This window comes from Jaculus jaculus, chromosome 15, assembly GCF_020740685.1.
Source record: "Jaculus jaculus isolate mJacJac1 chromosome 15, mJacJac1.mat.Y.cur, whole genome shotgun sequence".
In the NCBI taxonomy this organism is placed as follows: Eukaryota; Metazoa; Chordata; class Mammalia; order Rodentia; family Dipodidae; genus Jaculus; species Jaculus jaculus.
The window spans coordinates 60,844,522-60,978,298 of NC_059116.1; the positions used below are offsets into that span (position 1 = coordinate 60,844,522).

At 42.1% G+C, this 133,777-nt stretch overlaps 1 protein-coding gene across 2 annotated transcripts; it reads right to left on the reverse strand.

Moving 5' to 3' along the window:
• Positions 1-81,871: 81,871 nt before the first annotated feature.
• On the reverse strand, positions 81,872-120,253 carry Arl5b (ADP ribosylation factor like GTPase 5B). Of its 2 annotated transcripts, XM_045134884.1 has the most exons (6): positions 120,151-120,253; positions 99,974-100,034; positions 98,363-98,510; positions 93,291-93,374; positions 89,745-89,896; positions 81,872-87,714 (listed from the first exon to the last, which is right to left on the reverse strand). In XM_045134884.1, the coding sequence occupies exons 1-6, from the start codon at positions 120,194-120,196 to the stop codon at positions 87,666-87,668; spliced, it is 540 nt and encodes a 179-aa protein (XP_044990819.1). In that variant the 5' UTR covers positions 120,197-120,253; the 3' UTR covers positions 81,872-87,665. The 2 variants fall into 2 exon arrangements, with proteins under 2 accessions (XP_044990819.1, XP_044990820.1); XM_045134885.1 differs by lacking the exons at positions 99,974-100,034; positions 120,151-120,253 and adding an exon at positions 98,670-98,699.
• Between the last annotated feature and the right edge of the window lie 13,524 nt (positions 120,254-133,777).

A 133,777-nucleotide genomic window follows, 5' to 3' on the forward strand; every position in this document is an offset into this window, starting at 1 on the left:
TCCTCTAAATCAGTCTCACTGGAACTCATTTCTGACGGTTTTATACTTTCTGATGGATTTATATTGTTTTGACTCTTTGTGTCTCTTATATTATAATGTAGGGATTTTTGCACCTTGGATTAATTTAATGTTTAGATTTTCTAATTATCTGAAGTATTATTAGATGCATTAATCAATCTGACATTATATATCTTCAGGGTAGGAGCTTAAGGTGCAGGATGTGGCTCTTAAGGCTCTCAGAGTAACCACAAAAGTGACCCTAGGTGTTGGGTTTGCCTGCTATGAGAGTATTCTAGTAGGCTGGGTTGAACAAAATACAGACAAATTCTAAAAGTTACCTATACAATATACACTTACAATGAAAACAAGCACAGAATATTTATGCAAGAGTAGGTATTATACAAACAGATCCTCTAAAAATTCAAAGTCCCTAAGGATGTGTGTTACCCCACACCCTTGATCCTATCTACTGGGAGGCTGAAAAGAGAAAAGAAGAGGCTGGTGTGAGTGGCAAATCACCTGTCTTCCTGTGGCTCAGGCCAAGTCTGGTGGCCACAGCTGCAGGGACCTGGTGCTGCTGCTGCTGGAGCCACTTCTGCTTGCTTCTGTGGTATCTAGATGCTCTGGATCTCTCCCACTTCTCAACTGTGGTTGATAATTTCTTATACACCTTCACTTTTTAGTCCAAGAGTATATTTTCCTAGATTTTTTGTTTTTCTGCTTTTTCTCCCCTAGGCTCCTCTGGTGTAGTTACTAAGCCACCATCTTAACCGGAAGTCTCCTCAAGTCCATTTTCTATGCATAAAGTGAACTCTACTTTTTGTTAATATCAGACTTTTCCAGATATCAGAATACTGTGATTTGGTTTATACAAATTCTATGATATTCAGCTATTAATAAGCAAAACTACTCAGCCAAACAAATCAGTAGTAATAGAATATAAAAGAAAAATGAAAACTTTTAGAACTTATGTTTCATTTGCTTCATGTTATTTTTGGCCAGTCACATTATTGAAAAACCTTGAAAATTACCTAATGTTTTTGTTAATGTGTTTTTTTCTATTGGAAAAATTAAAGGCTAAGGTAATTTTTATTTATTTATTTTTTCAAGGTAAGGGAATCTCACTGTAGTCCAGGCTAACCTGGAACTCACTCTATAGTCCAAGGCTGGCCTGGAACTCAGAGTGATCCTAAATCTGCCTCCCAAGTGCTGGGATTAAAGGCATGCACCATCATGCCTGGATAAAATCCTATAATTTTAAGGTGGTTCTTGTCCTGTTCATGCTGGTTTTGCTGGATGGTTATCACTGAGGTTATAATCTAAGTCTTATAAAAAGTGACTTAATCATTGTGATTTTATTCTTAGAAAAACTGGGGAAGGTCCCTATGTCTTAGGGAAATCCATTGTATACAAACAATGTTAATATAGTTTGTCTAAGCTTTATATAGTCTAACATTAATAGTTCTTTATGTTAAGCTATAAAATTGTTTAATGGTTAAAGATACTTGCTTAAGAAATCACTTTGTGTCTGTCAAAATTTCTCTAATGTATGTTTAAAACCAGGCTAGTTCAGCTCAGCAGTGACCAGGTTTGACTTTCTTTTTTTGTTGTTTTGTTTTTTAGGGTTAGGATTAAAGGCTTGTGCCTCAACGGCCAGCTATTCTGCTTTTTTTCTTTCTTTCTTTCTTTCTTTTTCTCAATTTTTACTAACATTTTTCCATGATTATAAAAAAAATCCCAAGGTAATGCCCTCCCTCCCCCCACTTTCCCCTTTGAAATTCCATTCTCCATCATATCCCCTGCCCATCTCAATCATTCTACTTACATATATACAATACCAACCTATTAAGTACCCTCCTCCCTTCCTTTCCCTTCCCTTTATATCTCCTTTTTAACTTACTGGCCTCTGCTACTTTGTTTTTTCCTTCTCACACAGAAGCCCAATCATCTGTAGCTAGGATCCACATATGCAGGAGAACATGTAGTGCTTGGCTTTCTGGGCCTGAGTTACCTCACTTAATCCTTTCCAGATCCATCCATTTTTCTGCATATTCATAACTTCATTTTCTTTACCACTGAGTAGAACTCCATTGAATAAATGTGCCATATCTTCATTATCCACTTATCAGTTGAGGGACATCTAGGCTGGTTCCATTTCCCAGCTATTATAAATTGAGCAGCAATAAACATTGTTGAGTACATACTTCTAAGAAAATGAGATGAGTCCTTAGGATATATGCCTAAGAGTGCTATAGCTGGGTCATATGGTAGATCAATTTTTAGCTGTTTTAGGAAGCTCCACAATGGCTGGACCAGATTGCATTCCCATCAACAGTGTAAAAGGGTTCCTCTTTTTCCATATCCCCACCAACATTTATGGTCATTTGTTTTCATGATGGTAGCCAATCTGACAGGAGTGAGACGGAATCTCAATGTAGTTTTAATCTGCATTTCCCTGATGACATAGAACATTTTTTTAGATGCTTATATGCCATTTGTATTTCTTCCTTTGAGAGCTCTCTATTTAGTGCCATAGCCCATTTTTTGATTGGCTTGTTTGATTTCTTATTATTTAACTTTTTGAGTTCTTTGTAGATCCTAGATATTATTCCTCTATCAGATATATAGCTGGCAAAGATTTTTTCCTATTCTGTAGGTTGCCTCTTTGCTTTATTCACAGTATCCTTTGCAGTAAAAAATCTTTGTAATTTCATGAGGTCCCAAGGGTTAATCTGTGGTTTTATTGCCTGAGCAATTGGGGTTGTATTCAGAAAGTCTTTGCCAAGACCAATATGTTGAAGGGTTTCCCCTACTTTTTCCTCTAGCAGTTTTAGAGTTTCTAGGTCTTTAATCCATTTGGGCTTAATTCTTGTGCGTGGAGAGAGAGAAGGATCTATTTTCATCCTTCTATAGATACATATCCAGTTTTCCCAACACCATTTGCAGAAGAGGCTGTCTTTTCGCCAATGAGTATTTTTGGTACGTTTATTGAATATCAGGTGGCTATAGCTACCTGGACTCACATCTGGGTCCTCTATTCTGTTCCATTGATCTACATGTCTGCTTTTGTGCCAGTACCATGCTGTTTTTGTTACTATCGCTCTGTAGTATAGGTTAAAATCAGGTATAGTGATACCACCAGCCTTATTTTTGTTGCTCAGTATTATTTCAGATATTCGAGGATTTTTGTGATTCCAAATGAATTTTTGGATTGTTTTTTCTATTTCCATAAAGAATGCCTTTAGAATTTTGATGGGGATTGCATTAAATGTGTTGATTGCTTTTGGTAAGATTGCCATTTCCACAATATTGATTCTTCCAATCCAGGAACAAGGGATATTTCTCCACTTCCTAGTGTCTTCTGCAATTTCTCACTTGAGTGTTTCAAAGTTCTCATTGTAATCATGGAAAATGTTAGTAAAAATTTAAAAAATAAATAAATAAATAAAATAAAAATAAAGTTTTCATTGTAGAGAGTCTTTACTTCTTTGATTAGGTTTATTCCAAGGTACTTTATTTATTTATTTTTTTTGATGCAATTGTGAATGGGAGTGATTCTCTGATTTCATCCTCTGTGTGTTTGTAGTCTCAGGGTGACCTCAAATTCACAGCGATCCTACCTCTACCTCCCAAGTGCCGGCTTCCTTTCTAATTTTTATTCAGGTGGTCTTCTGTTCATTTCTGGTCTGGGACTTACTAGAGAACATAGCTGAGCTCAATATGGTGGCATATACCTTTAATTTCACAATGCAGGAGGCTTGAGGATGAAGGATAATGAGTTGGAGGCCAACCAAGACCAAGTATAGGGAGATTGTCTCAATCAATAAAGCAACAATCAAAGAAACAAAAAAGAATAGAGTAATTCTTGAAGGCATTAAACAGAATTTTCATAATGGATGCATTTAAATTTGTATTTCTTATACTAAATGAACATATTGACTAAAATTACACATGAAAATATATTTGCCTCTAGTGTTGCTCTCACTGCTGGCCAGAGAAGCTACTCAATGGAGACTCAAAACTCAACAAACCTGAAAATAAGAGACTGTTGAGAACTCGACAATAAACAAAACATTTCTATCATGCCCTGCAAGGCTCAGGGAATATTGCAGAAAAGCCACTGGTGGGAAGAAGTACTTTGGGCACTGTCTTCCAGACATGAACTGACAGGTGCATTCACAACCTCATAGTAGTTGACATTACCTCCACAAGATCTGCACCAATTCTGAGCTCAACAACATTTTGGATAGAGAAGACAGGAGGACAAAAAGAATGAGACATCAAAACAGAAGGACTACTTGGAGAGGAGGGTACTCAGTGGAATAAAAGTATGGGAGGGGGCAGAGGGTAATAGAATGGGAATATGATCAAATTACAGTTGTACTGAAATTCACTTTGAGCTGGGATGATGGTTCACACCTTTAGTCCTAGCACTCAGGAAGCAGATGAGGCAGGATCATTGTGAATTTAAGGCCACCCTGAGACTACATAGTGAGTTCCATATCAGAGGCCAGCCTGGGCTAGAATAAGACCCTACCTCAAAAAGTCAACCAAAAAAATATTCTCAATGAAAATGTTAAAGAGAAAATACATTATCCTCAACAGAAACTCACATTGTTTTCTATGAATTCAGGATGCAAGTTTTCTGTCATGACCTTAATGTTGTGCCTAGCTTGTACCACAAAGGAGTGCTGCTTCATAAGAATGTCTACTTCATGCTGGGTTGGGGAAATGGCTTAGTGGTTAGGCATTTGCCTGCGAAGCCTAAAGCCCTGGTTCAATTCCCTAGGACCCATGTAAGCCAGATGCACAAGGGGGCGCAAGCATCTGGAGTACATTTGCAGTGGCTGGAGGCCCTGGTGTGCCCATTCTCTTTCTCTATGCCTCTTCCTCTCTCCCCCCTTTACATAAATAAACAAATAAATAAGAATGTCTACTTCGTGCTAATATAAACAGCTGTGCTTTAGTTAACTTGTGTTACCAACATGTAACCAAAGGAAAACTTGATCAACAAGTTGTGTATTCAAAACTAATCACAATAACACTTAAGTCATTGCAATATTTCTTATAAAGAATGGTTTCTTTGCATTTATCTTTTTGAATATGAGCATGTAAATTCAGATCCCACTGGAAAGTAAATACCCTTATCTGAGGACACCCAGCACTCCACAAAATCATCTGAGTTCAGGGCTAAGGCAGAAAGAAAGGCCAGGTAGCCCTGATAAGAGTATTTTAAGGAAGAGCAAATCTTTTATCAGCGGTACAGAAAAGGAAGGGGAGGACAGAGAAGAAAGAAGCTGGTTTTGCCCTTCCATGTTCTTCATGTTTGATGACCTCTCCTTGGCAGTAAAATAAATGTCAAAGTCTAAAAGATATCATCCTAGGCATTTGTCACAGATCCCTGGGCTGTATTTCCAAACTTGAGTTCCAAGGTTACAACTTCACAGAATTACTCAAAAGCTCCCCACTCATTCTTTACCTTCTGGCCTCAGGGCCTTTGCTTACATATTCCCTTCTGAAGTTCCCTGCAAAAGCCACCCCTGCTGAAAAGCTTTCTCAGGTCAAATTTCATTCTCCAAGTGAAAGTCATCTCTCTTCTTTCTTCTGTACTATCCATCTATTGTATGCATGTATAAAAGCAGATATATTACTCTGCTTCATGCCAGAGGTAGCTAAAAATGTCACTTGTATTTTTCAGAGCTATAATGTGAAAGCAGACACCAATCTTGTTTTCTCATCCCCAGCACAGCTATTGCTGTTAGAATGCAGATGCAGACACTTTGAGAGGCTCTGCTGGGGCTAGAGAGATGGCTCGGCAGTTTAGGTGCTTGCTTGCAAAGGCTAAAGGCCCAGGTTTTATTTCCTAGTACCCACATAAAGCCAGATGTATAAAGTGGCACATGCATCTGGAGTTCATTTCCAGTGGTAGGAAGCCCTAACATGCCCCTTTCTCTCTCTTTCTCTTTCTCTGTCTCTGTCTCTCTCTCTCTCTCTCTCTCTCTCTCTCTCTCTCTCTCTCTCTTTCTCTCTCTCTCTCTCTCTGCTTGCAAATAAATGACTGAAGGTATTTTAAAAAGAGGCTCTGTTGGCTAGGACCAGGGCCAGAATGAAAATAATACCAGCCTTCTGTTGCCAGGGAAATCCTAGGCCACCTGAGGCCATAGCCTAGGGTCCTATCTATGAGCAGGGAGGCAGCTGATCAACCACTCCTGCTTAGAGACCTAGAACAACCAGAGCTATGATCTCCCATTCCTAGCATGTTGTCTGAGTCATTTGGTGTAGAACTTTCCCCTCCTCCACCTGAAATGCAAAAAGGAGAGCAGCCTGCCCTCCCACTCCTTTGCCTTCCTTCTTTTATCTACCAGTTGCAGTGGTTGAAATGTAACCGGATTATACACTCAGAAGCTCAGCATGGGAAAGAAGCTTGAAGATCTGATAGGAAATGTCATAAGGTGTTCAGAAATATTTGATGCAAGAAAATGAAGGAAAGATATGAAGAAACGGCCAGGAGAAGAAAAGTTGAGGGGCTGGAGAGATATCTCAGTGGTTAAGGCACTTGCCTGCAAAGCCTAAGGACCCTAGTTCCATTCTCCAGTACACACGTAAAGCCAGATGTACAAGGTGGTGCACACATTTAAAGTTTATTTGCAATGGCTAGAGGCCCTGGTGTGCCCATTCATTCTCCCTTCCCTTGTCTCTCCCTTTCCTTCTTTCTTTCTCTCAAATAAATAAATTTAAAAAATTTTTGAAAGAATAATAAAAATAAAAATATCCATTAAGAGCTATATATCTCACAGTTCTAAGCCCTTTGGATATATTTTTGTAATGGGATTCTACCTTCCACCCCACTCACATAGACAGGCAATAATGGCTAGACAACAGGAATTTCAAGGAAGACCCAGTCACTGACATTGATAGTTCCAATTTGTTTATAACTCCACCTTGTTTCATATCCTTCCTTATCTGCTCTGTTTAGTTTCTTTTCACTAGAGTTACTTATGACACCAGGAACAAAGGCCTGATGGATGTGCATTTTAAGAAAAATGGCCAAAACTACTCACTAAGCAACAGAGTGGCACCAACATAGCTCTCCATAGTGGGTCCTGACATAATGGCCAGAGGTAATAATCAACCAGACCAAGGTGACCTGGCCTTTCGCAGGCCCCAACCTTATCTTTGTTTCTCTTTTCTATATAACAGTGATACAGCTGCAAGCATTTTGGAGACAGAGGTCAGATCCTTAGACTCCGGATTCCTCCAGTGTGGTCATGCTGTTCATAAAATTCCTTTCCTGCTTTCATCACCATTCGTCTCTCTCTCTCTCTCTCTCTCTCTCTCTCTCTCTCCATATATATATATATATATGGCGTGTGGAGGTCAAAGCACAACATGGAGTTGTCTGTGTTCCACCTTCTGTGAGACAGGGTCTCTTGCTACAACAAACAACTTGGCAGACTACAAATTAATGTCAGGTCTGTGAGCTTCAGATTCTCCTGGCTCTACCTCCCTTTGCCATAGGTTCCTGGTATCATAGATGCATGTACCACTTTGCATCCATCTTTATGTGGGTACTGGGGAATTGATCCCAAGTTGGTAGGCTTTGCAAGCCAGCACCTTTAATTGCTGAGCCATCTACCCTGCCCCTTACTCAGTTTTTACGATTCATCAAGGTAAGTATTACCACCACTGTCATTTAACAGAGAAGTGAACCCGAGACATAGATTAAATAAGTTACTCAGGATGGAGCAGCTAAAGTGGGATAAAGCCATACGTACGTGCCAAATCTCTCACTAAAATGGCATAAAGGAGAATTTCTCACAGGAGATGGAACCTCCAGGAAGCATGAGCAAGTAAAATATTCTTTTAATCTGCTAACCTTTGGATACCCATGAATTATGTTAAAAGCTCATCCAAAATAGTCAACACTCACAAATACTACAAACCTTCATATTACCAGACAATTTCAGGAAGGGCTTTTCCGTAATGTTTAATGCAAAATCATCACAAAGTAACACATTTAGTAACCAAACCAAGCACCACAGAGATCATGCGGGAAATTCAATGAGTTAAATTGAAATTTTATATGCTACTGAGCCCCTTCCAGAATGCTTGCTATAAAACCACATTGCATTTTCATTTTCTATCAACTGGCCTTGAAAGTAGCCAAGCTGCCTGTAGGAACATTTTTTTTAATACATATATATGTTTTGGGGGGCTGGAGAGATGCTAAGGCACATGCCTGCAAAGCCAAAAGACCCAGGTTTGATTCCCCAGGACCCACTTAACCCAGAAGCACTACGTGGCACATGCATCTGGAGTTTGTCTGCAGTGGCTGGAGGTCCTGTCATGCCCATTCTCTCTCCTCTTTGAGCACTCTCTTGCCCAATCTCTCTCTCTCTCTCTCTCTCTCTCTCAAATAAATAAATGAAAATACAAAAAATTAAATACATATATTTATTTATTTATAACTTGGATGCTAAGCAAAGTTCTCAACTTTTTCCATTCCAATCAAAGCTCACTAAAATATTTATAAACCACGAAGGCTGATGGTTTGTTTTCCAGTTTCCAACCAGGATAGAATAACACTAAGTATTGATGTCCTGTGTGCTCTCTTTGGTCACTACATGAGCAAGTCATTAAATCTATTTGATTTTGGGAATGTATGGATCAGCGAGACTTTCACAAAACTCCTTAAAACATAGCCAAGTGTAACAGCAGAGCAAACTCTTAAGTTTTTTTTTAATTTAATTTATTAGTTTTCTTTTCAGTAAATACAGGCAGTTTGGTACCATTATTTAGGCTCATCTGTGATCTACCCCCTCCCATTAGACCTTCCTTGTTATTGAAAATGGGTCATGCATTGTGGAGTTAGCCCCCAGTTATTAGTATGATAAATGTCTCTGAAAATCATGACCCAACATGTAACTCTGACATTCTTTCCGCCCCCTCTTCCGCAAGATTTCCCTGAGCCATGTTGGGTTCATTTTTGGTCTGCTTCAGTGCTGAGGTGTTGGGGGCCTCTGAGGCTCTGGCTCTCTGATTTGGTAGGAGTTGATTTTTCTCTGCATTGATCTCCTTCCCCTTTGTGCTGGTATCCAGTTCACAGGAAAACATCACCCTTGCTTATTTCGCCAGTTGTCCTTAGTTTCAGTTGGGCCCCTTCTGAGGTATGTTGGGGCAGCTCTCTTCTTAGGATCTGCATCTATCTGGAAAAGAGAAGCAGATTCTCCAACGGAGAGTAAGTTAGCACCCAGAAAATTGAGATAACACTTACTTTTTGGACAGACAGTTTGATAGGTGTAGGCCCTCTTATACCCCGTGATTGATGGTAGCTTGATATTGTAGAGTGGGCTTGTGTTTGGGTATGGTTCTGACTTGTTTCCCAGCTCCAGCTAAGGGTCTAGTACCACTGAGTGGATCAGTTAGCCAAATCAAGAGCAATTGATTCCTCACCATGGCTGTGTACCACTCTTGCACTTGTGTGGGTATCACATCCGGTTAATTGTTGCTACTTAGGTTAAACAATGTGTTGCTTGGACAGATCTTGGTCACTTCCCCCAGTCGCCTATGTAGCGCCTTCTGGCACTAGACACGCTGACTGTCTGGGGACTGACTCTCTCCTGGCTTCCAGCCATGTCATTCCATTTTACGTGTCAGCTGCGTATGGAGTCTTCAGCAATAGGGTCTTACCACTGGCCTTTGGTGGGTCATCAATTACTCTGACAGAAGTCTGTCATTGTTTTGGGAAACCTTGTAGGTTTCTCTGATCAAAAGCTCATTGTGGATTGTAGGCCCAAGCTGGAAGTGGGGGTTACAGGTCAGTGTCCACTAAGAAATTGAGGAAAAAGATAACTAATATACAAGAGTTAGAGAGGAGAGAGATAGAGGGGAGAGGGGGAGAGGGAGGGAAGGAAGATGTAGGAGATTTAGGTCAGTCTTGATCCTACCCTCTCCAGTGTCTTGTGGTTCAGGTGTTTCCTGTAAGGGACTAGTGAAGGTTCAATCATTTGGTCTGTCTTTTAGGAAGTAGAATTTTATGGTACCATTGCCGTTTGGGTCCGGATTACTGTTTTCCACCCTTTGATTCCCTCCCCGCCCTCCCATCCATCTTATTGTCTAGTCCATGAGGTACTTGCTGGGTATGTAAGGCATCTTGGGCAAATTCAGGTTAGGTGTTGCAGATGAGTGAGACTATGTGTCGATTTTTTTTCTGTGATTGGGTAAGTTCGCTGAGAATGATCTGTTCCAGGTTCAACCATTTTTCCTCAAATTTCTTTATGTCGTTTTTTCTTACTGCTGTATAGAATTCCATTGTGTAGATATACCACATCTTTGTTATCCATTCTTCTAATGATGGACATCTGGGTTGATTCCAGCTTTTAGCTATTACGAATTGAGCTGCTACAAACATGGTTGAGCAAATCTCTCTGGCTTTTGGTTTGAAGGTTTTAGGGTACATGCCCAGTAATGGTATAACTGGGTCTGTTGGTATTTCTATAGTCAGCTTTTTCAGGAGTCTCCATATTGCTTTCCAAAGTGGTTGTACCATCCTGCATTCCCACCAACAGTGAATGAGTGTCCCTGCTTCTCCACATTTTCACCAGCATTTATTTTCATTTGACCTTTTGATGTTGGCTATCCTTATTTGGGTAAGGTGGAATCTCATAGTTGTTTTAATTTGCATTTCTCTGATGATTAGGGATGATGAACATTTTCTTAGGTGTGTGTTTGCCATTTGTATCTCTTCCTCTGTGAATTGCCTGTTTAACTCTGTGCCCCATTTTGTGAGTGGGGTATTTGTCTTCTTATTGTTTAGACTTTTGAGTTCTTTGTAAATTCTAGAGATAAGGCCTCTATCAGTTGGATAACCTGCAAATATTTTCTCCCACTCTGTGGGTATTCTATTGGCTTTGTTTATTATATGCTTATCTGTAAAGAAACTCTTCAGCTTCATATGATCCCAATGGTTGAGTGACTGTTTAAGAACTTGAGCCACTGGGGTTTTATTCAGGAAGTCTTTTTCCATTCCTATGTCATGGAAAGTACTTCCTAAATTTTCTTCCAGTAGTTTTCGAGTTTCTGGTCTTATGTTGAGGTCTTTGATCCATTTGGATTTGAGTGTTGTGCATGGTGAAATGTGTGGATCAAGTTTTAGTTTCCTGCATGTGGTTATCCAGTTTGTCCAGCACCATTTGTTGAAGATGCTATCTTTTTTCCAGTCTATATTGTTTGGGCCTTTGTCGAATATCAAGTAGCTATAGTTGCTTGGCCCAAAATCCGGGTCCTCAAGTCTATTCCATTGGTCTATACTCCTGTTTTTATGCCAGTACCATGCTGTTTTTATTACTATGGCTTTATAGTATAACTTTATATCGGGTATGGTGATGCCACCAGAGGTATTTCTTTTGCTGAGGATATGTTTGGATATGCGAGGCCTTCTGCCTTTCCATATGAAATTTGAGATCATTTTTTCTATGTCTGTGAAGAACATTGTAGGGATTTTAATTGGAATTGCGTTAAATCTATATATTGCCTTTGGTAGGATTGTCATCTTCACAATGTTAATTCTGCCTATCCAGGAGCATGGGAGGTCTTTCCATCGTTTCAAGTCCTCCTCAATTTCTTTTTTGAGAGTTTTTATATTTTCGTTGTATAGATCTTTTACTTCCTTGGTTAACGTTATTCCAAGGTATTTTATTTTATTTTTTGCTATTGAAAATGGGACTATGTCCTTTATTTCTTTTTCTGTGTCTTTGTCATTTGCATACAGAAATGCTTCCGATTTTTGTGCATTGATTTTGTATCCTGCTACTTTGCTATAGGAGTTAATCACCTTCAGGAGTTTTGGGATGGAGTCTCTCGGGTCTCTTACATATACAATCATGTCATCAGCGAATAGAGCTAACTTAACTTCTTCCTTTCCAAATTGTATCCCTTTTATTTCCTTCTCCTGCCTTATTGCTTGGGCTAGGACTTCCAGAACTATATTGAAAAGCAGAGGTGAGAGAGGACATCCCTGTCTTGTTCCTGATCTCAATGGGAATTCCTCCAGTCTCTCTCCATTAAGAATTATTTGGGCCTTTGGAGCTTTGTATATTGCCTTTATTATATTAAGATGTGAACCGGCCATGCCGATTCTCTCCAATGTTTTGATCATGAAGTGATGTTGTATCTTGTCAAAGGCCTTTTCTGCATCTATCGAAATGATCATGTGATTTTTATGTTTAAGCTTGTTTATGTGGTGTATTACATTGACAGATTTTCGTATGTTGAACCACCCTTGTGTTCCTGGGATAAATCCCACTTGGTCAAGGTGGATAATGCTTTTGATGTGTTGTTGGATTCGGTTTGCGAGAATTTTGTTGAGGATCTTTGCGTCTATGTTCATTAGGGAAATAGGCCGATAGTTTTCTTTTCTTGTGGCGTCTCTGCCTGGTTTTGGGATTAGGGTGATACTAGCTTCATAGAAGGAGTTGGGTAGTTTTCCCTGATCTTCAATTGTGTGGCACAGTTTTAGGAAGATTGGTTTGAGTTCTTCCATGAAGGTTTGATAAAATTCGGCTGGGAATCCATCTGGTCCTGGACTCTTCTTTTTTGGGAGGTTTTTTATTACTTTTTCAATCTCCATGAGCGTGATGGGTTCATTGAGGTGGTTGATCTGCTCTGAGTTTAGCTTTGGTAGATGATATGCATCCAGGAATTTATCCATCTCCTCCACATTTTCCAGTTTTGTGGAGTAGAGGTTTTTGAAATAAGTCCTGATGATTCTGCCAATTTCACTGATGTCTGTTGTAATCTCTCCTTTTTCATTTTGAATTTTGTTAATTTGGAGTCTCTCCTTTTTTTGCTTGATCAAATTGGCCAGAGGTTTGTCAATCTTGTTTATTTTTTCAAAGAACCAGCTCTTTGTTTTGTCAATTGCCTTAGTTGTTTCCTTGGTTTCCAATTCATTAATTTCTGCTCTGATTTTAATTATTTCCTTCCTTCTGGAGCTCTTTGGGTTGGATTTTTCTTGTTTTTCCAATGCCTTTAGGTGGATGGTTAAGCTATTGATTTGGGATTTTTCTGTCTTTTTTATGAAGGCATTGAGTGCTATGAATTTTCCCCTGAGGACTGCCTTCATTGTGTCCCACAAGTTTTGGTATGATGTGTTCTCATTGTCATTCAATTCCAGGAATTTTGCAATTTCATTTTTTATTTCATCCACTATCCATTTATTGTTTAAGAGTGTGCTATTCAGTTTCCAGTTGCCGTTGGGGCTCTTGTTGGTTTTTTTGTTGTTGATTTCTAGGAATATAGCATTATGATCTGATATCATGCAGGGAATTATGTCGATTTTCCTAAATATGTGGAGGCTATCTTTGTGACCCAGTATATGGTCTATTTTAGAGAATGTTCCATGGGCTGCTGAGAAGAATGTGTAGTCTGTGGATTTGGGGTGGAAAGTTCTGTAGATGTCTGTTAGGTCTAAGTGCTCTATGGTTTTGTTGAGCTCTCTTACTTCCCTGTTGAGCTTCTGTTTGGATGATCTGTCTATTACTGATAATGGTGTGTTAAAGTCCCCAGCTATGATGGTGTTGGTGGTTATTTCTGTTTTATTGTCAAGTAGGTTTTGTTTTATGAACTGCGGTGCCCCTGTGTTTGGTGCATACAGATTTATGATTGTAATATCCTCTTGATGGATTGTTCCCTTTACAAGTAGGAAGTAGCCTTCTTTGTCTTTTTTGATTGTTTTTGGTTTGAAGTCAACTTTATCTGATATTAATATAGCTACACCTGCTTGTTTCTTATTCCCATTTGCTTGGAATATTGTTTTCCACCCTTTCACCCTGAGGAGGTTTCTGTCTTTAGTGGTAAGGTGGGTTTCTTGAAGGCAGCAGATTGAGGGGTCTAATTTTTTGATCCACCCTGTTAGCCTGTGTCTCTTGATGGGTGAATTAAGGCCATTAATGTTTAGGGTGATGACTGTGAGATTTGATTTGATCCCTGTCATTTTGTGGTGGTAGAGGTGTGTTGGCATTTCCATGGAATTTTTTTTTTTTTTTTTTTTTTTGTATATACGCGGGGTTTGATTGCTGTGATCTTCTTCTTGTAGGCATTTGTGTTTGGTTATTTGTTTCTTCTCTGTGGAGAATTTCCTAGAGTACTTTCTGTAGGTTTGGTTTTGTGTTCATATAATTGTAAAGCTGAGTTTTATCATGGAAAGTTTTCCTTTCACCATCTACTATAAGGGAGACTTTTGCTGGGTAGAGTAGTTTGGGTTGAAAGCCATAGTTTCTTAGAGTTTGGAGAGTATCATTCCAGGCCCTTCTAGCTTTCAGGGTTTCCGTTGAGAAGTCTGAAGTAATTCTGATGGGGTTTCCTTTGAAAGTGGTGTGCTGTTTTTCCCTAGCTGCTTTTAGGATTTTTTCCTTGGTGTCAATGTTTAGAGTCTTAATGATAATATGCCTTGGGGAGTTTCTCCTTTGGTCTAGTCGGTTAGGAGTTCTGTTTGCTTCTTGAATCTTGATGGGCCTTTCTTTTAAGAGACGGGGGAAGTTTTCTTCAATTATTGTGTTAAATAAGTTCTCCATGCCTTTGGTCTGAAATTCTTCTCCTTCTGGTATTCCAATGATTCTGATATTAGGACGTTTAAGTGTATCCCACAATTCTCTCATGTTCTGTTCACAGGAACTTTTGAACTTACTGAAATTTTTGGACTCTCGAACTGTTTCTTCCATCCTGTCTTCCAGATCAGAATTTCTATCTTCCACTTCGCTGACTCTATTCTTGAGAGCCTCTAGTGAGTTTTGGACTTGTTCAATTAAGTTTGCATTTTCTACTACTTTCCTATGTATCACTTCCATCGCTTTGTCCAGCTCCCTTTTTGTCTCATTTTCTGATTTTCTTGATGATTCTTGGAAATCATCCTTGCATTTCTTTATGTTTTCATTTAGTGTGGCCAGCTGATTTTTAAGGTCCTCTTTTTTTTTCATTCTCCCTCAACTCTCTTAGCTCTCTTTGAATTCCTTCCAGTGTCTTATCATATTGCTCTAGCTTAGTGATGGTAGCATCCATATGATTATCTATCCTTTGTAGCTTTCCTGTCAGATCTAGCAGTAGTTTGGTCAGGGTTGCATTGTTCATTGCTTCCACTTGATGTTCTGATCCTAAACACTCTTCTATGTTTTGGTTTGTTGTGATCCTTGTTGGACTGGGTGATCTGTCTGGATTTTCTTCCATTTTATTTTTCGTGTTATTTCTTTTGCGCTGTGGTCTACCCATGTCAGTGTATGGGCAGGTAGGTGGGTGGAGCAGCCTGGGATCTAGCTTAATGCAAATCCAAGGCAGCCTGGGGCAGTTGTAAGAAGCCTGGGTTTTTGCTCACTCTTGCCAAAGCTGCCTACCTATAGCCTGACAGGGGCACCAAAGTTGCCTGAATTCTCACCCAATAATGCACCTAAGCTGCCTGCCTTTGAGCTTGAAAAGGGACTGAGGTAGCAATCCTTGAAGGTGCCTCGGTTCTGGCTGGGTACACTGGGGTCTGTAAACAGTCTGTGCTCTTCTGCCTCAGGGGAGTGGGGGATGGGTGGCGATGTACAGGTAGGGGATGGCACCTGCGCTGGTGCTAGTGACTCAGTGTGGACTTATGTGGCTCTTGCTGTGGGACTGGGCCCACTGCACGTGCAATTGTAGTGCAGAGGCAGATGATGTGGGTATGGAATCAGGACACAGCAGAAACTGACCGGCGGCAAGTGATGTGAGAACAGCAGGGCGTGAGGGGAGGGGGGGCAGCTAGGAGCGCAGGGCGCTGTGGGATACCGTGGGGTGCTCTGGACTCGCAGGGGGGGAGGGGGCGGATCGCGCGGGGGGGGGTGAGGGGGTCCAGGGGGTCACGGGTTGTGCAGGGGGCGTGGAGCACACTGAGGTAAGATGGAGTGCTGGATGCTGCGGGACGCTGCAGGGCAGTCTGGACGCGCAGCGGCGGTGGGGTGCACGGGGGGGCTCGAGGAGCGCGGGGGTGGGGCGCGGGGAGTCTCGGGGCACGCGGGGGGCGCGGGGCACACCTGGGCGCCCGGGCGCTGGACGCTGCGGGGCGCTTTGAGCGCCCCTGTCGCGTGTGGGTAGGGAGCGTTGGGCACACTGGGGGGGGGAGGCGGAGGCGGGGCGCGCGGGGGGGCTCGAGGCGCGTGGGGGTGGGGCGTGGGGGTCTCAGGGCGCGCTGGGGGCGTGGGGGTGCGGGGCACGCCTGGGCGCCCGGGGCGCGGGGAGCTTGGGGCGTGCCTGCTGTGTGTGGATAGAGAGCAAGGAACACGCGGGGGGGGGGGCGTGCGGGAGGGTGGGGCGGGCGTGGGGTGGTCTCGAGGCATGCGGGGGTGGGGCACAGGGGTCTTGTGCGCGTGGGGGCGCGTGGCAGGCCTGGGCGCCCGGGGCGCGGGAAGCCTTGGTTCGCTCGGGCCACGTCTGCCGTGTGTGGATAGGGAGCGTGGCTGGGGGGGAGGGGCGTGCTGGGGGGGTGCGGGGGTGCGGCGGGCATGGGGCACGGGGGTTGTGGGGTGCGCTGGGCCGCCGGGGCGCGTGGGGCTTGGTGTGCACGGGGCGCCGGGCCGCTGGGCGCGGGGCCGCGCCCGATGCAGTTATTCGCCACGGGCGGGGTGGCGGGGCGTGGGTCTTGGGGGTGTGTGCTTCCCTCTTTTATCCCAATCTGTGCCCTCCGTCTTCAAAAAGTTCCTAATTTCCCTTGAATACTTGCCTTTTTTTCCCTCGTTGTTTGTAGTGCAGCTAGGCGGTCGCCATCTTGACCGGAAGACCCAACTCTTAAGTTTTAAAGTGAGAACACCTTAGAAGCTAACATAAAAAACGTTTGACAAAGAAGCAAAATTCACGCACGTGGGCATGCACACACAAACATACATTCACACATCTTGTACAAGTGTCCTGCCCACCACATGTTAGATGGCTCCCAGAAGCACCACTCACATTGTTGTCTAGGTAAATGTTCCTGCTCTAGCTCATTCTCTTTCTTATTTATGCCTCTTCTATCAAATGGACACATGTTGCCCACATCACTTTAGAAAGCCTTTGCCCATCCTATTACAAATACCAAGACTAAATTAAGGTCTTAAAAATACACACTTCTTGGGTTGGGGAGATGGTTTGGTCAGAAAAGGGTTTTTTTTGGGGGGTTTTTCGAGGTAGGGTCTCACTCTAGCCCAGGCTGACCTGGAATTCACTATGGAGTCTCAGGGTGGCCTCGAACTCACAGCAATCCTCCTACCTCTGCCTCCCGAGTGCTGGCAGAAAAGTTTTTACCATGCAAGCACAAGGACCTGGATTCAGATCCCCAACATACACATGAAGCTGGGTGAGGCAGTGTGCATCTGTAATATCAGAACTAGAGAGGCAGAGAAGTGCTTATCCCTAGGGCTTGCTGCCTAGCCAGTCTAGCCAAATTGGTGAGCTTCAGGTTCAGTGACGGAACTTGCAAACGCAGGAGAGTCACTAAGAGTTCAAGGCTGCCCTGAGACTACATAGTAAATTTCAGGTCAGTTTGGACCAGAACTAGACCCTACCACAAAAAAAAAAAGAAGGTGGAGAGCAATTGATGATACCCAATATAGCCAATATTGACCTCTGATCTTGACAAGCACCGCCCTCCCCCACACACACAACCACGCAACACACAGGAAGAAGGAGGAGGATGGAGGAGGAGGTGGAAGAGGAAGAGACGAAAAAGAGGGAGAAGGGGAACAAGAGGAGAAGGGGGAGGAGAAGGAAGAGGAGGAAAAGGAAGAGAAACAAGAGGAGGAGATATGACCTTATTACATAACAACAAAAGAATTAGAAATACAGCCTAAATTTTAAGACCCTGAAAGTTAAGATATCAGTTTTCAGATAACAGGTTAACAGCAGAAAATATCTGAGGACATCCAAGCATCTCATCCTTCACATAGACAATACCTAACCCATAAGTGAATCCAGACCTGCTCCCTACTTTCTTCTGTTTTGAAAGTTCATTTTATTTACTTGAGAGAGAGAGAGAGAAATGGATGCACCAGGGCCACTAGCCACTGCAAACAAACTCCAAATGCATGTGTCAACTTGTGCATTTGGCTTTACATGGGTCTTGGAGAATTGAACCGTGGTCCTTTGGCTTTGGCTTTTTTTGTTTGTTTGTTTATTTGTTTGTTTTGTTTTGTTTTGTTTTTCAAGGTAGGGTCTCACTCTGGTCCAGGCTGACCTGGAATTAAGTATGTCATCTCAGGGTGGCATTGAACTCATGGTGGGTGATCCTCCTACTTCTGCCTCCCGAGTGCTGGGATTAAAAGAGTGCACCACCACGTCCGGCAGCTTTGGAAGCAAGTACTTTAACTGCTAAACCATCTTTCCAGACTCTGCTCCTTATTTTTCTTTTTCTTTTTCTTTTGGTTCATTTTTATTTATTTATTTGAGAGTGACAGAGAGAGGCAGAGAGGCAGATAGAGAGAGAGAGAGAATGGGCGCCCCAGGGCTTCCAGCCACTGCAAACGAACTCCCAATGCATGCGCCCCCTTGTGCATCTGGCTAACCTGAGTCTTGGGGAATCGAGCCTTGAACCGGAGTCCTTAGGCTTCACAGGCAAGCGCTAAGCTGCTAAGCCATCTCTCCAGCCCTGCTCCTTATTTTTTATGATAGTTCATGACCATAGTCCCTACCTTTCTTCTGGTAAGCTGGAATATGGTCATGTGCTAAAACATGAAAACAGGAGGATAAAGAACTAGACCTGATCTCAGAGGCAGAGGTGGGAGGATCACCAGGAGTTTGAGGCTGTCCTGAGAGTACATAGTGAATTCCAGGCCATCCTGGTTGAGAGTGAAACCCTACCTCAAAAAACTAAAATTAAAAAAAAAAAAAAAAGACTAGGCCCGAGGCTTACACCTCTTCCCTTAAATTTTTTTAAAAAGTATTTATTTATAAGAGAGAAGAAGAGGGAGAAGGAGAGAGAGAGAGAAAATTGGCACACCAGGGCCTTAAGCCGCTACAGATGAACTCCAGATGCATGTGCATCTGGCTCTGGGTCCTGGAGAATTGAACCTATGCCTTTTGACTTTGCAGGCAAGTGCCTCAACTGCTAAACCATCTCTTCAATCTTTTTTTTTTTTTTTTTTTTTTTTTTTTTTTGGTGTTTCAAGCTAGGGTCTCTCTCTGGCTCAGGCTGACCTGATCTTAGGATGGCCTCAAACACTCAGTGATCCTCCTACCTCTGCCTCCCAAGAGCTAGGATTTAAGGACCTCACCTCCTTTTGAAAGAATGTTTTGAGACAAGTTCTTGCTATGTAGCCTGCTAGTCTCAAACTCTCCATCCTCCCCTCCTTGGCCAACATGAGTGCTGGGTCTGCCCCACTGTAGCCAGACCACTTATCAGTAGTTCCAGCCTCACTGTCCTTCTCCTAGGCACGGATCGAGTTGTTCCCTCTTCCCTTCATTTCATACACATAACATTCCAACTGTAAACCGAGTGATGCCTTTTCACTGGGGTCTGATAAATATCTACATATAAATATTTGCCACAATTCCCATGACACCCAATAAATATACCTACTTATAAAGTTATGTGGAGTTTGATCTCTGAAGAAATGCCCCCACAACTTGCTTCTTGTTTGCAAATGCTTGCATTGACTGTTCCCCTGGGTTTGCACTACTCTCTCCCACGAAGATGTTGGGGCACCAGATGTTGTTTCTCCCTTCTCAAATTGCATTAACACCTCCAATACTTCACTTCCAATCAGGACTAATAGGCCCTAATTGCACACATTATCAATGTGAACGGTGCAGCTTCCTGATAAATGAGCTGCTGCTGGAGTGTTCTGCCACACATGCAGATGAGCAAAGAGAAGGTAGCCTCTCTCCATGGGTCACTCTTGGAAACGAGGACATGGTTGATGGCACCTGGTGGTCTCCTTGTTTCAGCCACGTCACTTTGCCAGCAACTGATTGTCACCAAAGAATACAATCTAACGTTATTCTATGATTTGATTTTTGCAAAGAGACCAGGGCTAAACCATTCCAGTTGATCTGTTTCCAAAGCACTGGCAGAGTAGTCTTCTACAGATGGAATAAGAGAACATTTTGGTGGCTTCCCCTGTTCTGGTATGAAATTAGGAAAAGCAAAAAGCTATGTTTTGACTATAGTTTGACAATGAGCATTTCTGGGATCAAAGGGAGGACACACACACATGCATACACACACAGGGCTCTGTAGTGATAATTTTTGTAAGGATTCTGAATAACTCCTTTAATTAAAATTCACTCAAAATTAAACATATCTTTGCCACACAATTTATCCTGTAATTGCTTAAAGCTTGAGCATTTAACCTCTCAGCTTTACTGACATGCTAATATGTTGCAGATGATTTCAACAGCAGTGGAAACTTTTAGACAAACCAAAGAAGATCAGCCATCAGTGAGGCTTAGTTTACAAAAAAAAGTGAAAACAATGCCTTTGATCAATTTTTACAAATACTTTATGTATTCATTTGCAAAGACAGAGAAAGAGAAAGAGAGAGAATGGGTACACCAGGGCCTCTCGCCACTGTAAACAAACTCCAAATGCATATGCCACTTTATGCATCTGACTTCAGGTTGGCACTGGGGAATCAAACCTTGGTTTTTAGGCATTGCAGGAAAGTACCTTAACCACTGAGCAATCTCTCCAGCCCTCATCAAGTTTATTTTACTGATCTTGGAAAATATGGAGAAGTCAAAATAGGAAGAAAAATGTATTTATTTACCGTGTTGAATATGGAATATCCTTTCACATGGAGTCTTTTTTACAGTTTCTCAGACCAGAAAAAATGTGCTGGTATCAAGGTTAGGCTTTTACGCAAGATGGCTAAATTCAGTGCCTCCAACTCATTCAACTTCTCTGCACCTCAGAGCCCACGTGTGCTATTCTCAGCCTTGAGTGGCTGTGCCCTCCTCCACCAAGCTGGCTGCTGCCTGTCCTCCAGCCTCACTCTCTCAGAGAGATCATCTCTTCCCAGAATCTCCCACACAGGTCCTTCCCTCCCTTCGCCCCCTCACCAGTGCCTCACAAGTTGTTGGGCCCTGAAAGGCCTAGGCGTGAGGCCTAGTGGAACTTCCTGAGCCTAGCTAAAGTTTGGCGACCTGTCTCTGGCCAGCTATGACTCAGCAGGATGCCTAAGGGCTTCTGGCCTGCTACTTCCTCCTGGTAATTGTAATTACCATTTCAATAGTTAAAAGTTTACTATTGGCCCTTACCTCTTCTCCCACCCCAAAATCCCCTCCTTCATCCCCAACATGATATAAACAACTGCTCAGAGTAATAAAGCGAGTTGTTCCTGCATTGCAAAGACTCCCGACTCAGTGTGGTTTGTCTCCGGTGGCCAGGAGAGGTTTCTGAGTCGTCCGACACTCATCATCCCCTCAACCCCTAGGGAGGAACCAGCAGGCCTGGTCCTTCCCTCGGCACTACCTGTGCGGAAAGGAGCCCCACATCTGGCGCCCAACGTGGGGCTCTGGGACCCCGACAGACTAGTGCACCCTGTGAGAGGCAGTCGTTGAGGAGGTAATCGGTGTTTGCGGGTGAGCGTACCCTCATAAGTTATGAGGTAGTCTTCCTATTTACTGCACTAAACTTTGCTTCTACAACCTGTACTTACTTGTCGACATCTCTTCGTTCCCTTTCTCGTTCCCTTCACCTTCGGTTTGCCGCGGCTTTTGTATTTCTAAAGGCTTGTGCTTCTCTCTCTCTCTGCTTGGGCCTGTGAAGGCAGGCCAGCTTTTTCTGCCATTATGGAACTTCCCCTGGATCTATAAGCTTCAGTAAATATTCCTTCCTCCATAACTGTACCTGGTCTGGAAGTTTATCTCAGCAAACCTAAAGCTGTCTAATGAGCTGAGATGAACCTGACCATGTGGATGTTAATCTTTTGGAATCTTTGCTTTAAAAAAACAGACATGGACTTGATACTTACAAGTAAAGGTGTCTTCTGGAATGATAATCCAAATTTTATGGACTATTCAGATAAAAGTTTAAAAATCTAAGTACAGATAGCATTAAACTTCAAGGCTTGCCATATAAGCTTTCTAAGAGGAAAGAAAGACTACAGGGAATGTCGTTGGAACTGGGCTACTGGCATAAGGGCTGGCTACGGCCTGCTGCCCAGACCCAGAGACTTTAATCAAGGTTAAATTTGTAATAGACTGATATGCTTAGCTAGCGATATTGGATTTAAAAAAATAAAGATTTGTTTTTTCTTTGTTTTGGTTTTTCGAGGTAGGATTTCACTCTAGCTCAGGCTGACCTGGAATTCCCTAAGAAGCCTCAGGGTGGCCTAAAACTCATGGTAATCCTCCTACCTCCACCTCCCGAGTGCTGGGATTAAAGGCGTACACCACCACGCCCGGCTGAGACTTAAGATTTTAAACTAAAACACCTCAAACAAGTTACAGGTCTGAGACAAATTTTAGGTTATGACGGTTCAATTTACATTGTTTTAGTCTCTCTTTGCTATGCTTTATACCAGATAAAAATGTTTACTCTGTGCCTTTATATGTTAAAGTGTTTAACTTGTTTAATTTTACAAATCTCAATATCTTATATTGGTCAAGACTGTGGAGACCTTTAAAATTAAACTAAGTACAGTTTATAATATATAATAATTATAAATCTATTGGGAGCCAGGGGCAAAATGTGGTAATTTAAATAGATGGCCCCCCTCCTGGCAGCTTGTGCCTGGCCCTCCCCTACTGGGAGTTGGCGGACAATCCACCTTCTAGGAGACTGCCACGTGGCCCCCTTGGACTGACCCAGGTGGAGACAAGGGAAAAGCCCGCCCTCTCGTGGTGACTGGGCTCACTGCTAACTTACTAGGGCAAGACATCCTTGGAGATGCCGAGGCTTTCATCACTACTGATCATAAGGCCTTTTATAATGATTTGTTAAATAAAAAAATATATATATCAACAATGGTTTAAGGAAGGGAGGGAATGTCATCCTAATTACTCCAATGAATACCCCCAAATCTAAGGGCCACTGCCCAGCCCCCCCCCATTTAAAATCCAGTGGAAACTGGGGGACCCTATATGGGTTGAGCAGTGGCCTCTCCCTTCTTCTAAGTTACACCAACTCCACATACTTATTGATCAACAGTTGGAGGCTAGACATATCCGTCCCTCCACTAGTCCCTGGAACTCTCCTGTCTTTGTCATAAAAAAGCCTAATGGGTCCTGGAGATTTTTACATGATTTAAGAAAGATCAATAAACTCATGATCCCCTTTGGAACCCCCCAGAGGGGACTCCCATGGATCCCAGCTATTCCCAATATATACCATATTACTATCATTGACATTAAAGATTGCTTCTTCTCTATCCCTCTCCATCCAGGAGACATGGAAAAATTTGCATTCTCTGTACCCGCTATTAACTTTTGTGGCCCAGATAGGAGATTTGAATGGACTGTCTTACCTCAGGGCATGGCTAATAGCCCACCCATTTGTCAATATTACCTGTCATCCATTTTCTCTTCTCTTTTCAATCTCCCCAATACCCTGTTTTATATCTACATGGATGATATTATTCTTGGGTGCCTAGATTCCTCCACACTCCAGGACCTTACCCATCAATGTCTAACTATCCTTCATACTCACGGCTTTAAAGTAGCTCCTGAAAAAGTTCAAACTGTGCCTCCCTTTAAGATCTTGGGCTCGACCCTTACTCTAGATACAGTTTCACCTGTTAAACCACAACTTTATATTCAGGATTCTTACACCTTGCCTCAACTCCAGAAGCTCTTGGGAGAAATTAACTGGATGAGGCCTTGGATACCCATAACTACTGAAGAGCTGTCCCCTTTGTTTGACCTCCTAAAGGATCTTAACTTCTCCTCTCAGGTAATTTTGTCCCCTTGTCATCAACAAATTTTTTATAAGGTACAACAGGCTATAAATACTGCGACCTTAAAGAGGTTCAATCCTAATTTGCCCATCTCCCTCTACATTTTCTCTGGGGAAACATTATGTACTGCACAGTTGGCCCAGGAAGGTGAGCCCATCCAATGGATCCACCTCTCAATCAGTGGGATCCCCAGAGTTTATTCTATAACCAACCAGGTTGCTGATTGCATTATCAAGGGCAGAGACACCTCTGTCCAGTTGTTTGGCACAGAACCTCACCTTATTGTCACTCCCTTTAAGATAACTGATTTCACCTGGCTTCAGAGAAATAATAACAGACTTGCTACAGCTCTCGAGGGGTTTCTAGGTAAAATTGATTGCCATTATGGCCCCCACAAATGGATGAGTTCTTTCTCCAGGTTAGAATGGAAGCCCCCCAGGCTTTTTCTGTCTCAACCTAACCCTGACTTTCTTACTGTGTTTACCGATGGAGAGCACCTGGGGGCTTCCCTAGTCATTTACCCTCCTTTAAAACAGAAAAAAGAGCCTATCCCCATAAAGTCACTCTCCCATGAGGTTGAGGGGTCAGCACAATTCAAAGAACTATTTGCTGTCCTTCTAGCTTTAGACACTATTCAAGAGCCATTTAACTTATTTTCTGACAGCCTTTATGTTGTTAATTTATTACCCAACCTGGTTGAGGCCCATATTAGATTGGACTCCAACCCTATATCTCCTTTGATGATTCAAGCTCGTTCCCTACTCAAACAAAGAATCAATCCCATTTTTCTTCAACATCTCAGGGGTCATCAAAACTTACCGGGATTTCTCTCTCAAGGAAACAATTTGGCTGATAAAATGGCTTCTATGCCTCAATGTAATACTATTACAGAAGCTACATGCTTCCACTTATTGACCCATGTCAACTGGAGAGGTCTCAAGCACAGGTTTCCACAGGTACCAGTCAAGAACCTTAAAAAAATTGTCCGGACTTGTAAGTCCTGTCAGCCTTTCCTCCAAGTACCCCCCCTTCAAAATACAGGAAGCAATCCTCGAGGGCTCCGCCCTAATCATCTTTGGCAAATTGATGTCACACACTATTCTCCATTTGGAAAGCTTAAATATATCTTTCTTTCAGTCGATACCTTCTCCCGCGCCTGCTGGGCATCAGCACATGCCGGGGGAAAAATCTAAACATGCCATTAGTCATATGCTTCAATGTTTTGCCACTCTTGGGCTACCTGATCAAATAAAAACAGATAATGGCCCCTGCTTCATAAGCAAGGCCTTTATAGATTTTCTCCAGACCTGGAAAATTTCACATTCCACAGGCATCCCATACAACCCCCAGGGCCAAGCTATAGTTGAAAGATATAATCAAACTCTCAAGTCTCAATTACAAAAACAAAAGGGGGAGTCCTTACCCTCACATGACCAACTAAAAAAGGCATTATTTACCCTAAACATTTTAAACTTTTCTAAAGAAAATAAACAATTATCCCCTTTTCAAAAACATTGGTCCTCATCTGTTACCTACAATTCTATCTGGGTAAGATGGAGAGACCCATTGACTGGGGCCTGGAGAGGGCCTGATCCGCTCCTCACAGCAGGGAGAGGGTTTGGATGTGTCTTCCCTCAAGATGAAAAAAGACCCATTTGGGTACCAGTAAGGGACCTAAAATATTTGTCTGAACAAGGGGACACTGACAATCACTTCTCTAGGGAGTGTCCCACCCCTGAGGACTGTTCCTAAAATGGTCCTTTACCCTGCTAAATTAAATAACTCCCTCCCTTGTGGAGGATTGCTGGCTTTGCCTCCAATCTGGGCCTCTCTGGCTGATTGCAGTACAGTTGTCTATACGACCTTAAAAAAGCTGCTCAGCCACCTTCCCCATCCCCGTCCAGCTTTTCCCAATGTTTCCTCTGGGCATTTGGGCCCTTCCTTCTCCTAATAATTCCAGTATAGATGTGAGATACATTCATCCTTCCTTCTGTAATTTTAACAAAACTGAGCCCAGTGCTCAACACTGCCCGCCTTCTGGAATGGCTTATGTTTGCGGAGGCAAAATGGCCTGTAACTTTCTGCCCAGCAATTGGATGGGCCCTTGTGCCCCAGCCACCTTAATCCCAGATGTAGATATCATTCCTGGAAGCTAGATTCCTTGGCTAAAGTAGTCCTACAAAACAGGAGAGGACTAGACCTACTAACAGCCGAAAAGAGAGGCATATGTTTGTTTTTACAGGAAAAATGCTGCTTTTACGCCAGTAAATCAGGAATCGTCCAGGACAAGATTAAGAGGCTCCAGGAAGACATGGAGAGGAGGCGACGGGACCCCCAAGACAACCTGCTACAGAACGGGCTTATATGACTTCTTACCTTACATCTTCTCTACCTGAACCCCTCCCCATCCTTGTCCTCCTTCTTCTCCTTCTTCTCCTTCTCCTTCTTCTCCTTCCCCTCCTCCTTATCCTCACTGTCGGGCCTTGTGTAATTAACAAAATTACACAATTTATTTACCAGCGGCTAGAGTAATAAAACCTCACCAGGTCGAGATATCACAGGCCGACAACTCAGAAATTAAGTTCCTCAGATGACCCACTGCCACCTCCCCTGCCCTCCATGTGACCAATGACGGGTAAGATCCCCAGAGGAGGACAACCTAAGACAGGCCGTGGAGTGGCTCAGTGAGCTAAACACCTGGTACTCAATGACAGGTAAGATCCCCAGAGGGGGACAACCTAAGACAGGGGACATGGTGACTAATGCTCTTACAAAAACAAAAGGGGGAGATGTTGGGCCCTGAAAGGCCTAGGCGTGAGGCCTAGTGGAACTTCCTGAGCCTAGCTAAAGTTTGGCGACCTGTCTCTGGCCAGCTATGACTCAGCAGGATGCCTAAGGGCTTCTGGCCTGCTACTTCCTCCTGGTAATTGTAATTACCATTTCAATAGTTAAAAGTTTACTATTGGCCCTTACCTCTTCTCCCACCCTAAAATCCCCGCCTTCATCCCCAACATGATATAGGCAACTGCTCAGAGTAATAAAGCAAGTTGTTCCTGCATTGCAAAGACTCCCGACTCAGTGTGGTTTTTCTCGGTGGCCAGGAGAGGTTTCTGAGTCGTCCGACGCTCATCATCCCCTCAACCCCTAGGGAGGAACCAGCAGGCCTGGTCCTTCCCTCGGCACTACCTGTGCGGGAAGGAGCCCCGCAACAAGTCGTCTGTAATGCCCTTCACATGGTGGCTTTTCAGGGAGGTCTTTTCTATTCTTCTACTGTCCAAGGTGACTGAAACCAAGCCATCTTTATCATTGTGTCTCCAACATTTAACACAAGGTCTGGCAGAATTTACACATTGAATAGTTGATTATTAATAGTTGAGAAATGAATCCAGGTGTTTAGGTGGACTTTTACAGAGTGGGTATACATGGACAGCAGAAGACCTTTGTCTCTACAAATCTGACACCACGGGGATTTCACAGCCTCCTCCATATACAGTGGGCTGTGTCCAGAATCCCAGCTGTGTGTGTGGCATAAAAGACAAAAGTGAAACCACCAGGCATGTCAGAGCAAACCTATCTTCCCAATACTCAGCAGCTGTAGGGAAAGGATACAGGGCTCAAGCCCAGCCTGGACTACACAGCAAGACCTGATACAGAAATGAACAAATGCTGTAATAGTGAAACAAAAGGCCCACACTACAACCTGAGCTAGTTTCATCCCAGTACACAACACTAAGAAGTGAGCCGTTCCTTAGGAAAGTTCTTTATATGAAATGCACTCTTTTTAAAAATTATTTTTAATATTTTATTTATTGATGTATTTAATAGGGACACACAGAGAGACAGACAGAGACAGAAACACATTACATCCATGCAAGGGCCTCTTTCTATTGTAAATGAATTCCAGATGCATGTGCCACATTGTGCCTCTGGCTTTTTGTGGGTACTGGGAAGTCGAACCTTGGGCTGGCTGGCTTTACAAGTGCCTTTAACAACTGAGCTATCTTCCCAACATTATTGTAGTATTTTTTAATTAATTTATTTATATTTTAATATAGGTTATAGTATGTCCCATCCCGAGGTCCCCCATTTCCCTGAGGGACCTTAATCAGTAGTGTTATTGGTGTTCATGGTGGGGTAACTAGGGCCCCTGTCTCCAGGGGGAGCTATGCCTCAGGTTGTTTCTACCCACCTTGTGGCTCTGACAATCTTTCCGCCACCTCTTCCTTGACAGTCCCTGAACCTTGGCAGATATGCTATTGGTTGGCATTGGCTTCTCTGTAGCCTCCATATTTCTGTTCCAATGTGTTTCGGTTCACCACAGTGCTTGTGGCTACTTTCCAGGACGTGAATGTTGGTCTAGCACTGGGAGCAGTACTCATGCTGCTGCTGCTGCTGCAATTTCTTCTGGACCCCAGTAAACATGGTAGAGGTGGCACATCTCATTGCAAGCATTTGGCTATCTCTTCTTGTATTGATGGATCTTGGATCTCCCCAGTACACTCTGCCATCTGTAAGATAAAACAGATTCTACAACCAAGGGCAAGAACAGCTTTGATTAAAAGGGATATGCCTAGGAGCTTAAGAGACATTTTGATGTGGCTACCCACGCAACTTGTACATGGAACACTTTGGGCTTCTGAGTGTTGTGATTTTCCTGACCATGGGGTGCTGACTTAGTTCCCAATGCCAGTTATGAGTTCTCTCCCACTGATCTGGCCTCCTGTTCAATCAGAGGTTAGTTGATTACCCACAAAGGCTATGTGCCATGATTGCACAGGTATGTGCTTCTTGTCCACCTGGTAGACTGTGTGACTCACGGGGTCTCCTGCCTAGTCTCGCTGTTGAACACTGTCTCACAGTAGCATCCATAGCACTTTCCAGTGCCATGAGGGTTTGCCAGGCAAGGACTGACTTTCCTTTCTGTTCCCACATTGTCTCTCTGTTCCCAGATGGCAGCCTATGGTGTCTTCAGCAATAGGGTCTTACCTTCTAGCTCTGTCTGGTACCCAAGTGTTTGGCAAAGGCCTGAAATTTTGGGAGAATTACACAGGTCACCTTGGCCAACTGCTAGCTGTGGGGGTTGACTGGATCTGGCCCAGGGATCTACAAGCCACAACCCATAATTTAAGGCTTAAGCTTTCTTCACTTTCTAATGGGCATTACATCCTGGTCTGTCCACCTCCCTTAAAAGGGGTTCTATCTGAGGTCTGGAGAGATGGCATAGCAGTTAAGCACTTGCCTGTGAAGCCTAAGGACCCCGGTTTGAGGCTCGGTTCCCCAGGTCCCACGTTAGCCAGATGCACAAGGGGGCGCATGCATCTGGAGTTCATTTGCAGAGGCTGGAAGCCCTGGCACGCCCATTCTCTCTCTCTCCCTCTATCTGTCTTTCTCTCTGTGTCTGTCGCTCTCAAATAAATAAATAATTAATTAAAAAAAATATTTTTTTAAAAAAGGGGTTCTATCTCATATAGTGGTTTCTAGGAGGAAAGCTCTATTAATATGTTGACTGATGTAGCCTTTGCTTTTATGTAGTCCTCCTCCCCACCTTTCTTTCCCTCCCACCTACCCTCACACCCAGTGTTATTTTCTCTATGGGTTTGTATGGTAATCCCTCCTCTCCTCCCTCCCTTGTTCCTCTTTTGCCTGGTCTCATTCTAGTTGCACACATATGGTCCTAATGCTTACTGTTTTAGAATGTTCTTCTGCTGGTCCAGATTAGGAGCCACATACATTTGTCTTTCTTAGTGTGTGTGACCTCACTTAGGAAATTTTCTAAGACCACCCATTTTCCTGTGAATTTCATTATTTCATTTCTTCTTACCACTAAGTAGGAGTCCATCGTGTATATGTGCCACACGTTCATTACCCATTCATCAGTCGATGGACATCTGGGTTGATTGCAAAGCCTAGCTATTGTGAATAGAGTGGCAATAAACATGGCTGAGAAAGTATCTCTGAAGTAGAATGGAGTCTTTATGATAAATATCAAGGAGTGGAATAACTGTGTCAGGTGGTAAATTAATTTTTATCTTTTTTTTTTTTTGAGTTAGGGTTTCATTCTCACCCAGCTGACCTGGAATTCACTATGTAGTTTCAGGGTGGCCCTGAACTCACCACAATGCTCCTACCTCTGCCTGGGATTAAAGGCAGGGGCTACGACACCCAGCTAATTTTTATCTTTTTTAGGAGTCTCCATACTGATTTTCAGAGTATTTGTACAAACTTGCATTTCTACCCAGCAGTGAATAAGAGCTTCTCTTTCACCACACCCTGCCAGCCATTTTTTGTCATTTGATTTTTGATGATTGCCATCCTTACTGAAAAAAAGAGGGTATCTCAACGTTGTTTTAATTTGTATTTCCCTGATAGCTAGTGGATGTTGAGCATTTACTTAAATGAGCATTGGCCATTTTTATTTCCTCCTTTGAAAATTTTCTGCCCCATTGTTTCTTTTGTTGTTTTGGGTTTTGGGTTGGTTATTTGGTTTTTGAAGTAGGGTCTCACTGTCTCCCAGGCTGACCTGGAATGCACTGTATAGTCTCAGGCTACTCTCAAATTCACAGTAATACTCCTGCCTCTGCCTTCTGAGTGCTGGGATTAAAGGCATCAGCCACCATGCCTGGCCTCTGCCCCATTTTTGAGTGGATTGTTTGACTTTTTAATTGCTTAGGTATTTTAAAAATATTTCATTTATTTACTTATGAGAGAGAGAGAGAGAGAATGAGCATGACAGGGTCTGTAGCCACTGCAAACAAACTCCAGATTCCTGTGCCACCATGTGTATATGGCTTACATGTATTCTAGGGAAGCAAACCTGGGTCCTCAGGCTTTGCAGGCAAGTGCCTTAACTGCTAAGCCATGACTCTAGCATAATTGCTTAGTCTTCTAAGTTCTTTGTGTACCTAGATACTCCCAAGTGCTGGGATTAAAGGCATGCACCACCACACCCAGCCAGAAGTGTTTCTTTTGCCAAGGATAATTTTGGATATCTGAGGCCTTCTGTAGTTCCCTATGAATTTTGAGACTATTATTTCTGTGTGAAAAAGGTACTAGAATTTTAATAGGTACTACATTGAGTCTATAAATTGCTTTTGGCAGAATGGCCATTTTTATGACATGGATTCTTCCAATTCATGAGCATGGGAGGTATTTCCATTTTGTCATGTCATCCTTGGTTTCTTTCTTCAGTGTTTTTATGTTTCCATTGTATAAGTCTTTCACTTCCTTAGTTAATGAAATTCCAAGATATAAAATGCAAACTCTGGCTTTTTGTTATTTTCTACAAAGCTGAAAAAATCCAAAAGTGTATACACTATAAGAAAACAAACAGGCATATATGGTTCTGCTTTCATAAAGAGGTCTCAATTTAGGTAGATTTCTTTCCTGAACATGCTAATATGCAAGTAACCCTTGTCCCCATGTACAGGCATATATGGTCCTTCTAGACCCCATTCTCAGCTGTTTATCCAGACCATTGTAGAGGAGGAGAAAAGTACTTTTGTTATCAGGAGGAGAAACAGAAATAAAGAACTTTCCCTAAAAATCAAAGCAGTAGTATCAGCTCCATAGATACAAAGGTGTTAGAATTCTGTGATGGTTGTTTTTCATTGTCAACTTGAATGGATTTGTAATCACACAGAAGATATACCAGTGGACTTGTCTTTGAAAGTCATTTCCAGGGAGGGTAAACAGAGAAGAAAAAAAGTCACCTTAGATATGGGTGGTACAATCCCATGGGGCTAGGGTCCCAGATTGATTAAAAGAGAAAATAAGAGAAAGCCAGCTGAGAGCCAGCATTCCTTTTTCTCTGTTTCTGGTCTGTAGAAATGTGAAATTTTTTAGCCACACATACTTCCCACCGTGCTTTCTCTACCACGATGGACCATTCCCTAAAATATGACCCAAAATATATCCTTCCTATCTTAAATTTCTCATCAGGTATTTGGTCCTAGCAATAAGAAAAGCAATTAAAGCAGATACCGAAACACTATTATTCCAATCTCTGTAGCATTGTAACCCTCATTGGATACTGTAGTAGCCAGTTTAACACAATAGGCTACACTACTATAAAAGACAGAAATCTGTCATTCTTTTAGGAAACCGTGTAGGTTTCTCTGATCAAAAGCTCACTGTGGGTGATAGCCCCATGCTGGTACTGGGAGATACAGGTCAGTGTCCCCTAAGAAAATGAGGGTAAAAGGTAACTAATATATAGGAGTTAGAGAGGTGAGAGAGAGAGAGAGAGAGAGGGAGAGGGAGGGAGGGAAGATGTAGAGGATTTAGGTTAGACTTGATCCTACCCTCTCCAGTGTCTTATGGTTCAGGTGTTTCCTGTAAGGGCCTGGTGAAGGTTCAGCCATTTGGTCTGCCTTTTAGGAAGTAGAATTGTATGGTATCATTGCCGTTTGGGTCTAGATTAGTGTTTCCCACCCCTTCGATGCCCTCCCTCCCTCCCCATCCATACTAGTGTAGAGTCCATGAGATGCTTGCTGGGTATGTAAGATATCTTGGCTAGATTCAAATTAGGTGCTGTAGATAAGTGAGACTATGTGCCGATTTTTTTTTTTTTTTTCTGTGATTGGGTAAGTTCACTGAGAATGATCTGTTCCAGGTTCAACCATTTTTCCTCAAATTTCTTTGTGTCATTTTTTCTTACTGCTATATAGAATTCCATTGTATAGATATACCACATCTTAGTTATCCATTCTTCTAGTGATGAGCATCTGGATTGATTCCAGCTCTTAGCTATTATGAATTGAGCCGCTACAAACATGGTTGAGCAAATCTCTCTGGCCTGTGGTTTGAAGGTTTTAGGGTAGATGCCCAGAAAGGGAATAACTGGGTCTGTTGCTATCTTTATAGTCAGCTTTTTCAGATGTCTCCATATTGCTTTCCAAAGTGGTTGTACCATCCTGCTTCCCACCAACAATGGATTAGTGTTCCCACTTCTCCACATCTTCACCAGCATTTATTTTTATTTGATTTTTTGATGTTTGCTATCCTTATTGGGGTAAGGTTGAATCACATAGTTGTTTTAATTTGCATTTCTCTGGTGATTATGGATGATGAACATACATTTTCTTAAGTGTGTGTTTGCCATTTGTATTTCTTCCTCTGTGAACTACCTTTTCAGCTCTTTGTCCTATTTTGTGAGTGGGGTGTTTGACTTCTTACTGTTTAGATTTTTGAGTTCTTTGTAGACTCTAGAGATTAGGCCTCTATCAGTTGGATAACCTGCAAATATTTTCTCCCATTCTGTGGGTAATTTATTCACTTTGCTTATTGTATGCTTGTCTGTAAAGAAACTCTTCAGTTTCATGTGATCCCATTGGTTGAGTGACTGTTTAAGATCATGGGCTACTGAGGCTTTGTTCAGGAAGTCTTTTTCCATTCTTATATCATGGAAAGTACTTCCTAAATTTTCTTCCAGTAGTATTCGAGTTTCTGGTCTTATGTTGAGGTCTTTGATCCATTTGGATTTGAGTGTAGCGCATGGTGAAATGTGTGGATCAAGTTTCAGTTTCCTGCATGTGGTTATCCAGTTTGTCCAGCACCATTTGCTGAAGATACTGTCTTTTTTCCAGCCTATATTGTTTGGGCCTTTGTCAACTATCAAGTAGCTATACGCAATACCAAGCTGCCATCAATCATGGGCTACAAGAGGGTCTACACCTATTAAACTCTCTATAAAAAAAAGTAAGGGGCTGGAGAGATGGCTTAGCAGTTAAGCACTTGCCTGTGAAGCCTAAGGACCCCAGTTCAAGGCTCAGTTCCCCAGGTCCCACATTAGCCAGATGCACAAGGGGGCGTACGCGTCTGGAGTTTGTTTGCAGTGGCTGGAAGCTCTGGCGCACCCATTCTCTCTCTCTCCCTCTATCTGTCTTTCTCTCTATGTCTGTCACTCTCAAATAAATAAATTTAAAAAAAATGAACAACAACAAAAATTAAAAAAAAAAAGTAAGGGTTATCTCATTTGTCCTAGTGCTAACTTACTCTCCATTGGAGAATCTGCTTCTCTTTTTCAGATAGATGCAGATCCTAAGGAGAAAGCCACCCCATCATACCTCAAAAGGGCCCTGGCTGAAACTAAGGAAAATTGGAGAAACAAGCAAGGGTGCTGTGTTCCTCATGAACCGGATACCAGCACAAGAGGGAAGGAGACCAACACAGAGAAAAATCAACTCATACCAAATCAGAGAGCCAGAGCCTCAGAGGCCCTGAACACGTCATCACTGAAGCAGACCAAAAATGAACCCAACATGGCTCAGGGAAATTTTGTGGTAGAGAGGGTGGAAAGAATGTCATAGAACCACATGTTGGGTCATTATATGCAGAGACATTTATCATACCAATAACTGTGGGCTAACTCCACAATGCATGACCCATATACATCAACAACGAGGGGCAAATGGGGAGGGAGTAGGACATGGATGAGCCTAATAATGGTACCAAATTGCCTATATTTGCTGAATACAAAACTAATTTAAAAATTTTTTTTTAAAAAGACAGGATTTGAAACATCAGTGTTTATTAGAGAACAAGTTTATTTCTCACTCTTTGCACATGCATCTTCCATTTGGTGATTTCATTATTTTCTGAGGTAAAGTTTAGCTGACTTGTAGTGGAGAAGTAATTGACCAGGATGTAAAATAGTCTATTTCTTCTTATAGTCAATTGGGTAGAACTACTCACAATGAATCAAGTAAGATAAGAAATAAAGAGGTTTGTGTGGATAACAGTGAGTATTAACTGTCTCTACTACAGTATACTTTGGTATCTGAAGCAATTCTATTTTTTTTTAATTTTTTTGTTCATTTTTATTTATTTATTTGAGAGTGACTGAGAGAGAGAGAGAGAGAGAGAGAGAAAGAGGCAGATAGAAAGAGAGAAGGAATGGGCACGCCAGGGCTCCAGCCACTGCAAATGAACTCCAGATACGTGCACCCCCTCGTGCATCTGGTTAACGTGGGTCCTGGGGAATCAAGCCTCGAACCGGGGTCCTTAGGCTTCACAGGCAAGTGCTTAACCACTAAGCCATCTCTCCAGCCCAGCAATTCTATTTTTAGATACATGGTCTGGATATTTAGGTTAAAGAACTATTATTATATCCTGTGTAATAATTGGATTTATCTCAGAGACTTTTTCAGTATAGTCACAGGAATCTACAGATATATGTTTATATTCTCTGCTTTGGGCTCCAAAACAAACTTTAATAAATTGTTTTGGGGACTTCTGGCTAAGATAGTGGCATAGTAGCCATGCCAAAGCAGTCTATGGGGATAAATCAGCAGAAAAACACCACAATATACTCTTCTACTAAAATTGAAGGTGTGTAAGAAATTGCTACGTCCACGGCGACCTCGCCTGTGTAGCAAGCAGAAATGCTTCTGCACTGGAAGAGAGCTGAGGACAGAGGGCCAGCACTCCTCGGAGGGATGCCCCCGGTGACCCCTTGGCAGTCAGTTACTGTAAAGGTTCCTGCTGCCCATGAAGTCACGACGACCTAATTGCTGGCGCCAATGCTGTTTCTTTCCTGCTTTCTTCTAGCTGTTTGTCTAAGAACAGCTAATTCAACACTTATTAGTAATCATGCACGCAATCAGAGTACAAGAAACAATCTAAGTATTGAATGTGCCCCTCCTATGATTAGGGCAATGGAGAGAATGTATAACTCTACTAGGAATAAAAAATTAACTCTAGAACAGTTTTTAGATGGTGTAAAGTAAAAACAGCTTATGATGTTTGAGAACGATACTGAGCCTGAGAATATGAAAGTAGAAATGTTGATCGGTAGTGTTCATAAGAAACATGACAGTTCTGTAGAAAAGGAGTTACAAAACTTAGACATTCCCACCAGGAAACTTCCTGGGGGATATGTTCAGTACTTGATCAAGGGCAGATGGTGGACTCCTAGAGCTGGAATCTACTTAGTTCCACTCCCCTATGAGGGAGGATATGATGAATTCGGTAATAGATGGGTGAATTATGAAGTAAAAAGGAGGCTATGGCATTCTCTTCCATTTACGGGAACGCTTAACAAGAAAGCGTAAGCCTTGGTGTTTATACAGTCCTTGGGGTATAAGAAATAAGTAACCTGTTATTCACCTTACACCTAGTTTCTGTTTGTATAATGTTGTGGTCAATGATACAAGACGCCCTTCTTAAAAAATGGGTACAGTTCCTGCCTGATCAACATTACATGTATGCTTACAATAGAACAATACTCAAGATTGTTTAGATTAATGATTTCTGAGATCACTTGTTGGCTTGCTAAGTTTCTCTGTTCAATCTGTATAAAATCTTCATGAAACCTTCAGTAAATTGCAGCAGCATATTCAACTTGAGTGTGTCTGTCTGTCATTTCCTCGCCGAATCCCGAGTTCTCCCTGAGCCTTCGCCCTTGTTCTCCCTCGGTCCTGATCTCCCCGAGAGTCAGTCCGCGGCAGGTGGCGCCCGAACAGGGACCTGAAGGACAGGTAAGCTTTCTTTCTTTCTTTCCTCAGAACTTAGGATCGGCTCTCACCAGGGAGCTGCAGTCCCGCCGGTAAAGGATCACCGGTTAAGAGTGAGTAATCATAAGGAAATCATGGGGCATTCAATGAGTAGAAATGAAAAGATGTTGGGGGTCATGGTACAGCGCATGTTGGCAAAAAATGGGTTTAATGTGTCCACAAAAGTTTTAGAAGAATTTATGCTTTTATTAACTAATCTTCTCCTTAAACAATTGGCTTGGGAAAATGCTAATGCGCTGTGCCAGGATTTAATCAGACCCATAAGAAAGACAGGACAAATACAAGATTACATTAAAGCCTGTTTGGATGCCTCACCAGCGGTGGTACAGGGAATGGCCTACGCTGCAGCCATGAAGGGACAGAGATTCAGCGCCTATGTAAAAAAGACATATGGGGGAGGAAAAGCCTCCCCACAAGGACCTGGTCCTGTATGTTTTAAATGTAATAAGACAGGACATCTGCAGAAGGACTGCAGACAACAAAGTTCAGGCCTTAATAACAAGGGACCTGCTCCTGGATTATGTCCCAGGTGCAAGAAAGGAAAGCATTGAAAAAATGAATGTAAGTCTAAGTTCCATAAGGATGGGACCTCCCTGAATGGGGAAGAAAAAGAGGAAAATGAGTCAAAAAACTAGGAGGAAGGCAAGCTCCTAGCCCAGAACAAAAGGGAGCTCCCCCTCAAGAGCAGAAGGAATTAAAATTAGATCCTCTTGCTCCAGAGTTTACTATTCATCAAATTCCTAGAGCTACTCCAGGGAGTGCAGGGCTAGACCTTGCAAGTAGTAAAGACATGATTCTCTCTAAATGGGATGGAATAACATTAGTCCCTACAGCTGTTTCAGGACAATTATTGCCTCAAACAGTTGGACTGATTATTGGAAGGAGTTCTAATTATCAAAAGAACTTTGAAGTCCTACCAGGTGTTATAGATGCTGATTCTCAGAATGATATAAAGATCATGGTCAGACCATTATCAAAAACAATACAAATACATAAAGGACAAAGAATAGCACAGTTATTGCTGCTACCTTATGTTAACTTACCTAACCCTCTCCTGAAGAAGGAAAGGGGTATGGGTCAGTTTGGCTCCACAGATGTGGTAGCCTGGGTGCAGGAATTAAATGAAAGGCCCTTTAAGGTTATTAAAATAAATGGAAGAAAATTTAAAGGACTTTTAGATACCGGGGCTGATAGGACATGCATTTCAGCCTCTGACTGGCCTTCAAGTTGGCCTGTGCATAAAACAGGATCGTCATTGTTGGGCCTGGGCTCAGCCTCTGGAGTCATGCAGAGTACAGCCCTGTTAATGTGGGAGGATGAAGGAAAATCAGGTTATATACAGCCTTATGTTTTACCTTCCCTGCCTTTCTCCCTTTGGGGAAGAGACATGTTAGAAAACATGGATCTAAGACTGGTTACAGCTGAACATTTGAGCAAACAGCATTTTATATAGGGGCCACTGCAGAAAATTTATTTGCAGATAAGATTAAATGGTTAACGACTGAGCCTGTGTGGGTTAGTCAGTGGCCCCTTACTCAGGAAAAGTTACAGGCTCTAGAGCAATTAGTTCAAGAACAATTAGAAAGAGGGCATATTATAGAATCTAATAGCCCATGGAATACTCCAGTTTTTGTTATAAAAAAGAAATCTGGTAAATGGAGACTATTGCAAGACCTGAGAGCTGTTAATGCCGTTATGGAAGATATGGGGGCATTACAGCCAGGCCTCCCTTCTCCGGTAGCAGTTCCAGAGGGCTGGCAAATAATTATCATAGATTTACAAGATTGCTTCTTTACTATACAGCTAAATCCTGCAGACAGCCCATGTTTTGCATTTAGTGTGCCATCACCTAATTTTCAGAGGCCCTATAAGAGATATCAATGGAAAACATTGCCTCAAGGTATGAAGAATAGCCCCACTTTATGCCAAAAATTTGTGGATCAAGCATTGAAATTAGTTAGGAAAAAATATTCTACAGCTTATATAATACATTATATGGATGATATTTTGTTAGCACACCCTAATAGGGAGACATTAGAAAACTCACTTAAAGATACCATAGCAAAGTTAACTGCTCATGGTTTAATTATAGCACCTGAAAAAATACAAAGGAATAAGCCATTAAGTTATTTAGGACAATGGATTCATAATGATTATATTCAAACACAGAAAGTTACCATCAGAAGGGATAAATTAAAAACTTTAAATGATTTTCAAAAATTATTGGGAGACATTAATTGGATTCGTCCACATTTGAAAATAACCACCGGAGCTTTAAGCCCTCTTTTTAACACTTTACATGGGGATCCTGATCCAAAGTCACCAAGGTCTCTAACTCCAGAAGCATTAAAAGCATTGGAATTAGTGGAAGACGCTCTTACTGCTGCCAAGGTGAAGCAAATATCTTATAATTTAGTTTGGCATTTGCTCATTTTTGCTACTCCTTATACACCCACTGCTTGCTTGTGGCAGCATGGGGTACTGGAATGGTTGCATTTACCACATACACAAACAAAAATGCTTGCAGACTACCCATTTATGTGTTCTTTGTTAATTGTTAAAGGCAGGCAAAGATCCAGAGAGTTATTTGGAAAAGAGCCACAAATTCTCATTACCCCATATAATAAGAGTCAGGTAGAACAGTTAATGCAAAATAATGAAGATTGGATTTTGGCTTTACAGGGTTATACAGGACAAATTATGTATCATTATCCAAAACATCCTATTATAGAATTTACAAAATCTGTAGAATTTATCTTCCCTCGCTTTTGCTCTTTAGAGCCACTTGAACAGGCTTTGGTTGTTTTTACAGATGGGTCTTCAACAGGAAGAGCTATGGTTTATGTACCTGAAAGTGAGCCTTTGATAGAGGAAACAGGCCAAACATCTGCTCAACAGGCAGAAATTAGAGCAGTAATTTTAACATTTAAAAATTTCTCTCAACCTTTTAATTTGTACTCAGATTCAAAGTACGTAGTAAATTTGTTTCCAGCAGTAGAGACTGCCCTTTTAGCAGGGAACTCTACAATTTTACCTTTGTTAAAAGATTTACAGAACTTAATTCGTTTAAGAAAAGAAAAGTTCTATATTGGCCACATTAGGGGCCATTCAAATTTGCCAGGACCTCTGGCTTATGGGAATGCTATGGCAGATATGCTGACTAGGTCAGCTATCTGTACAGTGGTAGAAGCACAAGAAAGTCATAGAATTCATCATCAGAATGCCTTAGCTTTAAAGAGAATGTTTAATATTACTAGGGAACAAGCTAGGCAAATAGTTAAACAATGTGGACATTGTCCCCCTGTCCACCACCCGCTAAAATTTGGAGTTAATCCCAGGGGATTAAAGCCCAATGTTTTATGGCAAATGGATGTTACGCACTTACAATCTTTTGGAAAAATGGGCTATGTACATGTGACTATAGATACTTTCTCTCATTTTATTTTTGCTACTGCAAGAACAGGAGAAGCAGTAAAGGATGTAATACAACATTTAACTCAATGTTTTCAGGTAATGGGAATTCCTTCACAAATAAAAACAGACAATGGTCCGGCATACACATCAAAAGCTTTTAATGATTTTTGCTTGCAGTGGAAAATTGTTCATACTACAGGAATTCCTTATAACCCTCAAGGACAAGCTATAATTGAGAAAGCTCACCAAATTTTAAAATTACAAATCGAAAGGCTGCAAGCTGCTAATAAATATTTTTCTCCTCATCATATTCTTTCCCACAGTCTGTTTGTTATAAATCATCTAAATACAAATGAGCAAAAGAAAACTCCGGCAATGTTGCATTGGTCTCAAGAGCCTTCGGCTCCATTACCAAAAGTGCTTTGGAAAGACTTGCTGACCGGTTCCTGGAAAGGACCGGATGTCTTAATAACCTCGGGACGAGGGTATGCTTGTGTTTTCCCACAGGATGCGGACTCTCCCATCTGGATCCCTGACAGGCTCGTCCGCCACACTTTACGCAGGCACAGGAGACGGCTAAAGAGGAACAACAAACAGCTACTCCGACAGATGGAAAAACTGAAACTGAAAACGACACGGGGACATGATTTGACATGGACAAAGATAAGAACTCTCACTCGAGAAACAAAAAAAAATTAATAATCAGCCAGGGAAAACCCCTAACTGCTTGCATGTATTTTGTGGCATTTTTGTCTCTGCTCTCCGCGCCGGCTGAAGTTCAGGGAATTCCCTATTGGGCATATGTTCCTAACCCCCCTTTGTTACAGCCTGTGGGTTGGTTGGATCAGGAGCCTATTAAAATCTTAACCAATGATTCTGTGCGCATAGGCGGAGCTCAGGATTCTGAAGTCAGACTGAGTACCTCCTCTTTTATTAATTTTGAAGGTAGAGCAGATTCTGTGCCAATCTGCTTTGTGCTTAAAGGACGAGGGGTACCAGTGGGCTGTCTGCACACCAGCTATCGGACATTCCTGACGGACGCTCCAGATAGAAAAGATAACAGTAAGAGATGGATGTGGGTTCTACAACTACAGACTTTAGGTTTTCCTGGTTATAATGAGACATATCAACAAGTTACAGAATTGCCTTTGCCATCCTGTATATTAAAATATAGAGACAGGAATCAGTATTGGGACTCTTCTCTCACAAAATATCCTGCTTGGTTAACTTGCGGCTTCCCAAATGCTGCTACATATTATAATCCAAAAAGCTCTGATGTTAAAATATGGGATTATTCTGCTTCCTCAGGGGAAGACAAATATAAGAACTATATTAAAAATAATAAGGATAAATTTAATGGGTTTAAATTAGGAGATATGCTAGGGGAAAAAATAAAAAGATGGTTTTCTCAAGGCTATGTGGAACCAACCTGGGTAGCCACAGAAGGAAATATATCTAGAACTCATTCAGATTTATTCAGGTTGGTTGCCACTGCAAATATGCTTCTTGAAAGACAGCCTAACACTACAAAACCTATACCTTATGGGCTTAAAGCTTGTGCTGCTTATCCTAATGCTCTATTGATTGCTCAACAAAATTTTGTTAATATTACTAAAGTAGGAAAATCTTATCAAATTCATTGTTATTCTTGTAAACTTACTAATTGTATCTCCTCAGGAGACACTAAGAATTTAGGAGTAATGCTCATTGTTAGACGGCCTCCTTATGTGATGTTGCCAATAGAATTAGGTGATAATCCTTGGTATGATAATTCTACTCTTCAAGTGTTAAAAACATTTAATGCACTATTGCGGCCAAAGAGGTTTGTTGCTGCTTTGATTCTTGGTATCGCAGCTTTAATTTCAATACTCACCACTTTCGCTATTGCTACCATAGCACTGGTTAAAAAAATTCATACAGCTCATTATGTTAATGCTTTAAATATAAACATTACTTCTGCCCTGATGGAACAGGCTGCCATAGATACTAAATTGGAAGCAAAAATAAATATTCTTGAGGAGGTAGTTCTGGCTCTGGGACAAGATCTAGCTAATATAAAAACTACATTATCTACTAGGTGTCATGCTGGTTTTCAGTCAATTTGTGTTACACCTCTTCCATATAATTCATCGGAGACATGGGATAAGGTAAAGGCTCATTTACAAGGAGTATGGAAGGATAATGATGTTACTCATGATATAGATCAATTACAAAAAGATATTTCTGCCATTAGTCAGTCTCATCTACAAATGGGAGACTTAAAAACTCTAGCTAGGGATTTGGAACAACAAGTTCGTTCTCTTAATCCTCTGGATTGGATTCAATACTTTGTTTTGATTGGCGTGCTGCTTTTATTAATACTTCTAGTGGTCTTTTTATTTCCTATTCTTCTTAAATGCCTTTTCAGCGCTGTGGCTGCCGTGAAACAGGAAGTCTTTGAGCTTCATTTTAAAAACAAAAAAGGGGGAACTGCTACGTCCACGGCGACCTCGCCTGTGTAGCAAGCAGAAATGCTTCTGCACTGGAAGAGAGCTGAGGACAGAGGGCCAGCACTCCTCGGAGGGATGCCCCCGGTGACCCCTTGGCAGTCAGTTACTGTAAAGGTTCCTGCTGCCCATGAAGTCACGACGACCTAATTGCTGGCGCCAATGCTGTTTCTTTCCTGCTTTCTTCTAGCTGTTTGTCTAAGAACAGCTAATTCAACACTTATTAGTAATCATGCACGCAATCAGAGTACAAGAAACAATCTAAGTATTGAATGTGCCCCTCCTATGATTAGGGCAATGGAGAGAATGTATAACTCTACTAGGAATAAAAAATTAACTCTAGAACAGTTTTTAGATGGTGTAAAGTAAAAACAGCTTATGATGTTTGAGAACGATACTGAGCCTGAGAATATGAAAGTAGAAATGTTGATCGGTAGTGTTCATAAGAAACATGACAGTTCTGTAGAAAAGGAGTTACAAAACTTAGACATTCCCACCAGGAAACTTCCTGGGGGATATGTTCAGTACTTGATCAAGGGCAGATGGTGGACTCCTAGAGCTGGAATCTACTTAGTTCCACTCCCCTATGAGGGAGGATATGATGAATTCGGTAATAGATGGGTGAATTATGAAGTAAAAAGGAGGCTATGGCATTCTCTTCCATTTACGGGAACGCTTAACAAGAAAGCGTAAGCCTTGGTGTTTATACAGTCCTTGGGGTATAAGAAATAAGTAACCTGTTATTCACCTTACACCTAGTTTCTGTTTGTATAATGTTGTGGTCAATGATACAAGACGCCCTTCTTAAAAAATGGGTACAGTTCCTGCCTGATCAACATTACATGTATGCTTACAATAGAACAATACTCAAGATTGTTTAGATTAATGATTTCTGAGATCACTTGTTGGCTTGCTAAGTTTCTCTGTTCAATCTGTATAAAATCTTCATGAAACCTTCAGTAAATTGCAGCAGCATATTCAACTTGAGTGTGTCTGTCTGTCATTTCCTCGCCGAATCCTGAGTTCTCCCTGAGCCTTCGCCCTTGTTCTCCCTCGGTCCTGATCTCCCCGAGAGTCAGTCCGCGGCAAGAAATTACCAATCAGAGCAGAGAACCAGAGCTTCTAGCAACTACAGAAACAGCGAGAATTAACTCACACTGTGGCACTGTTCCCAGTCCTGGTCTCAGTATCTGGGAAGAGCTATACCATATCCTACCCTGACTAAGCCTCAGGAGCAGAACCCAGGCGGGAGACTCTCCAATCACACCAGCCTCCTTGCAAAGTCAAAAACATGAAGAAGAAGATAGCAGCTGAGTGGTTCCTGAGGAAAAAAACCATGGAGATCTGTTGCACAGCCCCAGTACATCTTTAGGCACCCTCCAAAGCCTTACCTCTCCCTAAAGCCTCCCCTCCCCCAGCCACCAGCACCCACAACCACTAAAGATATGGGGAAGGGAGATCAACTACACAGCATCCAGTACAGCTGATCAGAACAGTGTACCCACTGACCTGCATAGCCTAGCCAAGCCCAGAGCACAGTAAAGAGGGACCCAAGTGGGTATGCATCACAGGTGAGACTGAAACCATCCCAAAAGGTAACAGACTACTTACACCAGGTCAATACCTAAACCTAAGCCTGGGATATGGGTGTGTATTGGAAGTCCTATTATCACCTTCCATATCAGGGCAGGTTATGTGCTAGATGTTATTGATGGTCAGCTTTGCCATTCTTAAATAAATTGTATATTGGGGGTTGTCCTTTCTTGCTTACTGATTTATAGTGGCTTTGTCTTCTTCTTCTATCATTCTTGAGGGCAGGGTCTCACTTGGTCCTAGGCTGACCTGAAACCCTTTACAAGCCAAAAATCTCACCCTCCCAGTTAACAGGATTAAGGGTGTGGGGCAACACACACCCTCAGAGACTTTGACTTTATTAGATTATTTTTATATTAATGCCCACAATTACATAAATACCCTATGCTGGTTTTGATTAACTGTGTATATTGTTCAGTTGAACTTTAGAACTTGCCTGTATTTTACTCCACCCAGCCTGCTAGAATACTAGCAAAGCATATAAACTCAATACCTAGAGTCACTTCTGCTATTACTCTAGGCGTAATATAAGAGTCACACCTGGCACCGTAAATTCCTACCCTGAAGATATGTAACATCAGATGTACAAGTCTAAAAATACTACAGATAATTAGAAAACCCAAGCATCAAATTAACCCAAGATGCAAAAATCTCTATATTATAAAACAAGAAACAAAAAAATCAAGACAATATAATTCCACCAAAAATTATAAATCCATCAGAAATAAATGCCAGGAAGACTGATTTAGATGAAATGAATGACAAAGATTTCAAAAGAATGATTATAACCATGTTCAAAGAAATAAAATAAGAAATCAAAAGAGTCAAAGAAGAAAACTAGCTCCTGGAGAACAAAGGAAACCAACTTAAGGAAATAAGGAGGCCAATACAAGACATAAATAAAGAAATAGAAATACTCAAGAAAAACAATCAGAAACACTGAAAACGATAAAACACAGTAAGTCAAATTAAAACACTCTATAGACAGCCTCACCAATAGAAAGAATGAAGGAGAGGACAGGTTACCTAAACTAGAAGAGTAGGTGGCATATCTAATAATGTCCAAAAAAGAGAAAGACAAACTAATAGAAAGGTATTGATGGGAATTACAAGATATTTGGGACACTATGAAGAGATTCAATAGAAGAATTCAGGGTATAGTAGAAGGAGAAAACTTCCACTCAAAGGCATAGCAGGTATTTTCAACAAAATTATAGAAGAAAATTTCCCCAAACAGGAACAATTATGGCATTAAAGATACAGGAAGCCTATAGAATGCCAAGCAGACAAAATCAGGGGAAAAAAAAACAACTCTTACCATCTTATTTTAATTAAACTATAAAATATACAACCAAAGAAAATATAGTGAAAGCAATATGAGAGAAAAATCAAGTCACATACAAAGGCAAGAATATAAGGATAATTGCAGATTACTCAGATTACTGAACACAAACTTCAAAAGCCAAAAGGGATAGGAATGATGTTTTCCAAGTTCTGAAAGATAACAACTGTCAACCAAGATTACTTTACCCAGTAAAGCTATCTATCCAAATTGAAGGATAAATAGGGATATTCCACCAAAAAAGGCTAAATAAATATATGACTATTAAACCAGCTCTACAGAAAATACTAGAAGGGATTCTTCATGCTGAAGATTCCATATTCTTTGGCTGCAAGGTCACTGAGGAATCAATTTGGAGCTGAGCTGAAAACCTCCTTCCTCTATACCTGCTGATAGAAGCCTGGAAAAAGCTACATTGTATGCAGCCCTGTGGGAGACAGAAGTCATCAGCAGTGAAAACAGTGGACACTGAAAGTCTTAAGTTTGGTTAGCCAGGGCAAATGACCCAATGGGTGTAATAGTGGCATGTCTGTTGTGGTGGAAATCATGTATTAATTGGATGGGAATTCTGCTCCATGGGAGGGAATACATGCCTAGTAATGAAAACCTAATCAAAAGTCTATGACAGGGGAGGTCATGTAGTAGTGTAACACCTTTTTTCTCTGGCTAAATGTGCATATTATGCTCCTCAAACTGCCCTATAAGCATTTTTCTTAGGTTCATACCTATATATTAATGCTACTCCTACTCTTGGTTAGAGAAGCTTCTCTTGTCAGAAGCCAGTGACCACTGGGATGTCCCAAAAAGCACAACATTGCAGAGAAGTGAGAGGAATATTCAGCACCAAAACATCTCTATCACACCCTCCAAGGCTCAGGACCCATTGCAGAAGAAGTGGCAGACAGAATGTAAGAGCCAAAGGAAGGGTAGGACTCCTTACAATGCAACTGTTCAGAAATAAATTGGCCTTGATATTCATGATCTTGAAGTGTCTTGTACTACCTTCACAAGACCCTGGGAGGAAAAAATGGTGACAACAAAATAAAAGAGATACTAATTGAAAGAGGGAGAGGATATGATGGAGAATAGATTTGTGAAGGAGAAAGTAGGGGAGGGAAGGAAATTATTAGGCTTTTTTTTTTATAATTATGGAAGTTACAATAAAAAAGTTTAAAAATGCTGGAGAGACTAGGCATGAAAGGCTATATATATACAAAGCACCTAAAGCCCAAATCATACTTAATGGAGAAAAACTGAAGGAGTTCCCATTGATATCAGGAATAAGACAGGGGTGCCCACTCTCACCACTGCTCTTCAACATAGTATTAGAAATCCTAGCCCAAACAATAAGGCAGAAGAAAAGACACAAAGGGGATACAAATTGAAAAGAAAAAAGTCAAGCTAGCTCTATTTTCAGATTACAAGATCCTATACATAAGTGATCTGAAAGACTCTACCATAAAGCTTCTAAAGGTAGGGCTGAAGAGATGGCTTAGTGGTTAAGAGCTTGCCTGTGAAGCCTAAGAATCCTGGTTTGAGGCTCAATTCCCCAGGCTGGAGTTCGTTCACAGTGGCCGGAGGCCCTGGCGCGCCCATTCTCTCCCTCCCTCCTTCCCCCCCCCCTCTGTCTGTTGCTCTCAAATAAATAAATAGAAATAAACCAAAAAAAAAAAAAAGTTTAACTTCTAAAGGTGATAAATTCATTCAGCAAGTTGGCAGGATAACCAAATCAACACATAAACTGGGTGTGGTGGCACACACCTTTAATCCCAGCACTCAGGAGGCAGAGGTAGGAGGATTGCCAAGAGTTCAAGGCCACCCTGAGACTCCACAGTGAATTCCAGGTCAGGCTGGGCTAGAGACCCTATCTGGAAAAACCAAAAATTAAAAAATCAACACATAAAATCAGTAGCCTTCCTATACACAAAAGATAAATATACAGAGAAAAAATATCAGTGAAGCTCTCCCATTTTTACAGACACACATCAAATATCTTGGACTGATACTAACCAAGGATGTGAAAGACCTATATACCAAAACCATAAAAACACTCAAGAATGATATTGAGGAGGACATGAGAAGATGGAAAGACCCTCTGTTACCTGAAAATTTCCTCCACATGGTACTGGCATAAGAACAGATAAATGGAACAGAATTGAAGACCCAGCCCGTAGTTCAAGCAACTACAGCTACTTGATACAAAGGAGTCAACAGCATACACTGGAGAAAAGACAGCAACTTCAACAAATGGTGCTGGTCAGACAGGATAGCCACATGTAGAAAAATGAAATTAGACCAGCTCCTCTCACCATGCACAAAAATCAACTCCAAATGTATTTAAAGACCCCCTAAATGCCTAGAGGACAAAATAGGGGGAACTCTCCATGATATAGGACTTCCTGAAAGTGCCCCAGTAGCCCAGGAAATTAAACAACCACTCAACAAATGGGATCTTGTGAAGCTAAAAAGCTTTACTACAGACAGACAGACATACCATAGACAGAGCCAACAAACTACCCACAGAATGGGAGAGACTTTTCACCAGCTACAACACTGACAGAGGTCTAATAACTAGAATATATAAAGAACTCAAAAAATTAAGCAAGAAAAAGTCAAATAATCCACTCAAAATATGTGGCAGACCTGAATAGGAAATTCTCAAAGGAAGATATATAAATGGCTAATACTCATTTAAAAAATGCTCAACATCATTCACCATCAGGGAAATAAATATGAAAACACAAATTTGTCTAACTGATCTGCTCAGTGGAACAGAACCCATAGCTAGAGCTAGGAAACAAGTCAGAACCATATCCAAAAATGAGCCCGCTCTCCATTAATCAAGCTCCCACCAATCATGGGCTAAAAGAGGGCCTACACATATTAAATTTCCTCTAAAAAATTAATGGCTATCCCATTTATCTGTTGCTAACTTTACTCTCTGTTGGAGAATCTGCTTCTCTTTTTCAGATATACGCAGATCCTAATGAAAGAACCACCCATCATACTTCAAAAGGGACCCAGCTGAAACTAAGAATAATTGGGGAAACAAGCAAGAGTTCGGATTTCTTGGTGAACCTGTTACCAGCACAAGGGTGAAGGAGATAGACACAGACAACAATCAACTCCTACCAAACCAGATATCCAGAGACACAGAGGCTCCTAAGACCTCATCACTGAAGCAGACTTAATATGAGCTCAATAGGGCTGAGGAAAATTTGCAGAAGCGGGGCGGAAAGAATGTGAGACCCACATATTGGGTCATGATACACAGAGATATGTCCTCCTACCCATAACTGATGGCTAACCCCACAATGCATGACACATATACCCCAACAAGGAGGGTCCCTGTGGAGGGGGGAGGACAGGGTGGAGGCACCAACTTGACTGTATTCACTGAGTACAAAACTAATTTAAAAAAAAAAACTATGACATTCTGCCTTACTCCAGTCAGGATGGCAATCATTAAAAAAATCAAATGACAATAAATGTTGGTGAGGATATGAGGAAAGAGGAACCCTCATAACTGCTGGTGGGAGTGTAAACTTGTACAACTGCTGTGGAAATCAAAAGAGACTCATGAAAAAGATGAAAATAGCACTACCAATTGTCCCAGCTATTCCTCTATTGGGCATCTATCCTAAAGGGTCCTCTCTTCACTGGAGAGAAATTTTCTGAACCATGTTCATACCTGCTCAATTCACAACAGCTAAGAACTGGAATCAAACCAGATGTCCATCATTTGACAAATGTATGATGAATATGTGGTACATATACACAATAGAATTCCTCTCAGCAGTGAGGAAAAGAAAAATGATATAATGAAATTTGTAGGAAAATGTACAGACTTGGAACAGATCATACTAAGTGAACTCAAACAAGTTCAGAGAAACAAACACTGCATATACTTCCTCATCTGTGCTTTCTAAACTGTAGCAGCCTGAGTTGCAGGCATATGTGGCAGACCACTCCAGAGACAGGTAATCTGGATGGAATGAAGGGGATGGGTAATAGGGATGGGAGACGGTAGAGCAAGGGGCGGGGACGAGATAGATACGCAAAACTAAACCCAAAAGGAAATGGTACCACAGAGACCTTCCTCCTGGATAGCAAACTAAAAGATACAACTCTCCACAGGAGTATGCAAGTGTTGTCTGGTTAAGAAGCGTCCTGGAGAGGGTGGGTTAAAGCCTAACCCTAAAACATTTGGCTCTGGCTTGTACCTCCCTGTGCTAGAAATCAGTTATAACCCACACTGAGCTATCAGAGCACATGACTACCCCCCTCCCCCAAGGTAAAGGGTAAGACCCTACTAGGGAAGACACCACATGCTGCCCACAAAGAACATCTAGAAATCTTGTACAGTGCTGGAAAGTGCTACAAGAACTATTGGACGGAAATAGCCAACAACGTTGTGTGCTAGCAGGGGACAGTGCTATACAAAAGCCACCAGCCTGAAAACATGGACACACCTGTCAATAGCGGACCTAGCCTAGGTTGGTAACCAATGGCTCTCTGATTGGCTAAGAGATCCACTCAGTGGAAAGGAACCCATATCTGCAGTTGGGACCTAAGTCAGAACCCTATACAGCCCAAGATAATAAACTTCAACGGAGATGCTCCCACTAGTCTTTGGACAAAAGAGAGGCTACACCCATCAAAATCTCTCTTAATTAAGAATGCTAATCCCATTTAACCTACACTGACCTCAACCTTCATTGGGTAATCTGTTATTATTTTTCAGAAGGTAGAGAGAACCACTGAGCGAAACTACCCCTCGCACATCAGCCAGGGACCAAGAGAAAATTCAGAGGAATTGGTGACAAGAACAAGAGTGCTGGAAGCCTGACAACCTGCAGCAGGGTGATGGAGATAGACACTGAGAATACTCAAACTTTTCAAAGAAGAAACCCAGAAGCTACTGAGGGATCAGTAGTTAAAGTAGACTTAAAATACACACATCACTGCTCAGAGAACTTTGCCAAAGAGGGGGCAAAAAGATTGTAAGAGCCACAGAGTGGAAGGGAATATCCAGAGGCATTACCACCCTCCTATAAGGAATGACTACTCTTGAACTCATAACCCACAACCCCATGGTGAACACCAGCAATCCCACTGAGGAGAGCCCTCAGGGAAATGGGGGCAGGGAGAAGGGAAATGATGGTACCAACACGTATGTCCACACTTAAAAACTAAATTTAAAAGAGAAGAAAATTGTCTTATTTACTTACCTCTGCATAAATTACATAAATACATAAATTACATAAATTAAGAATCAGAAGTTTAACACAGAAGACATTTATTACTTCAGTTTCTGTAGGCCCAGCATATGGAAGGTCTGTGTTATAACACTCTAGCCCAAGGTCTGTCATACAGCTGCAATCATACTGTTACAGGAAAAAAAAGCCTTTACAAGCCCATTCACAAGGTTAAGGTGGGACTCAAGTCTTCACAAGTTGTTGGACTGAGGGCAACAATTCCTCCCTGGCTGAGGGCCAGAGGTCTCTGTAGCTCCTTCCATAAGTACTTTTCCATTCCCTAAACTTTTCACATCATGGAAGCTAGCTACTCTCTGAGAAAATGAGCAAGACTATGGGTGATGTGAATAGTAAAGGATCAATATATGGAAGTTGCACTAGGTACATGGTATGTAGTCATCTAAAAATTTTGAATTGACCTTCAGACATCTAATTGTATTTTATACATGCTTTCCTGGTTGATTTCTGATAGGACTCACTGCATTTGAGGATTATTTTGTGTTTTACTAACATTTAATACTGTGCCTCAACATATCTTTGAGTAACGTTATTGGCTCTTATCAAATTTGAGTGGAACCATGATTATTAAGAAGTATATTTCCACTCACAGACAAATTTGTTGCCTGCATTAGGAGATAGGTTATCTAAATAACAATCAATATTATTTACCAGGTGATCTAAAACAACCATGATTTATTTCTTATTTTTGCTAGAAAGATGGAAGGGTTACATTGTGTCACTCAGAAACTCAGACAATTTGAGAACACTCTCCCAAATGTTGGTCACTTGCAGAGGAGAAAGGGTTCCGGAAGACTCTGGAAGGCAACTGGATATTTGGCCTAGAAATGGTAGGCATCATTTCCACTTTCAACTCACTGGACACAACTATTTAAGAGGTTTCCAACAACTGGACAAGAACTACAATTGTTCCATGTACCCAGAACAAGAGAGAACTACAAAACTTTGCAGATAATATTAATGATGAGCCCTGACTCACCATGAACTCTCACTAGGAGAAAAGCTTTTATATTTATTTATGACTTCAAAGTCAAATTGCTTTATTAATATATTCAAATTTTAGTTTATAAGAATAAATATTCCTTCTTCAATACTCTGTGCATTCATGGAATTACCACCCAAACTGCTTAGTCCATCAATTTCCCAGATACAGATTTTGCAGATACCTCAGCACATTTGCTTTTGTCATGAGTAATTTTAGGTTAACCATCATCAGTGTTTGTTTAGTCTGGTAAGCAAATGTTAGGTGTTAAGTGGTATGTGCGTGTGTGTATATGTGTGTGTGTGTTACTGGGGATTGAACCCAGGACCTCATGCATTCTTGGCCAAGTGTGGTGCCACTGAGCTACATCTCCAACTCTTAATTTTTTGTAACTTAATATTTAAATTAAAAAGTTACACCTTTTCGAGAGGCTCCTCTCCGCAAGGGAGCCTTCGCGCCCCGCGGCGGCGGGCCCTGTGGTGGTCTTCCGCGTGGCCCGGGGCGAGGGTAGGCTCGGCGTTGCTTCCTTGCCGGGCTCCAAGGTGGAGGCGGCAGGGACGGGAGGTCGCAGCGGCGGAGCACGTGGCGCCGCTCGCCCGCGCCCGGGGCTGCTGGCACGGTGGCCGAGTCCTGGGGCCTCCGCGGAGGCGGGGCCGTGGCCGTGGCCGGCCCTGAAAAGATGCCTTGGCGGCGGCTGCCCAGGCCCAGCCTCTCCTTTCCTCGCACAGCCATGCGGCCCCTGCTCGGTCCCGCCTCGCCATGGCGGCGGTTCCTGAGTTGCAGCAGCAGCAGCAGCAGCAGCAGCAGCAGCAGCAGCAGCAGCAGCAGCAGCAGGACTGCAGCAAGATAAGCCCCAGACCCCCTGCAGTATGTGCACGGGCCCTTTACTACCTCCGGAAATGGTGCCACCATATTTGGAACAGTCCCAGGCCATGACAGACCTTCTGAATACCATCATGCACAGTCATTAGCCCATTCTGGACAATTGCTGCCAGGTGCTGACCACCCTCCTCAACCCTAATGAGACTTTCTAGGGGCTGCGGATTTTGCCTGCTCTGGATTCCAGAGTTGTGTGCAATCACAAGGCCCATCAGAGTACCCACTGAGGTCCTCTTGAGTAGGTGTCAAGAAGAAACTCCCTTCAGCCACATTACTACAAAGCTGAGAATGCTCCAGCCTTGGTGCTTCCAGACCTCATATATATGAGCCTGACCTCACCAACCGACTCATGGTTATAATCCAGGAGACTGGGTGTTTGTTCACCTCTATAGGGGCTGAAACTCACCCTTATAGGCTTAACACCTTATGAAATAATGTTTAGGAGACTACCCCCAATACTGCCTGACTTAAAGGCGGAGTTGACTGCTGAGTTTGATAATCAACAATTGCATGAATCTCTTCAATCTCTTGCTAGAACTCATAAAGCGGTATGGCCAAGGCTGAAGGCCATATATGAGTCTGGACCTCCCCCACCAACTCATGATTATAATCCCGGAGACTGGGAGTTTTTTGCCACCATCGCTGTGAGACATTGGAACCCTGCTGGAAGGGCCCCTACATCATCATTCTGATCATGCCTACCACTGTGACGGTAGATGGAATTGCCACTTGGATTCATAAACCACATCTGACTGGCAGATCCAATACCTGCACCTGAGGACTACCGGCCACAATGGAAAATCGACCAGGAATGCAGCACCCCACTCAAGCTCAAACTCAAACGCTCTTGATCTTAACCATGCTCCTAACTGTATGTACTTCCAACCCACACCAGGCTGTCACCACCAAATGGATACTCCAAGGCGCTAAGGCCTCCCCACAGGACTTAGCGAGAGAAGTACAGACACAAGTACTAACTGGCCCCACAAGTACCACCTGCCCAGTCTTTCACCTAGATCTTTGTGCCTTAGCCGGCTCCATATGGGTGGGGCCAGATGCAGTTAGGAACTGGTACAAGAATAGGAATTGTCTGTCCTGGCCAACCCCGGAACAACAGAGACCTGAGGGGAAGTAAACCTGAATGGGAAAAGGCAAACAGACACAAGAAAGAGACCAAGTTAGGTGTTTGTCAAAGTCTCAAAATTTTATTTTTACACGTAGGTTTATATAGGGTTGTCGGGGGAAGGAGTCATATTCAGGCCAGAGATCACAGAGTTACTGGCTAAGTACAATTTCTTTGTTTCTTCATCAATTACCGGCAGCACCAGGGGCAGCTATCACCCAGGCGTAACAGTTTCTTCATTTCTGGTAATAGATTATTAGATGAGGAAATAGAAACTTAACTCGCATCATGGCGGTTTCTGTCAACATGGCCGAGGTTAGGCTCACAGCTCCCAACAATTGTCAACTATACTGGGTTAGCAAGAGTGATGCTAACTGTGATAGTGACTGCCAGGTACAAAACCATGCCACCCTAAAGTTTTATGTTTGTCCAGGGACAAATAATTATGGGACTTGTGTTGGGTCGTAAAATTTCTTTTGTCATAAATGGGCCTGTGAAACCAATGTTCCCTGGGTAAAAGATAAAGATCAGGACCTTATACTGATTACTAGATCACACAATCAGACATCACTAAAAAGGAGAAACCCTATCTCCATCTCCATAACAGAAAAGGGACAAACAAGAAGAGGATGGGAGGCTGCAAAAATGTGGGGTCTGAGGTTATATGAAAATAAATTTAGCCTGGATAGGGGGCTACTCTTTCGGATCCAGAGACAGGTTGTTCTGACAGGACCTCCCCCTGTAGCTATAGGACCAGCAGCTCCTGTCTTGCCTATTCTAAAGCCTGTAGGACCAGCCCCAGTCTTAAGCACCACTCACCCCATGAATTGGGTTACAACCTCAGCAATCATGCGTCCTTTTGCAGTCCCAGATATGTCCAATTTATTTGGATTACCCAATCTCACTTTTAACTTCCTTAAGTCTACTACCAACCTCACCAGAAAAGATTGCTGGCTTTGTTTAGATCCCAGGCCACCATACTATATCAGTTGGGCTACTGTAGGAAACTTGTCATCTCCCCCAGAAAGCCCATTGAGATGTTCCTGGGGAAAATCCCCAGTCCTTACCCTTCGAGCTGTAACAGGAAAAGGACTTTGTGTAATAGGGAAAGGGGGAAATCTAAATAATTTCCCTCACCTCAAACACCTTTGTGATTGCACTATAGATACCAATCATAGTAATTCCTATTTAGTGCCCCCCAATGGAACCTGGTTTGATTGTACCACAGGATTGACCCCCTGTATATACCCACGAGTTCTTCAAGACTCCAGTATGTGTGTTTTAGTTACTCTATTCCCTCAAGTTTATTACCTTCCCCTCAGCTCGTATATGGAAACAGCTCTGGAACATCATAGGCAAAAACGATATTTTGGGGCTTCAGCAATCCTTCTTTCAACGTTAATTGGATCTGGCATAGATGCAGGAATTGGCACTGGAACTACAGCCTTAATTAGAGCAAATCAGAATTTTCAGGCCCTAAGTAACCTTACAGATACAGATCTTTCTCAATTAGAAAAGTCCATTCGTCACTTAGAACAGTCAGTAGACTCATTAGCCGAAGTGGTACTCCAAAATAGAAGGGGGCTAGATTTACTCTTCCTACAACAAGGAGGACTATGCCAAGCACTGGGAGAACAATGTTGTTTTTATACCGACAACTCAGGAGTTGTTAGAGATAGTTTAGCTATGGTCTATAAGAAGCTAGAAGAAAGGGCTAAAGCTAGACAACAGAATCAAAATTGGTATGAATCTATGTTCAATTGGTCCCCATGGCTAACAACCTTATTTTTGACCCTAGCTGGACCTCTGATTCTATTATTATTGTTACTAATCCTTGGGCCCTGTATAATCAATAGACTGATCTCTTTTGTCAGGGAACGAATTAATGCAGTGCAGCTCATGGTGCTACGAACTCAGTACCATACTCTACATCCTCTACCCTAGTAAAGACCCAAGGTTGGGTCTCCTGACGTTACAAGTAGAGGGGGAATGAAAGACCCAGAAACTAAACTGATGCCATGACAGGATTCAGTAGGGTGCTGCCCTGGCTAGGCTTAAGTTTCTCGTTCCTGCTTAAGTAGAAGGCAACTGCCCTGATATACAGGTCAGAAAGATATCCGCCCAAGGGCCTGAGTCACCCCTAGACATGCCCAGGACATGCCTGAGACCTGTCCCTTCTGCCTTTCTACCCCAGCCAATTGAAAGCATACAAATATAACAGCTGCTTGCTTAGCCAATCACAATGGAAATTACCTCATCTGCCTGGAATTCCCCTAGCTCCTGCCCCCAACTTTGCCTGCCAAAATCCCAAGCCAATCAGAAGAGTACAAGTGCAGTTACCAATCATGTACCCATCCCCTACTTCTTTGTTCAAATCCCTATATAAACCCTACCCTCCTGCTACTCAGGGCTCTTGTACAGATCCACTGTGTTAGTGAAGTCAAGAGATGGAGCTTAAGCATGAAATAAAGCTCCCTGCCCTTGCATTAAAAATGAAAAATAAGGGCTGGAGAGATGGCTTAGTGGTTAAGCACTTGCCTGTGAAGCCTAAGGACCCCAGTTCGAGGCTCAATTCCCCAGAACCTGTTGGGACCCCTCCTCACGGAGGAATTCCAAACCTCGGGAATCGAGCGAGACCCCAAAGACTGACAGACGCTTCTCGATGCAAAGCAGCAAGAGGTGTTTATTGTAGTGCCGGTGCGGTGCACCGGGGCTCAACACAGAGTCCTCACGCAGGAGGGGTGAAGAGCCCCGAAAAGCAATTTCACAGGGTTTATATAGGGAAAACCACAGAACTGGGAAGGGGGTCTTACTTGAGGGACTTTCCACATAGAGTGAATTCTGACTGGTGGGAAAAACCATAGAGCTAGGGAGGGGGTTTTGCAGGGGGTCCTGCCCAAGGGACTTTTCTGATTGGTGGAATCCACCTGGTGTTGCTTGGCTAGGCCAGAAGCGACCACAGGCAGGGTGGTGGCTTCCTGGGTTCCAGGAAACAGAGACAGGGCTCAGGAACTAGGCAATGGGGCAAGGTCTAAGAATAGCAACCAGAGACTATCACCTTAAAGTGGTTGTTCTTTAGTCAATTTGGGACAAGCAAGCAAGCACCTTACAAAAGCTAAGAGGGCAGGTTAGCATGGCAATGAGGCTTTTAATTCCTTGACCTTACATTCCCCCCTTTTTCTTGGGCATAATTCAATCATGGAATTTTAGATTTCTGATTCCCCTAGTGGCTGATATCGCTGACGGAGAACCAGCAGTTGGACTGTGTTAATTCTCTCCTTGATGAATGTTACCAAACGGTTTAAAATTCAGGGCCCAAGCATTAGGAGGAGGAGGATGAAGAGTGGTCCCAATAGGGTAGATATCAGAGTAGTCAACCAGGGGGACTTATTAAATCAATTTCTGGCATCTAGTCTCTCTCTGAGTTTTTTCATTGAGTCTTTAATAACACCTGAGTGGTCTACATAGAAACAACATTCTTCCTTTAAGGCCACACAGAGTCCTCCTTCTTTTAGGAACAGTAAATCTAGACCCCTTCTATTCTGTAAGACCACCTCTGATAAGGAGGTTAGTGACTCTTCTCATTTGGAGATTGAATTTTCTAGGGCCCGTATGTCCTGAGCTATAGTACTTTGTAAGTCTGCCAACTTTGAATCTTGGGTAGCTAGGGCAGTAATACCTGTTCCAATTCCAGTGGCGGTCCCAAGGCCTAGTAAGACTGCTAGGGTGAGGGAAACTTGTTCTCTCCGGAATCGAGTCTGCTCCTGTATTGAATCTAGGAAGTCGGAGTCTGGGTGATAAATGAGTCTAGGGAGGAGCTGCACTAGGATACAATAGTCTTGGGTCTGGCTTAGTACAGCGAGGGATAGTATAGAGGTCAAGCCGATACCACAGGACCACCATGCTCCCTGAGGGGGTTTTAAGTACCCTATATAAGAATCAAGAACATGAGTAGAATTACAGAGATGAGCCTGAGAAGGTGGCACTGTGCCTATACAGAGTCCTTTTCCTGATACTGCAGCTAATGTTAGTCTAGGGGGAGTTGATATTGACCTATCATAGTGGTTACAGTGAAGTTCGCATAAGGAAGGGCCCAGGCAAGGGCTTCATAGTAAGGGGGAGCCACATCATAGCAAAGCCAACAGTGGGTGGTCATCTCCGGGTGAGTAGCGTTTAAGAGAGCAAACGCCTTCTGAATCATGGCGAGTAGGGGCACCGGTTGAGGCCCAGGGGTCGCAGTCCGGGCTGGGGGGTCGGTGGGTCTAGGGGCCGTAGGGAGGGTAGTGGGGTGGAGCCGGGGTGGAGGTTTGGGAGCTGCGACGGGGGGCTTCTGTAACTGGGTGTTGGGTCCCACTAGGGTTGGGTCTGGACTTTTAATTATTAGTTTAATAGTGAAGATTAACCCTTTGTCTGGCCCACTCATATAGAATCTGAGCCCCCATGTATTTCCTTTTAGCCAAGTCCGGGAATGTTTTCCTGCATTTGTGAATGTGATATTAAGTGGGTCTGGACCTCTTCCAAATTCACCTGTGTAAGGGCCCCTTTTTATTGTGATAAGATCCCAACTAGAAGAGGGATTCCAATAAGCATCTCCAGTGGTCTCACATCCCCATTCTTTGCAATAGTAATGTTCTTTGCCCCCACAATCTTTTCTTTTAGCCCCTTGGGGGCAGACATAGAAAGGGAGTTCCCTGAGTTTTTGTAGGGCTTGTACATTGCTACAACTGGGCTGGTCAGATACCTGTGTGCCCTGTGGGGTGAGGTATCCTCGCATCATAGCCCGTTTTTCCATGTGATGGTCCTCCTTAGGTTTTAGGCAAGGGGTGTCCCAGGAGTCTAATCTGGCCAGCAAAGAACAAATCTCTGGTGATAAATGTGGCCACCAGGTCCAGGGAGGGGCGGTTTTTGTGGTACTCCAAATTATATCCCCTGTTTGGGAGATTACTTGCCAGGTTAACTTCTGAGGGGTATGGGGACTAGCTTTAATTGGGGGTAATAGTCCCATCATTATCAGGCAGGCGGCATAAGCGCAGCTTAAGGGGGTTACCAGTCTTTTCCAGTCTCAATGTTGTGGTGCCCGGCGGAGCTGGCTTGACGTGCGATGCATGGATCCAGGCTGCGATTCCATCAACCTTTATGGCTGTGGGTGTTGTCAGCAACACGATGAAGGGTCCCTTCCAACGCGGTTCCAAACTGGTAGAACGTGGCGTCTCACGTAAACAGAGTCCCCCACCTGGTACTGGTGAGGGCAGTCTGTGCATTTACTGTTTGACAGGGAACACATTGTTTAGTAAGATTTTCAGCCATTTCTCTCAGTCCAATAATATGATAATTGGTTTTAGCAAGAGTGGTTATTAATTTTTTAGTCCCGAAATGAGTTAACCTACGTAGCTGTTGTAGGATTTGTTCCGCCTGTTTCCTGGGCATAATCTGTTTTCCTTCTTCGGTTTCCCATCTTTGGGAGTCTGGATTAAAGCGTTTTTGGATTTTAGCCATGGTCTTAAAGTCCTGTTCTGTATAATCTGAAGGCTGAGATTCTGAAGAGTTAATTTCTTTTTCAATCAAAGGAAATAAGTAAGTTCCCTGGGCTGCCTTTTTAGCTTCCTTATCTGCCATTCTGTTTCCCCGCGCTACAGGGGAATTTCCTTTCTGATGTCCCGGACAGTGAACTATGGCTAGTTTGGCAGGCCAGTGTACGGCATCCAGCAAATCTAGGATTTCTTGTTTATTTTTAACTTCCTTTCCTGCGGAGGTTAATAGTCCCCTCTGCTGGTAAATGGCCCCATGGACATGAGCTGTAGCAAAGGCATACCGGCTATCGGTGTAAATGGTGGCCTTTTTTCCTTCAGCCATGTTTAGAGCTTGAGTCAGAGCTATTAATTCTGCTTTTTGAGCCGATGTTCCCTCTGGTAATTTATTGGCCCATATCACCCTGTCTCCATCCACTACTGCAGCCCCAGCCATCCGCTTACCTTCAAGGAGGTAGCTGCTGCCATCCGTGAACCAGGTTACCTTCACGTCCGGTAGTGGCTGGTCCGTCAAGTCGGATCGCACCCCTGCGGCTTCAGCCAGAACATCCCCACAGCTGTGGACCACCGTGGGGTCTGGGTCTGGCCAGAGGGTGGCGGGATTTAGCTGAGTGGGGGCTGCAAATCTAACTCTGTCAGAGTTGAGGAGGAGACTCTGATAGTGGGTGATCCTGGCACTGGAGAGCCATCTGTCGGGCAGTTGGCGAACAATGCTTTCCAGAGCATGTGAGGCAATTATGGTGACAGTCTGTCCCAACGTCAATTTGTCAGCATCCTTCAGGAGCAATGCCACTGCAGCAATGATTTTAAGACAGGGAGGCCATCCGGCCACAACTGGGTCCAACTTCTTGGACAAATATGCAATTGGCCTTCTCCAGGGTCCGAGTCTCTGAGTGAGGACTCCTTTAGCTATTCCCTTCTGTTCATGTACAAACAAGTAGAATGGCTTGGTGGTGTCAGGAAGGGAGAGAGCAGGCGCCTTGAGAAGGGCATGTTTGATATTATCAAAAGCCTGTTATTGTTCTTCCCCCCATTAAAAAGGGGCATTGGCCTTGGTCAAGGGGTAGAGGGGGGCAGCCAGAGTTGCAAATCCAGGTATCCAAAGCCGACAGAAGCCAGCAGAGCCCAGGAATTCCCTCACCTGTTTGGCAGTCTTAGGTGTTGGGATCTGCTCTACAGCCTGTTTGCGGGCTTCTGTCAGCCATCTCCGCCCCCCTCTTAACGAGTACCCCAAATAAGTCACTTGCCTTTTGCAGATCTGGGCTTTCTTGGCGGAGGCTCAGTACCCCAAGCAGGCCAGTTCCTCCAGCAGGGCAATCGTACCTTTCTCGCAGTCTGCCTGGTCATTAGCAGCCAGAAGGAGATCATCCACGTACTGGAGAAGAGTAACCTGGGGGTTGGAGGCCCGGAAGGGGGCCAAGTCCCAGTGGAGGGCTTCATCAAAGGGAGTAGGTGAATTTTTGAAGCCTTGTGGCAGTCTAGTCCAAGTTAGTTGTCCAGAGATCCCAGAGTCAGGACCTTTCCATTCAAAGGTAAAGATAGGCTGACTTTTTTCATGTAGTGGCAAGCAGAAAAAAGCATCTTTTAAGTCAATAACAGTATACCAGTCTCTATCTGGGGGAAGGGAGCTCAAGAGGTGGTAGGGGTTGGGCACAGTGGGATGGAGGTCTTCAACTTTCCTGTTAATTTCCCTTAAGTCCTGGACAGGGCAGTAATCATTAGCATTTGGCTTCCGTACTGGCAACAATGGGGTGTTCCAAGGAGAGTGGCATTGTTTTAGAACCCCCAATTTTAAGAGTCTCTTTATGTGGGGTTTTATTCCTTCCCTAGCTTCAGAACTCATTGGGTACTGGCGTATCGAAACAGACGTAGCAGAAGCTTTTAAATTGGTCATTATTGGAGGTTGGTGGGAGGCCAGTCCCATCCCAGCAGTTTCAACCCAAGCACCGGGGACTTTAGTTAGCCATACATCGAACTCTGGATTTATCTGGGGGCTCTCAAATAGCCTATGTTCATCTTCTAATTTCATGGTTAATATTTGGGTGAAGCTTCCATGTCGGTGGGTCATCAGTGGGCCCTTATCAGTAAAGGTAATTTGGGCTCCCATCTTGGTCAATAAGTCCCGTCCTAATAAAGGGGCTGGGCAACTTGGTATTACGAGGAACGAGTGGGATACCCGGCCCACGCCCAGATCCACCGTTCTTCAGGTAGTCCATGAAAATTGTTGGCCCCCAGTGGCCCCAAGGACCCAGGACTTCTTGTCAGAAATGGGTCCCTCTGGTTTCAGGAGTAGTGAATGTTGGGCGCCTGTGTCGACTAGGAAGGTAATAGGTTTCCCCTCCATCTCGAGAGTTACCCTAGGCTCGGGAAGGGGGTCCGAGCCCCGTCTCCCCTAGTCATCGTTCTCCAAGTTGAGTATCCTTCTGGGTTTTCTTTTGGGGCAATCTTTGGCCCAATGTCCTTTTTCCTTACACTAGGCACATTGGTCCTTTTCTAGAGGTGCCTTGTTGCCCGGGAATGGTCCTGGTCTAGCTGCTTTCTGTCTAATAACTTCCTTATCATTTTTAACTAGGGCAGCCAGAATCCTAGTCATATTTTTCTCATGTCTCTTATCCCTTCTAGTTTCTCTTTCCTCTTGTTCTTTTGCTCTTCTCTGCTTTCTCTTCCTCAGTTTCTCTTTTATTGTATATTTTTTCTGCCTCTTTTACTATGTCTGACAGAGTATATCTCCCTAGGCCATCTAACCTCTGTAACTTTCTCCTGATGTCTGATGCAGACTGATCCACAAAACTCATTAGTACTGATGCCCTCTGTTCCTCCGCCATTGGGTCGAATGGCGTGTATCTACGATATGCCTCCATGAGGCATTCGAGGAACATTGAGGGGAGCTCAGTGGGTCCCTGTAGAACCTCTCTCACCTTGGCCAAATTGGTGGGGCGTCTTGCAGCCCCTCAGAGACCAGCCACCAGAGCCTGGCGACAGACACGGAGATGCTCCCTACCGTCAGGGGTATTGAAGTCCCATCCGGGTCTGGTCAAGGGGAATCCATTATCTATAACATTTTGGAGTTGTGTAGGGCGTCCATCATCTCCAGGGACATTTTTTCTGGCCTCGAGGAGAATTCGTTCTCTTTCCTCGGTTGTGAAAAGAGTCTGCAGCAACTGTTGGCAGTCATCCCAAGTTGGCTGGTGAGAGAAAACTAGGGATTCCATTAAAGCGGTTAATTTAGAGGGATCCTCCGAGAAAGGGGGGTGATTGGCCTTCCAGTTATATAAGTCAGCAGAAGAGAAGGGCCAGTACTGAAGGGGCTGTAGGGGTGTATGTGTAGGGTCTTCTCCTGGCCCTGGAATGGGGGGGGGTCCCAGAGCTCTGAGTGGGAGGGCAGTGGCAGTGTCTGGGGAAAGAGCCCTCCTACTTCTGGTTCCCGCAGCGGGGCCCCCTTGATGGCCCGACTCAGGGAGGGCTGGAGGTGCAGTAGGCGGCTGGGCAGGTAGATAGGGTGGAGGTAGGTCCAGGGGGAGGATATCGGGCTGGGTCTCCGGGTAGATCCGTGATGTCGTCTTTTTCTCCAATTCTGCAAAAAGAACCTTGGAGGGCCCATGGGGGCCCTTGTTAGGGGGTTGAAGGGGAATCCAGGGCTTGATCCAGGCCGGGGGGACTTGGATCAAGTCCTGCCAGGTGAAAATGTAGGGAATCTGGTCCAGGTGTCCTCCGCGTTCCTGCAAAACAAGATGTCTGACTGCCTGAATAATTGTCAAGTCAAAAGTGCCCTCCGGTGGCCATCCTACATTAAATGTAGGCCATTCTGCAGCACAAAAGGTTTGCCATTTCCTTTTTGTTACCTCAACTGATAAACTATGTGCCCTCTCTTTAACGTCAGTCCAGTGAGTCAAAGTCAGATCTAAGGGACTGGAAATAGTTTGTCCCATTGTGTTATGTGTAGGAAAATTAAAGAAGAGTAAGGAAACAATGAACAAAAGACAGACCACAGTCAGAAAGTAACGGCCAAATTTTGTCTGCCACTAAAATGAAAATGACTCTGATGGCCTAGATCTGGAGCCAGACAACACTTTCGAACAGATGTGGACCCGGTCAGAGTCCACCAGATAGGAAGCCACCAAGCGTCCTTGGTCTTCCTGACCTCCTGAGGCGTCCCCCAGTGCTGCAGGTTGTGGCATATAAATGCACGTCTGCTGTCCACTGTGTATGGCCCTCACAGTACCATTATACACCTGCGAAACGAAAGTGTCTTTCCAGAATTCAGAGAGGAACAGACAAACAGCCAGACAAATATACAGACTAATGGACAAGGGCGCCTTCTTACCTCCGAGACCACAAATGTGGGTCTGGGGGCTGCTCAAATCCCAGACGAGCCCCCAAATGTTGGGACCCCTCCTCACGGAGGAATTCCAAACCTCGGGAATCGAGCGAGACCCCAAAGACTGACAGACGCTTCTCGATGCAAAGCAGCAAGAGGTGTTTATTGTAGTGCCGGTGCACCGGGGCTCAACACAGAGTCCTCACGCAGGAGGGGTGAAGAGCCCCGAAAAGCAATTTCACAGGGTTTATATAGGGAAAAACCACAGAACTGGGAAGGGGGTCTTACTTGAGGGACTTTCCACATAGAGTGAATTCTGACTGGTGGGAAAAACCATAGAGCTAGGGAGGGGGTTTTGCAGGGGGTCCTGCCCAAGGGACTTTTCTGATTGGTGGAATCCACCTGGTGTTGCTCGGCTAGGCCAGAAGCGACCATAGGCAGGGTGGTGGCTTCCTGGGTTCCAGGAAACAGAGACAGGGCTCAGGAACTAGGCAATGGGGCAAAGGTCTAAGAATAGCAACCAGAGACTATCACCTTAAAGTGGTTGTTCTTTAGTCAATTTGGGACAAGCAAGCAAGCACCTTACAAAAGCTAAGAGGGCAGGTTAGCATGGCAATGAGGCTTTTAATTCCTTGACCTTACAGACCCATGTTAGCCAGATGCACAAGGGGGTACATGAGTTTGGAGTTCGTTTGCAGCGGCTGGAGGCCCTGGCAGGCCCATTCTCCCCCCCCCCCCCCCGCCTTTTTCTGTCTTGCACTTTCAAATAAATAAATAAAAATAAACAAAAAAAAGAAAAATAAATAAAGTTACTAGCCAAGGGGTAGTGGTCCCTATCTATAATTATAATACTCAGGAGGCCGAAGCCAGAGGATCAAGAATTTGAGACCAACTTCAAGATAAACACATGCTACATAGGGACAGCCTGTCTCATTGAAAAAAAAAAAAAAAAGATGTTTGGACTGGGTCTCTTAGATGGCTCAGTGGTTAAAGGCATTTGCTAGCAAGCCTGCTGGCCTGAGTTCAATCCCCCAGTATCAACATAAAGCCACACTCAAAATGATGCATGTGTCTGTGACCTAAACATACCTACAGCCATGGAGACAGAGCCAGGAGAATCAGGAAACTTTCAGGCCAGCTAGACTGACGCACATGATAAACACAAAAATAAGAGACCCTATCTCAAGCAAAGTAGAAGGGGAGGATGAACAGTCCAAGTTCGACCTCAGACCTCCACATGTGCACCATGGCCTGTTCATGCACCCCCCCACACCCAAAATTTTTTTAAAAGCATTCATTTTTTTCTATTATATTCTTGCTCAAATTTTATTATACACACATATGTGGAGGAGTATGCATGCTATAGTGCACACATGTGGAGGTCAGAGGACAATCTAAGGATACTGGTCCTCTTCCTCCATCCATCATGTATGAGACAAGGTCTCTCTTGTTTGCCACTGAGTATACCAGCCTAGCTGGCCCACAAGCTTCAGGGATTTTCCTGACTACCTCGATTGCCGTAGGTTCACTGCAATTACAGATGCATGTGGCCCTTTCCATCTGGCTTTATGCATGTGCTAGGGATCCTAACTCCAGTTAGCAGGCTTTCACAGTAAGTGCCTTTAACCACTGAGCAAACTCTTTTTAGTTTTTTTCACGTGTAAAATAATGGGCTTCTTTATAGCATTTTCATACATATATTTCATTGTCTTTTTTTTCCTGTTTTCTGCATTCTAAAAATGCCATAGGAAATATAGATATTTGAGCCATATGTGATAACACTAAACAAACACTAATTAGCTAATCATTTCTAAAAGGATATCTGATGTTTTAATACCTGTGATTTTAGCAGTGATATACACAGCTGTAAAGTGTAAACATTTAAAATAATTCTACAAATGTTTATAACTTTTTTAAAATTTAATTTAATTTTATATATAACATATTATACTCTTTTATCACCTCTCCCCTGCTCCTCTTACCCTGGGAGTCCTCCTCAGTGGGGTTATGGTATTCACTGCAGGGTCCTGAAGGCCTCAGTCAGTTCCTGTGGGGTGGAGGAAGTGGTCCGTGCCTCAGGGTATCTTTTATTTTATTTTATTTTATTTTATTTTATTTTATTTTATTTTTTTATTTTCAAGGTAGGGTCTCACTCTAGCTCAGGCTGACTTGGAATTCACTATGGAGTCTCAGGGTGGCCTTGAACTCATGGTGATCCTCCTACCTCTGCCTCCTGAGTGCTGGGATTAAAGGTGTGCACCACCACGCCCGGCCCTTAGTGTAATCTTACCCACTCTGTGGCTCTTACAGTCTTTCTGCTTTCTCTTTCCCAATGCTCCCAGAGCCATGGAAGGCCTGTTGGCATTCTGATTTAGTGTTGGATTCTCTGTAACCTCTGGATTTCTGCTGTGGTGGATTTTGATTGGTCACTGTGTCTGTCACCATTGCTCTGAAGCTGGTTATCAGGCTAGCAGGAAGAACAGTATTCGTGACGCTGGCTCCTCTGTACTTTCTCCTGGGCCCAACAGATGTAGTAGAGGTGGCACATCTTGTGGTGGGTAGATGGCTATCTTCTTGTCTTATTGATAGATCTTGGTTCTCTTCCATTTTCTTTGTCATCTCCCCCTGGTTTGCTCACTTCCAGACAAATGCCATAGAAAAGCTTGTATATAATTTTTTGTAAAACATTTTTTATTTTCTGGTGTCTAGTTTCTCTACCTTAGTGATAGTAAATATTTAAAGACAAAATTAGATTATAAGACTGGAGAGATGGCTTAGTAGTTAAGGGGCCTGCCTGCAAAGCCTAAGGATCCATGTTCAACTCTCCAGGTCCCATGTAAGCCAGACACACAAGGTGACACAAGTGTGCAAGGTTGCACATGCATACATCTGGAGTTTGATTGCAGTAACTGGAGGCCCTTGCACACCAATTCCCTCCCCCCTCATAAAAAGAAAAGTAGATTGTAGCTGGGTATAGTGGCATATGCCTTTGATCCCAGCATTCAGGACGCAGAGGTGGGAGGATCGCCATGAATTCAAGGCCACCCTGAGACGACATAGTGAATTCTGGGACAGGCTGGGCTAAAGCAAGACTCTACCGCAAAACATTAAAAACAAAACAGGACCTCCAGCGGGCACACTGTTACTGGTATCAGGGGCTGGATGTGCTGTGGGGCTGTCTACATCACAAGATGTTGAACAGCACCCACAGCCTCCACCCATCAGATGACAGGACGGCTCCACAACTGCAACTGAAAATGTATCAAGACACTGTCGAATGCTCCCTGGGCTCCAAACCCCACCCACCATATTGCCCTAATTGCCTTTGTATCCCTTCCTAATAAAAGTGACTATTTACTACTAAAAAAAATAGTAGATTGTATCATTCCCCTTTTTGCCAGCTTCTGTGTTCTTCAGTATCTCGTGAAAAACTGAATGAAACTCTAAAATCTTTATAATGGCTTAGTACCTGTTATGCCTGCAGCTACTTATCCTAATCTCCTTCCACTGAACTTGAATTAGGCAGCCTTCTCAATGGCTACTAAACGCTCCAGGCACAGCCTCACGACCTTTGGCCGGCATCCTTCCCATGGGTCTTCATGAAGGTCTCTCCTTTTCATTCACATCTCTTAGAACTTTAAAACTCCCCTTCCATGGGAAACCTTTTACTTCCTGTCTGCCTTTCTCTGTTCAGTACGTGCCACAGACATTACATTTCATACTTACCCATTCTTACTGTTCCAGTGGTGTCTGCCTGAAAGCAGGGCATGTGTGGTGGTCACAGCTGCACCTCAACACCTGCAATGGGAGACGGCCACTCTAAGAGTCAAGTTGACTTAGACGATACACCCAGCAAAGTAATTTGAAGAATGTTTATTTGTTGATTAATTATTATTTATTTATTTATTTGAGAGAATGACAAAGTGAAAAGGAGGCAGATAGAGAAAATGGGCATATCAGGACTCTGGCCACTGCAAACAAACTCCAGATGCATGTGCCTTCTTATGTATCTGGCTTTATGTGTGTACTGGGGAATTGAACCTAGGCCCTTTAGCTTTGCAGGCAAGTACCTTTACCACTATGCCATCTCTCCAGCCCAGCAAAGTAATTTTAAAGAACTCACCTCCTCAAAAAAAAAAAAAAAAAATTCTAGGAAGTCGCAATTTCTTTTTTCCAGCACTGTATACTCTATACTTAATAAAGTAACATGTTGCATCATAGCCTTTTAAATATTATTTATTTATTTATTTGATAGTGACAGAGAAAGAGGCAGAGGAAAAAAGAGAGAATTGGCATGCCAGGGCCTCCAGCCTCTGCAAATGAACTCCAGACGTGTGCGCCCCTGTGCATCTGGCTAATGTGGGTCCTGGGGAATCAAGCCTCGAACCAGGGTCCTTAGGCTTCTCAGGCAAGCGCTTAACTGCTAAGCCATCTCTCCAGGCCAAGCCCTTTAAATAAGTATATTGTTGGAATTAGTGAACAAATGCCAAAATCGAAAAGAATTTCTGCTTCTGGTTCTTAAAATATGTACCAACATTTTTTTTCTCAGCTGATACCCCCTATAAAAAGCAAAACAATCCAAAAATTCCATTTCCCCCCATACACCACAAATCCGCTCATGAATTTGCAGAAAATCTCCCTAAAGCTTTGTGAAAGGCATAAAGAACAACTGGAAATTACTCATCTCTCGCCAGGTGTAGTGGTGCACTCCTTCAATCCTAGCACTTGAGAGGCAGTGGTAGGAGGATCACTGTGAGTTTAAGGTCACCCTGAGACTACATAGTGAATTCTAGATCAGACTGGACTGGAATGAAACCCTACCTCGAAAAACCAAGAAAGAAAGAGAGAGAGAGAGAAGGAAGGAAGGAAGGAAAGAAAGGGAAAGGAAAGGGAGGGGAGGACAGGGGGAGAGGGGGAGGGGAGAAGGGAAGGGAGGGGAAGGGGAGGGAAGGAAAGAGGAGGAAGAAATTACTCATCTCTGGCCTACCTTGTAAGCAAAGTGGAGGTGAAAAGACTTTTTAGGGAGAATAGTCTAAGTCTGCAATCTAAGAGCCACATTGCTGAGTTACTGTGGGGGAACAATGAATGTGAGATCCCTTTGACATCCCAGTTAAACATTAGAGAGAGCAAAGACTGCTTTCCTATTCTCCTACCGGGCAGGAAATGCTTGTCAATCATACCATCCTTTCCCTTGGCCCCGGGCTCTATTTGAAGCCAAGGCTGTAAGTAGTCTAAAGAACAGTCATTATATCATTGTTGCCTTTATGATGTGGGTTAGCTGTAGGCAAAATTACTAGTGGTAGAAAGCACAAACCATTGTTTTTCTCTGTTGCCCCCACAAAAACTTAGACATCATATGTATAAATCTAAAATCCAGATTAGTTTTTGGTTTTTTTGTTTTGTTTTGTTAGGTTTTTAAGAGAGTCTCATGTACCTCAGGCTGGTTAAACTCCCTGTGAAGATGTGCATGACCATGAATTCCTGATCCCGCTGCCTCCACTTGCCAGCTTCTAGAATTACAGGAATGCACCCCATGCCCAGTCCAGAAGTTTGTCTTTTTTACTTTGTCCCTTTTCACTAGTGATGTTCACCTTGGAAGATATTAGATCTAAGCTTTTGTGGGAATAATGATTCCTCTCAAAAAGAAATATTAAACTTCAGCTCTTAAAAACATCTCCTTAGATGTTGCAGATCAAAGCCACAGATGTGATCTGTATCCAAATAACTCAATTCATAAGAATTCATAGTGTCTGCTATGTGGAAAACCTATTCCCAAAGTCATGAGAACTGGAAGGAAGATAATAGATCCCAAGTGGCAACTATACTCAGAGAAAATAATTCATGGTGTCATAAGCTCTCATGAATAAAGGGCGACTGCTTAAGGAGTCTGATATGCATTCATATCTTACAGATAGGATTAACTAAAATTTCTAATAAGCCAGTCAACTCTATTGTAAAACTTATTTTAAAAAGTTATTTAGGCTGGGATGCACACCTTTAATCCCAGCACTCAGTTAGCAGAGGTAGGACAATCTCTGTGAGTTCAAAGCCAGCTGAGACTACATAGTGAGTTCCAGGTCAACTTGGGCTAGAGTGAGATCCTACATCAAAAAAGCAAAAGACAAAGTATTTAAGAAAAATTGTTAGGCAAATTTGAAGTGAAGAGGCAAATATAACAGTATATTTCACTGCTATTATTGATAATCTTCAAGGATACCAGCTATTTTTATCAAGTACCAATAAAGCAAGTCCACTAATAAGTCTTATCTGTTAAGGCCGGTCCAACAGTCCAACAGGCTCTACGCTTTGGCAGTATAAATAATTAGCAATTGATTCAATTGATCATACCTAAAACAAGATAAAAGATTTTGAGTACTGACATGATGCCACACATGGAAAATTCTATTGCTGGCTTCAGCTGATGGCCCCATGGGATGCAAGTGCACTCAAAATACTGTAGAATAATCAAACTACATGGGTATGAGACAGAAAGGAATTTTCTGCTTACATGCAAAACCTGTCCTTAAGACACCATACTATATATATTCAAATATTTCAAATCAAGGACAACTTGGAACAAGTATTTCAGCAATGGGATGGATCCTCAACCTATTGGTATAAAACCTCAGAAAACCAAACATTAAACTTGCATTTCTTAAAAAAAAAAAAAAATCTGAGTGTTGTGGTGCACGACTTTAATTCCAGCACTCAGAAGACAGAGATCAGAGGCCACCCTGAGACTACATAGTGAATTCCAAGTCAGCCTGGGCTAGAGCAAGACACTACCTCAAAAACCAAAAACAAAACAAAACAACCTTAACATTTCTCAGGAATATATCAAGATTTGTCGTTTTTGTGAAATTGAATGAGGAAGTTACTATCTTCACAAAAGAAAAGTTTTAAACATTTTGTTACCAAACACAACTAAAAGCTGTCCATTAGGAAATTTTAATTCAATAGCAGTCTTCAACAGGCAAAATGAAATCCTCTTCTGCCATCTAGAGGACACACTGGCCAGAAAATAATTTGCCTCTTATCCCCTGACGCCTAAAAGTTTACATGTACATATATATTTTATATATATTTATGTAATTTATATATATATAAATAAATATATAATTTATTTATGAGAGAGAGGCAGATAGAGAATGGGTGCATAAGGGCCTCTAGCCACTGCAAACAAACTCCAGACACATTCACCATCTTGTGTATCTGGCTCATGTGGGTACTGGGGAATCACACCCGGGTCCTTAGGCTTCACAGGCAAATGCCTTAACTGCTAAGCCATCTCCACAGCCCAAAGGTTTGTTTTTTAAATATTTTTATTTATTTATTTGCAAGGAGAGAGAGAGAGAGAAAGAAAATGGTGCACAAGGGCCTCTAGCCTCTGCAAATGACCTCCAAACACCAGTGCCCCTTTGTACATCTGGTTTTACATGGGTACTGGGGAACTGAAGCTGGGTTGTTAGGCTTTGCAGGTAAGTGCTGTAACCACTGCGCAATCTCTCCAGCCCAAAAGGAGTTTTTAAAAAAAAAAACAGGGAGGGATTTGTGAATAGCTATATGCTTTTCTTTGTGCTACTGTATCAGGTTTCATGACAAAGAATTCTTTGAAAAAGCATTTCCCCTAACTATGGGCAATCCCAGGAGCTCATGCTAAGATTCTCTAAGTTCCCTTAGCTAATTTTTAATAGTATTATAAACTGCAATGCATGTGTTAGCCCTCAGCATATAGTCGGGGTTGTTTTAAAATCAGTGTGACACTCTGAACGCTGTGTCCTGTCTGCACCTTTTCCGATGGTGGGGTGGGACAGGAGCATATTGCTCTTTGGCCTTCAATATGCCTCATAATTTTTTGTTGAAAGCAGACTTCCAGTGTTGGTAGAAGGAACAGAGGCAGATAGACCTTCACGGTGAAGCTTTCTTGTCATGTCAAAGGTAGACCACGTTTACATGCTGCTGTGATGTCAGAGGCTAGCGTTCCCTGTAGTGTCTTTGGTGTTGTCTTGGTTTCTCGCAGATTCCTTCTTAGGCGTGGTTTGCAGTGGCCATCCTCCGCTCCTGGTGCAGGGTGATTTCTCCTGTGCACTTGGCTCCACCCTGATTCTGAGAGAAGCGGTTTGCTCTGTGGCCTCTTTCCTCTGAAGAATGTCAGATAGGCAATTGGTTTCAGTACATTCTGCTATTTTCCAGTGAGGATGACTCATAAGTTCTTTTACTGAACCAGAACCCAAGTCCTCACAATATCTTTTCTAACCTCAATCCAAAGAAGCTGCGTAAGGTCCAGTATCAAGGGAAGTTGAGGTGCATCCCAGCATATAAAGTTGATCGTTTCAAGGATAAAGGAGCCTGTTTAATCTCCTGTTTCCACTAATTTTGTTTTCATCAGTTTCTTGTCAAAATTTTATTGCTTTTGATCATAAACACTTGTGAAACTACTGGAATTAGAAAAAGTACAGCTTATACTTATTTCTTTATTTGGAAGAGTTCTCTGTAGTCCATTGCAGCCTCAAACTTTCAGTCCTCTTCTGCCTCCCAAGTGCTGAGATTTCAGGTGTGTATCCCCGTATCAGGACTTGCAGTATAATTTCTAAAACTCAAAATGAACCAGAGCGGAAACTCACCTTCAAGCATGATGATGGTAAATTATATTCCAAAACCAAGTTCTCATATGAGATATTTAGAGTAGATCAGCTGTGGGCATCTTATTTCTTTAGACTCCTCTGGAGGTACAAGTAAAAATGAGCCATAACTTGAGGCTCCATCCTCAGGAGTTCAGTTGAGCCAAAGACTCCATGTGATTCCAATGCACGTGATCTAGTCATGACGATGCAGTGGCCATCTGTGCCTGAATTAGAGTTCCAGCTCATCTAGTAATACTAAGGCTTGTTGCTAACACATGGGACCCTTGGTGTAAAGACAATGTGATGGTTAATTATGATTGTTAACATGACAGGATGTAGAATCACTTAGGAGACAAACCTTTGGTCATGTCTGTGAGGGATTTTCTAGATTAGGCTAACTTAGGTGGGAAGACCCACCATAACTGTGGGCAGCATCCCAAGCCACAGTCCTGGACTGCAGACAAAGCAGAAAGCAAGCTGAGCTCCAGTACTCACCAACAGCAGCTTCTTGATTATGAATGCAATGCGACCAGCCAGCTCCAGCTCCTGCCACCATGCCTGCCCCACCATAATGGACTGTGCTCTCAAACTGGGAAGCAAAACAAAATCTTCCTTAAGCTGTTTTTGTCAGATATTTTGCCACAATAGCAAGAAAAGTAACTAATATAGATGCTAACACCTCGTCACAGCAGTAATTAGCATTTAATGAGCAACTAATATGCTCCAGGCACTGTCCTAAGTATTCTTCTGATTTAACCTCATTTAAGCTTTTCAATAACCCAGCCACTGTTTTTTCAAGAAACTGTGGCAAATACAGAGCACAGCAGTAAAGCCAGGGTTCAGATGGACATAGTCTGTTCTCTTTGGTAAATAAGTCATACTCTGATAGTTCAGATCAGTTGACATTACTCAATACTGCTTTGTCACCTTTGTAACCTTACTGGGCCGCACTCCATGCTGGTAACTATCGTATTTGCATTTTACTGTTAGGGGAATGTAGATCAATTTTAGAAAGAACTGATGTAAGCCTATGAATTATGAATGGCAAAATCTGAGCTCACAACAGCAGCAGGTTATGTCACCATCTCCTCCTGTTCTATTCATTTTCAGCTTCTACCAATAAACTCACTTCCACCCCCCCACCCCAGTGTGCTCACGTTCACACTACTCATTCTAGTATCGAGCTACAAAGTGCAACTCTCTTAACCCATTCTGTGCCAATTGGTGCTTCTCCAACATGCTATCAGGAAGCCTCCTTTCCTGTCTGGTTCTAAGGCTGTCACAATGTGAATCTAACAATTGAGTATTTCTTGTAGGAAGGAAAAATATCTGCCATTGGTTATGAATGTTTGAGTTTCTGTCACTTGCAACCAACAATACTGACTCTGAGTATGGAAACAGATTTCTCAAAAGATCAAGTAGTGAGAAACTGACAAGGAAAATAAAAGTGATCATTCACAATATCCTGTAGCATTGGGAGAAATTTGGAATAAATCATTTTGGTCAGACTTACTGTCAAAAAAAAAAAAAATTACCAGTTGAAGAAGTGACCTGAAATCCATGAAAAGATATTGTTTAAATTATTCTGATAGCTGTATTAGTTTGATCCAGCTACTGAAACAAACTGTATGATTTAAACAGAAGCCTGTTGTGTCACTTCTGAAATGTGGGAGTCCAAAGTCAACTGCCAACACCACTGATTTCTTTCTGCTGCTCGTCAAAGATCTGATCGTGGCCTGCTTCCATGGTTTACTTGCAGTGTTTTCCCCTCCCTGTTTTCACTTAACTTCCCTCTATTCATATCTATGACCCAAGGTCCATTTCTATAATAATCATTGGATTCTATCTTACCTAATGACCTCACTTTAATTTGATTACCTCTGTAAAGACACTACTTCTATATAAGTTCATAATCCAAAGCACTGTGCGTTACGACTTCAACACGTAAATCCCAGGGTAATCACAATTCAACCCATAACAATATAAATCTGTGAACCTAATTCCATCAATCCTCTACAAAAGTGCTTATGGATGGCTTGTTTTCTTTCTCTTTTTTTAATTGACAACTTCTATACTTACAGACAATAAAACATAATTCCTTCCCCACCCCACCTTCTCTTTCACAATTCTACTTTCCATCATGTCCTCACCCTCTATCCTTTAGTCTTTTATTTTGATGTCATTGTCTTTTTCTCATATTATGAGGATCTTGTGTAGGTATTGCTAGGCATTGCGAGGTTTTGGATATGGAGGCCAATTTCTGTCTGGACAGTTGTATTTAAGAAGTGGTACCCTTCCTTTGGCTCTTATATTCTTTCTGCCACCTTTTCCACAATGAACCCTGAGCCTTGGAAGATGTGATAGAGATATTTTAGTGCTGAGCACTCCTCTGTCACTTCTCAGCACCACGTTGCCTTCTGAGTCATCCCAAGGTCACTGCCGTTGGAAAAGAGAAGCTTCTCTAACCAAAAATGAGAGTAGCATTAATATATGCATATGAATGCTGGGTGTGGTGGTGCACGCCTTGAATCCCAGCACTCAAGAGGCAGAGGTAGGAGGATCACCATGAGTTTGAGGCCACCCTGAGACTACATAGTGAATTTCAGGTCAGCTTGGGCCAGAGTGAGACCCTATCTCAAAAAACCAAAAAAAAAAATATATATATATATATATATATATGTATGTATGTATGTATGAATGATGTATATGTATATGTATATATGTATATGGAGAAGTGCTTACTGGGCAGCATAGTATAATAGTATATACATTTAGCCAGAAACCAGATGTTACACCCTTAGGGCTCATGACTACCCATTGTAGGTTTTCAGTATCAGTATCAGGGATGTATTCGCTCCCATGGAGTGAGCCTCTAGTCAAATCAGAGGGCGGTTGGTTTCCCCCATAACAGACATGCCACTATTGCACCCGTTGGCTCATTTGGCCTGGCTGGCCAAATTTAAGGCTTGCAGTGTCCACTGTTGAGTATCTTCACTGGTGATTTCTTTCTCCCATTGAACTGCATGCAGTGTGGCTTTTTCTAGCTTTCTATCAGCTGGTCTACATGGAGGTTTTCAGCTCAGCTCCAGCAGGATTTCTCAGTGACCTTGCAGCCCAAGTACGTGGAGTCTTCATCAATAGCTTCTTCCCATCTATTCCTTGTGGGAAACCAAGGCCCTTGGCAATGGCCTATAATGTTTTGGGGGCATCAGGGACCTCCTTGGCCAAGAATTTGCTGAAGGGTACTGGGATACTAATTTCTGAAAAGCATAAATCCTTGGCTTTTGTGACAGTTGTGATTTTACATTTATTCCAAAACAGGCCATTGGTGTCTGTTACTGTGACTTTATATTTATGTATGCATATCTCCCTTACTAGATTATATACTCCATGAGGGAAAAGGTTCAGTATAACATTAACACTGGCTTGACAAAAATAAAAGGGTCCCTGGGCTGGAGAGATGGCTTAGCGGTTAAGCGCTTGCCTGTGAAGCCTAAGGACCCCGGTTCGAGGCTCAGTTCCCCAGGTCCCACGTTAGCCAGATGCACAAGGGGGCGCACGCGTCTGGAGTTCGTTTGCAGAGGCTGGAAGCCCTGGCGCGCCCATTCTCTCTCCCTCTATCTGTCTTTCTCTGTGTGTCTGTCGCTCTCAAATAAATAAATAAATAAATGAACAAAAAATTTAAAAAAATAAAAATAAAAAAATAAAAGGGTCCCAGCCAGGCATGGTGGCACACACCTTTAATCCCAGCACTCAGGAGGCAGAGGTAGGATTGCTATGAGATCAAGGCCACCCTGAGACTACAGAGTTAATTCCAGTTCAGCCTGAGCCAGAGTGAGATCCTACCTCAAAAAACAAAAACAAAATCAAAATTAAAAAATAAAAAAAATAAAAGGGTCTCCATGGCGGTAAATATGCTTTCTTTAAGAAAGGATGGTGGTGCAGGTAATCCCAGCTACTGAAGAACTTGAGGCAGGAAGATCTCAAGTTTAAGGCCTGATTCTCAGGAAAAGTGAGTTCAAGGCAAGCTTTGGCATTAAATGAAAAACCTGATTCAAAATTAAAAATTAAAGGGATATGAGTTCCCCAAAACAAGCAGTCAAATCACTTGATTACCACCTGAGGTAAAGATAAGACCCTATTGCTGAAGACAGCACATGCTGTTGACAGAGAAAATCGATACATGTGGCTGGAATCTGGAAGGAAGCCAGTTCTCAGATGGTCTGCCCACATAGTGCTGGAAATTGCGTCATGAGCTGCTCAGGGAAAATGGCCAGCAACGCTGTGTGCTAGCAGGGGACACTGTTACAACAAAAGCAACCAGCCCAACAAGATGTACACTCCCGTCCACAGTGGCACCCAGCCTAGATAGACAACCAATGATTCTCTGGTTGGCTAAGAGATCCACTCAGCAGAAAGGAACCCAAAGCTGGGACTGGGAACTCAGTCAGAATCCTATGGAGAATCAAGATCATGGACTCCAATGAGAATGTCCCAAAAGAGAGGCTACACTCATCAAAATTTCTCTGAATTGGGCTGGAGGGATGGCTTAGCAGTTAAGGCATGTACCTGCAAAGCCAAAGGATCCAGGTTCTATTTCCCAAGACCCATGTTAGCCAGATGCACAAGGCAGCACATGCATCTGGAGTTTGTTTTCAGTGGCTGGAGGCCCTGGTGTGCCCATTCTCTCTCTCTCTTTCCCTCCCTCCCTCCCTCTTTCTCTGTCAAATAAGTAAGTTAAAGTATTTTAAAATTTTTCTTTAAATTAAAAATGCCTATACACTTTAACCTATGCTAACCTTATTCTCAGCTGGGGAACCTGTTTTTCTTTTTCAGAAGGCAGCAAAAACCAAGGAGATAAACCATCCCTCGCATATTAGCTACGGCTCAGGTAAAACCACAGAGGAACTGGTGAGATGAGCAAGTATACTGCTTCCATGGTGTGGTGGTTCGATTCAGGTGCCCCCTAAACTTAGGTGCTAGGTTCCTAGCTGATGGGAGATTTGGGAATTAACACCTCCAGGAGGCAGTGTATTGTTGGGGGCGGGCTTATGGCTGTTATAGCCAGTTTCCCCATGCCAGTGTTTGGCACACTCTCCTGTTGCTATGGTTCACCTTATGTTGGCCAGGGGGTAATGTCCACCCTCTGCTCATGCCATCGTTTTCCCTGCCATCATGGAGCTTCCCTTTGAGCCTGTAAGCCAAAATAAACCTCTTTTTCCCTCAAGCTGCTCTTGGCTGGGTGACTGCTACCAGCAATGCAAACCGGACTGCAACACATGGGAAGCCTGGCAACCAGGGCAGGGTGATGGAGACAGACACCAGCGAGACTCAAAATGCACCACAGCAGAAATTCACAAGCTGCCGAGCACTCAATACTAAAGTGGACTCAAAAAATACCCACCGCAGCCCAGGGAATTTTGTGGGAGAGGGGGCAGAAGATGGTAGGAGCCACAGAATGGAAGGGAATAGACAGAGGAATTGCCCCTTCACCCTTACAATGAGTGACTGCTGCTCTCACATCTCATAACCCACAGCCCCATGGTGAATACCAGCAATCCCACCCTCAGTGGATCGGGGACAGGGAAATGATGGTAGCAACACACGACGTGTCCAAAGAAAAGTTTCTACTTAAATAAAATCAATAAAAGGAATGGTGATGGAGCTCAGTGGTGGACCGCATGCCAACCATGCTTGACACTCCAGGTTCAACCCCCAGCACCAGACACAAAACAACAACTTTAGAATTTTATTCTTCATGTCACAAATGCCAGAGTATAGAGATGAAGTGGAGAGCAAGGCCTCCTCTTCATCAGACTTCTTATCATAACAATGTCCCTCATTGGGGCATCCTGTGGATTTGGGGGAAGAAAAGAAACTTCCCCAGCCCCACCCCAAGAGCCCTGGGATGGGAAGCGTGGTCTCAAGTACCGTTGACTGAGGAGGAAAGTTGCCGCTTCTGGGAAGGGATGCTGAGCACCGTAACTTGTGGGAATGCATGTTCACATTGCTAACCTGCACAACTGAGGAAAAGATGGCCTGAAGCTGTGCATTTATAAAAGAGGAAATTACATGACAGTTATCTTCTCATTGTTGGGACAAAACATCCAATCAGAAGCAGCTCATGGAAGGAAAGGGTATATTTTACTGAGTTTCCAGGGAAATTCACATCAGGGAAAGCATGACAGCAGCAGCCAGCCAGCCAAGCATCCCATCTCCACAGCAACAAGAAAGGAGTCTGAGCACTGGGCTTGAAGCTGGGCTGGTACCCCAAAGCCAGTTCCCAGCAACACACCTCCTTCAGCAAGGCTCAACCTCCCCAAAGCCCAACAACTTACCCAAAATGCCACCAGCTGGGGACCAAGTACTTACAACACATGAGCTTGAGGGACATGTCATTCAAACCACCACGGTGACAGGAAAACCACCATCCAGGATAACCCCCATGCCACTCATAGATCCACGTCCACAAGTTCTGGGGAATTAACTAGATTTTCAGGTGAACTATAGGACATTTGGACCAAAGTAAGTGTTTGTGCTAGCAAATAGCCTCATTCTGAATCAACTGGAACTGGGGCAAATGCTGGACAGTAAGCAAGCCAATGCTAGAGTTCTCTGGCTTGACTGTCCAGCAGCTACTGTGTCCAGGAACTTCACTACTTTGAACTGCAAAATGCTAAGTTAGACAGCCTGTTCCACTCAATATTTATATGGTATCTCACAGGCACCAAAGAAGGAATTTCTTGAGCTGAGGTGGTGTATTTCTATATTTCTATGGGGCAGGATTAGAGGTCAAAGCCAGCCTAGGTTATACATCAAGACCCTAAGAATGAATGAATGAATGAATGATTCCCATCTGAAGTTTATTTTGTATTTCATATTTGACACTGTAACAAGCCAGTACATTAACAATAGGAAAATTTTTCCTAACTCTAAACTTAAAAAGTTGACAAGATAATTATATCCTTCCAAACTCACAGGAGGACACTATGATTTTCACTTTAAGATTGTCTGACTTTCATAGGGAAGAGGTGCAATTGTGTTTGACTACTATCAATTGGAGCCCAGAGTTTGTCAAGTTAAAATGTGGAGAATTAGTAAACTTGCAAGTTTTTTTTTTTTAGGTGCATACTCTTTGGAATCAGCTTTATAACAAGAAAGTTTATAAACTATATTTATAATATAGACAATATATCATGATCATGATCCCCTTCTGTCATTCCTCCACTTGCCAACTAATTACCATTTTTTAAGTTTTAAACCACCAGGATGCTCTGCCCAGAAAAAAATAAAAATACAGGATGAGAATGTAGCTTAGTTGGCAGAGTCCCTGCCTGGCATGCATGAAGCTCTGGGTTCAATCCTTAGCACTGCTTAAAACTGAGCATGGTGGGGCTCTCCTGTACTCCCAGCACTTGGGAGGTGAAATGAGGGTTGGGTTATCAGTTTAAGGTCATCCTCAGCTTCAAAGCCAGGCCACCGGCAACATGGGATACTGACTCAAATGCGAAATACCACTTTTTTGCTTGTATTTTGTGTAAGCTGTGTATGCACATGCATGTGGCCAGGCAGTGCCACTTGCACTCACCCATGGTGGTGTGCTCACCTGGAATGGCTGGTCTCGACTGTGGGTGTCCTGCTCACTTGCTCTGCCATTCATCCTTATTTGAGCAGGAGTCTCTTCTGACCCTTCAGCTTGCCATCTTTTGTCATCTCTAGCAATTCTCAGGTCTTTGCTCCTCCACTGGACTAGGGTTACAGATGGGCACGGCCATGCTCAGGCTTTTATGTGAGTCCTGGGATGGGAACTGGATGGTCCTCAAGTCTTCATACTTGTAGAGGAACGCTTACCCATCCCCACCAAGAAAATCACTTCTGTGAAGCAAGTTTATGATGACGACCAGAAAGCTATAGATACCATGTCTTCCCTGCCATGATGGACTGAATCCTCTCCAACTGTGAACAAAAAGCAATTCCTGGACTGAGGACATGGCTAAGGCACTTGCCTGCAAAGCTTAACAATGCTGGTTCAATTTTCTAGTACCCATGCAAAGCCAGATGTACAAAGTGGCACACTGCATCCAGAGTTTATTTGCAGTGGCTACAGGCCCTGGCGTGCCCATTCTGTCTCTACTCTATCCTCCTCCCTGCTTGCAAACAAATATATATATTTTTAAGTAATACCTAGCTGGGCGTGGTAGTGCATGCCTTTAATCCCAGCACTTGGGAGGCAGAGGTAGGAGGATGACCATGATGAGTTCAAGGCCACCATGAGATTACATAGTGAATTCCAGGTCAGCCTGAGCTAGAGTGTGACCCTACCTCAACCCCCCCCCAAAAAAAAAAGTAATTCCTACCTTTAGTTGTTTTTGTCAGGTATTTGGTCACAGCTACACAAAAATCACCAATATACTAATCTATACAAAATTTCCAATTCCATACATGTTTTATATGGCAGCATCATATTCTTGGGAGTATGCAAAAGGTTTGAGCTAAAAATCATTTAAGACGTCTGGGTGATGGCTCTTTTAGTAAAGTTTGTAAGGACATGCGTTTGGATCCCCAGAACTCATGTACATGTTAGGTGGTGATGCATGCCTGTAATCTTACAGCTCAGCAGGTGGAGACTGGCAGATCCCCAGTTCACGCTGCCTAACTAGACAAATCAGCAAGCTCTTCGTTAAGTGAGAGAGCCTGTCTCAAATAAGGAGAGAATGGGAATCAACCTCTGGCTTCATATGCATGCACACCCCCTCCCAGGTAAGGACCCACACATATCATATCCACCCCCCCCCAATAACTTCTAGAGGACTCAAAAGAGTGGACATAGATTTACCCTATTCATTATCAGACCACATGTTAACTTTCAAAACCAGAGTGCTGGTACATGCCTTTAATCCCAGTCCTCAGGAGGCTTTGACAGGAGGATTGCTGTGAGTTTCAGGCCAGCCTGAAACTACATAGTCAATTCCAGGTCAGCCTGGGCTAGAATGAGACCCTACCTCAAAAAATCAAAATAATATAGCAAGTAGACACAATACAGATGGCCCTGGTTACATCCCATGGTCACACACTCAATTCCACTATTTTCCCACTCCCCAGGGTGTCCTCTGCTCTTACAATGTACATTTCAGTTAGCAAGATCAAAGGGGGCAACTGACTAAATTCAGGCAGGTAAAAAATTTACCTGAGGAACAGGAATCTTATCTAAGAATGGCAACAATAATCATACTTTTCGACTTTTCACTTGTATAAAGCTAATGGGGAAGGAACTATCAGACTGGAACATCAACAGCCCCAGGACCAGGAAACAGAAATGTCAAGTCAGTGACAGATAAGAGATAGGCAGGAGGCCCTTCTTTGTTCTTCCAGTGTTCCCTCCCTCCAGTCTTCATTCTCGCCTGTATTTTTTTTCCTCTTCAAGGTAGGGTCTCTCTCTAGTCCAGGCTGCCCTAGAATTCACTATGCAGTCTCAGGCTGGCCTTGAACTCACTGCAATTCTCCTACCTCTGCCTCCCAAGGACTGGGATTAAAGGTGTGCACCACCACGCCCAGCAGTTGCAGCCTGTGTTGGAAATTCAGCTGTACTTCTGATCTTGGCTTCTATGAGCCTCTACCAGAAATTGCTGTTATACTAAAATTCCTCACTCTGTGTTACCTTAGGTTTCTAGCACTGGCAAAAGACAAAATACATTTTATTGTTAAGAGAAAACAAAGCTGGGCGTGGTAGTGCAAACCTTTAATTCCAGCACTTGGGAAGCAGAGGTAAGAGGATCACTGTGAGTTCAAGGGCACCCTGAGACTACACAGTGAATTCCAGGTCAACTTAGGACTAGAGTGAGACCATACCTCGAAAAAACCAAATCAAACCAAAACAAAACAAAGACAGAGAGAGAAAACACATTGTTCACTTCATATTGGAAAAGTAATTATTTATTATGACAAAATAAAACTGTGGACTAAAAACAAATGAATGTTATTCTGTATTGCACCATGATTGCAAATTAGCCAAAGCCTGTCTAAAAGATGAACATTCCAGAGCGTCTTTCTCCTTGGGTAAGTTGGCATGCGAACAACTCATTAGAACATAATTGTATAAATAAAATCATGAGAACAAGCAACTTGAACTTAACACAGAAAAGAAGCATTTCATGACAGACAAGATTTAAAATTCTAAAAACATGTCTTTTAAACAACCTCACCACCAGAAGAACATGCTTGGAACAATTTATAGTAGTAAGTGGTAATGTGAAAATATGCATTTAGTCATTTACTTTTAAATTTTCCTTGTTAGTGTTTATATATCGGACCAATGGCACACGTTTCCATTGCTTCGTTAGGGTTCAGATGCAGTTTGAAAGATATTCTTTTTTTTCTGTACAATACAAGAGGGCACACGAGAGACTAAATTCATAACTTTCACCTTATTAATAATAATACTCAATTTGCCAAGCTGATTAGCAAAAATATCATCAGAGCTTTTGCAGTAAGTCTGAAATGTAATAAGTCTGAAATGTAAAAGATGGCATGTATATTTAAATCTTAAGAAATGAATGGAAATATGAATACACATACAGTTACAGTAGTTTTACAATCTAAGGCAGAAAGTGTTCTGGACTCGGAGCCTGCTAGTGCCTCTTCAATGCTTTAAAGCACCAACTGACTTGGGGATGACAGTGTGTGACTGTAACTATTATAATGATTAGAATAAATACAAAAGTGCAGGTAATGGCTGTTCACTTTTGCTGTTGTTTATGTTCTGTGGAACAGATGAACTTGGTAAAATTTATAACATTCCACAATTGAAGAAAAAGCCACAGCCATCATTTTGTTTGGCAATGTCAATGATGTAGCATCTAAATTTCAAAAACCAAAACAAAAAACAAACCATTTTTACAACTAGACTGAAAGTTTACTCCAAGAGAATAACATAGGAGCTTCAGGGTCCCTGAATTTCCTACGGGTTTCAAATGACTAGTTTCTCACGAACAGTTAGCGTATGAAAATAAATCATGTACAACTGATGGTCATTTGCCGTCCTATCAGTGCTGAACCAAGTGTGTTCACAGTATGCAAATTCAGAAAAATTGAAGGGCTTTCCTCACCCTCATTCTATTTAACTAATTAAATGTTGACTTCAAATGTTTCAATGAGAACTGTATGTAAATCTGGTAGCTGCTCTATCCTTAGGGTAAGGTTTGCCTATTTCCTACACAGCTTGGGTGAAGAGGAGTTTACGGTATGGTACAACATTCCACAAACTTGAACAAAGCACCTTGTGAACTGAAAAGTAGGTAATTTTTTAAATGAAAATTTTACAAGTTTATGCAACAAAACATTTTCATTCTTGTATAACTTGTGTTTTCCACACCCAAAATGATACACAGCACATTTTTTTAGTTTGCCATTTTCAGAGAAGTGTAGATTACTGATTTAAAAACTGTAAAAGATGCTCTATGTGACTATAGCTATAAATTGTAAGAAGTTAGTATGTCTTCAGGGGTTTTCCATATTAAACATAATGCAGGCCATCTAGCTCACCATTAACGTTTATACCTTTGTTAGCTTTAAATGCCTTAAAATGAGAGGAAGGAGAAAACTTCCTATTCCTCTATCCATGCTTCCTATTTACAAGGTTTATTTCCTACCCTAGCTTGTTAATTTCAAGTGTTCTGAGTTTGTTTCTGGGTATGCCTCTAAAGCTCCCAATTTAATCCCTCCCCCCAACATGTTTCACCAAACCATAGACTCTTAAAACTAATCCCAGGCCCAGTTGATACATTTCTTTCTTACTTGAAATTTAAAGTGGAGAAACAGAACTTTTTTGTTGTTGTTGTTGACCTCTATTTAATCCTTGGTCACCTAGAATTATTAAAATGCACTTTTTAAGGAAACTGGCTTTTGAGTTTCAGCCCTGACACTAATATTAAATGAAAAAGGATGAGACAAACTGAAGAACTAGCCTTAAATATAAGCTACTTCTACATTTACACAGATGTGTAAACCACAGACATCCTGGCCATTCTCTCCATTCAGGATTGGAAAGCCAGAGTTTGGAATAATGGCTAAAGGCAACAAATAGAATGAACCAAACACTCCTACACAATCAGAAACATTGGGAGAACACACAATGCCATTTCTCGAGAACAGAGTATTTCCACACACAGGCGCTCTGTTAGCAGTTCAATGCTACCTTCTTATGGATAATGGCTTTGCACTTTTTATCATCATTAGTTATTAGTCTGTTTAAGTGAATGAGCAGTTACTAATTGGTGTACTGTTTTCTACGTGATTAGTATTCACAGACTAAATGAAATAATAATGGGAGTGGGAGCCACTAGTAGACAAAATGATTTTGTATTTCATACTGTACGTATTCTGTATTATTTTAAACTTTTAGAAATGTTAGTAGCAGCACGTAATTAAGTCATAGTATGAAAACTACGCAATGCTGCAGGGCTCTGGTTTGCTTTCAGAAGCCCTCTCAGTATGGGAAGAAGAGCAGGAAGGCCAAGGACAGTAGCTGTCTTAGGTCAACTGGACAAATGTCACTTGGCCAATTTAAGATTCACACCTGCTTCTTTACATAGCCAGGATTGCATTCTACTAGACACAAGATACCATGCTGCATCGTGAACTGATTCTAGCCTGACAAAATGTAAAAGATCTTTCAGAATTGAAGTTTGTGTGAGGTTCCAGTCATGGACAAAAAAAATAAGATTTATAACGGTCTTCACAGATAAATGCCAATAAAACTTGTCCATCTAGAAGCCTAGAAACTATATTTTCTAATATATGGCTTTATATAAAGATGAAATGAGTGCCCTTGGAAACAACTCTGCGTATAATTTGACCTAAGCCACTACATAAAAAAAAAATTTAAAAACACTTTATTTTCTTTGAGACGGTAACATCAGGGTGCATTGTCTATTGGAAAATAACTACTTCTTTCTATGCTACAGACAGTAACAGTTAAATCATACTGAAACAGAATGACTGTGACAACCCCAGCAGTGGGAGGCAGAGGCAGGTAGATCATGGGTTGGAGATAAGCCTGAGCTCTATGAAAGTCTGTTTCAGACCACTCCCTCCCCTGTAAAACAAGTGATTGTGGCTGCAGGGGTGATGCCATTTAAAATGGTTTTGCCCCAACACTGAAGCTTGTACTCTTTCTTCTAAGGAGCATGACATAACAACAACCATTTTTGTACTGCATTAACACAAGAGCTGAAAGCAAGTATTCCATTCTCAATCCTCAAGTTTCAATAGATTACATATATATGTACACACACACATACACATATATTTAAGGTTTAAGGAATGAAAAATAAAAATATTTAGTACATACCTTTATAAAATGACTTAATTCTATAGGAATTCTCAATGGATTTCAGTAAGAATAATGGGTTTTGAGATGAAGAGGATAATATACTTAGGTTAAGGAAAATGCCATATTTGAACCTCCAAGGGTACTTTCATATTTAAGTTGTAACACTGAAAACGTTCTGGTTAAAATATAATTTCATTATCTTCCACTTAAAAATGAAATTTAGACTCATCTCCTGGAGTGAATATGAGTGGGGGATGTTTCTACCCAGAAACTGACGAGCTATACGTGGAGCTGCAGAAGAGCGTGCAAACTGTCCTCACTCACCAAGCTGTCTGACTTCACAGACGGAGAACTGATCTCAAAATATGAATGAAGGCACTAATCACACGTTTACATTTTCATCCGCTAGTATTTTCCAATGAGCTGAGCCACAGCGACGGTAGAGCCAATGCTTCAGTATCAGTACCTGCTCAGGCAAAACATTCTCTTGGAGTAAAGGACCATTTGTTTCCCACTGAGAAAGGAAAGATTTAATGGAAGCCCTTTAAAAGGGCTCTGATGAAGTTCCTAACAGAACTGTCAAGTTGCTGGCACAGTGTCTACTTGAATGCCAATTTCACTTCTAAATAGTTAGCATGCATTGCTTCTAATCCAAAACTAATTATATGCTTTAAAAAGGATTTAAAAAAGAAAATAAATTGCATTTTAACAATTAAATAGCAAATTTGAGTCTATACTAGTAGCTATTTGACAAAATACAATCAATATTAAAAAACACTTTCCATATAATGCTGATGTGGTAATATAAAAAATAACCATATATCATCTGATAGAAGAAAACTGAACCAGCCAACATCATTCAATACAAGAAGGCAGATAAATATTTCATATGAAGAAATACTGGAGTACTAAATATGCTTTTTTTCAGGACAGGCTTTTGAGAATTACTTTTTGTATTTATGTTAACAATATGATATGAGGCAAAAGTTCAGGCAAAGTGTGCTTTAGATAAATGGTATTTTCTTAATTCCCACCTCCCCACCACCATCACATACACCACAGAACAACCACATTGATTTACGCCTGCTTTTCGCTTTCACTCTTGATTATGAGTTATAAGCAGAACTGAAATTGCAATACTTGTCTTCCCTCTGAACTTAAGATATCCACTTTTATTTTTCATATTAGAAAACTTCCTTGAAAACTTTTTTAATGCTACCCAAATAAACTTTTGATAGACTATGACCATTTCCTTCATTCTAATCATTCATAAACAATTTTTAAGCTGTAAGGATTTTAAGTTTGAGTCACTTAGCACTATGATAAAAACTAAGACTGACTTTAGCAGTATGAAGATTTTAGGGTTGAAGTGTAACTACAAAGATGACCACTGTCTCAAGCACATTTCACAACACCCTTAAACAGATTTAAGGAAAGCTCCATGAGTTTTGAAGTAATATAATGCTGGTGATGAAAATGCCATGACACTATTTCAAAATGTAAGACATAAAACAATATTTCAGACGTCTGCTTTCGCCACTGCCCAAAGCAGATGATGTCTCTGGCAATCAAAGCAGCTGAAATGTTTGCTGGTAATTCATTTTAAATTGATAGTAAAATATATTCTGAGTGTCCTATCTTAATTTTCTGCTGGTGTGCTTTAATAACTTTGGGTAGTGATATATGCAGTAAATAAAGGTACTCTTGAAATACAAGATGTAGTCATCAAAGTTGGGCTTTTTGACCAAATTTTGTAGGCAGAAAAGCAAACTTAACTCCTTTAGATAAACAGACTGCTCAATTTCCATGCACATAGCAACTTAAAATTATCCTGACATGCAACAATATGAAGGAAGTTTAAGAGCAAATACTCATGTTTAATCTTCATTACATGTATCTTCTAGACATAGTCTTCTCTTTAAAATTAATTTTGTCGAAAAGATAAAACTGGTTTATAGAGGGAGAAAAAAAAGACTTAGTGCATGATGATTTCCACTACTGCTCTATCAAATCATTAAGTACCTGCAAAGGGAGGGCCAAGAACTGAAAGAAACTGGTTATAAAGAATGTAACAGTATTTCAGATAACACTAAACATAGGACAATTTGTACAAGGCAGCCAATGAATAATGAGAATAAGCAGTCAGAGGAGTTCTGTTTCTGAGAACAGTGACATGTTCTGTTCATCCAACTGAAGCTTAGTGCATTGAAAACATTTAGAAAGCATCCTGGATGTTCCAGTTCAGCCGCACTTGATTCAAGTGTTGCTCAGAGGTTTGAGTTGCTATAAATTAAACATGCTGCTGCCCCAGCAGCCAACAGGACCTGGAAAAATGTTCATGTCACTGAATAAATAGAGCAGTCTTTTTCAAGCAAAAAATTATCTCACACCAATCCGGGAGGTCATCCACTCTAGACCTTGGCATAACCTAAACAAAAGAGAAGTATTTTCAAAATTAAAAACTTGCTGCTGAAAAGCTGAAACCATACTTGCTAATTTTAAGTCTTCCCTAAAGGTTAGCCCTGTATTTATTGTTATTCATGTACATTAGTGACAACTTTTTTTTTTTTTTTTTGGTTTTTCAAGGTAGGGTCTCACTCTGGTCCAGGCTGACCTGGAATTAACTCTGTAGTCTCAGGGTGGCCTTGAACTCATGACGATCCTCCTACCTCTGCCTCCAGAGTGCTGCGATTAAAGGCGTGTGCCACCACGCCCGGCGTGACAACTTTTTTTTGAAACAGGATCTTAGGTAGCCCAAGCTATCCTTGAATTCTTACTATGTAGCCAAAGATGACCCTGAGTTTTTTCTGAACATCCTGCTCAGGAGGCATTACAGGCATGCACCACCATGCCGGTTTATTAAGTGCAAGAAAACAAGGCTTCATCATGCTAGGTACGCATGCTACCAATCAATCTACCAACACTCATGCATGACAACTTTCAAGTAACACTGTATGTGGAATTTTTCATGAACTCAAGCTAAATGAACTTAATTATTTAAGCAATGTGGCAAATTTCTGTAGTTTCATCTTTATTTACACCTTTCCCCGTTTTCCCATGAAGACTGTGCAACCCCCCCACACACACACACACTATAGCAGAAACTCCTCTTTATCCTCCTAAATGCTAGAGAATAAAATGTGAAAGGACCAGTCTTAAAAGTATGATCAGCCAGACATGGTGGTGCACATCTTTAATCCCAGCACTTGGGAGGCAGAAGTAGGAGGATCACTGTGAGTTCACGGCCACTCTGAGACTATATAGAGAATTCTAGGTCAGCCTGGGCTAGAGTGAGACCCTACCTCAAAAATCTTAAAAAAAGTAGTTAAGAAGTACTGCAAACTACTTTAAGTATGAGAAAAAAACTATGATGAGGGGCTGATATCAAGATAATAAGCTACTAGTATAAGTGGTCACCTGCATCTAATGCACTGGTTTCTCTTTGACCCAGTACCTACACTGAGATTCTAGGAAAGGAAGAGTATATTGCTATAACATCCATCAGATGCTTCTGTCTAGAAGTACACTTTCTAAAACAGGATGTCTGACCACAAAAGAGATGGCTCTTAGAAAGAGCCAAGAGTCGAGTTAGACCCTTTCAGAAAATGTGGAGTTTCTTTAAAGCTGCTTCTTGAATTCAGGTGGTATTTACTTGTTTTCTCTCAGCAAGTAAATGAAGCAAGCAAGCAATGAATAAGAATCATACATTGGCTGGATGTGGTGGCACCCACCTTTAATCCCAGCATTCAAGGCACAGAGGTAAGAGGATCACTGTGAGTCTGAGGCCAGCCTGTTACTATAGAGTGACTTCCAGGTCAGCCTGGGCTACAGTGAGACCCAACCTTGAAAAAAAAAATCATAACTTAAAAAAAAAATTAATTCAGTTTGTGTGCTGGGTGTGGTAGCATAGGTCTTTAATTCCAGCACTCTGAGTAGGATTGCTGTGCATTCAATGCCAGCCTAGGGCTAGACTGAGATCCTGTCTCAAAGAAAAAAAAGTTTATTATTACCTCACTTAAAACATGACATTTGGGCTGGAGAGATGGCTTAGTGGCTAAGTGCTTGCCTGTGAAGCCTAAGGACCCCAGTTCGAGGCTCGATTCCCCAGGACCCACGTAAGCCAGATGCACAAGGGGGCGCATGCATCTGGAGTTCATTTGAAGGGGCTGGAAGCCCTGGTGCGCCCATTCTCTCTCTCTCGCTCTCTGCCTGTTTCTCTCTCTCTCTGTCGCTCTCAAATAAATAAAAATAAACAAACAAACAAAAAAACTATGACATTTACAGTAAAAGTTATAAAGAAGCTGTCAGTGTTTTAAGTCTGAGAAGCAAAATAAATACCATCTCTAATTAAGAAAAACAGTAGAAGGAACAAGGTCCAAGAAGAAAACACGTTGGCTTTAAAAGTTTGAAAGGGATTGGCAAGAAGCCGCAGACGGCCTCAGCCTGGACAGCACTTACCCCTCTCCTGTCAAAGCACAGCAGGACTGAATGTGCCACGGATGATCCTTAATCGAGCTAAGGGTGAGGTATTTGGAGATTTCAGCTGCTGTCATACACCCTTTCATGTCCTGTTTATTTGCAAAGATAAGGACTGCAGCTTTCCTTAAGTCCTGTAATCAACACAAAATATTTCTTATATGTGAAATATCCTAAGTCAAACTAAGCTAATTAAATAGGTGCATAAAACACTTGGCTGGACAGTATAATAGAATGCTCCTATTATAAAATCTTCAGCTACTAATATTTAGTTTTAAAATTTTATTGAAATAAAAATAATCATATCCCCAATTAATGATGCACTCTAACAAGGCATACCTATAAGCTAAACAGTTCAAAGCTATCCCATTTTTGAAAAAAATATTTCGTATTTATTTGCATGATGGTGGGGGGCAATGCCAGGGCCTCTTTTCAGTGGAAACAAACCCCAGATGCATTTGTGCATCTGGCTTTACATAGATACTGGGGAATCAAACCTAGGCAAGAGGGCTTTGCAAGCAAGCACCTTTAGCCACTGAACCATCTCCCTGGCCTCAAAAGTTATTCTATTTTTGGACCAAAGATGTCATATCATAACAGGAATGGTGGCACATGCCTTTAATCCCAGAACTTGGAAGCAGAGGTAGGAAGATCACTGTGAATTTGAGGCCTGACACTACATAAGTAAATTCCAGGTCAGGATGGGCTAGAGTGAGACCCTACCTTAAAAAAAAAATAGCCAAATCAAAAAGAAAACACAAGGGCTGGGAGAAATAGCTTAATAGTTAAGATGCTTGCCTACAAAGCCAAAGGCCCCAGGTTTGATTCCCCAGAACCCACATAAGCCAGATGTACAAGGTGGCACATGAGCCTGGAGTTTGCTTGCAGTGGCTGGATGCCCTGGTGTGCCCATTCTTTCCCTCTCTTTCTCTCTCAAATTAATAAATTATTATTATTTAAAAAATACACCTAAACATGGGCTGGAGAGATGGCTTAGTGGTTAAGCGCTTGCCTGTGAAGCCTAAGGACCCTGGTTCGAGGCTCGGTTCCCCAGGTCCCACGTTAGCCAGATGCACAAGGGGGCGCATGTGTCTGGAGTTCGTTTGCAGAGGCTGGAAGCCCTGGCGCGCCCATTCTCTCTCTCTCTCCCTCTATCTGTCTTTCTCTGTGTGTCTGTCGCTCTCAAATAAATAAATAAATAAATAAATAAATAAACAAATTAAAAACAGAGTGGGTAGAATGTCTAGGAAGTAATCTTTAAAAAAAAAATACACCTACACTTAAATACGGACTTTTACTGCCAAATGACATTCTATTGGGTTACTGTATTACCAAATGCAACAGTTCTCCAATCACTAAAGAGGACAAATGGAGATGAGAACGGCTAATGCTAATTTTTGGTACCTTCAGCTCATTAACATTCACTGTAGCTTTGCTTATTTTTATCATAAAAACATTCGAAGTGGTCACTAATTAAACAGCAGATACATAATAATATTCATACACTGGAATACCATGTCAATGAACTACAGCTGATGTAGGAACACAACTCTCTCACATATATATACTCCAGGTGGGAATGGAAACTGGTACAATAGCAGAAGTCAGGGGAGAGGCTCTTCACAAACTGAAAAAACAGAGCTAGCATATCACCCAGCTACACTACTCCTAGTTATCTATCCCAAGGATTCTAACTCAACATGCCACAGAAATACCGACATCCACCTATATTGCTTCACTATTCATAACAGCTACGAAATGGAACTAGTCATAACAGATAAATGGATAATAAAAATGGGATATATATGAAAGTAGAAAGAACCATGCATGAAAGGAGAAGAAGAGATTTTAAAGGAAGAAAGGAAAAAGGGGAGAAGCGAGGGGGAATATGTGGCATAAAAGCAGATAGAAGAGTATCTGGAGAAAAAAGATCAGCAAGAGAGAAAGAAGTAGGGAGAGGTGACATGAATAATGGCGTGTGAAAATGTCATAATGAATCCCATTACTTTGTATGCTAACTTAATTTTTTAATGTACAATTTTTTATTGACAACTTCTATACTTATAGACAATAAACCATGATAATTCCTTCCCCTGCCACAGTTTCCCCTTCACAACTCCACTCTCTATCATTCAAGGTTTTAAAAACCTCAAATGTTATGAAAAAAGTCCAAGTCACATAAAAGTAACAACATTAGTTTTTAATGCCACTTGGACAAACATGGATGTTAGTGAAAGTGCACAGACTCGCACAGGAGTAACAGCAGACTCATACTAGATGCTTCTATGGACCAGACTACAAAGGGCTCCGAACATGCTTTACATTCAATAGTGGGAACATGAATACGTTTTAATGCCCAAGTTTTTTTCTATTTTCCAAGTATTTATAATTATATGATCTCAAAAAAAATTATGCATTAAAAATTGTAAATAGAGAAAAAAAATTATGCATTAAAGTCACTGTAAGCTCTTGGGGAGAAGGCAATTAAGTTTTGTCTTTTTCCTTAACCTCAATTTACCAAACTTTTTAAAGCATGGATAAGTTGTTTTATTTTTAAAAATACTTTTATTGATAACCTCCATACACAGACACATGTTCTGATCATAAATTCCTTCCCGCCACCCTTGTTCTGCCACTAACTCCCCCATCTCCCTCCACTGAACACCTTTTCCCAACTACTCCCTCTTCTATTTTGATGTCATTTTTTGCCCTCATATTATGCATGTCTTGTACTACTAATAGCCACTGAGAAGTCACAGATCCAACTTCCACTTCCTCTCTGGAAGATAGCATTCCAAAGCACTCCTTCCTATTTTTTCGCTCTTACACTTTTTCTACCACCTCTTTTGCTATTGTCCCTGAGCTTTAGAGGGTTTGTGTCTATGTACTTTTAAACTGGGAAAACAAAAATTAGCAGTAACAACTATATTTATTTATTTTTTAATTTTTTGAAGTAGGGTTTTGCTCTAGCCTAGGCAGACCTGGATTCACTGTGTAGTCTCAGTGTGGCCTCGAACTCAACGTGATCCTCCCACCTTTGCCTCCTAAGTGCTGGGATTAGAAGTGTGCACACCAGGCCTGGCTCAGATTTTTATTTATTTTTTATTTTGTGGTTAACAACTGTAGGTTACAAATTAACATGTTTGTTTTCTTAAATCTAAAAAGTAATGAAAATTCTGGTGCCAACACTCAGTTTTATTTATAAAAGTTTTGCTAATTTATAATGAGTTTTGCTATTTATAAGAGTTTACTAATGCTAGTAAGTTTTGCTAATAGTCTCACATTAATCTTTGTATATAAACCAGTGTAAGAACAATATATTCCATTGCTTTTTAAAAATTTGCTTTAGCCGGGCATGGTGGCACACACTTTTAATCCTAGCACTCGGGAGGCAGAGGTAGGAGGATCACCATGAGTTCAAGGCCACCATGAGACTACACAGTTAATTCCAAGTCAGCCTGGACCAGAGTGAGACCCTACCTTGAAAAACCAAAAAAAAAAAAAAAAAAAAAAGCTTTAAAAATTTACCTCATGAGCCAACATTCTGTATAATTCTTCTTTTGTAATAGCTAGGCGTTCCCTATCAATGCTGTCAACAACAAGAATGATGAACTAGAAGGAAATTGAAAAAGGAAGAAAGTTAATGGAATGTTAAAGTTTTTCTACAGAAGGACTTATGTGATATAAGCAGTTTCTTCACATGGCATCATCATTATAACAGAGATCAAATCACGTTAATTAGAAAATAAATTATACCATCAATAAATAAAAAAGAATAATATAAAAAAAGAAAGCAACCTTATTTGAGGTACTGCCTAGCCAAGTGTGGTGGTGCACACCTTTAATGCCAGCATTCGGGAAGGCAGGGGTAGGAGAATTGCTGTGAGTTGGAAGTCAGCCTGAGATTATAGATGTGAATTCCAGGCCAGTGTGGACTAGAACAAGACCCTACCTAAAAATAAATAAAATAAATAAATAAAGTGCTGCTTGAATATACAATACTTCATGATCAAAGATTTAGTTTTCAGAGCTGAAGGGATGGCTTAGTAGTTAAGGCGTTTGCCTGCAAAACCAAAGGACCCAGGTTTTATTCCCCAGGACCCATGTTAGCCAGATGCACAAGGGGGCGCTCGCATCTGGAGTTCGTTTGCAGTGGCTGGAGGCCCTGGCATGCCCATTCTCTCTCTCTCTTTCTCCTTCTTTCTCTGTCAAATAAATGAATAACATATTTTTAAAAGATTTAGTTTTCAATATGGATAAATGAAAGACAATGAAATAGAAATTTAATGCTTTTTCATTAAAACTTCAAAGTAGATTGTTTATTTGAGGTAAGGATTCACTCTAGACCAGGCTGACCTAGAATTCACTGTGTAGTCTCAGGCTGGCTCCTAACTTGCAGAAATCCTCCTACCCCTGCCTCCCAAGTGTTAGGACTAAAGGTGTGCAACATCAGGCCTGGCCCTCCAAGTACTTTTTATTCCTTGAAATAATTCCTTTACTTAAAAAATAATTGGGGGCTAGAGAGACGGCTTAGCAGTTAAGAGCTTGCCTATGAAGCCTAAGGACCCCAGTTTGAGGCTCAATTCCCCAGCCAGGTTAGCCAGATGCACAGGAGATGCAGCCAGAGCTCCTTTGCAATGGCTTGAGGCCCTGGCACACCCATTCTATCTCTCTGTCGCTCTCAAGTAAATAGATAAAAATAAACAAAAAAAGTTTTTAAAAATAATTGGTTATTTGTTTTGGCATAAGGCATACTACCTACTAAAAGAAATGTCAGGGCTGGAGAGATGGCTTAGCAGTTAAGCGCTTGCCTATGAAGCCTAAGGACCCCGGTTCGAGGCTCGGTTCCCCAGGTCCCACATTAGCCAGATGCACAAGGGGGTGCACGCGTCTGGAGTTCGTTTGCAGTGGCTGGAAGCCCTGGCGCGCCCATTCTCTCTCTCTCCCTCTATCTGTCTTTCTCTCTATGTCTGTCGCTTTCAAATAAATAAATAAAAAATGAACAAAAAAAAATTTTTAAAAGAAATGTCAGTCTGAAAAAAAAGATAAAACGAATGAGTAAGACATTTTTACTGAAGGATTATCTACAATAAAATTGAAAGACTAGAGTTTGTTTGCAGTGGCTAGAGGCCCTGATGTGCCCATTCTCTCTCCCTCTGTTGCTCTCAAATAAAAAAATAAAAATAAAAATTTTGAAAAAACTCAAGATAATGTGTGCTCAATCTTAAACATATCATTAAACTACTAAAAGAAGATAAGATGTAGCCAGGAAAACTAGAGAACTGGAATATATGCATATGAACATATAATACATATAAAGAAAGTAGGACTTAAACAAGAAAAACACAAGCAAATTAAAAAATAAATAAATAAAATAAAATCTGGTAGTCACAAACAAGAAGATAGTGAGAAAGGGCCACTACATCTATCACCTTTATGCAGAAGGAAAGGTTTAAAAAGCACAATTAGGGCTGGAGACATGGCTTAGCAGTTAAGGTGCTTGCCTAGGAAGCTTAAGGACCCATGTTCAACTCTCCAGGTCCCACATAAGCCAGATGCACAGTGATGTAGGGGGTCACACATGCACACAAAAGGGTGCATGCATCTGTAGTTCAACTGCAGTGGCCGGTCTTGGCCCACCAATTCACTCTCTCTCTCATTCTCATATTAAAAAGAAAAAAAAAGGCAGTCTGTTGGGCTTGCTTCAAAACCAAATAAGAAGATTTAAAAGTAACAGAAATTCTATATGAAGGGCATGATTTAAAATAGGACAGAAAAATTGTCATCAAGTTATAGAAATGATTTTAGTAGTATAGAGAGGTAACTAGAGTAACCTGTTTACAAAGTGAGAAGGGATTGGAAGGAGCTAAAAGAAAAGAGAAAGTAAACAGAAAAGAAAGAATGAACAAAATAATTGTGAGGAATTAACACCTGCAACTCCTTGTGCTACAATGGAGAAAGTATAGCATTGCCAATATACCTCAAAGTGTGTGTGTGTGTGTGTGTGTGTGTGTGTGTGTGTGTGTGTATTTCTACATGCAAGATAACAAGTGGAACAAGGTGCTTAGTGATCTCTATCTGGACTCTTAAGTCTGCAAGTGGTATGCTGCAGTGATAAATTCTCTGTGGTAATTTTGATGTACTTGTAGAAACAATGTACTGAAAGAACATCCAATACAAATGGAACTAGTAATATCTCTTTTTGGACAGAGGCCAAGTCTTCTAAGTTTCAGCACTTTCAAAACTTCCTTTATGAACTGCTTCCCAGACAAGCCTCAGCTGGTCATGTAAGATGGCTGCTTTTCTTCACAGCTGTGGTGAACTGTGTGTTTTGAAAAAGAACTTTGAAAAAAGTACTTATACAATTTAAATAAGTCAAATGTCAAAAAATAATAATAATCCCTTTACTTTAACAAGGTCTACCTTCAGAATATTTTACTGTACAAATGTACATTAAGCTAATGTATAACCGTATTTACTTAACAACCTCTTCTGCCCCTCCCAACCTCTCACAAAGGAAATAATTAATTGCTATCACAAATACTGAATACGGGTGATATGTCCTCTGGCTTACTACACACACACACACACACACACACACACATATATATTACACACACACACACACACATATATTGCTCTGTGTGTGTGTATACATACATACATATGCATACACACACACACACACACACACACACACACACATATAAATAATTTTATATATATATTTTTTTGACGTAGGGCCTCACAGTAGCCCAGGATCTTACTCTGTAGGTTCCAGGCTTGTCTCAAACACAGCAATCCTACCTCTGGCTCCTGAGGGCTGGGATTAAAGGCATACACCACCACACCTGGCTTAAAAACGTGTATTTCTTTTTATTTAAAAAAGCAATTTGGGGCACTAATAATTTCTTGAATTCTATCCTTTCCCAAACTCATTTTTGAAAACGAATCATTTCAGAAATATAGTTGGTTATATGTACCTATTTGCCAAGAAAATCTACATGGATATAATTGGATACTATATTCTAAAAGACAAAATTCAAAGGCACTGTATGATTCTTAAAAGTAAATCTGCTGGATGTGGTGGCACACTCCTTTAATCCCAGCACTTGAGAGGCAGTGGTAGGAGAATCACTATGAGTGATTTATGTGAGTATGTATTTACTTTGGTTTTTCAAGGTAGGGTCTCAGGATGACCTGCAACGCACTATGTACTCTCAGGGTGGCCTCAAATGCATGGCAATCCTCCTACAGTTAAGACAATGCCTGGGAAGCCTAAGGACCCAGGTTCAATTCCCCAGTACCCACATAAGCCAGATGCACAAGGTGGCACATGCATCTGGAGTTTGTTTACAGTGGCTGGAGGCCATGGTGTACCCATTCTCTCTCTCTCTCTCACTCGAATAAATAAATATAACAAATAAAAAGAAATAAAATTCTGGAATGCTCTCTACTTAGACATCTCTCCTCTGAGACATTTTTTCCCCCTGAGGTAGGATCTCGCTCAAGCCCAGGCTGACCTGGAATTCATTATGAAGTCTCAGCATGGCCATTTCAAACTCACAGCAATCTTCCGATTTTGCCTCAGAGTGCTGGGATTTAAGGTGTGTGCCACCATGCCCAGCAATCTCTGAGGCTTTTAAGACTACCTTTTTCTCTCCCAAACTTCCACCCTGGTCTGGGCCTGTGCAGCCGCGCAGGGACTAGAGACGGGAAGGTGGTTTTCTCCATGCAATGAATGCTTGCAGAAACTAATATATTCAGTGGAGCTTTACTTGCTCTGTTCCTCTATTTTTAGATTTCAGTATTTTTATCTTTAACATATGCAATCCCCTTCCCATGGTTCAAAATTCATAATATAATGAAAAAAATTCTAGGTTTTTTCTTTTTTTTTTTTTTTTTTTTTTTTTTTGCACTTCTCTACCAGGAAGGAAAAACTAAAACAGTAAAAAATGACTGTGAGCCTTGGAAATAGCCTACAGACCCATTCTTTTAACAGAAGTACAATCCACAATGTTGAATTCCAGTTTTTTAAAAATGTTTAAATTATGCTTAAACTACTTTCTTTCTTCCCCAGTCAGGCCATTTTAAAGTATTAATACCTTGGGAAAGCAGTGTCAGACCATAGAACTACTGAGTAACATGACAAAACACACCAGGTGTTCAGTCAGGTATGGTGGCTCACACCTTTAACCACAGAATTTGGGAGGCTGAGGTAGAAGGATTGTAGTAAGTTCAAGGCCAAGGGCAGCCTGGGCTACAGTGAGACCCTACCTCCAAAAAAGACAAAACAAAGAATGAAAAAAAGAAATCTCAGCCTCTTACCCAAAAAGATCTCAAAGGCAACTACCAATATGACATCTTCCATGCTTACTCTTTGGTTTTTTCTTCTTCTTCTTCTTCTTTTTTGGTTTTTTGAGGTAGGGTCTTACTCTAGGCCAGGATGACCTGGAATTCACTATGGAGTCTCAGGGTTGCCTCAAACTCATGGCAATCCTCCTACCTCTGCCTCCCAAGTGCTGGGATTAAAGGCGTGCACCACCACGGCCGGCTTGGTTCTTCCTAAAATGAATGATCAAAGGAAATGTTTGCCATACCTCTGTGTTTGAGTAGTACGTGTTCCAGGATGACCGCAGAGACTCTTGACCCCCAATATCCCACATAAGGAAATGGGTGTTCTTCACAACTATTTCCTCAACATTGCTTCCTATGGTTGGAGAAGTATGAACGACTTCATTCATTAAGCTGTTGAAAGATACCATGAAAACGCTTTTGTAAACCTTGAGAACCAAAGCAAATGTTCTCACGATATTTTTTTAAGATAAATCAACCTTCCAGCTATACCAATGATAGTAGTCATTAACATTAAAAATCAGAAACTTAGCAGGGTGTAGTGACACACACCTTTAATCCCAGCACTTGGGAGGCAGAGGTTAAGAGGACTGCTATCAGTTCGAGGCCAACCTGAGGCCCCATAGTGAATTCCAGGGCAGCGTGGGCTAGAGTGAGACTCTACCTTGAAAAATGAAAAAAAAAAAAGAGAGAGAGAGAGACTTGCTGTGAAAATACAGAGGACTGTGTTCTGTCATAATGCAATCTTGATGGAGACAGATGGGGGCACTGTGGTGCAGTTCATATTTCTGTGGGCAAAATTCCAGTACCAGCAAGTTATTTGATTCATTAGATGAGAACCAATACCATCCCAAAAGAGCAATTTCTATATGTTACCCCACCACTTGCAAAGCAGCAACAACTGGAAAATTTTCTATGCATGACTGTGATGGGTGTCGCCTTGAGAAAGTGACTCAGCTCAGCCTACTTCTTACTTATTAGCTATAGTCTCTAAAAAATTTGACATGAAAGGGCAAGTTATATTAAAATACATATGGCCAGTGAAAATGCTTTAAAGAAAAGTAATTACTCAACTCTGAAACACAAGGAACTCTTTAACAAAGTCACTGAAAACTTGGTAAGCACTGGTAAAATGCTTATTTTTGGTAGCTATAAATTGCTGCCACTTTTTTTTCTTTTGCAGTGTCAGTGGTTAAACCCAGTGCCTCACTGATACGAGGTAAATGCTCTGTTCAGCTCTAATCCAGTCCCTAAGCTGATGGACCTTAAAGGTAAGATGAGGAAGGAAAGGTAAGGGCCATTGAATGGTGCAAAGTGCTTTGTAGGCTTTTTGTTACAAATGCTTGGCGTGTAAGTCGGTTTCCTCAGCTGATGGCACTGAAAGGACACTGACTGTTGTTCAAATTTCGTAAAGATGAGTGTTAATATATTTCTCTAAAATGACAAGCTACTAAGGAAGTATTTGGCGCACTACCTCCTTAGACAAATTTGACTGTTAAACCGTCTCAAGGCACTTAAGAAAGCAGCAGCTTTCCAGAGACATTAACCTACGTATATCCATCCCACTGTGACAAGCGCTCACCATCACCTCAGCATCTGTACTTTAGTTTAGTTTAATATTAAAGTTGACTCTTTCAAGTCAGAAAACAGACACTTGTGAAGCCTTAGCAAGCATATGCAGTTTATTTTACTCACTGTTTTGGGTACATTTTTGTCTTTGGTAAAGTCTAAAAACTGTATGTTTTAAGTTTTCCCACTGTATTATAAAGTGGATAAAATAGCATCTCATTAATTGTAAAAACAAAGTTTCAACAGCTAAAATAACAAAAAACTATTAAATAGATATTCATACTTACAACTGATAAAGAATGGTGGTTTTTCCTGCATTATCCAATCCCACTATAATTACTTTGTGTTCTACAAAAAGAAAGCAAATCATCAACATTAACATTATTACAAACACCAATGACATACTTTCCCCAATGACCACTAGCTAGCTTGTTAGCAGGAATCACTGAATGACTACTACTGATTATTAAAGGAAGAAACTTCATGAAGTAAAGGACCTGACTTAGGTGAAACAATTACAAGTGTTCTCTGTAGTTTTCATATAAAAGCAGGTAGGAGCTGGGTTAGCTAGAAATAGAGCATGGTCACTTATGAGTTTGGGGGAAAAACTCAAATATTAATCTATGTAAGACTTTGTATCTTAAAATAACTTGTCTACAGGGGTTGGGAAGAGGTCTCAGTGGCTAAAGTCTGTGGCCTGGGTCTAATCCCCCAGCACCCATGTAAATAAAGGCAAAAGCACAAGCGGCTCAAAGTTGGGTGTTCATGTGGATTGGTGCACACCTTCAATCCCAGCATTAGGGAGGCTGAGGTAGGAGGACAGCCATAGAATTCCAGGCCAGCCTGGACTAAAAAGAGACCCAGCCTTGAAAAACACAAAACAACACACACACACACACACACTTACTTTAAGTCTCTACTAATCAAGTTAGTTTTTTTTTTTTTTTAAAGTTGCTTTTACATGTGCAAGTTTTCCCACCAACATACACCAGAATTTTCTCCCATACCTTAAAAATCAGGGCTGGAATAATAATGACTTTAGAGGTTAAGGCACTTGGTTGTGAAGCCTCAGACCCCAGGTTCAATTCCCCAGCACCCATGTAATCATATGCACGAAGTGGCACATGCCTCTGAAGTTTGTGTGCAGTGGCTGGAGGCCCTGGTGCACCCATTCTTTCTCTTTCTCTCAAATAATACTTAAAAAAAAAAAACACAGAGAACCGAAAACTGCCATGTTCTCCATCACCAAGACATTGTCAACCAGTTTTTCAGTTCTTCCATTAATTTACAGAACTATGAACAATTTCTTAGTCTTAAATGTTTGTTTTCAACCTGGATTCTCTAATTATTCTAGATAGATGATGTTTTTTGGCTCCCTCTGTGTCTTCCTTAGGACATCCTTTACATGTAGTTACTGAAGCCTAGTTATTCTGTGCAGTACTTATTCTGGCATCTTTTTTTTTTTAAAAAAAATTCATTTATTTATTTACTTGCAAGAGGGGAGAGAGAGAGAAAGAGCAAGAGAATTGGCTGCCATGGCTTTCAGCTGCTACAAACAAACTCCAGACGCATGTGCCACTTTGTGCATCTGGTTTTACATGGGTACTGGGATATCAGGCTTTTCAGGCAAGCACTTTAACCACTAGGCCGTCCTTCAGCCCCAGCACCTTCTCTGAGGGCAGAGGAGAAAACCCCTGAAACCATTCCCTAGGTTTTAACCAGGTCAGCATGCTTACAGAGCCGCTAGTGTTATGAGGCAGTTAGGGCGACTAGATCTGAAAGCAAACAGCATGGCTATTTTTGAGGTTGCCCTTACAGTACAGATCAAAGAAGCATCTGGTTTCTTATCTTTCTTATTTCTTGCTTAATTTGTTTTGCCATAAACAACCTAAGTCCCACTCTGGGAAGAAGTCCCCCTTTCCTAACATTAACGTTTAAATATGATCCTGGAATTCTGGTTAGTTACACTCAGCCTTTAGCTTGGCATCATGGCTGGCCTCTTCTTGAGCCAGCCCCTGGCCCAGACCAATCCGCCCTCTCTGGGGCTCAGCTGAGGTTGAAGGTAACACCTACCAGTAAAAGCTATAAACAGATCCTTACCAGGTGGGCAAGCTATTGCTGCTGGCTGTTCACCTCTGCTGAGCTCCCAGGTCCTTGGTAAGTCTCTCCTTTCTCCCACATGGGCTTGTGCCCCTCCTCCCTTTCCTCTTCAATCCCATGTCATGCTCACCCTCCACCACCCACCCCCACCCCACCCCACCCCACCCCACCCTCATGGGCTCTCCCTCACCCCTCCTGACTTCTGAGTAGTGTAATAACTTCATCATTTTTCTTTTCAGTCTTGTTTTATTTCAATCCTTTGGTAAAAGAGACAAAACCTCAGGGTTTGGAACTTAAGAAAGAACCTTTCTTGAGCCCCCAAACCCTAATACACTTCAATAAGGTACCACAGCACAGGAGAGAAGAATACTGCCAGTCACTAGACTGCCACTTCTTTCCAGTGTAGCCAACTGGGAACAGATTCCTTTCCTGCCTTTACCATCATTCATCTCACATGTGACCTTTTCAGGTGGGTAGGGGTTCTGTAGCTAGGACCCTAAGAGTAAGTTCTGCCTAGGACACCAGGTACATCACGACTTTCCCATTAGACTAAGATGGTTTTCAAGGGTAGCATCAGGTATGGGTCAAGAATGTAGATGGCCCACTATTTATATAACATTGCTGGCACCGCAGCATGCAAGAAGGCCTAACTTTTTTGGGTTACATAGGAAGAGGCTGGCTCAAACAAAACAAATGAAAAGAAACAATACAGTCTACATGAAGCAAAAATTTGGCACATTTCCTATCAGAACCCTGTTCTTTCTGATAACCTCTAAAAAGGATCAAAATTCTGATTATATAGGCCATGTTCCTATTTTAAAACCCAACAGAGGACTGGAGAGATTGCTTAGTGGTTAAGGCACTTGCCTACAAAACCAAAGGACCCTGATTTGATTCCCCAGGACACACATAAGCCAGATGCACAAGGTGGCACATGTGTTTAGAATTCCTTTGCAGCAGCTGAAGGCCTTGGTGCACCCATTCTCATTCATTCTCTTGCTCTCAAATAATAAGAATAGAAGATTAAAAAATAAAAAAACTCAGCAGAGCTGAGTGTGGTGGCACACGTCTTTAATCCCAGCACTTAAGTGGCAGAGGTAGGAAGATGGTTATAGTTCAAGGCCAGCCTAGGACTACAGAGTGAGATCCAGGTCGGCTTGGGCTACAGTGAGAACCTTTGGAAGAAAGGAAGGAAAAGAGAGAGAAAAAGAGAGAGAGAAAGAGAGAGAGAGAGAGAAGGAGGAAGGAGGGAAGGAGGGAGCGAGGGAAGAAGGGAAGGAAAGAGGAGGGGAGGAAGGAAGAGCTCCTTTTCTTATGGTAACTGGCCATAATTTTCCTTCTTTGCCTGTTGGTTCCCATCCCCTAACTCTCACGAAGCCAATCCCAAAGTGCTTCCTAGCTAACACTCAGGGCAAGAACAAGAGCTTTCTATACAAACAGACTGCAAGGTACCAGATAATCCAAATCCTCATAACGGTCCAGTTCTGGAGATCACAGGGTCCCAGCAGCAGTGAGAAAAAGGGCACTCCTCTAAAGTAAGCAAAACTTGGCTGTATACGGTACTACTCAGGGAGGGGGATGGGGCGACAGTGCCAGGTGGCTTTCAGCTAAAGCAACTCTTGTGGATGCCTGCAACACTTACACACACGTCCCTTCCACGCTTTTTATTATGACGGTGACCACAGTACTAAAGGCTGGATGTTAACACTTACAAACAATGCATCATTTTGAAGGGCTGGTCTCCAATTTGAACTAAGGGATGAGAAACCTTGAAGGGAAATAAGATATGGATTTAATTGAAGTCTGAACACTTAGCCAGGTGTGGTGGTGCATGCCTTTAATCCCAGCACTCAGGAGGTAGAGGTAGGAGGATCACCATTAGTTCGAGGCCAGCCTGAGACTGCACAGTGAATTCCAGGTCAGCCTGGGCTAGAGAGAGACCCTACCTTGAAAAACCAAAGGGGGGATTAAAAAAAGGTCACACACTTAACAAAGTTGTATTTTCAGACTCCTTTTCCTTCACATTGATAAGGAATGCTGGCAATTAAAACAAAGCACACAATTTCAACTCTTGTTTTACGAGTAAAGTATGTACAACTATTCTCTCGTGAAACTGACCATCAACCTGAAAAAGGATATATTCAGCTAGGCCGCCGCCCAGCCCTCACCAACAAAAAGGAAGAGATACTTGTACCTTTTACTTTTTTTTTTTTTTTTTTTTGAGGCAGGGCTCTACTCTAGCCCAAGCTGACCTGGAACTCACTCTATAGACCAAGTTGGCCTCTAACTCATGACAAATCTTCAGTTCCCCAGTGCTAGCATTAAAGATTTGAACCAGGCTGTAGAGATGGCTCAGCAGTTAAGGCACCGACGTGCAAAGGCTAATGACCAGGGTTCATTTCCCCAGGACCCACGTAAAGCCAGATGCACAAGGTGGCACATGTGCCTGGAGTTCATTCCTTGGAGTGGCTAAGGGCCCTGGTGTACCCATTTTCTTTCTCTTTCTATCTACCTCTTTTTCTCTCATAAATATTACACACACACACAACCTTTTAAGAAGGTGTGAACCACCATGTCCAGCATGAAATAGTTTTATGTTAGATCTTTGTTCTGAAAATTGTAATGACAACAAACTTAAAGGCCAGCTCCTAAAAGCCATGTTCAAAAAAGTTGTTTGTACTTAGCCAACTGTAGCTCTCCCTTCAACTGTCTGACCCTTACATTTAGTCCTCAACTCTGCCAGTTAACTAACTAAAGCAAATGTAGAAACCCACCTACAAACTTGTACTATTTGCATTAACCAGCAATAACTTTTACTATGTGTTGATCCCAGAAGTAAAAACAACATAAAAAAACCCTTCAAAGTGTATCAGGATCAAGTTAATCTCAATTGAATGTGAGAAGGGATCTGCTCCAAAGGTCCAAATGTTTACTTGCTGCCAATCTGATAAACACTGGGCATTCCATATCATTTTTATTACTCAAATGTAGGGAACAGTAAAGGGTTCCATTTCATCACAATTGAAATATCTAAAGTTGTGGTGAGGAAGATATACAACTGTATGGTGTTCACATCACCTGACACTCCAGGCAGATAATAGAACTCACTCTGTAGCCTAGGCTGGCCTTGAACCCATGACAATTCTTCTAGCACAGCCTCTCAAGTGCTGGGATTACAGATATAGGCCACAGGGTCTGATTCAACTCTTTTTTTTTAAATACACAAATGGTATTGTGGTGTTTTCCCACAAAGCCAAAGGATCCAGGTTTGATTTCCCAGTACCCATGTAAACCAGATGCACAAGATGGCACATGCATCTGGAATTTGTTTGTAGTGGCTAGAGACCCTGGTGTGCCCATTCTCTCTCTGTCTCTAATTCACAAATAAATAAATATTAAAAGATACCATGCCAGGCATGGCAACACATGCCTTTAATCCTAGCACTTGGGAGGCAGAGGGAGAAAGATCGCTGTGAATTTGAGGCCACCTAAGACTACATAGTGAATTCCAGGTCAGCCTGGGCTACAGTGAGATCCTACCTCGTTAAACCAAAAAAGAAAAGAAATGAAAAAAGGTATTGTAGCACAGGATCTGCTAACTTCTAGATGCAGCCACATTCCTGGATCTGAGGTTTGTCAAGGCAGCAATGCAAATCTGATGACTCAACAGCTCAACACTGATTGAGTTCATTCAATACCTCACTCTGTGAAGGTTGTGATTAGAACTAACAAAGCAAGAACTTTGCCCTCGAGAACCCTGATGCAGGGTGTGTAAACAAGCACTCTCACAAGAATATCACTGTTCACAAGAACATCACTGTTGCAAAGCAACAGATCACCATTCTCAAGCATGTAGATCTAGTCTACAGCTCTCAGCCAAGGGAAGAAAATGTTAAGGAAACCCAAGTGTCACACTGGTTTATCCCTATTAGTTAATCTTCATAATTACTTTGTTAGAAAGTGATATCACTCTTCATTTTACAGTTGAAGAGGAAGTGGAGCCTTAACTCCCCCAGGTCATACTGCTGGGAGAATAAAGCAACTCCTAGTGGGCATGTGATCTCGGAGGTTGAGCTCTAAGACAATGTACAATTTTGCTGGTTATCTTTGAACATGTTGGTGGCAGGCTACATATAGAAAAATGTTTAAAAGGATTTTATGTTTTTATCCCTTAATGCATATTTTATATGCTCATATAGGCTTCAGTATAGAATTCTGTTTGTTGATTTTTTGTTTTTCTATTTTGAGTCAGGATCTCACTCTATTCCAGGCTGGCCTGTACTTGGACTAAAAGCTTGTGCCACCACTTGTACTTGAGTATAGAATTTTAGGTACATTTAAAAATATGTAGTTTTGGTCAAGTGTGGTGGTACACACTTTTAATCCTAGCATCAGGAGGCAGAGGTAGGAGGTTCACTGTGAGTTCAAGGCCACGTTGAGAATACATAGTGAGTTCCAGGTCAGCCTGTGCTAGAGAGAGAACCTACTTCAAAAAAAACTAAAAATAAGATAAAATAAATGTATAGTTTGTCAGCTGAGAGCCTAAGAAAAAAGATAATACTTTATATCAACATCTCCTCAACTTAGTTGTAAATATTTTAAAAAATTGTTTAACAATAACTTTTAAAAGTTTGGCTATGATAATTTCCCCATCCAATGCCTCCCCACTGTCCTAACAAAGTTGTCTTACAATATTTTAAAAGGACTAACTCTTTAGGGAGAATGAAACCAAGCTCCTGTAAACAAAAAAACTTAATATAGACAAAACAAGAGATAGAGATTCTGAGGAGGTCCTCCAGAGTAACAAACAGATTAAGGTCAAAGAGATAGCCAAGATGTATTTCCCCAGCTCACTGAAGCAAAGTGAGGTGAGAAAATTCCAGCAAGAACACACTGAAGACCAGCTGGCACACCTCATTATCTAGAATGTTTTTTTTAAAGGCACTAATGGTCAGAAAGGCGCGAACAATCTAACCCATGGTTTCTACACTTGTCTTGACCATAACTGCAGCTAAAGAACAGTTTACATCTTGACGCAGAACCTACATAACAAAGTTTCACAAAACAATACTTACTTATCTTTAATATATTATGAAACATCCTGATAAATTTTATGCAGTTTGGAAAAAATCACTTAGGAATGTAAGTTGAAAAAGTAAGCTAGAATAGTACAAAAACAAGAACAAAATATTCAAGTTGAGAATCTCAGAAAGTTTCAAATGGAAAATTCCAACAGAATGGCTAATTTGTTGAGAAGACAGACAAATGATAATCCTGAAAACGGGCAGGAGAAAGATGGCAGGACGCATGCAGGGAGCAGAGGGGGTGCTAACAGGAGAAGGGGTGACACAGGTGTCACCAGTGCTGCACTGAAGGAAAAGAAGAATGGACCTGTGATGCTACATCCAGCATACAATATTTTAAGAGTAGAAGCAATATAAGACATTTTGGATGAAAGACTGATCACCAGTAGCATACACTACACTGAAAATACACTAGAGTTCCTGACTAAAAAGTAATTATACTCAGGGGAAAATGAAAATATCAAAAATAGTCATGCGGGCCAATAGGAGATCAAATTTAACTGCCTCTTAAAACTTTAAGGTATATATGATGGTTTGTACCAAAAATCATAGCATTTTATTCTGCAGATGTGATAACCATACAGCATTAAAACTAGGGGAGGATGTATCTCTCATTTGAGTGTGCATTCTTCACAACAGGGAAGAACCTAATTCTAAAAGGAACATAAAAAGAATATACAAAAGGAAAAAACTCAATAAACAGGGGTTGGGGAAATAAGTCAGTTGATAAGTGCTTGCCTCACAAGCATGAGGACCTGAGTTTGATCCCCATAGAAGTGCTAGGCATGGTAGTATTCACATGCTATCCCGGTGCCAGGGAAGCAAAGCAAGGATTCCTGGGGCCAGCCAGTCTAGCTGAACTGGCAAACTCCGGGCAAATGAGATCCCAAACAGTGAGTGCTATTCTTGAAGACGAAACCTAAAGCCATGTTGGCCTCCACACACTCATGCACGCACATACCTGTGTATCTGCACTTAGACACACACACACACACACACACACACACACACACACATACACACACACACAGTCAATAAATAAAACAGAATTCTGAAAGAAATAAAAAACTAACCCTAAAAAAGTGGAAAAGGAAGACTAATGTAACAACAAAAATAGAGAAAAAAGAGCAAAATTAAAGACGTTACACATAATCATGTCAATTATATCATAAACCCAACCACAAGAATAAATTCCAGTAAGCATTATAGTTAAAGGACTAAAGATTCCAATTAACAGAGCAAATTTTACGATGGACTCAACAAAAACAAGATTCAGCAATAAGATGCCTGTAAGAAGTACACATTACAAAGATCTGGGCTGAGAGATGGCTCAGCGGCTAAAGGTGGTTGCTTGCAAAGCCTGGCTGCCTGGGCTCAATTACCCAGTGCCCATGCAAAGCCACATGTACGAAGGGGTGCATCTACATGGAGTTCCTTTTTGGTGGCAGAAGGCCCTAACATGACTATTCTCTCCCTCTCCTTCTCAAATAAACAAATAAATACTACAAAAATTTAATATGAAAAGCTGGGCATGGTGGTGCTTGCCTTTAATCCTAGCACTCAGGAAGTGAAGGTAGGAGGATCCCTGAGAGTAAGACACCCTCAGACTACATAGTAAATTCCAGATCAGCCTGGGCTACAGCGAGACCCAACCACCAAAAAAACAACAAAGTACAAAGATTGTGTTAGCCTGACAACAGTCTTAACCTCACAGACATTTATAAAACATCATAAGTGCATAATATGTGTTCCTTTCAAGTGCAAATGGTACATAAACCCAAACAGATCACAGGTGGACTACTATAAAAATTCAGTAAATTTAAAATAAAATGGAAATTATGAAAAACATACTGTAAACACGAAAGATTTTAGGAACCAAGATCAAGCTATCAAACTAAACAATACACTCATCAATAATTAATAAATCAAAAAAGAAGTCACAGGAGAGCATGGTGGTCCACTTTAATCCCAGCATTCAGGAGGCAGAGGTAAGGTAGGAGGATCACTGTGAGTTGAAGGACAGCCTGAAACGGCAGTGATTTCCAGGTCAGCCAGAAGAGTGAGACAGTACCTTGAAAAACTAAGACACACCCAAGAAAACAAATAGAAAGCATGTTTAGTTTTGTTTTTGATACACCCCAAACTAGGCTTAAACTTCTGATCTCCCTACCTAGGCATGCATTACCATGCCCAGTTTATGAGATGCTGGGGTTAAATAGAATCTTCTGCATCAACGCAAGTACTCTATCTATACCAACTAACTTTTACATACCAGCCCCAGAACTAAATTTTTTTCTTTTAAAAAGATTTATAGATAAAGTCCCAGGATGCTATTGTTGCAGTCGGGTTCACATTGCTGGTAGAAATCAACAAACCAATAGCAGCTTGTCAGAAAAAAAAAAAAAAAAAGAGGTTTATTTTAGCTTACAAGCTCAAGGGGATGTTCCACGATGGCAGGGAAAACGACGGCATGGGTGGACATCCTCCCCTGACCAACATAAGGTGTACAATAGCAACAGCAGAGTGTGCCAAACACTGGTAAGGGAACATTGGCTATAACATCTATAAACCCACCCCCAACAATACACTCCCTCCAGGAGGTGTTGAGTCCACAGTCTCCCTCAGCTGGGAACTTAGCATTCAAAACACGTAAATTCATGGGGACACATGAATCAAACTACCACAGCTACCAAACTGCAAAATCCACCTTAAAGCTAAAGTAAGTGGGATTATGTGATATGGCCTAAGGAAATCTGATGCAAGAATAGGAGAGAGATAAGCATGGTGGCACATGCCTTTAATCCAGACACTCAGGAAGCAGAGAGTTCAGAGGATCGCAAAACCATTACAAATACTTTGCTAGAAAATGACTTCACAAAAATTAAAATTTTCTGGCTGGAGAGATGGTTTAGCAGTTAAGGTGCTTGCCTGTAAAGCTTAAAGACCCAGGTTCAATTCTTTAGTACCTATGTAAGCCAGATGCACAAAGTGGTCCATACGTCCTGGTATTTGTTTGCAGTGGCTAGAGGCCCTGGTGCATCCATTCTCTCTATCTGCCTCTCTCTCTTAAATATATAAATTAAAACTTTCTACTTAACCAAATTCCTATCATGAAAATAAATACCACTTTCCAAGAAAGTTTTAAGGATCTCCATAGAATTAAACATAAAACAACAAGGCAGACAGAGTTTGCTAAAACCAAAAGCCTTGGCAAGTCCTAGAATGATAGACAGCTATATTAAGCCCAGGACAGATGTGTTCCAAGCAGAGGAGTCAAGGCCAGCCAGAAGGAGGACATGGCTGGTGTGACAGATACACCTTCTGTTAGGTGGAAGGTGGGAAACATGCTTTATACACAGGCTTGTAAATGTGAAACTTCTTAGTCAAATATACAGAGAAAATGAAGACAAACATTGGAATAACCTAACTAGAGGGAGGGCGCAAAATGCTCAAGAAGGAGAAAAGGAAAAAACTACTTCACCAACACTGAAGAACTCAACAGTGTGGCTTGGGAGGCAGAGGTAGGAGAATTGCTGTGAGGTCAAGGCCACCCTGAGACTACATATTGAATTCCAAGTCAGCCTTAGCTAGAGGGAGACCCTGCCTCAAAAAAAAAGTTTGTCTGAATAAAATAAAGCCAATGAAATGGCTTAAACTAACACCAAATATGAGAACGTATGTCAGGCCCTAGGAATACAATAATCAACAAGAAAAAATTAATGCCTTAAAAACAATTATTTCTATAGAATAAAAAAAGAGAACAAACAAATTTATAATCCAAGTACAGGTAGTGATGAACATTACTAAAAACAAAGTAGCCTCATTGAGAATGGCTGAGACAGGGTGAGAGCACTATCTTTAAAACTACTTGTGTGTGTGGTAGGGGTAGAGAACAGAAGATCTCAAGGTGATACTCTTCTTTCTACTTCTCTTTTTTAATATTATTTTATTTATTTTTTTAAGGTAGGGTCTCACTCTAGCCCAGGCTGACCTGGAATTCACTATGGTGTCTCAGGGTGGCCTTGAACTCACGACAATCCTCCTACCTTTGCCTCCCAAGTGCTGAGATTAAAGGCATGTGCCACCATGCCTGGCTTTTTTAAAAAAGAAAGTTTTATTTTCACTTCCATCTCTCCAGCCCTTTCCAGTTCTTTTGACACAGGGCGTTTCTTGCTGCTGATACTGGAGCATGGCTCCACCTCCCACAGCCACAGGTACACTGTGATCACAGCCGCACTGGCTACTTTGAGTCTGGATCTTTGTGCTTGCTCATGAAGAGGAGGATCAAATTCAGGTTGGCAGGCTTGCAAGCAAGTGCCTTTAACTATTTAGCAACCTACCCAGCTCCAAGAATCTTTTTATTTTATTTTGTTTTTTCGAGGTAGGGTCTCACTCTAGCCTCAAACTCACGGTGATCCTCCTACCTCTGTCTCTCAAGTGCTGGGATTAAAGGCGTGCACCAACACGCCCATATCAAGAATATATTTTTGATTAAGTGTGCATAGAAGGATTCTCTGAGTAATGAAATTTAATCAGAAATTAATGGACTGGATTTAACAGGTATTCAATGTATGTTCTAGAAGAGAGGAAAGATTTTGCTTTTCATGTATGAAACCAGCAAAAGTCCAGAATTAACAGCAAAATTAGCTGGCAGAAAAATTAAGACAAGTACTGAGCAGTCAGAAATGAAAAACGGTCATAAACAATTAAAATGAGGCTGGAGGAATGGCTTAGCGGTTAAGTGATTTGCCTAAAAAGCCAAAAGACCCAGGTGCAAATCCCCAGGACCCACATTAGCCAGATGCACAAGGGGGCACATGTGTCTGGAGTTTGCAGTGGCTGGAGGCCCTGGCATAACCATTCTTTTTCTTTCTCCCTCTCTCTCTCCCTCTTTCCCTATGAAATAGCTAAATAAAATAAAAATTTTTTAATTTAAAATGGGCCAGGTGTAGTGGCACATGCTTTTGATCCCAGCACTTGGGAGGCAGAGGTAGGAAGATCACAAGGCCAGTCTTGAGACTACATACTGAATTCCAGGTCAGCCTGGGCTACAGTTAGATCCAACCTCAAAGAAGAAGAAAAAAAAAACTTAAAATGACCTTATACTGGGAACAATGGTAAATCCCTTCTAACTTGTGCCAGGACAGCACTAAATAAGTCCCGAGAGCTGGGTTTGGTGGCTCATGCCTTTAATCCCAGCACTTGTGAGGCAGGTAGGATCGCTGTGAGGCTGCACAGTGAATTCCAAGTCAGCCTTGGCTACAGTGAAACCCTACCTCAAAAAACAAAGAAACCCAAAACAAACAAACAAGTCCTAAGACATAAAATATATCTGTACAGTCCTTACTGGCACCCAATGGCTCTATGGGCCCTGCTACCCCCCAGGACAAATTTTAAAAGGTACACTCTGGAAGGCTATTATACAAAATATGGTGTATTTGCTAGAAACTGACTTCACAAAAATTAAAATTTGGGGGCTGGAGAGATGGCTTAGCGGCTAGGGATCTTGCCTGCAAAGCCAAAGTACCCAGGTTCAATTCCCTAGGACCCACATAAGCCAGATGCACAAGGCAGCGAGTTTGTTTACAGTGGCTAGAGGCCCTGGTGTGCCCATTATGTCTCTCTCTCTCAAATAAATTGCAAAAAATGGTATATTTGTCATTATCAAGATTGAATGTTAGCTGGGCGTGGTGGTGCACGCCTTTAATCCCAGCTCTCGGGAGGCAGAGGTAGGAGGATTGCTGTGAGTTCAAGGCCACCCTGAGAATACAGAGTGAATTCCAGTCAGCCTGAGCTACAGTGAAACCCTACCTCGAAAAAGAAAAAAAAAAAAAAAAGATTGAATGTTGTATATATATATTCCTGACAACTCTGCTAATATCTCATCTGTTTGACAAGCCATACAGGAACACAGAGACCATGTCAGACCCTGCTATGCCATTCGATGAGCAGTTCGGGAGAAAATCTCAGTCACCTCGTGCTCAGACAGTCCTGGGATAATCAACTCCATCCACCTGGCTTCCCTCAAGTGCTCTCCAAGGCCTACACAAGTCCACAAGAAGGACAACCCTGAAGGCGGCCAGTTTGCTGTGTAACCAACCACGTCTCATTAACTCCTTTCTTTTATTCATTCTCCCCAACATTTTTTTCCAAGACTATCCTCCTGCACTCCATCAATACACTTTCAGGGTCCTCTAGAACAGATCCTCTCTCCAGGACAGACTCTCTAACTGCCATATGTCTACATCCCTATTCAGCTGGAAGCAGTTAAATACTGGCCAGTCATTGTCCTCTTTCCTCTAAGAGCAGCTAAGAGTGCTTTTCAAGGGAGTAGGGAAGGAGAGGGAGTAGGCAGTTAAGAGTGACTGGGCCCATGAAAGTTAAAAAAAAAATCTGACTTCTTGTCTCCTGCCTAGTTCCCTAGACCTGTTTTTCCATACATAACCAGGACCCCTCCTGGGAGGGAGGTCTTTTGTAGGATTTAAACATTGGGGTTGGTCAAGTTCAGCCCCAGGAACTTGGTGTCAGGGCTGGCCTCTACCTGAGGCAGCCCCTAGCCCTAGCCAATCAGTTGTCCCTCTAGTTTACCTGAGTAGGAAGACCACAATAAGGTTATAAATACCTTTGCAAGGGGAGAGCAGGCTCTCTGACCACTTGGGAACTTCCAGTTGTGAATGAGTTTTTATGGGCCTGGGCTGAGCCAAGGGGAGAGGCCCCATCCCTTTTAATACAATTCATTCTATTGGCTATTCCTCTAGAGAACCCTATACAAACTGTGGTACCAGGAGTGGGATGAGATGAACCTGACCATGTAGATGTTGGTCTTTTAAAACTTTTGTTCTGGAGGAAAAGTCATGGACTTGGTGCTTGCAACTGAAGATGCCTTCTGGAGTGGTAAGCCAAGTTTTATGGACTATTATGATGAAAAGTTTGAGAATACTTAATGCAGACAGCACTGAACTTCAAGGCTTGGCTTGTGAACGTTCTAAGGGGAAGGAAAGACTACAGAGGACTTTATTGGAACTGAAATACTGGCATACAGGTTGGCTGTGTTCTGCTGCCCAGTCCCACAGAGTTTGATCAAGGTTACATTCGTAATGGACTGAAGTGCTTGGCTAAAGATAATTGGACTAAAAGATTTAAGATTGTTAAGCTGGAAAACCTCAAGCAAGTTAAAATTACAGGTACTGAGACTGGTCTTAGGTTACTGAACCTGCTATTGACAAACATATTAGTAATCTTAAGGAAGATGGTCCAACTGTTTTACATTAAAACAATGAAAAGGATGCCTAAGGAGAGCCTACCATAGAAATGCCAACTCTTTTGGAAAGAGTTGGCTGGAGAAGGAACCTACTTTTCAAGGTTATGGTTTATTTCATCACTGAATTAAGAATATGGCTGCGCTAGGGAGGAAATAAGCAAAAACAAAAAAGGAAAAAAAACAACAAAATACATGCTTCTACTGAAAAGTAAAGGTGTATAAGAAATTATCAACCACTGCAGAGAAATAGGAGAGACCCAGATATTCTAGAGACCACAGAAGCGGGCAGAAGTGGCTCCAGCAGAGACACCACTCTGCACAGCTGTGGCCACCAAGCTGTCTGAGCAGTAGGAAAAGCCAGGTGAAAGGATTTTTCCACTCACAACAGCCTCCTTCACAAACTCACAAAACCTGAAGAGGAAAACAGCAGGACCAGCTGAGCGGCTTCTAGTGAAGAGGACTGCAGGGACCAGCAGTACAACTTCAGGGACCATCCACAGCCTCCCCTCCCCAAAGAGTAGCACAAGAACCAGCAAGCACCTGAAACCCACAGCACCCTGTACAGGCTTTTAAAGCAGTGACACACCCACCCACCCAGCCTATCTGAGCCCACAGCACAACAAAGAGGGACCCAAGCAGGCACACAGCATAGCTGAGACCAAAGCCATCCCAAAAGGCAACAGGATGTACTTAGACCAGAGAAGCTTCTCTTTTCAGATGAGAGTGACTTCTGGGATGACTCAAAAGGCACCAAAGTACTGAGAAGTGACCAGAGGAGTGTCCAGCAGTGAAGCATCTCTATCATGCCTCTAAGGCAGAAGAGGTGGCAGAAAGAATCTAAGAGCAGAAGCAAGGGTAACACTGTCTACAATGCAATTGTCCAGAAAGAAACCAGCCCATTATCCATGATCTCACAGTGCCTAGTACTACTACCTTCCCAAGACCCTCATAATAGGAGGGAAAGACAATGACATCAAAATAGAAGAGACTAACAGAGAGGGGGAGAGGATATGATGGAGAATGGATTTGTGAAGGGGAAAGTGGGGGAGGGGAGGGAAATATCATGGTTTATTGTAAGTATGGAAGTTGTCAATAAAAAATTAGAGCTGTAGTTTAAAAAAATATGGGGTGCAGTGATGACTTAGTGGTTAAGGTGCTTATCTGTGAAGCCTAAGGACCCATGTTTGACTCTCCAGGTCCCACATAAGCCAGACACACAAAAGTGAGGCAAGTGAAAGGTCACACATGGCCACTAGGTGGCGCATGTATTTGAAGTTCGATTGCAGTAGCTGAGGTGTGCCAATTGTTTAAAAATAAAACAAAAATATGAAAAAAAAAAGAATATGGCTGTGTCCTGTACATCTGGTGTTGGCTTCAGATGAATGAAAAATGCGAGGAGTGGTTGTGAATTGCACACAGTTCCAGGTGCCGCTGCTGAGCTGTGGCATGAGGCAGGACTTGATGCCCTGATAGGCTGAAAGAGCCTTTGTGTGATGGACCGTGGTTTGCATGAAGACCTGAAGATGTTTTGGATAATCCAAGACTATGCAAGGCCTAGCATAGAGCGCACTGTTGGCCTAGGATGGAAGTGTTCCCTAGCTACTCTACCCAGTTGGATGGGCAGAGCTGGAAAATCTGGAAACTGTCAGTCTCTGGTTATATGGAACTTGAACTGAAGAAGTTTGATGTTTGTTTGATGGTGGTTGAGTTTGCATTGTTCCAGTCTGTCCTTGCTACACCTTATCCACCATCATGACATTCCACACAGCGTTCTTCTGACCAAGGAACTCACTTCACAGCCAAGGAAGTATGGCAGTGGGCTCATGATCATGGAATTCACTGAACTTACCATGTGCCCCGTCACCCTGAAGCAGCTGGCTTGATAGAACAGTGGAATGGCCTTTTAAAGAAACAGCTACAGCGCCAACTAGGTGGCAACAGCTTGGAAGGCTGGGGGAGTGTCTGTATATGCTCTGAATCAGCCTCCTATGTATGGCACTGTTTCCCCTGTAGCCTGGATTCACGGGTCCAGGAATCAAGGGGTGAAAATGGGAATGGTCCACTTACCATCATCCCAAGTGACCCATTAGCCAAATTTTTGCTTCTTGTTCCCGCAACCTTACGCTCTGCTGGCCTAGAGATCTTGGTTCCGAAGTGGGGAGTGCTTTTGCCAGGAGGCACAAAGAACATTTCATTGAACTGGAAGCTAAGAGTTCCCCTGGCTGTTTGCTACTTTCCAGTGTGGACCTAAGACCAGCATGGACTGAAGAGCAGTGACTCTCCAGGACACCTGCAGGCCTTCAGTGGCAGATTGGGACTGCCTCGTAGACTGAGCAGCTACCAGGTTCCTTGACTCTCAGGCCTGTAATTTGCTACTGTTGGACTGTCGTAAAATAATCCAATAAATTTCCTTTTAATACAATTCATTCTATCGGTTCTGTTCCTCTAGAGAACCCTGACTAAATACAATGTCCCTAAATAAACATAATAATTTAAAAATTTAAAAAAAGATTAAAATGAGAGCTGGGTATGTGGTGTATGCCTTTAGCCCCAGCATTCACTCAAGAGGCAGAGGTAGGAGGATCACCATGAGTTTGAAGCCACGCTGAGAGTACACAGTGAATTCCAGGTCAGCAAGACCCTACCTCGAAAAGAAAAAAAAAAAAAAAAAGTTAAAATGAGTGCTCAAAATGATAACACGAAATTCACTGATTAAAGCAAAATAACAAAATTGGGCTGATGTTCTTTGGTTATAAAAATGAACTATGGGGCTGGAGAGATGGTTTAGCGGTTAAGCGCTTGCCAGTGAAGCCTAAGGACCCCACTTCAAGGCTCGGTTCCCCAAGATGCACGAGGGGGCATACATGTCTGGAGTTTGTTTGCAGTGGCTGGAGGCCCCTGCGCGCACATTCTCTGACTCTTTCTCTCTCTGTGTGTCGCTCTCAAATAAATAAAAATGATTAAAAAATAAAAATGAACTATGAAGCCCTGTCTGAGAATGTGTTTGCAGTTACATCACAAAGACATACCTATGAAAATTAAGAGAAAACATTAAAAAAATCAAATAAGATAATCTTAAAGATCCCATCCACACACACAAGTACACATTTTATAAATATCCACACAAGCCATAGAGATATAAAATAATATTTGCAAAGTTAATCAGGTTTTGAAATTATTTCATCAGTCTTCTTACATAAAATGAAGCAATACAAAATTCCAGCTGGGTGTGGTGGTACAGGCCTTTAATCCCAGCACTGGGGAGGGAGGCAGAAGAAGGATCACCATGAGTTTGAGGCCACCTGAAACTACATAGTCAGGTCAGCCCAGGGCTAAAGCAAGACCCCTACCTTAGAAAAAAAAAATCCAGTATTTTATTTTTAAGTTGTTTTACTTAGACAATATGTGTTTTGGCATATTAGTATACTTCCTCCTCAAAAGGTATTCCACTAAAGATGCTTGTGACTCGTAAGTACACACATGTAAATCAAGAGTGATGAAATACTGAATGAAAGATAAGCGTTCTGGAAAGTCCATAAAATGAGCAAACACTGAATCACCCTGGCACTGATGCCCACCCCTCTCCACCCCATTGTGATTTAACTGGCAGAGTGGAGATGAGGACATGTAGCTCCAACACATAATTAAAATCAGGTAGCTGTGAATAGCATGTTTATAGTGGTAAAAAAAAAAAAAAAAAAGGAAAATGCCAGAATTCCTAGGTAATTTTGTTCATTCAGAAAACAAAAATCACAAAGACACAAAGATTTGAGTTTGATCCCATCATTCTTCTGCTTTAAGCAAACATCTAATCACCAAACTCTTCAAAGGCTCCCACTGCTTTCAATAGTCAGCTTAATGTCTCAGCCAGCATCTGAAACCCTCAGGGATCTGGCTTCCTGGACCTGGATTCCTCACCAATCCCATCTCTTAAAACTTTGCAACAAGCAGGCTGAGGTAGTAAAGTCAAACTAAACTCCCTTGAACTTTCAGCTTCCATAAATGCACCCAGCTTCTTTCAATCCTCTCTTTCTGTTTCTTCTCCTACAACAGCATGCCCTAGTTTATTCCTTCTACTTGGTATGCCTCCTTAAGCCCTGCTCATCAACAAGTTCCAGTACACCTTGCTTGGCAGTCTTCCGGATCCACCTGAGAACCATTCATCATTTTTCTTGGTGCCATCACCATTTTGTTTTTTCACAAACGTCTGTTAAGTAACTTACCGCATTGCCTTTCTTAGTGCTCGTCTAACTAAACTTGCGTTGTCTGAGAACCAAGTTTGTTTGTTCTTAACCTTAGTCTCTCCTAGGTCTAATTTTGAATAGTGATCTATGGACTATGAGAAAATGTTGTTTGAATGAGAATAAAGTGATAAAATAACCACTAGTTCTAAATCTTCAGTAGGAACGTTAAATAAAAACTCTAAGAAGGCTGGAGAGATGGCTTAGTGGTTAAGGTAGTTGTCTGTAAAGTCAAAGGACCCAAGTTCGATTCCCCAGCATCCACGTAAAGCTGGAAGCAAGAGTTGGCACAAGTATCTGGAGTTCACCCGCAGTGGCTAGAGGCCCTGGCATGCCCATTCTCTCTCTTTCTCTCTGCCTCTTTCTTTCTCTCTCTCAAATAAATACAGTAATTTTTAAAAGTTCTAAGAAGAAATGGGGATTTAGGAAACTTGAACACTTATGTGATAATAAAAGTTGTCCAGGAGCATTTTTCATCATCTTCTGTAATTTTCCTTTTTAATCTTTTTTTTCCTCTTCCCAGTCTGATTATGTATTCATCAAAAAAAAGAAAAAAAAACCCACAGGGAAACAGCAGTAGTCAAGGGTGTGAGGGAAGAACCACTGGTGATTTTTATTGCTTAAATTCAGGGGAATGATAGGTGATATCCATCCTTATGCTTCTTATTATACATTAAAATACACATTTACATTGTAAATTCATACAAGGATTAGAAAATGTAAGTTGCTGGAAAAAACTGCATTAAATTTATGGTTAACGTCCATGGGGGGGTTAAACTCTGGCCACTTTGAAATACTTAAGAAGTCACAATTGCTGGGCACGGCGGCGCATGACTTTAATCCCAGCAGAGGCAGAGGCAGGAGGATGGCCTTGAGTTTAAGGCCAGCCTGAGACCACACAGTGAATTCCAGGTCAGCGTGGGCTAGAGTGAGATCCTACCTGGAAGAAAACAAAAAACGGTAACTGTCTGTGGTACCTTCATACATATACACACGTTGAGTGCGCTTGAATGTTTTATATAAATAACCCTGAAAAAAAATACTATTTCAGTGTTATTATCAACCTACGGAACAAGTGGTCTTAAAGCTATTTACATTCTTTTCATGACTTTACATCCAGGAAAGACGACTCGCATATTAACAGTAACGTACTAGAACCGTCGTAAAACAAAACAAAACAAATCGTGCCTGACAAAATGACTTCACTTAAAATTGGCTTCCACAACTAGCGAACCTGTTAAGAGTGCCTAGGTGTTGCTGCAGCCCCCTTCGGTCTCTGCACAGCATCCGAGCCACAACAGGTCTGACAACTTGGTGTGTGGACCTGCAACTTCTGGCGGTTCCCAAACTCGCTCTAGACTGGTTACGGGCACGCAACATCTCACTCGGCCCTAAGACGCTTCTAGTCTGGGTTTTCTTTCAAAACCTCCGGAGGGTGGACGCAAGGACCGGGGCTTGCGGGCGAGCGGGCAGAACTGAAGCCAGCGCCGGGCGCAGGAGCCGGGGCGGGCCGAGCGAAGGGGCACAAGCACGAGCGCGGAGGCGAAGCAGGCTGGCTTTCCGTGCTTCGTACGGACAAGGACGGGAGCGCGTCCGGTTCGGGCGGACAGTCGAGCCGGCGCGGAGCTCCGGGGCGCGGGGCCGGCCGCGCGGCGTCCGGAGGCCGCCCGCCCGCCCGCCCGGGTCCGGGTCCGGGTGCGGGTGCGGCGCGCCGCAGCCCCCTCCCCTCCGCGCCCTCCTCCGCCCCGAGCCCCAGCCCGGCCGCCGCCGGCGCTCACCTTGGTTACAGAAGAGGCTCCACAGTTTGGCGAAGATCAGCCCCATCGTGAGCCCGGGGCGGCGGCGCTCGGCAGCAGGTGCCGGCACCGGCGGCGGGCCGCGGCCAAGCCCACCCGGCCCGGGCGCTCGGGGAGCCGCGATCCGCCCCGCCGCGTCCCCGCCGGAGAGTCCTTTGTGTCCGGGCCGCTGAGCCCAACGCCGACCCGTAGTCCCTCGGCGGAGCCCACCTACTCGGCCCAGACTCGGCGGCCCGCGCCCCGCCTCCGCCCCGCCCCGCCCCGCCCGGGCCCGCCCATCGCCGGAAGACGCGACGTGACGACGACGCGCTTACGTCAGCCCTCTCCTCCGACGTGGCGGTTCCCAGGTTTCGCTTTCGGTGCGCGGCCGAGCGGCGCGTGGGAGCTGTGGGCGCGCGGCCCCGTCCCGGCCCCCGCCCCCGCGCGCCCCCGCCCCCGCGCGCCCCCCCCCCCGCGCGCCCCCGCCCCCGCGCGCCCCCGCCCCCGCGCGCCCCCCGCCCCCGCGCGCCCCGGGACCGGAGAGCAGGCTGTGCGCGCCGGAGCTCCCAGGTCGAGCGGCATCCGCGCCACCCTTCCTGCAAGGTTGACTGACAGAGCGTCTGTGCTTGGAGAGCTGGAGTCGTGCAGGTCCATAGCTCGCCTACCTTGGACTGTCCTGACCTCCTGAAATCACCTCTCATTCCCCACCTCGGCTTAACTTAGTACTGTTGCTACTGTTGAAAGGCCCAAGAACTCAGAAGCTTAGAAATACTATCACGCTCCAAAGGGAGCTTAAGCGGGCCACCTGCATACCTCAAACTCCAGGCTTTACTCTCTGTTAGAAGCAAGTAAAGAATCCCTCTTCTCATTATATCAGAGCCCACTCCTAATATAAAACTAGGTAAAAAGGGCATGAGATAGCCCTCAAGGATGGGAAATGAGTAATAAAGTAAACCACTTATTTAGTTTCTGTAAATAACCTGCACCATAAGCCTTAATAGCCCACACTGTAAGCCTTAGTAGCCTTAATAGCCCACACTGTAAGCCTTAGTAACTTGCACCATAAGCTGTAGCAGCCTGCCTCAGACCACCAAGGCCATAGGAGGCTGATACCATACTCTGTTACCCCCACCTAAGGAATTGCACAAGTGCTGACCCCCAAGGTCACAGGAGACTGGTACCACACTCTGCTACTCCCACCTAAGGACCTGCGCAAACGCTGACCACCAAGGTCATAAGAGAGTGATTGGTCCATGAGGGGCTTGAGCAAAGTAAACTAATTGGCTTAGAAACTGTGGGGTGGCACAAACTGACTGGCTAACACCCTGCAGGGGCTCCTAATATTAAATAATGATTGGTCTAATACACAGGCTTTGTTAGAAACCCTATAAAAACTGCCCTGTTCCTGCATTCGGGGCTCTGCAGTCCTCTATCCTTGTGAGGTGTGTGACTGTGGGCCCCAGCGCGCTTGGAATAAAATCCTCTTGCAGTTTGCATCAAGACCGCTTCTCGTGAGTGATTTGGGGGTGTCGCCTTATCTGGGCAGAGCGTGGGGGACCCCCTGCGGGGGTTTTTTCCTACACTGTCAAGGGTAAATCTTTTGGAATGTAACAAGAATGCCATTAGATAACAAAGTTCTTAGCAGAGACTTCCCCGCTTTATTGTAACTTGCTTATTCGATGGTTCCAAAAATGTGTTAAAAAAGTACGGGGCAGGGGTGGGAAGGGCTGGACTGACTGCTTAACAGTTACGGCGCTTCCCGGCAAAACCTAAGGACCCGTGTGCAACTCCTCAGGACCCACCTAAGCCAGACGCACAAAGTGACACATGCACACAAGGTGGCACACATCTCTGGAGTTCATTACAGTGACTGGCACGCCAATTCTCTCTCTACCTCTCACTCTATCTCATTTAAAAAGAAAAGAGAAAAACTGTTGGATAGCCTAAATCTGCTCATATTTACCTTCAAAATAAATTTACTCCATTTGACATGACAGTTGTTTTTATGTGAACATATAGACTGCCTGTATCCAGATACCAACTGATTGCCTACTGCTTCTAATCGGAGCATTAAGTGTGTTTGTCAGTCCCAAATCAAAATTCTTACCCATTGAAAGAAAAGGCTCATGCCCCCAAATAAGGCAAATGTGTTCCTGAAACCACTTGGCAGCACAGGCCTAACTAAAGAGATGATGGGCTAAGGTGGTGTGATTCTAACACTGGAAGGGTGGCTTCATAGCATGCTAAATGATTGCCCATACGAAAACGAAGTGTGGGGCCCATGATGCCCTTAGTGCTACAGTTCAGACTCATTGCACACTTAGCTGCCGGATAAAATGCTCCAATCTCCCACAGAGAGGAAAAGGGATATAGTGAGGCTGTGCAAGCTTACCTTTAATGGCTATCAGTTGGGTCATAAGTATACATGAGTTTGTGGTCATTCAAACATTTTTTTTTTGCCTTGACATAGGGCCTCACTCTAGCCCCAGCTGACCTGGAATTCACTATGTAATCTCAGGCTGGCATTGAACTCACAGTGATCCTTTTCCCTCTGCCTTCCAACTGTTGGGATTAAAGGCATGTGCCAATATGCCAGACTGTTTAAACATTTATTTAAAAAAAAATTTTAACTCTATTAATTTTATTTATTTGAGAGAGAGGGAGAGAATGGGCATGCCAGGGCCTTCAGCCACTGTAAATGAACTGTATACATATGTGCCACCTTGTGCATCTGGCTTATGTGAGTCCTGGGGAATTGAACCTAAGCCCTTTGGCTTTGCAGGCAACCTCCCTAACCACTAAGCCATTTCTCCAGCCCAGAAAGTGACATTTTTACTCGGAGCTTTATCATTAAACATCAGATTCTTCAGTTATTAAACACAAATAGAAAGCATATTCTGTTTCTGATATTTAGATTTCTAGAGTCAGTATCTGTATTAAAATGCAGAGCTCTGAAAGAACAACCTGTAGTTTTTATGAGTTGGAGCTTATGACAGAGAAAGTGAATGTTAAGCTGTGTGTGGTGGCACATGCCTTTAATACCAGTACTGGAGAAGCAGGGGTAGGAGGATCACTGTGAGTTTGAGACCATGCTGACATACATAGTGAATTGCAGGTCAGCCTGGGCTAGAGTGAAACCCTACCTAGGGAGGGGGGAGGAGGGCAAAAACAACAAAAAAGTGAATTTTAATTATTTGTTCATTATCAAGTAAGTGGAGTGGGTATACTTGAGCAGGGCTATTGGCAGTTCTACTGTACTCATTTCAAATGTCTAACATTTTTATACCGAACAGTTAAAGTTTACATTTACTTTAAACATCACTATGAAAAAATCACCTGACAATGGGCCTTCTCTGCCATTGAAAACATTTCTATTAGTGGCTTCTAGTTAAGATAGCAGCATAGTGGCCACAACAAAGCAGCCGGGGGGGGGGGGGGGGGGGGGGGGAGGGGAATAAGCAGAAAAACAGCACAAAATACTCTTCGACCAAAAAGTGAAGGTGTATAAGGGATTATCAGCCACAGCAGAGAAGGAGAGACTCAGAACTTCTAGCAACCACACAACCAGCCAGAATCAGGTCCAGCTGCAGCCCCAGTGGCCTGCTGCGAAGAGTCACACATGCACCTGGCCCTGCTTGAGGCAGCAGGAGTAGAACCAAGGTAAAGAGATTGTCCATACACACCAGCCTCACAAAGTAAAAAAAAAAAAAGAAAGAAACTACAGGAGAAGACAATAAGGGTCAGCTGAGCATTTCCTGAAGAAGACAAATGGGACCAGCTGAACAGCTCTGGAGCTGCAGGCACTCTTTACAGCCTCCCTTCCACCAGCCCCTAGCAATAGGAGCCACTTGAGAATTCAGGATTGGAAGGGATCTTGGTCACCACACAGCATCCAGCACAGCCGATCAGAATAGTGGACCCACTGAGCCAACCAGCCTAGCCGAGCCCACAGCACAAGAAATAGGGACCCAGGTGGGCACTGAGCACAGGTGAGACCAGAAACCATCCCAAAACATAACAAAGCCTACTTACACTGGGTCAATACTGCTCCAAATCCAGGTATATAGGCCTTCACTGGCAGTGCTAATTATACCTTTCATGTCAGGGCAGGTTGTGTGTTAGATTTGATTGACGTACTCTTGGTCAGCGTTACCCTTCTTAAATAAGTTGTTTTTTAGGGTTAAGTTTTGTTGCTTTTGAGGTTTCCTGATTTACAGTGCCTTTTTGTGAAGGATCTCTACAATGAGAACCTTAAAACACTCAAGACAGAAATTGCAGAAGACTCTAGAAAATGGAAAGACACCCCATGATCTTGGATTGGAAGAATCAATATTGTGACAACGGTAATCTTACAAAAGCAGTTTACACAATTATGTAATCCCCATCAAAATTCCAATGTCATTCTTCACAGAAATAGCAAAAAAAAATCTTTAAATTCATTTGGAAGAACAAAAAACCTTGAATAGCAAGAACAACTTTGAACAACAAAAATAAGGCTGGTGGTATCACCATACTGGATTTTAAGACACATTGCACAGCCATAGTAACAAAAACAACATGGTACTGGTATAAAAACAAATGTAGATCAATGATGTAGATCAATGGAACAGAATAGAGGACCCAGATGTAAATCCAGGCAGCTACAGCCATCTGATTTTTGACAAAAAAAAAAAAAATTCATTGTATGGACTGGAGAGATGGCTTAGTGTTTAAGTGCTTGCCTGTGAAGCCTAAAGAGTCCGGTTCAAGGCTCAATTCTCCAAGAACCACATAAGCCAAATGCACAAGGTGGTGCATGTGTCTGGAGTTCATTTACAGTGGCTGGAGGCCCTGGCATGCCCATTCTCTCTCTCTCTCTCTGCCTCTTTCTGTGTCTGTCACTCTCAGATAAATAAAAATAAACAAAAAATTCATTGTAGAAAAGCCAGCTTCTTTAACAAATGGTGTTGGGAAAACTGAATATCTATATGTAAAAGGATTAAAATATACCCTTATCTCTCTCTATGCATAAGAATCAAGTCCAAATGGGTCAAAGACCTTAATATGAGACCTAAAACTCTGAAACTGCTAGAGGAAAAAGTAAGGGAAACCCTTCAACATATTGGCATAGGCAATGACTTTCTGAATATAATTCAAGTTGCTCAGGAAATAAAACCACAGATCAACTGGTGGGACCTCATGAAGTTAAAGCTTTTGCACAGCAAAGGACACTATGAGTAAAGCAAAGAGAATGAGAGAAAATCTTTGCCAGGTGTACATCTGACAAAGGATTAATAGCCAGGATAAACAAAGAAACTAAAAAAGTAAATAAGAACTGAAATAACCCAATTAAAAATGGGCTATGGGGCTGGAGAGATGGCTTAGCGGTTAAGCACTTGCCGGTGAAGCCTAAGGACCCCGGTTCAAGGCTCGGTTCCCCAGGTCCCACGTTAGCCAGATGCACAAGGGGACGCACGCATCTGGAGTTCCTTTGCAGAGGCTGGAAGCCCTGGCGCGCCCATTCTCTCTCTCTCCCTCTATCTGTCTTTCTCTCTGTGTGCCTGTCTCTCTCAAATAAATAAATAAATAAATAAATAAATAAAAAATGGGCTATGGAACTAAATAGAGAGTTCTCAAAAGAAGAAATAGAAGTGGCCTGTAAACATCTAAAAACATGTCCTATATCCTTAGCCATCAGGGAAATGGAAATTAACACTACTTTGAGATTTCATTTCATTCTTGTCAGAATGGCTATCATCAAGTAAACAAATATCAATAAATGCTGCTGAGGATGCAGAAAAAGAGGAACCTTTCTACACTCTAGGTGGGAATGTAAACTGGCACAGCCATTGTGGAGATCAGTGTGGAGGTTCCTGAGACAGCTAAACATAGATTTACCACATGACCCAGCTATAGCACTCCTAGGCATATATCCTAAGGACTCTTCTCACTACCTTAGCAGAGGCCAGTAAGCTATAAGGGAAGGAGGAGAGGGAAGGACTTAAGCAGAGGGTATTGGGGTATTGTATGTATGTAAGTAGATTAACAGATTACTGAGGATGCAATGGCCTAAATGAGGTCAAGGGATGGGACTGAGTAAAGGAAGGCTGGAAGGTGGATTAATCAAAATGCAAGATGTTATGAATAAGCCACGTGGAAACCTTTATTGGATAATTGCACATCCAGAAGCCATAGATTGTTACTAGAAAATTTTCAGTTCCAGGGATGGGATAACTTCCAGTGAGGCCAAGGAGGTCTTTGATGCCCCACTCCAAACATTACAGGCCATTGCCAAGTTTCCCACCAGAAATAGATGTTAAGAACCTATTGCTGAAGACTGCACATGCTTGGGCTACAAGGTCACTGAGAAATTGAGCTGGAGCTCAACTGAAAACCTCCTTCCTGTGGGCCAGCTGACAGAAAGCTGGAAAAAAGCTATCCTACATGTGGCCCTATGGGAGAGAGACCTCATCAATGGTGATAAACAGCAGTGGACACTGCAAACCTTAAGTTTGACCAGCTAGGCGAAATGAGCCAATAGGTACAATAGTGGCATGTCTGTTATGGCGGCAACCAACGACTCCATGAGAAAGAATACATACCTTGTACAGAAAACCTAGTCAAAAGCCTATGGCAAGGAGATCATAAGCTCAGGAGAGTAACATCTGCCATTATCTGGCTAAATGCATTTATTATGCTTAACAAACTGCTCTGTAAGCACTTTTCTTAATGTTCATTGCCATATATTAATGCCACTCTCATTTTTGCTTAGAGAGGCTTGTTTTTTCAGGTGGTAGTGACCGTTGGGTTGACTCAAAAGGTATCACAGGGTTGGAGAGATGGCTTAGTGGTTAAGCACTTGCCTGTGAAGTCTAAGGATCCTGGTTCGAGGCTCAATTTCCCAGGACCCATGTTAGCCAGATACACAAGGGGGCGCACGTGTCTGGAGTTTGTTTGCAGTGGCTGGAAGCCCTAATGTGCCCATTCTCTCTCTCTCTCTCTCTCTTTCTCTCTTTCTCTCCCTCTTTCTCTCTCTGCCTGTTGCTCTCAAATAAATAAATAAAAATAATGTTTTTAAAGGCATCACAATGCTGAGAAGCAGTAACAGAGGAGTGTTCATCACTGGGTGCCTGAGTCTGCCTGCTGAAAGGGTTTGAGCCTGATGGGGAGTGAGGATTAAGGAAAGACAGAAGAAAGAGTGAAAGCATGGATCCCAGTCCAGGGCTGAAGCAAGGCCTCAAGCCAGGACTAAAGACGCGGTTTATTTCACAGCATTCCTTTTTATATCTTTTTACAAACAGTTTTTTCATGGACAAAGATTTTATGAGCTTTACAAGTTCCTTATCAAAAAACCTTCCCTTACAGAGTTTTTGCATTTCAATCATTTCTCAGTACAAACTACCAGCCAAATGGCTGAAGATACCTAATCTTGCTTACAGGTAGGCTGTTATGGTTATGCTAATGTCTTGCTGCCAGATGGCTTCCTGACACTGAAGATGCACAATCTTACTTACAGGAAGGCTGTTATGGTTTTGCTAATGTCCTGAAGCCAGAAGCCCAGGACTATGGATACAAGTCCAGCCAAAATGGCTCCCGACAACTGGGATATCTCTATCACACTTTCCAAGGCTCTGGGTCCACTGCAGAAAAGGTTGTGGAAAGAATGCAAAATCCAAAGGAAGGGAAGGACTGCTTACAGTCCAATCATCTAGACCCAAAATGGCCTAGATATCCATGACCTCTCAGTTCTTTGTTCTACCTATACAAGACCTTCGTAATAAGAGAAAAAGATATTGACATCAAAATCAAAGAAGCTGGGCATGGTGGCACACGCCTTTAATTCCAGCACTCGGGAGGCAGAGTTAGGAGGATTGCTGTGAGTTCGAGGCCACCCTGTGACTACATAGTTAATTCCAGGTCAGCCTATACCAGACTGAGACCCTACCTCAGGAAAAAAAAAGAAAAAGAAAAACAACTAATTGAGATGGGGAGGGGATATGATAGGGGGTGGATATGTGAACGGAAAGTTGGGGAGCAGTGGGAATGCCCATGTTTTATTATCTGTAATTATGGAAGTTGTCAACAAAAAGTTTTTTTTTTTTTTTTTTTTTTAAATTTTTATTAACATTTTCCATGATTATAAAATATATCCCATGGTAATTCCCTCCCTCCCCACCCCCACACTTTCCCGTTTGAAATTCCATTCTCAATCATATTACCTCCCCATTACAATCATTGTAATTACATATATACAATATCAACCTATTAAGTATCCTCTTCCTTTCCTTTCTCCACCCTTTATGTCTCCTTTTCAACTTACTGGCCTCTGTTACTAAGTATTTTCATTCTCACACAGAAGCCCAGTCATCTGTAGCTAGGATCCCCATATGAGGGAGAACATGTGGCGCTTGGCTTTCTGGGCCTGGGTTACCTGACTTAGTATAATACTTTCCAGGTCCATCCATTTTTCTGCAAATTTCATAACTTCATTTTTCTTTACCGCTGAGTAGAACTCCATTGTATAAATGTACCACATCTTCATTATCCACTCATCTGTTGAGGGACATCTAGGCTGGTTCCATTTCCCAGCTATTATAAATTGAGCAGCAATAAACATGGTTGAGCATGTACTTCTAAGGAAATGAGATGAGTCCTTTGGATATATGCCTAGGAGTGCTATAGCTGGGTCATATGGTAGATCAATCTCTAGCTGCTTTAGGAACCTCCACACTGTTTTCCACAATGGCTGGACCAGATTGCATTCCCACCAGCAGTGCAGAAGGGTTCCTTTTTTTCCACATCCCCGCCAACATTTATGATCATTTGTTTTCATGATGGTGGCCAATCTGACAGGAGTGAGATGGAATCTCAATGTAGTTTTAATCTGCATTTCCCTGATGACTAGTGACGTAGAACATTTTTTTAGGTGCTTATATGCCATTCGTATTTCTTCCTTTGAGAACTCTCTATTTAGCTCCTTAGCCCATTTTTTGATTGGCCTGTTTGATTCCTTATTAGTTAACTTTTTGAGTTCTTTGTATATCCTAGATATTAATCCTTTATCAGATATATAGATGGCGAAGATTTTTTCCCATTCTGTAGGTTGCCTCTTTGCTTTTTTCACTGTGTTCTTTGCGGTGCAAAATCTTTGTAATTTCATTAGGTCCCAGTGGTTAATCTGTGGTTTTATTGCCTGAGCAATTGGGGTTGTATTTAGAAAGTCTTTGCCAAGACCAATATGTTGGAGGGTTTCCCCTACTTTTTCCTCTAGCAGTTTCAAAGTTTCCGGTCTGATGTTAAGGTCTTTAATCCATTTGGACCTAATTCTTGTGCATGGCGAGAGAGAAGAATCTATTTTCATCCTTCTGCAGATATTTATCCAGTTTTCAAAACACCATTTGCTGAAGAGGCTGTCTCTTCTCCATTGAGTATTTTTGGCATTTTTATCGAATATCAGGTGGCTATAGCTACTTGGGCTTACATCTGGGTCCTCTATTCTGTTCCACTGATCTACATGTCTGTTTTTGTGCCAGTACCATGCTGTTTTTGTTACTATGGCTCTGTAGTATAGGTTAAAATCAGGTATGGTGATACCACCAGCCTCTTTTTTGTTGCTCAGTATTATTTTAGATATTCGAGGTTTTTTATGATTCCAAATGAATTTTTGGATTGTTTTTTCTATTTCCATGAAGAAAGCCTTTGGAATTTTGATAGGGATTGCATTAAATGTGTAGATTGCTTTAGGTAAGATTGCCATTTTCACGATATTGATTCTTCCAAGCCAGGAACAAGGGATGTTTCTCCACTTTCTAGTGTCTTCTGCAATTTCTCGCTTGAGTGTCTTAAAGTTCTCATTGTATAGATTCTTTACTTCCTTAGTTAGGTTTATTCCAAGGTATTTTATTTTTTTTGATGCAATTGTGAATGGGAGTGATTCTCTGATTTCATCCTCTGTGTGTTTGTTGTTAGCATATACGAAGGCTACTGATTTCTGTGTATTTATTTTGTATCCTGCTACATTGCTGTAGGTTTTGATTAGCTCTAACAGCTTGCTAGTAGAGTCTTTAGGGTCCTTTATGTATAGAATCATGTCATCTGCAAATAGTGATAACTTGATTTCTTCCTTTCCAATTTGTATCCCTTTTATGTGTGTCTCTTGCCTTATTGCTATGGCTAAGACTTCCAAAACTATATTAAATAGAAGTGGAGACAGTGGACACCCTTGTCTTGTTCCTGATTTTAGTGGAAAAGCTTCCAGTTTTTCCCCATTTAGTAATATGTTGGCTGTAGGCTTGTCATAAATAGCCTTTATTATATTGAGATATGTTCCTTCTATTCCCAGTCTCTGTAGGACTTTTATCATGAAGGGATGTTGGATTTTGTCAAATGCTTTCTCTGCATCTAATGAGATGATCATGTGGTTTTTGTCCTTCAACCCATTTATGTAATGTATTACATTTATAGATTTGCGTATGTTGAACCATCCCTGCATCTCTGGGATAAAGCCTACTTGGTCAGGGTGAATGATCTTTTTGATATACTCTTGTATTCTGTTTGCCAATATTTTGTTGAGAATTTTTGCATCTATGTTCATGAGGGAGATTGGTCTGTAATTTTCTTTTTTTGTTCTATCTTTGCCTGGTTTTGGTATCAGGGTGATGCTGGCCTCATAGAAGGAGTTTGGTAGGATTCCTTCTTTTTCTATTTCCTGGAAAAGCTTAAGAAGCAATGGTGTTAGCTCTTCCTTAAAAGTCTGGTAAAATTCAGCAGTGAATCCATCCGGGCCTGGGCTTTTTTTAGTTGGGAGATTATTGATAACTGCTCGGATCTCTATGTTTGTTATAGGTCTATTTAAGTGATTAATCTCATTTTGATTTAATTTAGGTAGGTCATATAGATCAAGGAAATCATCCATTTCTTTCAGATTTTCATACTTTGTGGAGTATATGCTTTTATAGTATGTCCCTATAATTTTTTGAATTTCTCTGGAATCTGTTGTGATGTTACCTTGTTCATCTCTGATTTTATTAATTTGTGTCTCTTCTCTCTTTCTTTTGGTCAGATTTGCTAAGGGTTTATCAATCTTGTTTATCCTTTCAAAGAACCAACTCTTTGTTTCATTAATTCTTTGGATTGTTCTTTTTGTTTCTATTTCATTAATTTCTGCCCTAATCTTTATTATTTCTTCCCGTCTACTACTTTTTGGTTTGCCTTGTTCTTCTTTTTCCAAGGCTTTAAGGCGAAGCATTAGGTCGTTTACTTGCGACCTTTCTAATTTCTTAATATAGGCACTTAAGGCTATAAATTTACCTCTTAGAACTGCCTTCATTGTGTCCCAGAGATTTTGGTATGTTGTGTTCTCATTATCATTTGACTCTATAAATTTTTTGATTTCCTTTTTGATTTCTTCATTGACCCACTCATCATTTAGTAGTGTATTGTTTAGCTTCCATGATTTTGTGTATGCTCTGTAGCCTTTCTTGCTACTGATTTGTAGTTTAATTCCATTGTGGTCAGATAGAATGCAAGGAATTATTTCAATTTTCCTGAATTTGTTAAGATTTGCTTTGTGTCCTAATATATGGTCTATTTTAGAGAATGTTCCATGTGCTGCTGAAAAGAATGTATATTCTGCAGCCTTTGGATGAAATGTCCTGTATATATCTGTTAGGTCCATATCTTCTATGACCTCATTTAGTCCAGATGCCTCTCTGTTTATTCTTTCCCTGGATGACCTGTCAATTGATGAGAGTGGGGTGTTAAAGTCACCCACCACCACCGTGTTTGGTGTTATCTGTGACCTTAGTTCTAATAGTGTTTGTTTGACGAATTTGGGAGCCCCCATGTTAGGTGCATATATGTTTAGGATTGTAATGTCCTCCTGTTGGAGTGTGCCCTTAATCAATATAAAGTGACCTTCCTTATCTTTTTTGACTAACTTCGGACTAAAGTCCACCCTGTCTGATATTAGGATAGCAACCCCTGCTTGTTTTCTAGGCCCATTTGCTTGAAACACCGTCTTCCAACCTTTCACCCTAAGATAATGTCTATCCTTTGTAGAAAGGTGAGTTTCTTGAAGACAACAAATTGTAGGATCCTGCTTTTTAACCCAGTCTGCAAATCTATGTCTTTTCGTCAACAAAAAGTTTTAAAAATTCCTACTAAAAATTTATTTGAACCATGCGTAGTGGTGCATGCCTTTAATCCCAGCACTTGGGAGGCAGAGGTAGGATTGCAGAGAGTTCAAGGCCCCCTGGAGACTACATAGTAAATTCCAGGTCAGCCTGGGCTAGAGTGAGACCCTACCTTGAAAAATTATTTGGATATTTATATATTTGAACTTTTTACCAACTGTACACAGGAAAGAAAATTTACTCTGACTAAAAAGAAATTATTATTTACATAATATAGTAGCATATAATCTACACAGAAATAATGCTGTTTGTTGATATGTTAGACAAAACCTACCTCTGTTCATATTGTACATTTGTATTGATTATATATCAAATTGTAGTAAAATACCTTCTAGAAAATTCAGAGCTTTTTTTTAATGTAGCATCTAGAAACCAAGTACCTATGTTAATTTTTTCTTAAACTATCCATTTGTTTTATTCATTTACCATATGTGTGTATAGGCATGATAGGCCTCTTACTGATATAAAGGAATGCCAGACACATGTGTCACTTGTCTGGCTTTAGGTGGGTACCTTTAACTGCTGAGCCATCTCCCTGATCCTCCCTTCAGTGTTTTTTTTTTTTTTTTAACTTTTGTTTTGGGTTTTGGAGGTAGGGCCTAGCACTAGCCCAGGCTGATCTGGAATTCACTATTAGTCTCAGGGGCCTTGAACTCATGGCAATCCTTCCTACCTCTGCTTCCCAAGTGCTGGAATTAATGGTATGTGCCACCATGAACAGCCCAGAACTTTTTTTTTTTTTTTTTTCTCGAGGTAGGGTCTCACTCTGGTCCAGGCTGACCTGGAATTAACTCTGTAGTCTCAGGGTGGCCTTGAACTCACGGCGATCCTCCTACCTCTGCCTCCCGAGTGCTGGGATTAAAGGCGTGCGCCACCACACCCTGCAACAGCCCAGAACTTTTAAAATATTTTTTTAAATTTATTTTCAAGGAGAGAGAGAATGTGAATGGGTGCTCCAGGGCCTCTAGCTACTGCAAATGAGCTCCAGATACATGTATCATTTTGTGCATCTGGCTTTACGTGGGTATTGGGTAATTGAACTCAGGTTGTTAGGCTTTGTAGGGAATTGTCTTAACCACTAAGCCATCTCTCCAGCCCCATAAAGTTTTTATTATTTATTTGAGAGAAAGAGAAAGGGAAAGAGGCAGAGAGAGAGAGAAAATGAGCATGCAAGGGCCTCCAGCCACTTTAAACAAACTCCAGACACATGCACCACTATGTGCATCTGGCTTACATGGGTATTGGGGAATTTTACCTGGGACTTTAGGCTTCACATGCAAGAGCCTTAACTGCTAAGCCATCTCTCCAGCCCAGAACCATAATGTTTCTAAAACTAATATCAGTGTAATCCTTGATAAAGAAGAGGTAACATTGCTCTATGCATTTTGAGAATGAATATATTTTAAATTTACAAAGTAAGAAAAATATAATGATAAAAGGGACATGATAATATCACC

What these genes read in the sequence shown, in the direction of transcription:
- Arl5b (XM_045134884.1), bottom strand. Translation starts at nt 120,196, where the DNA reads ATGGGGCTGATCTTCGCCAAACTGTGGAGCCTCTTCTGTAACCAAG. An exon ending in CGTACTACTCAAACACAGAG is followed by an intron (nt 93,375 to 98,362) that starts GTATGGCAAACA and finishes ATTTCCTTCTAG; the next exon opens with TTCATCATTCTTGTTGTTGA. An exon ending in TGTGCTTTGACAGGAGAGGG is followed by an intron (nt 87,715 to 89,744) that starts GTAAGTGCTGTC and finishes TCTTTTGTTTAG; the next exon opens with GTTATGCCAAGGTCTAGAGT.